Here is a 110,547-nt window from a genome sequence, read left to right as displayed (position 1 = left end):
TTTATATGAAACCATTCTACCAAATAATTCATGTTTGTTGATGATTCTATGCCTGTATGCAATACAATTTGTACTTGTTGGCAATCATTTGTTAATATACTTGAATGATAAATTTTTGGTGGTTTTGTTTGTCAAAATACTAGTTCTATTGTGTATATTACGCTTTAAATAGATAGGAGGCAATGAATCAGATGAAATAAAGATTATACAAGGCCCGAAACCTAGGGTTAAAATTTCAGAAGAAGGTACTAGGTTTCGATCGAAATTCAGGTTGAAACCTGGAGATTTCGGTTTTTGCCAAGCTTTGACTGAAATTTGCACCATGGACCAAGAGAACCATATACACAGCCATTGCAAATCACATGGCAGTTTTCCTACAAATCTAGCCTTGAATAACAAATTGGAATCAGGGTAAATCACCCCAAATATTTGATACTAATAAACAAAAAGGACAAGGAACATTACATGTACCAGGATCCAGGGAGCATCATGGGATAAAAAGATTATATATGCCATGCTGTACAGTTCTTCTATTCATTTGTGCTTCATTTTGAACATGAAGATCCCCAACTGAAAAGATGCTGCTGAAGAGCTAACCCGTAAGACATAATTTCAGCCATCCAAGTTGTAGAATCAGCATCATTATTTTTCACTCAGTCCTTGTCAAGAGATAGGGTGAAGCTTGACTTCAAATTGTCAGAAAACAATATTTACTGCTAACATCTTGGAACTTCTTGGCCAAGGCAAACAACTGGTGTTTTGATTTGTGCTGCTACAGTATTGGGTTAGTTCTCTCTGTCCCCCTGTCCATCTGATTCCATGAACTGATACCATCAACTCTCAACCCACAATTACAAGAATGTCAAAAGCTTGCCTGTTGGAAGGACAAGGAGAAACTAAGACTTTTACAATGGTGTTTTGCAAAATTTCAATGAAAACTACTGCGACGTCACAACTCAATAAACAAGAGACCCTCAATTCTTGTGCAACAATCCCATATCCACTAACCAATACCGTCCACCTGCATGACTACCAAGAATTGAGAACTCAGTGCCGGCACTGATGTTGACAATTTGACCAACCAGAAACCCAGATTATCTTGGTTTTGATCTTATCTCGATTCCTGTTACTTTCTGCAGGCTAAACTTGAACACAACAGTCATCAAATGTATTGGTTCAAACAATTATGTCCTGGAGAATCTCCAAGTACCCTACTTGTTTGACTAAAGACTTGTGTATACAAAATCAAATGAGAGCAGTTTGGTTGAATAAGAACAACCAATTTAAAATAAACATTCAAAATTTCAACAAATCTTGAACAATTAAAACCAATGTTTTTGGGAAATGATTATGAGTGATGCACCTGTTTTGAATAATCCACCTATGATGGAACAAAATAAGCTTTGGTTAAATTGATAACAAATCTCCTTAACTCAACTTTTTCACCAGCAACTCTATGTTGAAGTCACATTTAATCATTGCATGACTCTTGGTGCCTTAAAATGAGAAAGAGGTACTTTTTAAAAGTAGATCTTGAAGGGGGCATCCAAAGGATCAACAATGAAGTCAAACCATATGTTTTCTCATTAACACACCCACATACAAGGAAAAAAATGGTAATTATTTAATTGAATATGAATGATCATCTAAACTAACATAAGAAAAATCAACAAGTCTTGATGGATTTGAACCACCACCTCTTGGGCAATAACCAAGTGCTCTACTCATTTGAGCTAAAGATTCACAAGAAAGCAAACCAATAGTCACCGAAACTAACAGTAATCATTAAAATTCTACCACCAACTTAAGGGAACACAAGAAAATCTATAGATTATAAGGCATCAGAACAAGTATTAATAATTAAAATTTTAAGTACAATGTCATGAGAACTAACACTAATCCTTTTTACCCCCTCTAGTGTACTACCTACAATTCCTAATCCTGAATAAGATGGGAACACAAGGCATCAAATCCTAAGCTCACAAGATTTATGGACCTGCCACCAATTAATGCGTAGGATCAATGTCATAAATGCTAGCACAGAAGAAACTATCATAGCACAAAATGGAAGTACGGCAGCAGAACACACAAAAGAACACGCTTCCATGGAAAGTAATAAACTTCAGAGCTCTGATGGTTCCTCTCTCTCTCTCTCTCTCTCTCTGTATATACATATAAACACAAACTATTTTATTTTTTCTGCAAAATGTGTCAAGATGTTATCAGTTATCTCCATGGTGAGGCGAGTGCAAGCTCCAATACGTTGTAGGTTGTAAGAAGGACCACTTTCATATATTAAATCATATATATATACACACACAAAATAGTTTATTTTTTCCAAAATATATCAAGTTGTTATCAGTTATATCCATGGTGAGGCAAGTGTAAGCTCTGATAGGTTGTAGGTTGTAAGAAGGAACACTTTCATATATTAAATCTGACTTTCCAAGTCTCAAGAACAGCTGGCTGCAACCTACAGGTTTAGTAAAATTGCGGTAGACAGATTGCTAAGAGATTTTGTTGTTCACATAAGCTCTCTATTTTGTCTTCAAGAGGGTTGGGAGGGGGGGGGGGGAAGCAACCTTCAAATTGATAAGCTTCAGAAGCCAAACTAGCATGCTGCTTTGCAAAAGATCCTGGGGACAATGGTGATCCAAAACCGCCAATTATTGGAAGCAAAACAATAAATGGCAAACTTCTTCTTCTTCTTTTTTTGTTGTTGGGGGCAGGGTAGGGGGATTGTGCTGAGGGTGGGGGTGATGGGGCCAGGATATAGGTAGATCATTGACAATGTCTTTTATGATGTTTGATGCCAACTTCTGGAGACTGATCCTGAGCAAACTCCACGCGGTCTCAGGGAGGGGTGGATGGGACCAGGATATAGGCAGGCCATTGACTGTCTTTTATGATGCTTGATGCCAACTTCTGGGTACTGTGATCCAAAGCAAGCTCCACTTTGCATGATCTCAAGGATGCATCCTCTAATGCTAGACCCAACTGACGTACCAAAAAGCATTGAGTCAATGGCCATGACATCCCAATACCTCCAAAAATAGTCAGCGGAAATAACCCCCCTAAAGACCCCTGAAGGCCTGAAGTGATGTAAGACCAAGCTCAACATAATAGGTCAAACAATTGTATTGTCTTCATATAGAAGTTATCCTATGAACATTTTTTGACCAATGACACTAAAGTTCCGCACTTTGAATGTATGAAGTGCTGCACCACTATATACACCCCTCCTTCCCTCTCCTTTTCTCTCCTCTTTAGTCTCAGACAATGCACCACCTATTGGAGTAGAAATTGGGTTTCTTTCCGTCTTTATTATCTCTTGTTATTTCATTTGGCAGGAAAGAAATCTTAAGAGTTTTTCAACAAAAAAATCCTAACCCTCTTAAGGTGTTAAATAGCCTGAATCACTGGATTGCAAATCTTAAACTACAGAAGAATGAAATTACAATTCATAATTCTCCAATCCCAAATGCAGGAAACCTAACCTTTGAGAACTTCAATTGGTGCAACATCATCCCAAACTAATAGTATTGTATTAATATGTGCAAGAGTACTTAACCAGCACCTAGGGATGGCAGGATGGAGCATTGGGATGCACAGCAAAATGGACATATAGAGTCAATCGATTTTGGAACCGTGCAGATACCGGACAAGCTAGAAGCAGCTCTTTTTGGAATACAATATGGGATGGATAAGGCAGCAACACAAGGGATTGGGATACAGGAAATTTGGTGCAATTTAGAAGAGTTGCCAAAACCAAATTTTGGAACATGGCCTTTACAACATATAGCTATGTTAATTAAGGTTGCTAAGACAACCAAATATGTAATATTTGACAAATTCCCATCCCCAATGCTCCAAGGTTTGTTTGAAAAGTTAGCACTATCTGATTCCGAACTAATAGGAACAGGTAATGCAACTCAAAATTATGGGTGTAAGTGTTTTTAATTTAATGAAACTTTTCTTCTTATCAAAAAAAAAAAAAAAAAAAAAAAAAAAAATGAAGGGAAGACATCAACTCATTTTCTTTTCTTTATTTTAGGTATCTTGATCTTTCACGAACTTTCATGATCACTTCATTTCATGATCTTTCAGTTCCACTCTTAGCTTCTTATTTTTCTCTCTTATCTATCAATGGTTTATCCTCAAAATATTTTTCCAATGATGTTGCTTAACTTTGATTCTATTCACCACATGTAAGGAAAACACAGCCTCAACTAATTCAGTGTACCTTATCTCTACCTTTGGCAAGTTAAGAATACCCATGCTAAGAAAAGTTCAAACATAAAACACTCCAAATGGGCGGTCAGTTTGATATAACAAAGCAAAGTAGTGGATATTACCTAAGTCTCCTAGTCAAGCCTTTAAGTTGACCTGTTACTGGCATCACAATTTGGCTGATTTCTTCATTTGATGGAAAAGGTTTCAAGTTGATTGCAAGGACTTAAACTGACTGTGTGTGACTAACCACAGCCAACCACCTATCATCAATCATCGACCGTCGGGGATTGACTATTCTTGTCACAAATAGTCTGAGACTAGTCATGGTCGACCAGAGACTAGATAGAAGTTTAAAATCAACCTAGACCTGCAAATAAGCAAATAAGCTTGCAATTCAAGTGTAAATCATAAATCATGGAAGGACAAGATCAAGCAATTCATAGCAGACAAATTTGCCAGAGAAGGATCCTCCAGAGTGAAGTCCCCCCTCCCCCCTCCCTTTCTTTTCAGAAACATAAATGAATACCATTGAATACAAGGAAGAGTAACTCCACCGTCAATGTATATCAAAACAAATATTAAGCACATTGTTGTTCAAATTGGTTGCAAATCTTTCTGCAAACAGTCGTTACTGACTTACTGATCCAAATTGGTTTCCCTTTTCTTCATTTTCATTTCTTTTTTGAAAAAAAAAAAAAAAGTTAAGAACTTCATCAATATCAATGGATATCTTAATCTGCCACATTTACTTACACTAGAACCTCGTCAATAAAGCAATCAAGTTTATTAGGAAAACAAAAGCAATTCTCAACAATCAACCATGGCTTATTTGATCCTGGAAAGCTAAAGCAATATCCAGACTCCATAAGACTCAAGAGTCTAAAAGCTAATCACCAAAATGATTTATCAAAATTCACAGCCAATGTCCAACAGGACCGTAGAGCAGGCAGCAAGTAATTTCATAATACCAAACCAAAGAACCACTACTCTGCAGCGACTAGAATCCTAAAATTTCCACAGGTATAGCAAACAGAAAGAGCCCACCTAGCCTCATGTAAGATAAAGCAAAAGTAATCTCAGGAATCTATCTTGACAGACGAATGATTGCAGAAATCTCAAACAAAACTTGTTACTAGAATTGCCAAGAAACCTGGAAGTTCCACAGCTATACCAAGCGTCCCATCCCATTTCATATTGGACAAACCTGGCTAGGGTTATTCGACGGGCGAGCATTTTCAGAGACAGAATACAATTGCTGAAGAACCCTAAATTCCAATCTGAAATTTAATTTTAAAATTGGAAACCGAAATCTAAACCTCACTTGATTAAAATTTTCGGACAATAAGTCTGTAACCGATTAAACTAGGGAAACAAGCGGTACCTTAGGGATTCAATCAATGTAGTTCACGGAACCGATAGCATCAGCTTCAACGGGACGAGATGATTCTGATGATCGAAGTCGGTGTCGGAATCGGGGAGAACGGTACACACTTCCGTACTGGAGAGAGAAACTTCAGTTGAAGATTGGTATTATAATCAACGGTCCAGATTTCTTTATGCTGGATAAAGGGATGAGATCACTACGGATTATGTAAATGAAATAATAAAATACATAAAATAAAATGAAAAGAAACGGACTCGCTCCCTTCCCGAAAACCAAACCTCAAAATCTCAAGCCGCACATGGAAGTTGGAACCGTAACCCCTTCTTCTTCACCGTCTTCGTTTCCGGCCAAGTTCAACGGCTTCCGGTGACTGAGGTATTGGCTCAATGCTCCCTGCTCCCTTCATCTTCTCAGGAGGCTTTGCAAATCCCAATTGATTGCTGAAAACTCCATCGGAAGCGATTGCAGCGGCAGAAGTTTCTCTCGCTTCGCCCAGAAAACTACACCACCGGTCCTTCTTCTTCGCCGTTTCGGGTGTCCAGTGAGTCTCTCTCTCTCTCAAACGCACAAACACACTTCCCTTGAAGCTTTCTTTATTTTCGTTTTTTTGGCGGGTGTGTTGAATTCCTTGAAAGTTAAAAGCCTAGTGTAGTTTAGGTTGATAAAAGTTTTGTTTAGTTCGTATTTGGGTATTTACTATACACCAAAAGAAACTTAGTACCTTTACGAACATCACAGGAAAACATGAAAGTTCCAGCATTAGTCACTTGGTCATTAATAGGTTCAGCAGTAATGTTTTTAATTATGTTTGCATTCTTCCTCTGCTTGTTGACATCGCGTCACTAGATTTCTGAAGTTAAAGGTCAGTGCTGCAGTACGAGAAAACAAGCTATCAATTTCTTGCCGAGTGACGAGATGTCAACAAATAAAGGCCGATTTCTGTTGCATGGGGCATTTAGGGTTATTTATTCTCTAGATCTCGATAGAGGAGTTCGGGAGTATCACTTCTTGCAGAGTATTGATATTGTTTCCTTGTCTTAGTGTTCATCCAATCAAGGTGTTGGACGATTATGGGCAATATTGGGCTGTTGATCAAAAGGAGTTTGAAGTTGGTGCACTTGCACCATTGATTCAATTGGAACCAGAATTACAATATTCTATAGTTAAATTTTTGTTTTGGGTGGGGTGGACTGGGAAGAGCGGGAGAAGGGGGGGGGGGGAGGAGAGAAGGGTGTAGGAATGGTAGTGGTTATGTTAATTAACTGTGGGTGTTCTTGTCCTACTGGAGAAAGAAAAGTGGTGGTGTTATATGTTCAGCCAGGTTCTTTTTTTCCCTAAGAGAGCTGGTCAATGTATACTTGCATAGATCCTTTGTATGACATGCTTTTGAGTCAGAAATCCTCATGCAAAAACAAATTTTGCCATTGTTATGGAATTTTATGGCTCCTGTGCCTAGCTATGGTTACATTGATGATGGAACATTTGATCCTTTGATATGCATTCCGGAACTTGATTCATATGATATTTATGTAGTCTCAAATGAATGATTGCCAGGCAACCAAGATCTTTTAAGAGAACCATCTCAAATTGGAATAATGAAGGTTTTCTTCAAATTTTAGTTATGAGCAATGTTTCTTTCTTTCTTTTTTCTTTTTTTTTTTAAAATGGGCTGTAATGGGATTAAATTAATGGTAAAAGGATATAGTTGGTCCTCATCAAAACTCTTGTTTATGTTGTATGGGGTTTCTAGATTTGCTTTTAGGGGAGAAGGGTTAGGTTTCAAAAGTCTCAAGGATACGTAACCCACAAGAGATTTGTGGTAAATTTATGAGAGGGGAGCTGGGGTCTACACGTGTAGGAATGGGCTAAAACTTGGACGAAATCTAGGTAATTATATATGTTTATGATCCTTATTAAGTTTGGTTGGGTTTGGAGGCTAAATTGGAAGATATGGGATTTATTGGTTTTGGGGAGCAACGAAATCCAAAAAATAATTTGTCTTGAAAGTGGCTAGTTAGAAGGGGGTGTCAAATTAGGATCTAAGGTCACTAGGTTGGTGAGATGATGCGCCTGATGTTTGCTTCAGATCTGATGGTTAGATTGGTGTAACCTTGAAAATTGGGCATCTTTGGAAGTTCAAGAAAATTCGGAGGGGAAAAACAAAGGAGTTATAGGAGAAGGGAATGGGGAATGAACAGCCCAATATTTGGAGCAGGGAGCCTGGATCCAGTGGAATGTCTTCATGAAGGCTGTCAATTCAGCAGCAGCAGGGACCCTAGCTTGACTCTACTTAAACCTTTGGGAATACACAACTCTTGGACATTCTCTGACCAAAGTCGACATAAACTAGTAATTGCAGCAGCAAACATACATAAAAGCCCTCAGTGCTTGAGAGAAAATGTTATGTAATCTGTACTGTGTTTATTTTACCCTTTGGCGGTTGTAGATAGATCGCTAATCAGCTTTTAACTCATAAAAAAAGGAAAAAAATTCATAAAAGAAATTGATGTAGCCTCAAATGAATGAGTGCCTAGTAAGCAAGATTTTAAGAGAACCAACTCAGATGGGACCAGAAGGGTTTCTTGAACTGTGGACTCTTTTTTTTTTTGGGGGGGGGGTTTGGGGTGTTGTTTTTGTGATATGGGTTGTGATGGGATGAAACAAATGGTAAAAGGTGTAGTAGCTTCATGTGAAAATTCTCATTAATTTCATGGGGTGGTTCGGTTTGGTTTTAGGTGGAAAGGTTAGGTTTTCAAATAGTTCCAAGGATACATAGCCCATGGGAGGGAGATATGGGGAAATGGGAAACTAGTCTTTGCAAATGTCAGAATGGGCTAAAGTTGGAAGTAGGTAATAATGTAGTGATATGATCCTCCAAGTTTGGTTGGGGACAAGTATGCCCATGAATTGGAAGATACGATGATTCACGAAATTGGCTTGGCAGAATGAGGTCAAACCAGGATCTATGGTCGTTAGGATTGAAGGGATAATGTGGCTAAATTTTGGACTGATCTACTGGTAGGATTGGTGTAGATCCGTCCCTTAATTTTGGGTTTACCGGGAAATCAAAGTTCTGGGGAAAAAATATTATAGGAGAGTGGACAATAACCCCTGAGCTTAAGTTGGGCAGAATTACATGTTTGCCACATGATGGAAATGTGACTCATGTACACATGTTTTAGGTCCATTGAGCTTGCTCTTTCCTCACATTCATGAAGGTCTAGTACCTAGGGGCCCCAACCGAAGGCCTATTCCTAGGAAAAAGATCCTGATTTGGTGCTGGGTCTGTATCATGAGGGTTGGGTTAAGGTTAATGATGGGGGTCATGTCAGGTTAATTTGGAGAAGAATATATGCTGAAACTTCTAACAAAATCAAGTGGTTAAATCTGGAGGAACAGAGGATTCTTAGGAAGACTGAAGGGTATTTTTTTCAGGAAATTGGCTGGTTAGATTGCAACCAGACTTTAATGGTTTTATTATGAGAGCATGCAGGTCCAAAGAGGACGAACTTCTGATGGTGGACTGGGCAGAATAGTCTAAAAAAACTACTTGTATGTTCTTCTAGAAGATGAGAAGAGACGAAGTTCAAAAATTAACTTTAGCTTACTATTGTTGCAGTCCTTTAATGGCAGCAGCTTCTCAGGAAATAACTTGAACTAGATTGTTGTGATGTAACCAGCCAGGGGCATTCCAGGAAGGCTAGAAAGAAGGCCTAAGCCAGCAGTCAGCTTGTGGCACTTCCAGTGGGGGCCAGACTATATTAGGGTTATTTTGGTCAGTGTCCACCCCTAGTTTGAGTCCCTATTAGCGTTTGATTAGTTTCAGAATTAGAATATTATGGAGAGACATTATCTGTTTCTGTTTTGTTATTTGAATTCCTATTGGGTAACTTATTAAAGCTTTCAGTCTATGTAGGTGTCCTTTAGTTAATTAGTTGGGAACTGATTTGGGACTCTTAAGTTGTCTAGTCTAATCAGTAGTTAGTTTGGGATTCTTACTTGTTGAATCCAAGTAGAATTCAGTTGTAGACTTGTAGTAGATTCTAGATGCAGATGTAGGCTTGTAACTCAAACCAGTTGATTGCTTTATAAAATTATTGAGAAGAGAGTTGCAGCCAGGAAGTGTGTGAGAGTGCTTCAGGGCTTTGGAGCCCTGTCGCACCTAGTAAAGTTTGTTTTTCTTATTTGAGCTTCATCCTACAGCCGTCCTCCATCAAGTAAGTTCACTCCTAACCCGCCTTACCTCTAATTTCTCTCTTCTATCTTCCATTTTCTTCCCCACAAGCCTGCTGCACCTGGAAATTCCTCCAAAACCCTGGAACTGCAGCAACATCCTAATCCCTCACCCAAAGCCCAACCCCTCCTCAGAGCAACCCCTTCACCTTTGACCTCAAGTAGAACTCTAACCCTAGTTTTAGTTTCTCTCTCTAAAACAAACCTCAAACCCTAGAATTCTGATTGCCAATTAAAAACAGTAAAAAATAGCTGTTGAGATACTTTGAATTCAGCATTGGCAGAACCTAATAGTACCCTACAGCAACCTATTTTATCCTTGCCTTTACCTAACCGCAAGGTCCAGAGGCTATTTCCCCCTTGCTGCAGACTACTAAACCTCTAGTTTTGCTGTTATCCTATTAAAATTTGATTGAAAAACATAATTGCAGAATCATAAGAGCCCTAGACTGCTGCTAAACCGTAACTGAAGATCCTGAAGATTGGCCCATGACTCCTGGGTTACATCACCTTGCTGGGGAAGATGAGTGTTCAAGAACAGGCTGATTCCACAGCTAAGGAGGAGGTTGAACTTGAAACACCAAATACCAATTGCTCTCTTGGTCTGTAAACACTGTGGAACCAGCAGCTACTAGGAGTTCAAACACCAAGAAGCTTATACTTGGACTTTAAACACCGTGGGATCAGTACTTGGAATTTAAACACCAAGCACAAATGGCCACTTGAACTTGAAACACTGAGGAGCTAATCCATCTAAACTTTAAACACTAGACAAGGTCTCTCACTGAGAAGGAAGGCAGCTGTCATGCTTACACTTGGCAATTTGGATAGTCAAATTCGGGTTTTATTATCAGTTCAACCAGCATTTCTGACATATTCAAAGGTCAGCAAAGTGATTGCACTAATTTTGTCTCCAACCTTAACCTTAGGAATTTTGAAACTTAACCTAGATATGAATTAGATCCACTTTTTGATGTGATTAACCTATCCAGTCACATTCCTACCATAATGTCATCACAAAATCATTTGCAATATGCAAGAGTAGATGATTCTCTGAATGAACTTTAGGAAGGTCCACATGCTTATTTTTAGGTTCCAGGTACAGACTGACCTGGAGCAGGATAGATCTAGATTGAGCTGATCTTTTGAACTGTAGAAATATTTTGCTTGATCAAGTTTTGAATTCCTGAAGGTGCTAATTTGTTAATTGGCATGCATTGGCTGCAAATGTTCACACTAATTCCTTACTAGTTTTGTTTTCTCAATTTATGCATTTTATTCACTAATATGCTTTTCCATAGTGACATGCTAATATTATCAGCCACTTCCTATTGCTACATTAGTTAGTTTTGATTCAATGAATGTAGGCTTATGGGGCACTTGACCACGTCGACATACTTTGTGTTCCCCCCCCCCTTCTGCAGATGATTTCAAGCTGTATTTATCATTTATGACAAGTATTTGAAAGATACAAGGACAGGTGTGGTATATATCTGCCTGCTGATGGATGATGTAGAATCTGGAAAGAGTGTCTCACTTCTGCAATATGTCTGAATGAGAGAGGACGTATATTCAGAGCGTTATGGCTCAACAGTCATCTCGTCTTCATCGTTTGCTCACCCTGTTGGACAGTATCCTTTGTTGTATTTTTTTTAAGCTTTATATATAAGCTGGCATTGGCTTGACATTTATGATAGCGTGGTTGAGTTTATACAAGCATATATTTTCCTTTTAATCATATCTGTGCCGTGTTTCTTAACCAAAATTTAGCTGGTTCAACCCAAGCCACAAGATTCACTGCTGCTCGTCAGATTGGTGATATTGCTAGGGCACATCCTCAAGATTTGAACTCCCTGCTAAGGAAGGTAGCTGACTGATCCAGTTCACAGTTCTGTGCCTGTTGTCTTTTTCTTTATGTCATGTTTAATTTTGATTAGCTCAATGGTTGTTTTTGGGGACTTGCCAAATGATTGTTTTGTTGAACTTGCTGCTATTCTGCAAAGCCACAGGAGCACCCATAGTGTTGATGCATGATTGTGTTCATGTTTGTGTATATTAGTTAGCATAGAAGATAATGGTTTTATACTTGAAGCAACTCTGCAAGTGATAAAATTTGAAAAAGTTTAACATTTTAACTCTTATGTTTTGGTGTTAGTGAGAATTTCATAGGGAAAAGAAGATGAAGTAGAGACAGGTATTCATGTGTATAACAGAGGATATTTGTGAAGCCTGAGCTTGGCAGTAGGGGTATTACACTATACTTAGTTGGATTTTTATTTGCGGCAGCTGCCAACGCTCTAGATTTAGCCACGTCTTTAAAACAAGATCGGACGGTGTAACATCAAGAAGCGCGGGGGTACATATGTAAATACAGAATTTTACTTTTGTTTAAAGATTTACTATTTTACAAATTTACAAAACTAAACCCCTGCTTCACCCGATCCCAGTTCCGCCTCATTCATGGCAGCCAAACTCGACGGCAGGACTACCCAAAAGCCTAATCGCAACGGCAAGACTACCCAAAAGCCTAATCGCAGGATTTTTCGCCTCTTTCTTGCACGATTTTTTCCTTTTTGCTCATCATTGCAGTTTGGGTTTTTCAGTGAACCAGATGAAATAAGGAAAATACAGAACTGATGTTAGCAAAGATACAAATTTCATGGATTTCCAAGTACAGAAATCTGTGAAGACATATCTTTCTACAGCTAATCCAAAAAACACGGTAGGAAGCACTAATTAGAACAAAAATAATCAAATTGTAGAACCCATTTACAAAAGGGAAAGATGAAAACCAAATTTGGTAGAAACCCTAATGCCCAACTCCATGAGAGTCATGCCTTACCTCTTGAGAGCATAAACAACACCGATAGCAGTCATTGTCTTCCAAGGAGAGCGTTGAAATAGACAATGATGGCTGGACGAAGTGGTGGAGCGGAGGGTTGGCTGGACGAAGAGGCGGAGCGGAGGGTTTGGGAAATTTGGGAATTGGATCGGTAGAGTTAGGGAGTGATTTTGTAAATTTTAAAACTTTAAACTTTTAGATGTAAAAATAAAATTATGTATTTACATATGTACCCCTACTTCTTGAGGTTACACCGTCCGATCTTGTTTTAAAGACGTGGCTAAATCTAGAGCGTTGGCAGCAGCAGGCAGCTGCTGCCATAAATAAAAATCCTACGTAGTTATCATACCTGGATTGGGGTTGATTTGGGCCTACTTCAGGATTCCATATTTTTGCCTCATTTCAAGTTAAGACTGAAATGTTGACAGACACCAAAAAGGGCCTAAGTTCACCTAAGCAGTCCTTTTCTCCACTGTTTTGGCTGGCCATTTATGGGGGCAAAGGTCATGTTAGGCTACATACTTCAGGGAAAAAATATTTGAACTTTCGTGAATATATGTAAACCTTGGTGTTGAAAATTCACACGAAGTGGTCGTTTGGTTTTGTACCCTTGCTTGGTAGTATCCCTGGTGAGATAACTTGGTCAACCAAAAAACCAAGTTGGACTGAGATCTCGGTGAGCTGGATATTCCCGTCCCTCCATTTGGTATATGTATGGTATGGCATAGGCCTGAAGTCCCGTTCAGCTTGAGACTAGCTCTCCCAGTCTGAGTCTAAACAAAGTAATCATCCTTTTAAGATTGTTGAAGGGTTGAGTTGCCATAGAATACAGAAAACACCCTACAGTTAGAAAGATCCACTCTAAAGAAAATACCCTATAATTAGAAAGACCCCCTCTAGCTGAGGAATATTAGTATCACTCAAAGTTGACTTTAAATACTCAAGTTGAACCATTGGCTTAAACCAGCAAATCTAGTTCAATAAAAAAAAATGAAATATAACCAAGTATTAAAAATTACTAGTGTTGCTATTAGCCTATTACTAATGCTCCTACCATTTTCATCGGAAAAAAAAAAAAAAAAAGAAGAACTGCTACTATCACTACTTGCTTTTGTGACTGTAGGTCTGCAGATTTGCTACTCTATCTTAATGTCCTCATCTCTGCTATGCGCAGCTTTTCAATACGACACTTCTTAACAAACTTCTGCTCAATAAATCATAGCCAGTTTTACAATAGTTCTATGGAACTTCGGTTTGGGCTTCAAAGGGATAAATTGATCACCTAATTTGTAACCCTTTGACTCTCTAAGGAATGTCGTCTTCTATTAAAAAATAATGTGAAAGAGACAAGACTAAAGAAACTCCAAATATATATATTTGCTAAAGATTTTTTCCCTTCTACTTATGAAATTTACTCTTCAGACACCAAGGGAGTTAACCATGAAATTGGTTAATGTTGTGTATGGTTTTATGTCTCTTCCTGTATATGTTGTGTGTTGTTATGAATACCAAGTCTGTTCCCCTTGTATATTTCTTTGTGCACGATGATCAGGCTTGATGGCATCTCGTATATCCATTTCTTTTCCTAAGTCGACATGTGGTAGAAGGTTCTTTGGGGTCCCCTTTAGTTGAGCGCTATTGTTATGACCATGACCTCAGGGCTGAGAACCCATAAAACCTTTAAGAGCTTGAAAACTTTCAAAGATTTTTTGTTTCTTCCTCGTGGATAAAATGTAAATTTTATGTTAAAAAAATGAAATTACAAGATGTCATAAATTTCATGATATGTTCTCCTTGTGAAGTTTCACATCTATAATCCTCTTGGCTTTGTCCTTTCTTGTTTTTTAGTGTGTTACTGATTCAGAGAAGAAGTTGTTAACTTTGTAGGTATTAAGGTTCCTGAGGATTTCTTGGGCTTTAGTTTTATCCACCATAATTCTCATTTTTTTTTGTTTTGTTACATAGTAAGTTGAAGTACTTCAACTTCTTTATTATTATTTTTTTTAATTCACTTTGTTTTGTGGATGTTAGGTGTCTCAGTTTCTTCGTAGCAAGAACTGGGATACAAGGGTTGCTGCTGCTCATGCTATTGGGGCTATTGCTGAGAATGTGAAACATGGGAATATGACAGATCTATTTGCATGTGTTGAATCTGAGATGTCAGATGTTGGAATTTCTGCTGTTGTTGACGATCTTATTATGGCATGGCCAAATTTCCACCCCAAATTTGTGGTGGAGCCCTCTTTTCGAAGGTAACTGTAGTTTGCAACTATGATTGTATTAATTCTCATGTTCTCTTTCCTACTTGTATATATATTTTTCTTCTGTAAAGTTTTGGTTGCTGCTTGTTCCTTTGCTCAGTTTTGGATTTTTAAGTGTCATAGGTTGTTTTTAATCGTCTCTTTCTTGGGTTTTTACAGTTTTGACATCAGCAAGGTGTTGGAATTTGGTGCTCTGTTAGCATCAGGTGGTCAGGTACTGCGGCATGTGATACTTTCTGAAATTTCAAACTTGCTTTTTTCCGGTTCTGTTACTTCTGTTGCTGCTGCATTTCCAGTATGATGAAGGGATCCCTGGGTTTTGGGGATGAAACAGTTAGTATGCGTTTGGTAACGTGTCCGTTTTGAGAGACCAGTTCTTATGCAAAACAACTTTTTAATGTTTTTGTGCTAAAAGACATTCTTTGCTTGGAAATGGGCGTTTGATTTTAAATCCATTCTGAAAATATTTTTAGAACACTATTAGAATAAGTTGGTGTTTGATAAACTTGTTCTAAGGTTTCAATTTGAACCAATTTTATCACTTCTGTTTCTGTTCTTTGGTAAAAACATCTTTTTGATGTTCTGCAAAAGGCGTTCTTTCGAACACTTTTCTGAACGGTCCGTTCTTAAAGAGCAGAAGAACGAACTGTTTTAGCAAACGTCTCTAACTGTTCTTCCGTTCCCAAAGAACAGAAGAATGCAAAAAACGTTTTTTAAGAATGTTACCAAACGCGCCCTTAGTGTCGACCCGAGGCTAGTCATTCTTGAGATTCGTGAACTGGTTCATAATTGACACCATTTGTTGATTATGAAAATGATCTATCAGATACAGATGGCCTCTTCGTTAAACTGGCAGGCTCTTTGCCTAACAAAATGAAATGAAAGCTGCCAAAAAAAGAACTATTGGTCTCATATTGCTACACCTGGAATTGCTTCTACCTAGAGTTTTATAGTATGTGTAGAGTTGATCTTGTAAGGATGCTTTCAACTTAATGTACTGTATTGCTAAAAGAATTGCTTCATAGTTTAGCATGTCATTGCACTAAAGCATGTCTCCCATTTTCAGTTATACTTACTAAAGATTTGTGGAATATGATGTAGCTTTAGGTGATTGAGGGCCAAATAACAAAGATCTTGCTAAAAACTAGCCTCAAAGCCAAACTTTAATGGGTTAAGGAAATCTTGTTTAGGTTGTATTGGGTGATTTTTGTGGTTTGATCTCAAATAGGCTATTGTGTGTGGTTAATGATGTAGACGATGAGATGGATTGGTTCAAATATAGGTAAGGGTTGTAGCTCAACGTGTATTGTTTTTTTTTTTTTTTTGGAAGGGGGGGGGGTGTAATTAACCGGAGACTAATTGTATAGGGATGGAATAGAGACAGCTGAAAGTGATGGGTTTGGGCAACTTACGGATCTCAGAATCCAATGAAACTTGGACTCAATGTAGGTTTTGTATGGGGGGAAGATATTCTCAAGCTGGAATGAATTTGGACTGGTGGTTTGAAAGATATGAAGTTTCTTGGTCAAGATTTAGGGTTTCTAATCAAGAATTGAATCAATTGACGGAACTTGGGTATGATTGCTCAGAACTAAATGAGTTTTGGATTGAAAGATGTCGGTAGGCTGGGGCCGTAGTGTATGAAAATTTGGGGTTATTCTGATGGAGGGTTAGGGAGTTATGGCGTCTCTTGGTTTTGGAAGGAAGAAGGGATTGAATTTCAGGCAGTGGGTCAAAAATATAAATGGTGCGAGGGAGGGGGATGGGTTGTATAGACTTCTAGGTTACTTTGATGAAGGAGGCTTGTAGAGCTTGTGCAGGGGATGAAATGGATTTTTGAAGGCAGTCTTTCAGCCTCAGCCGGATCTGTCTTGATTTCACCATGAACAACTCACACTTAGAGGTTCCTTTGCCATGGTTGACTCCGACCAGCATTCAGCAAAAACTCTCAAAGTAAGCAACAAAGCTTGAAATAATGATCAGTCTATATCTTCCCATCAATGGGGCTGTGTATGTACCATATACAGTATTACAAGTGTAGCTGTCCTTGCAGTAGGACTTAAAAGACTGACTAGGACTAGGACTGCGTAACAAACTCCAACAACTCAGCATCCCTACCCATTTGCTGGTTTACATGATTTTAAAGACTGAAGTAACTACCTACAATAAAAAAGGACTCTCTTTGCCCCTGACTTAAAGTTTGGCATAGTTACCTGGTTGCCACTGCCCAACCAAAATTACAAGATTGGAAAGAAAACCAAGTATATAATGGTTAGGACTAGCACTGTGCTGCTGGACAGCGGTCCTAGCTGAGCAAGCCTAGAGGCTTCTCTTAGGCTTGGCCTTCCACTTGGTGTAGGTCTTGGGACCTGCATTAGACTAGTTCATATTAGTGATACACTACAGTAGCAAATCTTCGTTTCACACAAGTCCAAAACAAAATGGCCATGTAGTCCAAAAGTACCATGTTTCTACAGGTTTAAAAAATTTGAAGTTTTTACCAATGAATATCGAGTGTGACCAATTTTAAGCAATTTCAACCAACCATTTTCGGTGGTTTTGACTAGTTTCAACCAGTTTTGATCAGTCTGCCACATGTGAGTTTTTACTCAAAAAGAAAAAAATTACTGTTCTCTACCATTTTCAGCCAAATTTTGGTTTATAGCTGGTTGGAACCCTGATTGGCACCAAAATTTTCTCTCTTTACCAACCTAGAGTCCTAAATCAAACTACCATTTTGAGTGTTTTAGAGAACCTAGGGGTCCCACCATGATTATAGGGCCTAAAATATAGTCTTCTGTAATGTAACCCTCAAAACTGAGGATTCCTTCTACTTCTAGTGGATCTTTAACTCAAAGAAGCTGATTTGGAGGAAGATATTGCCATCAAACAAGAAAGGACTGCGTTCATCTCTGATGTATTTATTTATTTGGGTACAACACCTTTGAATACTTGGTATTCTAAATTCTAACTAACAATGGTAGACCTGGGTCAAGAATCATATCATCATTTTAGTGATTCATTTAAGAAAATAACTCATCCACTGTGTAGAAGTCTTCAAAGAGCTCAGATGAAAAAACCATGGCTTAGGTGTTGAAACCTCATGTCAAGATGGAGTGGAAAATTCTCTTATTTCTACCAGGTTCCATGAGACCTTGGCCAGGTCTGAGTTTCTGTTGAGACCAGCCTTGAAACCAATATTTTGAACCAGTCTCACCTCTGCCAAACTGAGGCCCAGATTATGTCTTCAGACCCTTTCTATAGTTCTATTGTTCAGCTTAAATGTTAATATGGTAATTCCTGGTTGTAGCAATGTGTTCCAAAAGACAATTCTCCATAACTGATTTATTATTTGTCTGTTGTTCCATTAATTTGTTCAAATATGCCATATGTATTGGACTCAAATTCCTCCTGCTTTAATCTCCATTGACTAACCCTTTTTCTTTTCTATGGGGACATGAGCCTTATAGGTGGAGGGTTTCCTTCCATACTAGGTGCTCCTTTTGGGATGATTGGGCCAGTCTGTGGCATGCCATATTAGACCAGACCAAGAGGCATTACGGACATGGATCCGGGGCATTATAGTGCGGGCCTCGTGGAAGGTTGTGTGTCCTTCCTGGTGAGGGATTGAGCACAGCATTGCAGTGTGGGTCTCTCGAAAGGGTTGGAGAGGGGGGCACCAGGGATTGAGTGGGGGAGTTTATCAGATTCAAACTTCTTTCTGCCTAATCCCACTTCTGCCAGCTTTGGTGAGGCTAATAACCAGGAAGATTTCCTTCCCTTAGTAGGTGCATCTTCTGGGATGGTTAGCCTGGACTGTGCCGCCTAGCTTAGTAATTTGATTTTCAAGTAACAATGCGTTTTTCACATTTTTAGCTTGCTGTTAATTATGCTCATTGACACTGTTGAACTTATATGTTGGTGGTTGGTATGGTTCCCACTTGCTTTATTTGCATTGTATCAATTGCCTGTATGGTTTTCTGTGCCATTCAGGAAGATGGCTTTGATCTCTTTCTTTTTTATTGTTCTCTGTGGTGCTGCAATGGATTTCGAATACTTACACATCTTTCTCAATTTAGGAATATGATATTTTGGGTGATAGTAACAAGACTCCTGGGGAGCGTATAGCACGTCAAAAACAAAATCTCCGGTGCCGACTGGGTGAGCCTATGCCCATGAGTTGATGCTCCTTAAGTCTGATGCCATGTTTTCTGTGATATTTCCTTTGCAATTATTTAGCTTCAGTATAGTTCATGCTAGTGGAACCTCCCATCTAACACAGAGGAAACTTATAAAAAGAATACAAATGTAATTCCAATAATAAATAAAAGTTATGTTATCCGGAAGCTTAGAATAATTAAGAACTACTAGTCTATTGAAATATAAAGTGAAAACTGTTGAAGGAATTGAACCTGGTAATTAGATGAGAGTCCTAATCGAGTTAGGACTCCTCTCTTACTGTGTTCTTTATTTGTTTCCAGAACTGTGTTGCACTCCTAGTTCCTATCTAAGTCAGTCCTAAACTATGAATTGTAAATTCATAAATTCCCTATTAGGGTGAATGAATGAAATTATCTTTTTGGAGTGCAATATTCTCTCAGAGTTTACTACATGAAAACATATAGGCCACATCATCTTTAGTTGATCGCTGCTGGGAACTTTAGAAACAAGATATATACCCTGATCTGTTCCTGGTTATGAACCTGTTCTTGAACTATAGGCTTGATTATTATTACAATCCAAAATCATGTAGGGGCATCTACAAAGAGCTGTATATTAGATTATTAGAAAGAGAGAGGACAAAAATCAGGTACATTTTATCTCGTTATGAAAGAGATTTAAATAGAAAAATACAGAATATGTGCTTAGGTAAAAGAAAGTGTGCCAGTGTGCCTACAGTTTCTCCGCTAACCATAGTACGAAACTTCGTTTCGTTTCGGGGTTCTGAAATTTCGCCGATATTTTGGCGAAACATGGTATAAACCTGTACCATGTTTCAGTGCCTGATTTTGGTGGGTTTTAGGTGTTTTTCTGGCCTGGTTTTCGGTGTATAGTCTAATTTGAGGCCAATAAACAGAATATAGAAGTGTTATTTTTGCCTAAAACCTAACCCAAAATAATATTCTTGATTGGCACATGCCTAGCTGTATACGGGCAAATTGGAAGTCTGGAACATGCATTTTCACAGATTTAAATATGGATATTATGCAAGAGAACACTAAAATTTTCTTTAAAATGCAACAATAATAATAATAGAACAAGTACAAGAACAAGTAAAATTCAATCTACCAATAAAGTGTTGAACTCAGTACTTGGTTAAAAATTACAGCGAATGATGTATAACCATGGTACTTTATGTCGGCGATATATCGCCGTGTCGCCCAAGTCTGACACAAAAACAACAATCAAGACGAATGGTACCAAATGTAGCCGAAAAATCGTTCAGGCGAAATGTTGGCAAAATCAAAGATTTCTCGGCCAGCGGTATGAGTTCTACCGATGCTGGTGCATTCTACCATCGGAAGAGAGGAAGAAAACAACGGAATACAAGCCGCATCTCTTCCATTTTTCGACAAACTGAATTGTCCGGTCTTCTCTCCATTCGCCGGTAACAAAACTCGGTCATCGTTCGAACGTCTCTCTCTCAGTCTGTGTTAGGTACCTGAATGAGGCTACTTAACAAGGTGGAATAACTCAAGAAGAAAAAAGGGACTTTGAATAAAAGTTGAATAAGAAACAATACATACTACCAGCAGTAGGTGATTCCTACGGCTACCCAAGAGCAATGGCTCTCACATAAACTTCTCTCCCTTCTCTCTACTCTTCCAACCCCCCTATTTATAGCAATTACATTCCTACCGAATTAATTAACAAAATCAGCCTACTTCGAGTAGGACTCTTCAAAAGTAACCTAACTGTAATGTAACTCTAACCTGGATGTATTATGACTCACTCTAACCTGAATGTATTATGACTCTTGACTCTCCAAATCTAATTCTAATGACCTTAACGCAGAAGGACTCTTCAAACTGTCAATCGTTTTCTTGGGAGTGCTTTCCTTGTCGAATATAGACTCTTGATATCAGGGGCTTATCAGTCTGCGATCTCTTTTTTTTCTTCTTTTCTCTCTCTCTCTCTCTCCCCCCCCTCCTTCTGCCGGCGACATTTCGAACTTGTGTATAACAATAAATGAATGAGTGAATAAGATACATCATATGAGATATTAGAAGCAAAGTTTCAAGGCGACCAAAGCGAGGGGGGGGTTCCAAGGTGCTTTAGTGACAAGGCGCATACAAGGCAACTACGAGATGGCCGTGCAATTCTTTTGAGTGTATCAACTACAGGTAGGAGTCCCCCCCCCCCCCCAAAAAAAAAAAAAAAAAAAAAAAAAAAAAAAAAAAAAGAGCATCACCATAGAGAAAAGAGTTAGAGACTTACCTTTTGTTTGGAAGAAGACCACCGGAGAGTGACCAGAGATGGCCGCTGCAACTCTTGCGAGTGTAGTGGCCTGCAAGAGGATACTGCTGAAGAAGATTGTTGGAGATTATTGTTGGTTTAAGCCATGGTGAGGGTTTCTTTCATGAGGAGCAGTTTGTGTTGTCGTGAAGAAGAAGAGTTGTTTTGCGATTTAGAAGGGTTAGGTTATGTTTTGTCTTTTTTTTGAAGTTGTAAGTTGATACTTGATCCCATGTAGCACTTTTAAGTTGTAAATTGATACTTGATCCCATATAGCATAGGTTAAATTTTCAATATATGTTCAACCAATAGATTTATCTTGATTATAATTGTGTAGGATGATAAAATCAGCCCTTGATATGGTATTTTGGTATAATTTTTTTCCAAAAAGCTGGATGCTTGGCTGCCAATGCGTCCAAGGCACCTGCCTAACAAATATGCACTTGTGAATGTGACTTATTCTAATCTAATAAAAGCTGTCGTGTCAAGCTAGATCCATCCCTTGAGTCATGAAGTACTCTTAATACTAAACATAAGTAGGCCATTACATGGTATGGATAAAGTTATCCATGTAGTCTATCATTGTGCTTCTATAGGTAGCTTCATCAACATAAAGTAGATATCCTGCCCTAGGGATGTGTTGTACAATCATGGATTGTGACCCAGTTGTAGAACTGGCATAATTGGTTGTGTTGGTCTTGATGGATATCCAAAGATGGAGTCCACAAATGATGCACCAGACCCAATCCCATACCCATATGCATATATGCTACTGGAATTAGTAGATGAACCACCATATCCATATTCATAGTCATAAGCCTCATATGGTGCAAATTGCACAATCTCCACGCAATCCAAGCTCATGGATACTGTCGAGTTTGCCAAGCTAGCCATGTTAGTGTTTGTCTGCCCCAGTGAGGTGGAACTAGCTCGCCACAGGGCCCTCTAGAATAATCCCTAGGTGAGGAGGCCCTGCACTAATGACGAGGTATGCCACCAAGCTGTGAATCTTATGTGACATGCATGAATTGTGTCTCTTTGGTGAGTCTGGTGGGGCTCAATGACTTAGGTAACGGAACCACATGATGCTTTAGAAGTCCACCACCACCATCGGCACTAGTCTTAGCTCCCATAGTAGGAGTCTCTCCACCATCATCCCTAGTAGGATTCCCTACCTTACTAGAAGGTTGGTTCTCGTCCGGATGCTGAGTCTGTTGACCATACTTAGAGGACACAAACTCATCCTCGTCGCTTGGGTCCGTGGGCCAATCCTCATGTGCAATTATACTTCCCTTGAAAAGATCGCCAGCTGCCCTGACCCTCTCCAGCCATAAACTCATTGATACAACGTGGGCCTCTTGAGCAATATATGGGTCAAGCCTCCCTCCAGGCTGGCCCAACAATGGCTCAACACTGTCCCTCACCTAATCAATAATGGTGGTGAAAAACAACCCCTTGGAATCTTCAAAATTTATTGGAATTTTCGAGAGATCTTGACATTCTGAAATTTGGGCGAGATACTAAAATATTGGCGAAGTTTCACCAAAATTTTGTATCTTTGGATTTTGCCTTGGCATTTCATTTTGCCAAGGCCAAAATCCACGAAATTTAGTACCATGCCATGAATAAATCATAGCTCTAATATTGTGTTTGCGATTGTCTGCCAAATTCCATGTTAAAAGGTAAAATGTTGTGGAATACTGGAATATCTATTGAAAGAGAAATAGCTGTCAATGCATATATCGCCTACATGACACTTTGGCATCCAAGTGCCTTGGTTTCTTTGGTCACTTAGGTGTATTATTTGTATCACCTTCCATCTAGGCCTCCACAACACCTTGGGTTCCCTAGGTGCTTTGACAACGATGGAAAGAAAAACCCGAAGAACAATGATAGATTTCAGTAAAATGAATTGATTAGTGGGAATAAGTTGATATAAGTATCCTCCTACTGAAAATGTACGAGAGAATAACAGTATTGAATCTTGGGGGGGGGGATAATAAAAGAATAAAAGCTGTTGCTAACAAAACCATATTTATTCAACATTTATTTTGTGTGGATGCAAGATAATACTGAAAATTAAGGTCCCATGTATATGTATATGCTAAAATTGCATCTAAGTAAAACTAATTTTTAAGTAAAATGTTGACAACCCCATAGGAAAGATGTTGTCATAATTAATATGTAAAATGATTCATTTGTTAAAAAAATTTTGTCTAGGAAGCACCGCGGTTTCCATTATTTGTTGGTGTTCTAGTTTTTGAGAAAATTTATTGCTAATTCATCTATCTCTCTAGTGCATATTTCTCCTTGTTCGTCTGTTTTAGCAGAGATTGGTTAGTAATGTCATGCTGGATCAGTCAGGTGATCCTCTACCTTGGTGACATTAGCTTGTACATTGGTGACGGAATTAGGAAACTGTAGTGGTTGGTGTGATCTATTACATCTGGAAGGTTCTGTCAGTTGGTTTGCAAGGCGACGTTGGTTGGCTATAATTGCACAAATATATAATATCATTTTTTTCCTCTTTCTGTCTTATTTTAGTATTACATGGCATTTTATCTGCTGGTTTCTATTTCTATTTGTAGATGAACTGCTTCTAAAACAATGATTTTTCATACCTGCAGGTTTGGACATGTGTGAGCAGTTCATGGATGTCAATGATATGATCAGAGATGAAGATCTTCTTGTGGAAAAGTATAACTTCCACGGAAATGGGATGGACCGGAGGTACTATACCTCACAATCTGGAAATCGTATTCAGCAACTAGTTGCAAATATGGTTCCAAGTGTCATTTCTAAAAGACCAAGTGCAAGGGAATTGAATCTCTTGAAACGAAAAGCAAAGATAAATGCAAAGGATCAAACAAAAGGATGGGCAGAGGATGGGGATTTTGATGTGTCATATTCTCAAAATTCAGGGACACCAAAGGGCTCATCTGCAGGTCCACTGGGTTCTAGTAAGGTACTAAAGACTATTGACTCCAGCTAATTTTTTTCCCTGAAAAACTTTCTAATTTCATTGATAAAATTGAAGAATCATTGTTTTGAATTCTATATGGTGGGATAGGTGATTGTAGAAAAGGTCGATGCTAAATGGCCCTTAATGTCAAGAATGGAAATAATAATTGTAGAATCAAATCCTGAATGGCTGATGATATCAAGTCTCTGGTGGAAAATGTAGGTATTGCAGGATGAGATTGTAAGGAACCCCACTGCTGAGATGCTAATTGTTGGGTAGGGAATGATGAGCGTGTCATAGCCTAGGTTTAAATCCATTATTTTATGTGTGTGTTCTTCACCTGAGGCAGGCAACATTTGCTATACTTTTCTCTCTACTAAATCAAAGTTAACATATGGTTTGCTTGGTGGTTAAAGGAAGGGTGTTTTAACTGAATCTGAGCTTTGATTAAGTCTTAACATGCCAAATTGAAGAGGCCTGACTGTTACTGTTCCTGGCCCTTGGACAAAACCCACCACTGTGAGACTAGAAGTTTTTAAAATTCCATAAGGCAGTAGCAATACTGGAGATGCACAGGGAATTTAAACACTGTCACTGCTCCATCAATAGCATCTGAAGCCTATTGTAATGCGTTGCTTGGGACATTTTTTGAGAACAACATGTAGTCATTTCTTGAGGGCGTGAAATAAACAGGGATATGAATATCCTAATTTAAGCGTGCTGGTAATGGGCACAAGGGGAGTCAAGAGAGATAACCCTTGAAACAGGATTTTAGGTTGAGATCAAGAGAAAGGGTTGAATTCATAAATGTTAAAGAATGACAAAAGAAGACCTTTTGCTGATTTGATTGAAGGGGAAAAGAAGAGAAATGTTAGTAGTAATGGTGGATGGCAAGAAATAAAACAAAACAGAAAAAAGGGAAAAGATTGAAGGGAAGCTGGAGATTGGATCCAAACTAGCCGGTAGAATCCACTGTACCAGGTCAAGGAAATATGAAAAATTTCTCTAGGTATGCAGAAATAAGAGATAGGCCTCGTACTAGAACACCAGAACTATCCGTATCTAATATATCATCTTAAAATTTTACGGTAGTTCTTGGCATATTGCCATAAAATATGGTTGAATCGACATGCATAACAGTAAAAAGGAAGTTGAACTGGGGGATGGACCCTGTTCGATCACTGAATTGGATCTTCTAAATATGCTTCTTGTACCTGGTAGCATGTAACAGACCTGTTTCTCTTGCTTACTTGGCTGGTTCAGCAATACTAGAGCCGGGGGTGGGGGTGGTTTGATTACTAGTCTTGCCTTTTATTTAGTAATGAGGCTGGATTTTCGGAGGGTGGTTCAATGTGCCACTATGTTGTGCCCCTTAACCTGTATAACTTACTGTCCTTTAACCTATATTACTTGCATGGGATTAATGAAGCCAGTTTGGCCTAATTTTTCTTTTCTTCAGAAGATGTTTTTTAAGATAGTTGGGTTAAGATTGACGTAGAATTGCTTCTGTCTTGCAAAAAACATGTTATTATGGATTGATGTGAATCTCTTCTAAAGGCATTCAAAATTTTACACTTAGCAAAAATGTTGAATGAAAATTATCACTTTCAGGGACTAAGTTCTTCCATGAGGTTTCTGCCAAAATGTACTGGCATTTCTTTCCATTCTTCTTTTTGGGAGAGTTTAGTATAAGTGCTTGAATAAATTTAAGGGTTCTAGGGGTTTTAATATTCAACTATTTCAAATAATTTCTGTAATATTGAGTTTATGCGGCCTTTGGTTTTCTATGAAGGAATAAACATTTTGACTTTTTTGGCCAAAATGTTGACATTTGAATAAAGTTGTTTCTTGTGTTTAAATGAAATATTGTATTATCCGAATTTCCCACGTTGTAACTTTTGAGGTCTAGGGAAGTAGAAAGTACTTCACATAATTTAGACCATCTTGATTGTAATTTTGAAGAGAGACGACATAATGTCAGTTGGTATATTTTGCACTTGTGATCACATGTTGTCATGAGACGTGGGTCTACTTTTTGTTTTCATGATTTTGTGAGTACATGTGCTGTCTGTCTTCTTCTTCTTCTTCTTCTTCTTCTTCTTTTTTTTTTTTTTTTTTTTTTTTTTGTGGGGGGGGAAAGGGGAGTGGTTTATCTTGTGTGCATTTTCAATGGCATTTCAATCGAACATATTTTTTTCTAAAGCATCACCCTTTACAGGCAAGTATGGATACGATAGATGAAGACAGCTTTGAGAATGATGGAGATGGGCGTTGGCCTTTCCATAATTTTGTTGAACAACTTATCCTTGATATGTTTGATCCCAGTGAGTGTCTTCTACATTTGTCTTGACTTGGCTTTGTCATGAAACAATAGTATCTTTGTGATTAAACGTGCTTTAATTATTCTAATATTTAGGTTGGGAGGTACGCCATGGAAGTATTATGGCTCTAAGAGAAATTTTAACACATCAAGGATCTTCTGCTGGAGTATCTGCTCCAGATTTATACTCAAAAAATGAGTTGCCTGTTGATTCTGAAGATAAAATTGGTTTGACCAAAACAAAGAGAGAACGGGAAATTGATTTGAATGTACAAGTGGGGTTGGAGGAGTCTGAACCAAGTCTAAAAAGGCAAAGGTACGAAGATGTATTATGTGACACGATCAGCATAATGTCCCCTGTGAACAAGAATATTGATGTTGAACCAAGTCTAAAGAGGGAAACGTCCGAAGATGTATTATGTGACACGATCAGCATAATGTCCCCTATGAACAAGAATATTGATGTTGAACCAAGTCTAAAGAGGGAAACGTTCGAAGATGTATTATGTGACACGATCAGCGTAATGTCCCCTGTGAACAAGAATATTGATGTTGAACCAAGTCTAAAGGGGGAAATGTCCGAAGATGTATTATGTGACACGATCAGCGTAATGTCCCCTGTGAACAAGAATATTGATGTTGAACCAAGTCTAAAGGGGGAAATGTCCGAAGATGTATTATGTGACACGCTCAGCATAATGTCCCCTGTGAACAAGAGTATTGATGTTGAACCAAGTCTAAAGAGGGTAATGTCCGAAGATGTATTATGTGACACGATCAGCATAATGTCCCCTGTGAACAAGAATATTGATGTTGAACCAAGTCTAAAGGGGGAAATGTCCGAAGATGTATTATGTGACACGATCAGCATAATGTCCCCTGTGAACAAGAATATTGATGTTGATGCCTGTATAAAGGTTGAAGATGGTGGTGTAGGGGGATCTGTCCCTGGGCATATAAATGGTGGGTTTGACTGTGGTCTCGTTAAGGTGGAGCAGGAGTCTTGTGCTGATGAGCTTCAATATCAGCACAGTGAAGGTGGTGTTGTGGCAGAGAGTAGCTCTCTTGAGGATGGCAGTTCCATGAAAGCATTGAACATACTTAACAATCTCCCTGAAAGTTGCAAATTGATAAAGCTGGTCAAACTGACAAGAGATTCTTGGATTAAAAATCTGGGATTCCTTCAAGATTGTTCCATTCGCTTCTTGTGTGTACTGTCATTAGACCGGTATGCCTTTCATTTTCTTATCCTACTTAAATGATCATTGTTTATCAGTCCAGTGATACAGACAGAAAGAGAAAGCTAGACAATTCATAAGACTTTAACATCATTCCACTATTTAAATCAGCTGTGCTTCTTTGTTTAAAAAGGAAAAAAAAATAGAACTTTTGCATATGATGGCCCTGATTCTGTTTTGTTTGTTTCAGTTTTGGTGACTATGTTTCTGATCAGGTTGTTGCACCAGTGCGTGAAACGTGTGCGCAAGCACTTGGTGCCGCACTCAAATACATGCATCCTTCATTAGTCCGTGAGACGTTGAACATCTTGCTGCAAATTCAGGTAACTGTTTTGTGGCTATGTTCATGATGTAACTGCTTTGGAAAATAATTGCTTGTGTCTCTAGAGAGTACTTCCATGGTTATTTAGGAGAGAAGGGACAAAAGAAATATAAACTCATATTGAGACAGCATTACAAGCATGGTGAATCTCAGTCTAAACCACTGGTTTCAACAGAGATGTCTTGGTTACCCGAAAGTCCGTGTCTAGTTGGTCATATTGTCCAAAATACACCAGGTTTTGACAAATTTTGACCAATTTTGATCAGCCCTCACGTGTCAAGTTTTATCTAAAAATACATGGTTTCAACCAGTCTCGACTAATTATCGGTTTCTGGCTGGTCAAAACCTTGGTTGGTGCCAAAATCTTCATCCTTGATTCAAAGTATACCTGATATACCCTTAAACCCTCATTATAACAGTTCATTCAATTTCCTGTGCTGGTGTTACTACCATTATTTAATTGCAGTGCCTTAATGTTTTAACAGTTCTACTGATTCTTTCAGTGTAGACCAGAATGGGAAATACGACATGGAAGCCTTCTGGGTATCAAGTATTTGGTTGCTGTGCGACGGGTAAGATCTGTGATATAGATTTCTCCAATTTCTTTTTCTGGTCAATTCCACAGTTGTTTGTGTACTTAGTTTGACCTATCTTGCATCTTCTGAATGTGTGCTTGTCTTCAGAACTTGTTGACGCAGATGGGATTGTGTTAATCATTATTTTCCTCTTATAATTGGGTTAATTATAATTGTGGTCCTTCTTATTCAAGTTCCAATTTTTTGTTTGTATTTCCTTGTTCAGTGTTGGATACTGGACCTATTGCTTGTTTTCCTGTAGAATACCATGCAGTTTTTTGGGTTGCAAAACCATGACAAAGGAAAAACATTTATTCCATTTGTTGGAGTTCCCCCTTTTTTTTTTTTTTAATTTCTGCATAATTGGGCACTAAACCCAAAATGGGAAGGGAAATGGGGAAAAAGATATCCTGGACTTTGTTACTACTGTCCAAGCATTCCCTACACGATTTTCAATAGTTTACATTTTATATGGCAATTGCCCCTGCTTGAAGTAATGCCCATTTTAGGCACTGTTGGTGCCGAGAATTTATTCACTAATATCATTTTAGCTCTGAAGAATGGTTTACCCTCATTTTTTGCAATATGGTGGTCAAACAATGAAATCCAATAAACCCTAGCCCTTGTGCAGAATAAATATATTGGCCTCCTGAATTTCTGGTAGAATTATGGTTCAAACTGATGTGCTAAATATGCTATAACAGAAGCAGTTTTGGTGTTAAAAAGAGATTCATATTTGATGATTCTAGAAAGTAGGATTTATTTTCTATTAAATTGAATTTCCAGATTAGAATAAGTTCCCCCTTTTCTAGAGAAATAAAATAAAGTTTAAGTGCTAGTAACTGTGTAATTAGAACTTAGATTTGATGTATGAGTTGAATTTATGGTGTGAGTAGCCTGTCTGCCCGTGAGTATACACTCTTCCCCCCCCCCCCCCCCCCTTTCTCTTTTTCTCCCTCCTATCTTTTCCTTGATGTAGATCCAGCATGGAGTTGGTCTTTTTTCTTAGGGGATGGGATTTATTTCCATAATTAAATTGAGTTTCCAAATTAGAGTAAGTTTCCTTTTTATGCTGGGTTTTCATTTGATGGGTTACTACTGTAATTGACGAACTAAATCGATCTAAAACATGGTTCATGAGTTAAGTACAAAAACTCATATGTTTAGCTTTATTCAGTCCTTTAAGATGGTTCAAGAATTGGTTCAATTGTATAAATTTCTGATTCAATTTAAGTAAAGGACAGGAAAGTCTTGTTATGCTCTAAGTTAGCTTATATTAGGACATTTAAAAGGCCTGCATGCATTGGATTATTTGTTTTCCTTTTATGGTTAGGAATCTTCTATTCCTAATAGATCAAAAGTTGTATTTGGCCTTAGGCCTATCTATACCTTATACAATGGGAAGCATAAACAGTTGGGTATTTATGTAATCTCTGCTTAGCAAGCTACTGCTGTTTCCTCTTTATATATAGATGTAAATATGTAATTGCTCAACTCAGTTGAGCCATGAATTGATGAATTGAATTTTGAGTTTTGTTTATTGCTGCTGGTAGTGAGGTAAGTGACGTAGCATCTCCCCTCCCTCTCTCTCTCTCTCTCATGTGATTTCTTATGTGCTCCAAGAATATATTTTCCCATTCACTTGATATTCTTTTTTCTTCAAGAGTATATTTCCTTATTCAACCTAATATTCAAGAATATCTTCAACAAAAGTTCATTTTAATTATCCCCTACCCAATTTTCTTCTTTATCTAATTTTTTACCTTCTAAATTCCCCAACCCTAACTTTTTTCTTTTTATTTTGTACTCCCCAAAAACCAAAATTTTCAAACATTGATTTGCACCAATTTGACCATTAAAACCATCTCAAACTCTAGGGATCATCCAAATATGTCATTAATGAACTCCTCCCCAAGTTTGATTCCATTTGAATAACTTTTCATCCCATATCTCAAGAACTTGCCTAATTCATCTATACAACCCATTACTCTAAATCTCTCCAAAGCTATCCGACCCTATGTTTTTACGTAGTCCAATGAAATATCCCAAAATCTTAAAACCTGAACTCTTACTATTTGAGTTGAGATTCTGGAAAGCTGGCCTCTAGTTGAGCCTCTTCAATCTAGGGCTGCCTTAGGAAGACCCCAAGAACATGGCTGCTGATTTTGTTTATGAACACAAGAGATTGTCATGCCCCATGTTTTTCAAGCTCATTCTTAGTGCTTCTATATTGCCAGAGTACTACTTGGGAATGGTACAAGCTGATCCACATCTGTTACTCCCCCACATCTCTATCAAGGCATTTTTTTTTGGGGGAGATGGTGAGAGTTGATTCAGACCCAGTACCAAATTGGGTTCTTTTTCCCTTGGAATAGGCCTTTGGTTAGGTCATGTAGGTTTTGGGGCTTTGTTCCATCAATTACCGTGTGGTGGGCCAACTTAATGAACCTAAACTATAGATACATGGGTTAAGTATGAAAATCGCCCATATGTCGTTTTATTTCAGGGTTTTTTTTGGGTGTTTTTAATTGAATCATCATTCAGTAATTGTTGTAATTTTCGGTTCAATTTAAGGACAGAAAAATCTTCTTTGGCGTCCTTTGGCGTGGGTGAATGTTATCAAAATCAATCTTAATGAAAATATTGTTTTAGACATCAAAACAAATTTATATTTGACGCATTTTTGGTTTTTAGCTGTGTTTCACTAAATTAAGATTAATGAAAATTTCTAGTTTTGAAAGTTGAAAACTTCATCTACGGTTAAAAAACTAGTTTTTGTTCTTGAAATAAAGGTTGACTCCCCCACCCTTCTCCTTTGAGAATTCGGTTTTTGAACTATTTTTGTTGGATTTAAATGGGGAGGGAGGGAGAGATGGGGGAGACTTGTTTGGCTATCTTACTTTCCAGCCAGGTCTCCACAAGTTTTGATGGGGTTCAGTGAAGTATATATAGGTTTTTTGGTTGAATCCTGCCAAATATGGCTGAAACCATTGAAACAAAGTTGAAACAATCAAAACTAGGTCAAGACTAGGAGCTTTTAGACTCCACAGACTTCCCATCTTGATTTCCTTAGAAGTTGTATTCGGCCTCAGGTCCTATTTATACCCCATACTCTTGGAACAATAAACTATTGGAGTTCGTGTTATTTATGCTTAGCAAGCTATTGCTGTTTCCTTTTTATGAGTTTATGATTATGATCTGCTGTTTAAAGTCAAGATTTGAGTTTTTTTGATGGTTAAAGTTCAAGTACCTGGGATTTTTCATGTTTCAAGGGCAAGGTGGTTCTGTATCTTGATGTTTAAAGTTCAAGAATCTTGCTATAACTGTGGATGCTATCTTCCTCTATCATATAAGTTACTTCTTTGAAGGTCAAGGTCAACAGTAAGCTTGGTTGCATGTTGCTTCATCCATCTCCCTGTCATTCCTCCCTTCAGTTTCTTGATCACCAAAACCCCGCTGGTTCCTATATTTTTATCTTTCCCAGGGAACCCAAATTTGGAAGTTGGATATGCACCACGACAACCACACCACCAACAACAGCTGGGTCAACTACTTGGATTCTTGCTTGCTAATCAGTTCTATTTGAGGCCATACTAGATACAAGGCCTGAGCTATGCATATCCTTTCTCACCACTTCTCTTAGGTGTGCCCTTAGTTCTTCTAATTCCTTCAATCTAAGATTAAATCACTTCTCCATTAGGGGCATTTAAGGCCCTCCATTTGACGGGATTGTGCCACCTCATTCGACTTTCTTGTAGCATATCATTTATCGGAGATACTCCTAGACCAGCTCTAATATGATCATTCCTTACTTTATCTTTCTTAGTTTTGCCACTAATCAATGTTAGCATCCACGTTTCTGCTATGAGTTTATTTTTATGATGTTTCTTGACAACCCACCACTCTACAGTCTACACCATAATCATAGTTGGTTAGATGACGGTTCTATAGGTTTTTCCTTTGAGCTTTGAAGGAATATGTCGATCACGCGGGACCTTAGATGCACTTTATTTCATCCACCCTATTTTAATTCTTTGGGAAACATCATCTTTTATATCACCTTTTTTATTTGAGCCAAGGCACCTAAAGTAATCACTTTGTAGAATCTCTTTTGCATCAAGTTATACCACCTCATCATTTGTCTGATCACAACCAAAATTACACACATCAGATGCTAGGTTCAATCTAGATAAAACTTGGGGCATCGTCTCCATATGTCAAATGCTAGGTTCGATCCAAGTTTCTTGGCAAATCCAGTTCTCGGATCTTTGCTTTTTGATAACCTTATGTATCTAACCTAAACAATGTTAAAAAACAAAATTTACCTGACCAATTGCTTGAGATTCCATAGATGATTGTTTTATTTCTTACTACATTTTCCAATAATTCTTGGGTTGGTTTGACCACCTAAAACCCCATTTGAGATATCTCATTTCAAAACCCTACCTGTGGCAACCTATCAGGATTATAGAGTTACTCTTTCCAAGTGACAAACATCCTAAGCATCCCACCCGCAAGCAATTCTAAACCCTTCATCATCAGTGTTGATAATGTAAAGCCCTAACCTACACATATGCATTAGTTTTGTGATTTTGGCTGTCCCTGCGAAATTTCCCAAATCATGCTGGTTCCTTTAAGATCCTGGGAATACATTCACCTCTTTTTTATTCTACTGGCAGTTCTGAGGTCTTACGCTTCCCTACAATAAACCCTTCTTATGCATTCTTCTCACTGGCTTTGCACCAGTTTGGTATGAGTGCTGGAGAACCCATCTCACTGCTTCCATGATCCTTTCCTCTTGTGTGATTCAAGCTGAAATCTAATTCATGATCCTTTCCTCTTGTGTGATTCCAACTGAAATCTAATTCTCCTCTTTTTGATTCTATTGGCAATTCTGAGCTCTTACGCTTCCCTACACCCACAACCCCCCCCCCCCAAAAAAAAAAAAAAAAAAAAAAGAAAAAAAAGGAACTCGAGGGGGCGAGGGCAACCATTTCCTTCTTTTTTTGCTTTTCTCTTTCCTACAAGCTTGATCAATCCTCCGCCGAAACTCTTCTCTGCTGTTAACCTGAAACAAAGATGAAAAAATAAAGGCCAAGGAGCAAAGGGGAAAACATGGAACTAGATTAATAAATGAGTGGAGAAGAGCATAGAGAAAGTGAGGCTTAGAGAAACAAATAGAAGAAAAAAGAAGTATGTTGAGAGACCTCTAGATTCTGAAGAGAAAGATACAATAAGTCTCACGACTTTCACCGGTTTTTGCCTATGTCTCAAGTTCCCAAAGTGGAACCTTCCCATCCATGTTAAACCCTTGATTGAAATTGCAAAGTCTTCCACTTCCTTTTTTTCATCTTCCTCACATCAAAGCCTCGACTGTTTTGGAGTGGCAGCCTCCAAGTAGGAGGTTACACTCGGTAACCCCCAAAATACACATGTCCTTTCTTTTAAAATCCCACAATTCCTCTATGATTTCATTATTTGGCTTTTTCTTCTTTTAATTTACAAGTGTGCTCACATCCTTTCATGTCTCCCTTTATTTAGCATTCTATTTTTTTGGACTTATTTATTTTGTTCATTTCATATAGTACCCTTGGGCAACCTTTATTCCTTTTAAACTTCTATTATAGTTTTTTTTCTACATATACTCCTCCCTTTAACGGTTCTTTTATGCCATATAATATATTATATATAATATACAACAACAACAACAACAACAACATCAACAACAACAACAACAAGAAGAAGCCTTGTCCCAACTAAATGGGGTCAGCTACATGGATTCTTGTCTACCAATCTGTTTGAGGCCATGCTAGATACAAGGCCTAAGGTATGCATATCCTTTCTCACCACTTCTCTTAAGGTTATCTTCGGTCTATCCCTAGCTCTTCTAGTTCCTTCAATCTGGATTATATCACTTTTCCGTACAGGGGCATTTATAGGTCTCCGTTGAGCATGGTCGTGCCACCTCAAACGACTTTCCCAAAGCTTATCACTTATGGGAGCAACTCCCAAACCAACTCTAATATGATCATTCTTTATCTTATCCTTCATAGTTTTGCCTCTTATCCATTTTAGCATCCTCATTTTTGCTATACTAAGTTTATATATATGTTTCTTTTTAACAGCCCAACACTCTGCACCGTACATCTTAGCTGGTTGAACGACGGTCTTATAGAATTTTCCTTTAAGCTTTAATGGAATATGTTGATCACACAAGATGTCGGATGCACCTTTCACTTCATCCACCCTATTTTAATTATTTGGGAAACATCCTGCTCTGTACATCTTAGCTGGTTGAACGACGGTCTTATAAAATTTTTCTTTAAGCTTTAATGGAATATGTTGATCACACAAGATGTCAGATGCACCTCTCCACTTCATCCACCCTATTTTAGTTATTTGGGAAACATCATCCTCTGTATCACCTCTTTTACTTATGATTGAACCTAGGTACCTAAAATAATCACTTTGAGGAATCTCCTTATCGTCAAGTTTCACCACCTCATCGTCTGCCCGATCATGACTAAAGTTACAAACTAGATATCTTGTCTTCGTTCTACTTCATTTAAAGCCTCTTGATTCCAAAGCTGCTCTCCATGATTCTAACTTGGTATTAATCCTCACTTGAGTCTCATCTATCAACACTATATTATCAGCAAAAAACATACATTAAGGGACCTCGTCTTGAATGTCTTTGGTTAATTCATCCATTACAAGTGCAAATAAATATGGGCTTAAAGTTGATCCTTGATGTAACCCAACTGTAATTGGAAATTCGTTACTTTGTCCCCCACTGTTCTTACACTTGTCATTGAACCATCATACATATCCTTAACTATGTCTACATATTTACTTGCAACACTTCTTTTCTTTAGTACTTGCCAAATTAATGCTATAGGAACTCTTCTTATATAATATATAATATATCATATTTATATAGATTTGAGTTCCTCTTGAAGACTTCCAGGCTGGGACTGGCCTCAAAACCTAAATTCTGAACCTTGTCCACTAGTAAGACAAGGGGATTGTTGGTCGATGCAGCTTTAGAAAGGATCCTGGAGGTGGCTATGAGATGATGCATTTAGTGCAGGGAGCAGCGCTGAAGCTATTCCAGTTAATAAATATGGTGTAAATTATCAAGATCTATATTGTTGACCTGGGGGAGATAAGTAGATGACTATGCTTTCAAGTTTTCGCTTACTGAAAATTTGGATTTCATCTTTTTTGATGAGGAATGTTGTTGTGGAGGTGCATTTGATTGGCTGGGTTTGGTCTGTTTGGCTTGCTTCTTTCCCTGTATGCTTGTAACTCTCTTTTTTGTCTTATTAGTGTAATTTGCTGGTGATTTAAAACAAAAAAGAAAGCAGGCGAAAGTACATACTTGCACAATTGAACATCATACACAATAGCTTGTCTACTATTTATTGGGATTTCAGTCTTTATTTTTTTGGCTGTTTTCTTGGGATTTTTGTTATATTCTGTATTGATTGGCATATATGATGTGGTGTGAATAATTTTCTTGGATCCCTTCAGTTCATTCAAGTTGATGATTGTGTAACTCAATTTGTCTTTATTTACAGCGTCTCTTCCTGTTATAGAATCCTGGCTCTATGCTTTCTGCTAAATTGTGCTCCATCCTGAACAGGAAATGCTTCATGATTTGCTTGGATGTGTTCTTCCTGCCTGTAAAGCAGGTCTGGAGGATCCAGATGATGATGTTAGGGCAGTTGCGGCTGAAGCTCTGATACCTGCAGCAGCTGCCATAGTTTCTCTAAATGGCGAAGTATTGCATTCTATTGTTATGTTGCTTTGGGATATCCTGCTTGATCTAGATGACCTAAGTCCATCCACTAGCAGGTACATTTCTTCATATTTAGCCTCAATATATTTCTGGCCACCTATTTTTTGCCGCGTGGAAGGTTGATGGATTTCCAGAGGAATCACCTATTCTGATTGGTTTATTATTCGCTTATTTTCTCTCTGTTCTTTTATTACCTTCTTGCATGTTTTGCTACCTATCCTATCAGCATATCAACACAGTGCTCTGAAAACTCTTAGTTGATACATCGAAAATTTACCTGTTGGGATTTTTAATAGTTTGTTTCGAAATTATAGGTATGTTTTAGTTTTAGATATTATCTATATTAAAATATGCAAGTTAAATATATATTTTTTTAATGCTGGTTTTTTCATCATTAAATGTTTGCTTAAGGTAGAAAATATGGCTTCTTATGTCAGCTTTCTTGTGCAGTGTCATGAACTTATTGGCAGAAATCTATTCCCAGGAAGAAATGATTCCTAAGATGTTTGGTTCGTTGAAAGAAAAAAAAGAGTTCGATCTTAATGAGTTAGTTCCGGTTGATGAGTATGGGGCAGTACTAAAGTCTGAGGAGAATCCTTATATCTTATCTACTCTGGCACCACGATTGTGGCCATTTATGAGGCATAGCATTACATCAGTTCGTCATTCAGCCATACGTACTTTGGTAAAGAAGTTTCTTTTAATAGTTGTCGTTAGTGTCATTAGGTGCTTGTTTATATACAGGTGTCCATTTTGGTTTCTACAAACATTACGGTGGAATTCTTAATTTTTTGGTTTTCTCCTTCTAATACACAATTACTATCTTCTTCTCTGTGTTGTCTGTGTGTGTGTGTGTGTGTGTGTGTGTGTGATTAATTGTTGAATAGCTGACAGAACTCTTCTGTAGGAACGCCTGCTTGAAGCGGGATATAGAGGGAGCTCTTCTGAGTCGAAACCTAGCTCTTTTTGGCCTTCTTTTATTTTGGGAGATACTCTTAGGATTGTTTTTCAGAATCTTCTCCTTGAATCAAATGAACAAATATTGCAATGTTCAGAGAGGGTTTGGAGTCTCCTACTACAGGTCTTTGTTTGGCACATGCATGCTTTTTCTTAAGCCTTACTAAATATTATTTCTTTTAATCTTGCGTTCTTGGTTAATTTCAGTGTCCTGAGCATGATTTGGAAACTGCTGCACGATCATATTTCCCTTCATGGATAGAACTTGCAACAACTCCATATGGTTCACCCTTGGATGCTACAAAAATGTTTTGGCCGGTAGCCCTTCCTCGCAAAAGTCATTTTAAAGCTGCCGCTAAGATGAGAGCGGCAAAGCTTGATAATGACTGCAGTATAAACTTTGGCTTTGATTCTGCAAAAGGAGTTGCTTCACAAGAAAGAAATGGTGATGTGACTACCAGCTTTGTTAAGATAATTGTTGGTGCTGATGGTCAGAAATCTGTCACTCATACACGAGTAGTTACTGCATCAGCTTTGGGTCTTCTAGCTTCTAAGTTACCTGAAGAGTCTTTACAATTTGTCATTGATCCATTATGGAGCAATCTTATCTCCTTGTCTGGGGTCCAAAGACAGGTTAACCTTTCATATATATTTTCTTTTCATCTTTCTTAACTCCTGAAATAAAAGTTCTGGTCTTTGCTTTTTTTTCTTACTTCGTGGTTAAATTTCTACTTTTGCAGGTGGCTTCCATGCTTCTTGTTTCTTGGTTCAAAGAGATTAAGAATAAGGATTTGGTTCGAACTCAAGGGGTTATGTCTGGGTTCATTGACCAGATTAGACAATGGTTGTTGGATTTGTTATCATGCACCAATCCTTCATTACCTACAAAAGATTCACCACTTCCTTATGGGGAGCTTTCAAGAACTTATGCCAAGATGCGTAACGAGGCCAGCCTGTTGCTTCGGATTACTGAATCATCTGCACTACTAAAGAATATGTTGATGGCTACTAAAATTAATCCTGACGCATTAAGTGTTGATGATGCAATTAATTTTGCATCTAAACTTTTGGTGCCAACTGACCAAGCAGCTGGGGAGGAAACTATAGAGAGACACCTCCTGGATGATTTTGAGTCATCAAAGCAACGACTTTTGACAACATCAGGCTATTTAAGATGTGTTCAGGTATGCCTTTTAACTTGAATGATTTTGCCTATATTCTTATAGTTCTGTTTCTTCACCTTTAGTGTATGAACCAATACTTTTGACTTCCATTCCTTTACTCAGTATGGAAATACTTGAATGACATATCATTCCTTTATTCAGTAGGATGATATACTTGAACGCCTGGGATGCTTAATAGTCAATTGGCCCATTATTTTCTGTGCCTGACTTGGGTGTGTGGTCATTTTTGTGGGTTCAGTGCAGTATACTTGCATGTGAGGAGCTCAGTATTAGTTAGCCATTTTTTAGTAATAGTTTGAAGAGGTGATTTGGGTTTCTGTTGTTGTCTCTGTATCTCTACTTTGTTTCTACTTTATATTTCTCTCTCTCCGAGCATTTAAATTATTTCCAGTTGTCATATTTTGATTATGTTTATTAGAGCTCTGAATATAATTTTTATTAAATATAACAAAAGAAAATGACTAGTGGTGGTATTGTACATATATAAAGTAATGATGTGGAACTATTATTACAATTATTGCAACTGCCTTAGGCTTTGTGATTTATCATATTTTTGTTAATTGAGTACCTATGGTATTTTATGCTTATATTTGCTATTTCTTATGTTGCTAATTGGAATTACCTGCAGAATAACTTGCATGTTACTGTATCAGCCTTAGTTGCTGCTGCGGTCGTCTGGATGTCTGAGCTGCCTGTCAGACTTAATCCAATTATTTTGCCCTTGATGGCTTCTATAAAAAAAGAGCAGGTAGTATTTAGAAAATTGTGGTACTAATATTGAGTATGTTTATGTCCCTACTAGCAAAGCTAATTTAAGCATAAATTCTAAGCTAATTTAAGCATAAATTCTTTACATCAGGAGGAAGTACTTCAGCAGAAGGCAGCTGAAGCCCTTGCTGAGCTTATTTATCGTTGTACCACACGCAAACCTAGTCCAAATGATAAGTTAATTAAGAACCTTTGTAGCTTGACATGCATGGATCCTTGTGAGACACCCCAAGCTGCAAACATCAATTCCATGGAGATTATTGATGATCAAGACTTGTTATCTTTTGGAAGAGGTGCAGGTCAACAGAAGACAAAAGTAAATTTGCTGTCTGGAGGGGAAGATCGATCAAAGGTTGAAGGCTTCATAAGCCGGCGGGGCTCAGAACTTGCACTGAAGTACTTGTGTGCAAGGTTTGGTGGTTTGCTATTTGATATGCTTCCTAAATTGTGGGATTGCCTTACTGAAGTCCTCAAGCCTTGGAACCTTCAAGGCACAGTGCCTTCAGATGATCAGCATATGTTGCAAGCCATTGATTCTGTCAAGGATCCACAGATCTTGATAAACAATATCCAGGTCATAATTCTTATCTTTTTTGGCTTTGAATGTCTCTTTATTCTGCAATCTGAATTTGAAACACTGCAAGCGTAATGTCATGTCATCCTTCTTAACATCCTTGTTCAATGAGTTATTACTACTTACGATAATTTTGGAGTCTTGGCACTACCGATTGCAATATTAGGTTTTCTTCGCTAGCTGTTAAAAGAAGATTCAACTTAATACATTGAAAATTGAAATTATGATGTATGATATTTTATCGCGTTCAGTATCAGGCTGTTAGGCTCCGTGTAAATTATTTAATCTTCCACTGAACTCACTCACAAATTTGGGATTTAGAAGAGCATAGTGCTGATTAAAAATTTGTAACTGTGATTCATTTAGTTCCTCTTTAAAAAAAAATCTTGTAAATTGCAATTACCTCAGACATAGCCTGGTCTTTAAGTTCTCAAATGCTTGAAACTTGAATGGTAACCCTCTCTTGTATTTTTGATGGGAAACCTGCAATACTTGGTCAAATGCTGCAACACCCCCCCACTCCCAAAAAAAGAAGAAGAAAAGAGATCCAATGGAAGTTGTTTGGATATCATCTGCAACTTACAGCTAGGTTCTGGTTTAAAATAACTTATCATTGGAATTTTAGAATGATGACAAGACCTGTTCCAAAAAATAAAGATAAAAACTGAAGGTCTACCTAGTGCACCCTAATTTGAGTTGTCAAACCATTTCATCAAACTATAACTTACTGCATCCTATCTGCAATTTTATTTTTCTGTTTTTTTATCTTCTATTATGGACATTGTATGTTGCCTTTTACTCCAGGTGGTACGTTCAGTTGCTTCTTTGCTGGATGATTCATTAAAGCCAAAATTGCTCTCTCTTCTACAATGTATCTTTGTATGTGTGCGCCATTACCATGTTGCTGTACGATTAGCTGCTGCAAGGTGTATTACGTCAATGGCAAAGTCGATGACAGTAAGCGTGATGAGGATTGTGATTGAGAAAACAATCCCAATGTTGGGGGATACAACATCTGTTCATACCAGACAAGGAGCTGGCATGCTAGTCAGTTTGCTTGTTCAAGGGCTGGGAGTAGAACTAGTCCCATATGCTCCTTTGTTAGTAGTGCCTCTACTGAGATGTATGAGTGATTGTGATCATGCTGTCAGGCAGAGTGTCACCCATAGTTTTGCTGCTCTTGTACCTCTTCTTCCTTTAGCAAGGGGCGCTCCACCACTAGAAGGGTTAAGTGAATGTTTATCTAAAAATGCAGAAGACGCTCAGTTCCTTGAGCAACTGCTTGACAACTCCAATATTGATGACTACCAGCTTTCCATTGATCTGAAAGTGACCCTGAGAAGGTAATTGTAAGCCTCCCATGTGATAAGATCCATATCTCAACGTTTTTCTGTCATTCATTATGTGCCGGCTTTAGTCAACATCTTTTATTTATCTTTAAGCAGTGGAATTTTGGTGTCTAGTGATTTGCAATGGCATTGTCATGTATTCTTGTAATTGCGTAATGTGCTTTTGGCCACTGTGGACTTTGAAATTTTAGATAATTGATCTGCAGTTCTTGCGTTGTCTTGTGCTATATACAAGATATGATTACATTTAAAGTGTAAAATATTTATACTGAATTATGTTTTGACTTGTGCTGGTAAATTTCATTTCGGCTGTTTTGGTTTAATTCCAGAATGGAATTTATCAGCATTATGGTAGCTCGAATGTAGGTTAATTGAAATATTCTAACAATCAATATATAAATTAAAGGGTTATAGTAAATTAAATGGAATATCGTACAAAATTTAAAGGGTTATCATAAATTAAATGGAATATCGTAGCATGAATATGCAGGACCTACAATATAAATTAATAGGCTGGACATTGAAAAACTGTTGAAATAGGCTACAAAATGGTTATGTTGTAGCTTAAATATAAGTGGGCTTTCATGTGGACCCAAATAAAACCAACAGATTCTGAATATGATTTGCCATGCATTTAGCTGAAACCACTGAAATATGAAATGACAGAAATGGACTGAAGTGACCTGTAACAGAAGCATCTCTGAAAAAACCAAAATACAGGGAGGAGAAGGAGAAGAGAAGAGAAAATGGAGGGGAGAGGGAGGAGGTGGGAGGGTTGTGCAATACGCAAGTCTCCGCCTCACAGACTATCTAGAAGATAGTGAACTTTCCTATCTGATTACAAGACAAAAAAAAGAAAAACAAATATATGAAAACAAAAAGGAAAGAAAATAAGCCTATGGTAGGTTCCTTGATCCAAGCTATGGGTTTAGAAGGGGCTAATTAAACTAATGTGTACATGGCCCATATGTACCTACAGTACACAAGTGCTTTGTACCCTACAGTACACAAATGTACCCTTACATAGGCAATATTTTAACATGATGAGATTATAGAGACACGTCCCCAAAAACTCTCATTGTATCGTCTGCTTTGGGTTGGTGATGTTTTCCTAGATTGGTAGGAGACCAACTAAGAGCTTGTATCTTGGATCTAGGATGAGCTGTTAAAGCGCGAGTAGGTGCAATTAGGGTTTTAGGACAAAAGTAGGGTTAGGGTTGTCAAGCAATGAAGGTTTCTTGATGTTTGGATGATTGGTTGATGCAAATCCAGTACTGAATTGGTGTATTCTCCTTTAAAATCAACCTAGAGTTGATAGATAGAGTCTTGGGCCTTTGTCCCATAGGTTTATGTGGTCATGGGCAGCCTATGGGCCAAAAAGTTGAGTGTCTAGGCCAACTATGAAAATAGCTTAATTAACTGGTTTAATTATGTGAAGTCTACCTAATTTATGTTATAGTAAGCACAAAATATTCTTTTATATTTTATTTTAGTTTAGTGTTGAGTCACAAGTATAGTAGGAGTCCTAGGTCTAATAGGCTCTTAGGTTCTGTTTCTTTTAGGAGCACAATTTGTTTTTCTATTATCACTTGTAAGCATAGTATGAAATCTTGCCATTTCAGTACTAAGAGAAAAGAACCCATGGCTGATATTCGAGTTGCAAAGTTTCACTAAATTTTGCCAAAATCTGGAAAATTTAGGTGAAATTTTGAAAATTCCAAGGGGTTGTATCGTACAGGGCTTATGGCTATGGATATGGATATGGTGGAACGTATGGTGGTTCATTTGCTGATTCCAGTAGCATGTCTGCATATGGGTATGGAGATGGATCAGGTGGCTCATTTGTGGACTCCATCTTTGGATATCCATCAGCATTGCTAGTTATGCCAGTTTTGCGATTGGGTTATAGTCCATGGCCATATGGCATGTTCCCTAGGGTAAGATATCTTCTTAATGTTAATGATGCTACCTGTAGATGGGTAGCGATGGACTATATGGATAATTTTATCTATACTATGTCATGCCTGCTTATGTCTAGTATTCAAAGTACTCCTTGATGACCTAGGGGATGGATCCAACCCAACCCCTACTTGTATATTGAATTCTACTTGTATTTGTTGTTGTATTTTAATGAAAATCTTAGTGTTGTCTTGCATTATATCCATATTTATATTTGTGAATGCATGTTTCAGACTACGAGTTTCACCCGCATACAGCTGGGCATGTACCGATCAAATACTACCACTTTGGGTTAGGTTTTAGGCAAAAATAACACTTCCATTGTATGTATTGGCCTCAAATTAGGTTGAATTTCGAAAACCAGCCGTCAGAAACACCAAACCCACCGAATGTTTCCCTAATCATCCTAGGTTCAGACTACGTATCACGAATGACGAAACACACCCTATGCTTCTTTGTTACAACCCATAGTGATTTTGTTAATACTCCAATAATCCAATCATCCTAAACCAACCCATATTTATCCTAACTTGTTCCTAGGATCCTCTTTAATCCCTAAATTCATTTTCTTTTTAATTCCTACAGCCCACTTAGGTTTTTGTTAATCCCAGTCTTATCCCAAAACCCCAATTTTCCCAAACTTGATCATCCCATCCGGATCTGTTAATAATCTTGTATTCTCAGATTTAGTTCTTTATTTGCTGGTTCAAAAGAGACCGGATTCTGTGCTAACCTTAATTTTAGGGAAATACTTACACATCTCCTAACCCTAAAATTGGGGTTACATCATATACCACTTTATTTACTTAAGCAATGCAAGAGTGAGATGGATTGTGTTAATTAATTAAACTAAACTAATGATCCCAACACACTTTCATCTAAAAAAAATGATAATGGTCCTAATCAAAGCATCTAACGAAGTTGGTAGTTGGATAAAAAAATGGAAAACCTAACCATCATCATTTAACAAATAACAAGTGATACGTAAAGTTATAAGAACGAATAACTTACAACAATAAGTAAATTTGACCTTAACTAGAGAGAGGTATGATTGCAGGCATCTCTAATCAAGGATCCATTGGGGAAGGGCAACAAAATTGTAAATAGATGAAAATAAGAATATTATATTAACTTATTAAGAATAACGGGTTGTCAGGTTTGGGAGTTTTTTTTTTGGGGTGGGGGGGGGACATTAGCGATGAAGGGTGTTTGAAACTTTAATCTTGAATTGTGAATACATGGTCGATTTGAAATTCTACTAACCCTAAAAACCAATATGGACAAGACCAAATGTGAGGTTGCTAGGCTTGGAGAAAGATAAATCATATAAAAGAAATCCTTACTTAAAAGAAACATTGAAGACTTGCATTAACTAAATATAAAGATTACAACTTGCTTGAATGAATACAACAATGGGAATTAAAAAAAGGAGGCAAGTTACATTAATTAAAATTACATTCAAAAAATTAAACCCTAAACATCATGTCTAAACTCGAAGCCAAAACCATTAGATAAGAGAGAAGACCTCAATTACTAACGAGAAGTGTACTAATGGGAGTGAGAGAGGGGAGGGTATTTATAGAGGGATGGTAGGGAGAGAAAAAATTAAGAAGAGAATTAATATTTGAACAAAGAGGAGAAAGAAAAAGGGAATAGAAATAGAATGGAATACATGGATAGAAGAGAGGGAAGAGGGGAGAGAGGAGGACATAAGGGAAGAAAAGGGACAGACAGGAAAAAAAGAAGGTGTATGGTCGTGCGTGTTGGATTCAAAAGAAAATAATAAGAAAAAAAGTAAAGGTGGACAAAGAGACAAAAAAGAAGGGAAGAAAGAGAGAAATCTAATATATTTTGATAAAATCTGACAGAATAAAATAAAATGAAATAAAAGGCTTACAAAAATTGTAGGATAATATGAAGGAATTGGAATGAGGCATTTCATATGAGGAGAGAGAATGAGATATATAAGGAGAGAGAATCTCAATCCTTGACTGCATGTGGATCCCATATCTGTACACTTGCATCTCCTTTCTTTTGCAAACGTGAAACATATATGTCCATGAAACTTCTGTTCTGACTTCTGAGATGGTTTAGGCGTATAGCAACCAATAAAGTAGTCAAAGCTAAACTCTTCAACCAGAGTTTTCTTTGTTAGATTTATCAGACGGAAACCACATGATGAGGAAGGCAAGTTAATATAGATGTTGGATGTGGTATCCCACATTCCCACCAGGCCGCAGCAACGTTGGAGGCAATATCCCTCCCAGCATCTCCTCTGACGACTTGATGAACCTTTACTGCTGTTGCTGCAGAAACCCCTCTCCATTGTGTTTATGCTACTCTCAAGCTCACAGTCACTGCCTCAAACCAACAGAAGTCCTTTACCATCCAAACAAGGTGGGAAGGATTCTGAAACCAAGCTCTCTCTAACTGTCCCACCCGACCAAACTAGGTGGGAAGGGATAATACAAGAAATTTACTCAGTTTCGAATTATTCTGTCACCCCACTACGCAAGGACCCATTTTTGAGAATGCCACTTTCCAACCCGTTCTCTTAAACAGACTGGGCTTATGGTCCCCCACCACAAAAGCCCCACTGCTACCCCTGAGCAACTCTTGGTCAAATGCAAATGGTTTGCACCTTGACTTGTCCACAGGTGCATCCTGCCACTCAGGCAGGCTACTGAAGCACTTGCAAAGGTGCTGTGAGGTATGCAGTTGATGGTAAACATATATTTTTCTTCTCACAAGTGTTTGCAGCCTTTGGAGCTATCTTGTTATACCATCTTGGTTGTCTTCATAATTTTGGGTCTTAAAAATGTATTCTTCTGATGTTTTCCTCTCTTTTTTCAATCGAGAGAGAGTTAGATGGTTCTTTATTTATGTTCGTTGGTTATAAATAAATCTGTTTGGTGTTCATAGGTATCAGCAAGAAGGTATAAACTGGTTGGCTTTCTTGAGACGGTTCAAGCTCCATGGGATTTTATGTGATGATATGGGACTTGGGAAGACACTGCAGGCATCAGCAATTGTTGCATCTGATATAGCAGAACACCGTGCTTCCAAGAATGAGAAGGATCCTGTATCTCTAATTATTTGCCCATCAACACTAGTTGGACATTGGGCCTATGAAATAGAGAAATTTATTGATCCTTCTGTAATGATTCCTCTACAGTATGTTGGTTCTGCTCAAGAACGTATTTCACTTAGATGTCTTTTTGAAAAGCATAATGTCGTCATAACATCCTATGATGTAGTCCGCAAGGACATTGACTACCTTAAACAGCAACTCTGGAATTACTGTATTTTAGATGAGGGGCATATTATAAAAAATGCCAAATCTAAAATTACAACTGCGGTAAAGCAGCTTAAAGCTGAACACCGGCTGCTACTCAGTGGAACACCAATCCAGGTGGGTTTAGCCTTGAGATTCACACTGAACATTGGTTAAGTAGTGAAGGTCTGAAACTGAAGTTTTTCTAATGACTGGTTTACAGAATAACATCTTGGAGTTATGGTCACTTTTTGACTTTCTGATGCCTGGGTTTCTTGGAACAGAGAGACAAGTGAGTTAACAACTTTGATATTTTATCTTATTTCTTTCAATTTGAATTGTACTTGTTTTTATTCATCTGTTACATGTCATAAGCATCCTTCCTCTGATAAGGTGAGCATAAGAAATCATTTTTAAGATATTCGTCCATCCTGGATGGATTATATCACATGATGTACAACATTTAAGATTATCATACTGTTGGTTTTGCAAAAATTCTATACTTACCCAGCAATTGATGGTTGTCGAAGTCCAAGATGTCTAGATGTAGAAGTAACCTCCAGTTACTTTTCACATCATATGAGAGTTATCATCTAACTGTTGCTTTGATCCATTCTCCTACTCCCAATTCCTTCTGCATGGTTCAGGATCTCTTTAAGATTTCTCAAATTAAGAAGCTAAGTTAAGAGCTAAACAACTGCGCCGGTTGTCATACTGAGAAAATAGGCACCAACTTCCTGTGTTACCAAAACACTCATGAAAGAAAGAGAAAATGAAAGAAAACTTACATGTACTGTGGACAGAAAAGTGTCAGGCATGGTTACCACTGTATTGATTGAAGAAATAGAAATTTTAGAATTCAATTGTACATTTTATTGAGTCATATTTAATCTGCAATGTCTGATGGTAAATCTAATTCATTGTGTAATCATCTCACTGGTACTGACTTTGGGATTCTGGATGTTTCTTTTTCTCTCTATGAAATGCACCTGTGTCACTACTGACTCAAATTGCCTTCAGTTCCAAGCCACTTATGGGAAGCCACTGGTAGCAGCTAGGGATCCTAAATGTTCTGCCAAGGATGCTGAAGCAGGGGTGCTTGCAATGGAAGCATTACATAAACAGGTTCCACCTTCACTGACGTATATTCTTGTGCATTTTAAGTGCAATTAATATTAATGCGCTATATCATGCTCTGGGTGCCATATAAAGGATCTCCTGGTTCATTATGAACTCACTTAAACTTCTTTAAACTAGGTAATGCCCTTCCTCCTGCGTCGAACAAAGGATGAGGTTTTGTCTGATTTGCCTGAGAAAATCATTCAGGATAGATTCTGTGATCTCAGCCCTGTCCAGTTAAGACTTTATGAACAGTTTTCTGGTTCAGATGCGAGAAAAGAAATTTCAACCTTGGTTCATATGGATGACTCAGAGGATACTGGGGAAGGACGTAGCGCTTCACCAAGAGCATCTTCACATGTCTTCCAGGTAATGTGGAAAAATGAACATTGCTTATACAAATTATAGAGCATTCAATGGTCTTGTTCTAATTGCTGTTTATGTTATAGGCGCTTCAATACCTGCTGAAACTTTGTAGTCATCCATTGCTTGTCCTTGGTGAAAAGCTTCCAGGTCATCTCTTGAGCATTCTATCCAGTATCATGCCTGGCATTGATGACATCATTTCAAACCTTCATGAACTGCACCACTCTCCCAAATTGGTTGCTCTCCATGAAATTCTAGAAGAATGTGGTATAGGCTCTGATACTTCAAGTTCTGAAGGTGCTGTCGGTGTTGGGCAGCACAGGGTTTTGATTTTTGCTCAGCACAAAGTAAATTTCTCTTCCATGCTCGGTTAGAGTTATGGTGTATTAGGTTTTAGATATAATTATTATCCTTGCTCAATGATTGTATGTTTTGTAGGCCCTTCTGGACATAATTGAAAAAGATTTGTTTCAAGCACATATGAAGAGGTGAGTGTCAAAAAAACTTGATTCATCCTTCTTGTAACTTTATGGTACATTTCTTGCATGCTGTTCTCTCTTTTGTAGAGCCTAAATCTGTTAAACTGATAAACTTGTGCTTTTTCTGTTGTGAATGGTAACAATGGTTACTGGCCTAAAATCCATGTTACTTAGGTCCCAATAATACCAGTATCTGTCAAACAGGTGGATCCACCTGCCATAGACTTTGGTATGAGAATTGGGTGCCAGTGTCTGTCAAGCAGTCAAACCCACCTGTACCACAAGACTTAGGATACAAGGATACATAGTTGTCATTGGCAGCTAGGCAACGCAAGGCATTGAGGGTTACCTAGGTCACCCGCGTAGCATTTTGTAGGCTCCCTAGGCATGCATCACATGACTATGTATAATATACATAGCAATGATAATTTTATATTATTTTTGCTTATGTGAAACTTAGAAGCCATATCAATGCAGTATGCCATAAATATACTAATAATGACCTAATATGATGCAGCCTCACGGCCCTCACTCGAATAAGTCTTGTTCTTCCAAGATCATTAGGGTGAGACATTACTTAGAGGTGCAAATGTAAATTTTGGGTATAGTATATAGGATGTTTCTTGAATTGGTTCCCAGTTGGGTTTGAATTAGTGACTGCTAACTTTCCTGTTTATGGTAATCGGGTTAGATTTGGTTTTTGGGACTGGTGGTTAAGTTTGGGTGGTCCTTGAGATATGGAATGAATGATTATGAGAACTGGGTGAAACATGGATCGAATCTGGCTCTTATTACCTAGAATAATCTCCTCAAGTTTCAATTAGTTTGTGATGTGAACATGGATCTAGGGTTGGATCGATTGGAATAATATCCTAGTTCTAGGCTCACAGGATTTCTTTTCTAGGGTTGGAATACCCTTCAGTGGAGGGTTTTTGATAGATTTTTAAGTGCTAGCGTTAGGCTAAGGTAGGTAGGTTCGACCAAGCATAGGGTTTTAGGGTTTTGTATTTAAGCCTGTAATCCTGCAGTTATTATTGATTTCGGATCTGGAATTGAGGTTAGGGTTTTGGGAATTTATGGTTTCTTATTAATGAAGTTAAGTTGTTGAATTTTAGGGTTTTAGGTGTTGGAAGGGGCTGGAAGTTGGATAGAAGGAAGGGGGCTGTAGCTTGATTCTAATTCTGAAAGGGGAAGGGTTTAGGTCAAGGGGTAGGATCCTGTTAGTCTTAAAACACTCGCTGCAAATCTGAATTTGAATGTTACTGCAATTCCAGATGTGCCACATGCTGGTAGAGAAGAAAGGGAGAAGAAAAATGGAGGGGGATGTGCTGGAATGATAGATTGGGTTATGGGAGGATAGGGGATTAAATAATAGTGTGATGAGGGAGGGTTTCTAAGGCTGCCGCAGTGGTTGGAAGGGGCTCCCTAAGATGGAAATGAAGGGGCTGGAATTCCAGAAACTAGGGTTACAAGGTTGGGGAAGCCTTGCGGGTGGGAGAGAAGAAAGGGGAAATGGCACTTTCTTTTTGTTGGGGCGGGGGGTTGGAGTGGGCTGGTACTTGGAATTGAATTAGGGTTTCTGAACTTGAAGAAGAATGCTGAAATTTAGAAAATTCTGCTGAAATCACTCACTTGAAAAGTTGAAATAGCCTATGGCCCCCTCTAGGGAACCCTCAGCCTCTCTGTCTTTCCTCCAACACTAATGTTGTATCCATTAATCAACTTGTGGATTACAAGGTTTGACGCCTTATTTATAGCCAATTGAAAGAAATTAAACTAGGACTCTAACTTGAAATGCTAGTCAAGCTGGAACTCCTAATTGACTTGGACCTTAACTTACACAAGGAATCTTCATAACTTACTCTAGAGGAATCCAATTTGAATTCTAAGAGTGGATATATATTCCTTGCAAAGAGTAGGACAACTCCAGGGGACTCCTCTATAAACTAGGAATCCAACTCCAATCTTTAATAACTTGAAAGATAAGGACTCAAATTTGAAAATAGAAGTAGATCTAGGGTCCCACAAACATGACGGACAACTATACCCTAATATGGACTCAACAAAAATTTGTAAAAATGACCAAAAAATACCCCTAGTGGTACTGGGGGCCGTAGGGCTTAGGGGAACAACCCTAGGCCCTATTTCGGCCCTGAATTTGGTTTTCATCAGTTTGGATGGATTAATTGTAAGATATTAGGTTTCTTGACTTTGGAGGGAAGTTGGACATGGTAGAAGAGCTCGCTCGAGAGCGAGATCTCTCCACCTTGAAAAACCGAGATCTTGCCTAGATATACAATTTTTTGGCGTCAACTCGGTGACCCATCTTGGTGGGTTTTAGGGTCTCAATTGGGTTGAAACTTGGTATTTAGCTTATTTAAGGCCTTTTGAACACATTGGTGGCCTTGGATTTGTCATAAAACAACCCTAAGCATGATTTCTAAGTCTACCCATAGTGTGAAACAAAAATGTTAAGGACTAGGAAATGCAAGGTTATACAACATGTAATATAGAACCTTTAAGGCATATAAATGAAAAGCAAGTGTATCAAATGCATCAAGTAACCTAAATGTTATCAAAATTCCATTCATATGAGTATCACAATCTCAATTTTCAAGAATAGAATAATAAACTTATACAACCATTAAAATTTCTATATAAGTCATTAAATTATAAGTTCATAAGACATGCAAAGAATGATTGATCTTCCTTCAACGTTGTAGATGTGCGAAGAGTAGTTGCAGGTGAAAATCCAGCCGAAATCCACAAAAAAAATGCAAAAATTGAGAGTTCCAACGACATCCAGGGCGAGATATGGCGAGATCTCGAGCGAGATATCCAACTCTCTACTCTCAACCTCCATCACTTGCCTATTTGAAAATGCGAGATATCGCACGGGATCTCCTACCATGAAGTTGGTTGATAGAAACAAGAATGATCAGATCTGGGAGTTGGCTGGTCTGTTTAGGCTCAAACTTGGATAGAAGGTAGGAGGGATGGATGGTGATTGATAGTTAAAATTGGGATGAAACTTGTGGCATGTTGGGAGATCTAGCAGTTTCAGGGTGTGACTGGAAGAGAGGTGATTGAACCAGAATTAGGGTTTCTAAAACAGAAAATAAAGGGATTGGATGGGGATGGAGGAGGGCTTCCAACAGCACCTGGATGGAACCTTGAATGGAGCCTTATGGATGCTGGGATTCACCTGAAGATGGGAGTTCGAAGGCTGTCCTGTACAGCCACAATCAAGAGTCGAAGCTTGATTCACTTAGAACCTTTATGGGCCTTGGAACTTCAAACTAATTGATAGAACTAGAAGTAAACACAAGAGATTGCTTGAAGAGAAGCTTGTATTTATTAATGAAACTCTGATCTCCCTCGGTGTATTTATACAGACTAGGGGCTGGAAATCCTAGTCTGATTTGTATTCCAAGCCTTATTCTAACTGACTTCTATTACTAATAGGCCTTCCTGTACAAGACTAACCACATGCTTAAATTTTATTCTAATAAAGAAAACACATACCTTATATGCTGCCCGCTCAAGTGGACGGAAATATAATTCTGCCACTGACGCTATCAATTACAGTTAAGGACTGCAATAAAATTAAACTAAACTGCTGGGTAGCAATCCTAGGGGGTTTATTGGGCCCTCCACTTGGTCTTGGACTTGGAGGTTGTAGATACTGCATCATAATATGAGACATATATGTCTTAACCAAAGCATAGGGTCATAGTGCAAAATTTTGGCAAAACTCCCCATTTTTCCACCCAGAAAAACCACTGAAACCCTGAATTTTCGGCTATATGTCGCCAAAATTTTGGAATGTTCCAGTGAAATTTGCACCCCCCCCCCCCCCAAAAGAAAGAAAAAAAGAGCACAGTTTCCTGGGGGGGGGGGTTGGGGTCATTTTGGCTGGTTTTTGGTGTCTAGCATAATTTGGGGCCAATAAACACATTGGGAGTGTTAAAACCTAACCTAAAGGAGTGTTCTTGATCGGCGCATGCCCGCCTGTATGCAAGCAAAACTGGAAGTTTCGAACATGAATTTAAAAAATGTAAATATGCAAATGATGCAAGAGAACACAAAAGATCTTCATTAAATTGCAAGAATAAAAAAGTAAAAAAAGAAAAATTAAAATTCATTATACAAGTAGTCAAATATTTCATGTATGACTACGTAAGTGTAGGCAAGTACATAGTGATCCCATCATCTCAATATTAAGTATTGTGCCTTGGTGGATCCATCCCCTGTTGATGGTCCATCGTACTATATATCATGTTCTCCCCCAACATAAATACATACTGATCCCATGACATCCCCTGGTGATGGTTGTTGAGATAGTTGCAAACTGCAGCTCTGTATGCTGTATCATCCAAGCTCTGGAGAACTCTTGTCTAAGGGAAATGAGAATAGAAAGTATTACTTTTGATGCCCGAAAGTAAATAGAATTTTGACACTGAGTTTGAAAATTTTGTCCCGAAAATGAAGAGAATGTGAGTAAAGCTCTGGAGAACTCCTTCCCCATTCTTAATTGATTGTTGAGAAATAATTGGTCGCAACTAACATCATGGTTGTGTAAGATGGATCACCGCTTATGGGAATCTAAATCCTTTGTCACTACTAATCCTGATCTTACATAGATATCTTCTCAAACTTGGTTATATAGATTTGGTGTAAGAGAAACCCATTCTCAGGGATGGGCTATTTTAAAGTTCATTTAGTCTTTCTGGTGGCTTGGAAGGAGTTCAAATTGTCTTATAGAAGCTGGATTTAGTTTGATATTTTATAATTTTAATATATTTTTGAACTGATGATTTTTAAAGAATTTTCATCTCATGACAGATTCTGTTTCTCAACTGATTGTGCAATTATTGAATAATTGACTTTTGAATATTTATCTACAAAGGCTGTATTAAATTGTGCTAACTTTTTATGCCCCTCACCTCCCTCCCCCCAGTGTCACATACTTGAGGCTTGATGGCTCTGTTGAACCCGAAAAACGTTTTGAAATCGTGAAAGCCTTCAACTCAGACCCTACCATTGATGTACTGCTACTTACAACACATGGTAAGATATGAATTTTTGCAGTAAGTACTTCTGACTTAAAATTGTAACTTACACAACATTCCCTGCAGTTGGTGGACTTGGATTGAACCTGACATCAGCTGACACACTTGTTTTTATGGAGCATGATTGGAACCCAATGAGAGATCACCAGGTATTTAACAATCTTCTTCTTTTTCTTATGTCAATACGTCATTCTAATACAAAATGTGTGAGACCTAAAAGAAAATATCTGTAGCAACTTTTTTCTTTTTGAGATTTGCCAAGGAGGCTTTCTTTGTCTTGGTAGGAGAACTTTCAAGATCTTTTGAGATATCTCTCTTTCCCATTTGCCTAGATGAGTAGATGTGTGAGACAAGCTGCCGTGCTAGCACATAGGGTCTCAAGTCTTGACTTGAGTTGTACTTGATGATTATCATTTGAACTTTGTATTGTCAAGGAAATTCGCCTCTAATAGATGTTGCTATTAATAAGTTTGATACCATAGTTCCAACTATTCCTTTGACTGGATCATTGACTAAAGCTAAAGTTTTTTAAGGCATTAGGGCATCCCATTAGTAAACTGGTCTGTACCACTACATCCGAGTTTGATAATATCGATTGATTTGCATATGCAAAAATATTTCTCATCATCACAGTGGATTTGTACCTCATATTGAACTATGAACATGTGTAATGTATAAGACTTGTTTGAATTTAACTTTACGCATTAACTTAGACCATTTTAAGGTTTCATGTCAGCATAATCGTTTCCCACTTGGAGTCCAAAGTGGAAGTCACATTTACACTCTTTTTTTCACAACTCTGAGGTCACTAATGTTTCAACTTAGCTGGAATAGGCTGCACAACAAGTTTCAGCCCAAATGACCCCTAAATACTCTTAGACATGGAGCCCTGAATTGGGGGGAAATTTCCACCTACGCAACGAGCTGATTCTCTTTTTGACTTGGCAAGATGGGCCCAAGATTGAGATCTTGAATCATGGCTTATCCTTGTTGCTGTTAATGTTAGCAAGTTATATTGGAGTAGGAAAGGAGGGTCTGAGTGAAGGTTCTTTCTCTAGGATTTGAATGAGATTGTACCTTTAATCTGAGAACTATATTTCTTTTTAGGACAATTTTGTGAGTCTTTGTTGTCTCAGAATCAGGTCATCTTGGAATATGAGAGGGATAAGCTGACTGAAGATTCTATCTTTAGGGTTTTGATGATCTTCTAACTTCTATCTAAGAATGGTAGTTCCTTTTGGGACAGGTTTGGGAATCTATATAGTCATGCTTTATATGGATGTTTTTATTAAGAATTTAATTTGAGCTGCAGAGGTAGGATTTGAACATGCTCAAATGTTGATTTTTCCACACCAGTACCTCTAGGTGTAACAGTTCTATCCAGTTTATTTAGCCGAATATTTTTGTAAGTTCTACCAGCACTGCTGGATGGGATGGGCCTGACTGTTGGTCACAAATTTACCTGCCAATGCAGTCTGAATTTCATTCTAGTTCAGTGCTGTTATGGAAGTGAATTTATGTAAAGACAAATTGGCGGAGCAGGTCCCTGACATTTGCAGAATTGGCACCTTCCATCCAACATTAATTGGTGCTCAGGGTCTGTTGTTGACTTGTTATTTAATAAGTAATGAATTATACAACACATGGTCCCTAATTTGTCGGCCATGTCATCCGTGGAACCTTCAGTTCTCTCTCTCTATAACAGCATTCACCTGCGAAAGCAGTTAGTTTTTGGCACCATCTCAACCACCTGTACTGTAAGAGTCATCACCAGACCGCTGGTATTGTGTTTTTCCTTTTTCCCCCTTTGCTAATCAAGTGACAGCACTCAACAAGGTGGCTCCTGGCAACAATTAACTGTCTCGCTGAAATGTGTGAATTTAAACTCAGTGATTGCCTATATCTTTTGGAATAGTTGAAGTTCAAGAGGGGGTGGTCTGATTTCCCTACGTTGTTTACCCCTTCTCATGTTCCTGTACAGGGGTGGAAAGGGGAGTGGTAATTTGGGACTGGTGATTGTATTGGTGGGGAAGTTAGGTAAGTTAGAGGTGGTGAGCTTCTGATAGAAGAACTGAGCATATTGAAGTGGCCCAACGACAGGTGATTGCTGACCTTAGCAACTCAGCCTCTTTTTGTTCAATTATGTTCATTCTCCATGTTCAAAACAGCAGATGACCTGCTTCTGAGATGCTAGCCTAGCAATCTCCTGTTCTGCTAATTGTAAAGACTTGGGTCACACAGCATTTTGTAAAATGTGGAATAAAGTTTATAAAAAAACATAAATGACGCAGTGAAGTGGTGAGAAAGGATATGCATAGCTTAGGCCATCTACTATGGCCTCAAATAAAGCTGATTGGAAGGCAAGGATCCATGTAGCTGATGCCATTTAGTTGGGAAAAGGTTTGTTGTGGTGGTGAGCTTAATAGAAGGGTCTGCTGAGGCAGCAAAAAGAGGATAGCAGAAACATTCATCCAGCTTTTCTGTTTTTTGGCTTTCAATTGTGTTGGAGAAGTAGATCAAATTAGCTGTGTTAACTGCAGTGAATATTGTTGTTGGAAAAGGGTTCCATCAATATGACACCCCTTTGTTGCTTGAGGAACTCTACTCCCTAGCTTAGAAACATAGCAAATTTATCAGAAAGCTTTAAACAATAAGGGTAGTTGAGTTAACGGATGGTTCTCAACCTTATTGGGTCAGGCGTCAACTTGGGAATCCTCCATGGCATGTCTTCATGTGAGAAACGACTCAATAAATGCAGTTTATGTAAAATGTTTGAAAATCTTCTCCTGTGGATGATCCGGGGCACTAATGTGGGAAACTGTGCAATTGGTGGTGGGTAGTAGGCACTGTCACGGTAAATTGTGGGTGCCTGCCACGCACTTCACCCTCTGTATTTGAAGATCAAGATTTCCTGCTGCAAGGTCATGGATATGGTGGGATCTAGAATTTTAGATAGGATTAGATCAAAGAAAGTTACGTTTTCCTCTCAATGTTCTGGTATTCCAGGAAGCTCATTATACTTCGTAGTTCTTATCTACTTCTAACTTCAACTTCCAGGCAATCCATCATTTGTTTTCTGTTACCATCTTATTTAATTAAAGACGAATTAGATACTGTCCAAGACAGCTTACTAATTAAGTCTGATTAAATCAAACTATAAGGCATAGAACCAATTACATGGGTCAACAATATCAGAATTGCGTAGGATTTGAGTTATGCTTAGACTGAAGCGAGTATCTTGCTGCAAACTCCTAAATTTGGGATTCATCCTAGGCCACATAAATGCATCATTAGAAGTTTATGTTTTAAGTTGTTGAACAGGTTGATGACGCATCATACCTTGTACCATTGCATCATTTTATTCTCACTGTTTCTTTCATTAATTCAGGCCATGGACAGAGCTCATAGGTTGGGTCAGCGCAAAGTAGTGAATGTCCATCGTCTTATCATGCGAGGAACTCTGGAAGAGAAAGTTATGAGCCTCCAAAAGTTCAAAGTTTCAGTTGCCAATGCTGTTATTAATTCAGAGAATACCAGCCTTAAGACTATGAATACAGACCAATTACTTGATCTATTCACATCAGCTCAAACCAGCAGAAAGGTAATATTGATCACTCTCCGTTAACAAACAGAGAAAATCATTGTATGTACCTACAATGGAAAATTAAATTTAATTTGGTCCTCTTAGGCGAGAGGCATGATAAAAACCTGAATATAGGATCTTAAATGGTTAGAAACCACATCCAAACTTGCTTTTTGATTTAAAGGATAAATATAATTCTCTCCTGCTTGGTGGGGAAGACTAGATATTTAGTTCTTCAACCATGGGTTAAAGTATAACCATGATTCTTTAATGGTTAGACATTCTGCTAATTCTCACTCTCGTTTCCTACATTTTGGATTATTTTTGGATCAACCAGGGTGCTGCTGTTTCAAAGAGCTCAGACGGCGGCTTAGATGGTGAACCAAAATCAGTTGTTGGTGGGAGGGGGTTGAAAGCTATACTTGGTGGACTGGAGGAGCTTTGGGATCAATCACAATATACAGAGGAGTACAGTCTCAATCAGTTTCTAACAAAGCTTAATGGAGCTTAACAGCTGAATCTAATCACAGCCAATGTACAGTGTGTATTAGTTGTCTGTTGGCTCTCAATTTTGATGCTGTTGCCTTAATTCTTTTTTCCCCCTTCTTTTTGTTTTATTTAATTGTAAATGGTCATTGTATTTCTGGGACGCTGGCTGAAAGAGGAAAATGCAGCAATCTGATCATCCGGTCTGGCAGATATATATATATCCTGTTTATTGAAGGTGGTGTAGGAGGGAAAGAGGGCGGCGAAATAGAAATTTGTATTCTTTGCATATTGTATATACTCTCAGCTTCTCAATATAATGGCATTGCACCTGTTTACTCTTTCCTGGTAATTTTTCAGTGATTCTCCTGTATCATGTCATTGGGTGAAGACATTACAACGAGGCAAATTGTTTTCTAACAGGGTATACCTATCAGAATCACTTGCATTGGCTATGAAGTTGCAATTTGGGCAGTTTGGTTCACACAGATCTGAGAATATTCAAAACAAGGGTCTTGGAACCCAACTCTGTAACTTCAGGGTCTTTTTGAGGGGTGAGTTTCAGCTCTAAACATTTACAGGAGGGTTTTGAGGTACTGCTGCATAACGTTGAAAGGGTCAAGAAGTGCCAATAATAGGTTCGTATACGTTGTTTCATCCTGGTTGGTATAATTTCATCAGGTAGGGATTTCTCTGTTTTAAAAGAAAAATCTCAGGTCTTTTCTTTGACCATGAGTGGAAAGTAGATATGTCATTAAACAGGATAAGAGTACCATATACAACAGGAAGCACGACCATGTGTGACATGTTAGCATGTCAACATTTTGTTGTCTCCATATGAATATAAATGAACTCGTACCTTATTTTTTCAGATGGTTGAAGTTTATTCATAAGTGAGACAGAGAAGGGATATGTATTGAACATACAGATGAACTTCTAGGAAGAAAAAATGAGGGAAATTTCCTCTCTTTTATGCTGACTATTCATTTGTTTGTATTCTCTTGTCAAAAATTATTGAGATTTCCTTAGGGCCGGTTTGGTTATTTGTGTTAGGAGATTTCAAATCTCTAGGTTCATGATTCATAAAATAAATTGTTTGGTTAACCTGAATCTGTGGAATGAAAACCCTAGAGAGTTCTTTGTTCTTGTTTGAAATTCGAAGTTTGGATAATTCCGTCGCAATGTTTAGCTCTTTTATAGTAGGGGTGACCTATAAATATACATATTCATGTTTTTAGTGTAAAAAGATGAATCTCTAGATTTCATGAATCTAAGGATTTTCACAACCAAACCGGTATAAATCTCACATTTATAGAAATATCTGGATTCATATAACAAACCAGCCCTTACAGAAATTAATTAACTATTCCCTCTCTCAAATTAGCCTTTAATAGGTTCTTATCTTTCAATAAACTATTGCAGGTGAATCACCCTTGGTGATTGTTCCTCTTGAGGGGTCAGTTAACAAAGAGCTTTGTGGCTCACCTTTATTTCACTTGGATCCTTCTGGCCAAACTATTTGGACCACTTGGACCATTTGACCTTGCATAGGAACTAAATTTTGGCAAACATGAACTACATTTGAGCCAGAATCGACAGTGAAATTAGGCTTGGGCTGAAAAGCCTAGTGGTCCAGTGTGTGGTTCATAGAATCAAAATTAATTAGGTGTTTAATGGGAACAAAGTGTACTGGATATCCTAGTAGTATTTGAAGGGCTTTTGAAGCAAAGTTGCAGAAAACAAAAGAAAAGAAGCTGATTTTTGAAAAGTCAAATTAATTCTTTATTATCTTAGTGGACATTTGATAGCGAAACCTCAGGAGGAAACAAGTACATGAAATCTAATCTAATGAGGCATTTCACATCATGAGTAATCTATTGAAAAATAGGATTCCAGGGAAAGAAAGACTGTTTCTTCCTCTGTTTTCTTACGAACAGTTCTACTCCCCATGCATTTCAGAGAAAGAGAGTCTACCAAAACCCAGGTGACCCAACTGATACAATTCCATCCAGACACTCTCAGCTTCAATTCCTGCACAGAAATCTTCTTTCTGTTCTGCTTCGTCATCATCTATCCCACGTGGAATTTGGTATTCCAATCTTCTCAAATTTTCATGTCTTTCTATCACTCCATCGACATCCCTGTCCATCGCTTTCCTTCTGCCATTACTTGCAGATTTGTGAGCTTTCTTTTTCTTTTTCTCTAACCCCAAACATCTCCTACCCATCATCCAAGGCACCTTCACGAACGCAAGCGCCAAGAAGCTCACCACTGAGCAAGGACAGCAACAGATGGCTACACAATCCGCCATGAAATTAGCTGTGCAAGAACTGCAGTACTTTCCTGAACACTTGATCAGATCTCCAGACCCATCATCCACTTGACGATTTTTTGTAACTTTCCCATTTGATCTTCCAATGCTCCGGTTCCAACGTGAATCGCGATCTGGGTCTTCGCCCATTCGATCTCTTCAATTGTGTCCACCTGCAAAATCAAGCTTTTGATCGAACACTTAAAAAGAGTGGTCCTCTCTTCCTCGTATAAATAATTGAGAAGGAGAAATTTCATATATCTGATTAGGAAATCAGTGGTATTAGGAAATGTGACAACTTTAGGTTTCCAAATGAATTGAATGACATGGATCCCACAAATGAGAGTTCTAGAGACAATAAAATCCTCCGGGGAAAAGAAGAAAAAAGTTAAAATAAAAAACAACAACTCAGAAGCTTAGACGAATTAGCCCATGAACATGAAAAGCTTAAAGGGTAGGAGGGGCATGAGAAGAGCATTTGATAACTAAGGAGGAGAAGCAGGTTGCGTAAGGTAATGCCAAGCTGAATAAAAGAGGGTCGTGGGTTTTTTTTTTTTTTTTTTTTTTGTTTGTTAAGAATCGTGGGTTGTGTGAATGATTTAAGACTAAAGGTATTGTTTGCAGAGACGGTCAGGAATTCAGGAGAATCAGTAATGGCAGAGGAAGGACGGAAAGGAACAAAACCTCTAAAGCACTAAAACATCAGAAATGGCACCTGAGAGTAGAAAGCTTAAAGACCTAGATTCGTGAAACACTTTCTGTTTACTGCATTTTCTTGAAATTTGGCAATCTCTCATGCCTGACCTAAATCGGCTTAGCTACAAACCATCATCCTCACCCTTCTCAGTGACTCCCATGTGAAAATTGCAATGCCTAGACTCTGGAAAGAGAAGAGAAGCTCAGGAGACCTGACTTTGTCAGTTCCTCTGACTAGTTAGTAGTAATTCGGGAAGAATACCATCAGTTTCCTTCCTTCTATACAGCTTTTCGCATTATGGTTTCTGAACAGAGGATAGAGAAGTTAGAATGGGATTGATTCATGAATCGTTCATCCCTTAAATTTATTTATTTTTTCCCAGAAAAGGGAAAATGGCAGTAGCAGAGTCTTCAAGAAATGGTAGTGAAACAGTTTCCATTACTCATTTTAGATTTTGTGGAGTTGGTTGAGACCAACGTGGACACCATTACCATACCATGTGAATTTGATTCGTTCTGATTTTGCCCTAGAAGCTATGAGTCTATGACGAAGTTGCAGAGATGAGAATTGATCATTACATGCTACATTATGGTTTAGTAGAATAAAAATGTTACCTTTGATACTAATTTACTTCCTCTGCAACTGGGTTGATTGTTTGATCTGAAACCCAAGAAGAAGAAGAAGAGAATTCGAGTTCAAACAAAGCTGGGTTCTCTGCAAGTTACTGTCGATGAACTCCCAGTGAAGTACAGAGCCTTGTATCTGATCCGAGAGGTCGCTTTCGTTTTCACGCATTACTGAAAGCTCTTCTCGCTGAACTCGCTTTCTGGGCGTGGGTGTTTGTTTGGTTTTGATTGCTAATAAACAAATCTGAGAGAAACTGAAGTAGTAGCAGTGGAGTGAAGAAACTTCATCAGATCATCGTTGAATTTGATGAATTAGATTTGTTTAATTAACCAACATTAATGGAGAGTTTTGAACGACCTATGGTTTCATGATTCCCGATGGCAGCGAATATAGGACATGAACGAAGACCCCACACCACACACACACACGCTTTCTTGGTCTATGTTTTGTAGTACGTGGGTCTCTGCTGCAATGTTTGTCTAATGCTCATGACTCTGGTGGAGAAAAGAAGAAAAAAAAACTCTGTAGCACTGCAGTGCCATAGCTCAATGGATCCATGAGATAGTGCATGTGAAAGTGTTTATGCAAGAAAACAAATTCAATCACACTTCAAACTACTGTAGGAGTTTTAACTTCAAGTGGGGCTATGGGACCATTTTACACCTTTAACGTCCTTTGTTCACTGTTATGGTTACGGTTACATAAGGCGATGATTGGAAAGACGAATGCTAGGTTAAGGGTTCAAATTTTTTGGGGATTAGGCCTAGATGATCTCTTTAGAATCAATGACAAAAAGCTGACCCAGATTAACTTCAAATCCAAAGAAGAAACATTCAAGAGCATCTGTTGAATAAGAAAAGATTCTTGATGCATCTATGATAATGTAGATATTGTCCTGAGAGTTTGGAGCTATGTAAGTTAAGCAAGGAGTGTAGGCCAGCAATAAGGTTTTGTTTTGATTCATCCAAAGGATAAACATTCACGAGCAACCATTGAATGAAAAATGATACTTGAGGTATACCTATGACCATCACAAATTTAGGGCTGACTAAGATAAGCAAGGATCTGGGCCAGCAATTAGGGTTTGTTTTGTTTTAGCTCTCTTATTGATTGGGAATTTGCTCAACTTCATCTAATTATAATCTACTTTTTACAATTTAAAATGAATCAAGTGACTAAAAACAAGGGTAAAATTAGAATCTTATAAAGTATTTTTTATTTAATTTTTATCTTATCATATTAATATTGCATGTTAAACCCTATAGATGTCAGTCACAACTCATAAGAAACATTAAAAACTTCATTATTTTAGATCTAGATCTTCATAACCCAAAAAGCCAAAACTATGTTAGGGCTTTCATATCCAGGTCTTTGTTGACTATCCTACTTCTACACATTTTTCTAACAATTCCTCTGACATCAGGCTTGGTAATACTTGCATGGGCATCAACACTTCAAAAAATATATTAAAACTAGTTGGACTGTTAAAATGACAATTTTTTTTCTTCTTCTCTTATGAGATGTATAAAATTCATCTAGGCACACAAATGTATGGGCTCTTTTCAAAAGAATCTTGGGTAATGTGTTAGTGGGATTTTAGCACACAATTCGAGAACCATTAAGATAAAAGTGTATTCTTAAGCAGTGAGTCAGGATCTCATGTTAATGGTGGTTAATTTAATGCTTTGGAGTGAATCTACCTTTAGATTATTATTAAATCTCCATGGTGAGGAGATTCTCTTTTCCATCATCATGCTCCGAAAGAGACAACTCATGTAGGTGTTTCATCAATTTCACTCTTTTATCTTTTTCTCTTCGATATCTACCCACCATCCTCTGCTCCTGAAAAAGCAACTTGTTTTGTATGATTGCTTTAAATAATTTCTACCCTTGTGGTTCACTGCAGATCCAGCAATTCTGCTTCTCTGTCACTGATGGCTTCACGGTGAAAGCCTGAAGGTGATTTTCCTAATCTTTCTCTACTCTCTCTGCTCTCTGTTCCTAACAATGTTTATGTTTCATTTGCTCTCAGGAATCACTGGATTGGCTCTTTTCAACAGCCCTGAACTTGTTGGTTGCTCTGTTTCTATCGCAATTCATGAACATGTTTAACTAGAGGAGGCAAATGTCTTGGGTTTTGGAGATCTTTCTTGCTGACCATTTTCTTCTACAAAAATTTCAGTTTTCTTCTGCGATTCTGTTTTTAGAAGTTTTGCTTTACCAGGTTTTGTTGAAAAACCAAGAAGGAACTAATTTGCTCTCTCTCTGTTCGTCTCTTCTTGCATCAGGAATCCGGAGTAGGCATGGTGAAGAGGAATTTTAGCAGTTGACACTCATGACTGGGTACCCTGAAATCTTTTTAACCCTAAACTTACTTTCTTCTCCATTTTATGTCTTTTTTGTTTCAATCTTCTCCTTCATCAACTTTAGGAGTACTGAAGCAGGATCTCATAAGAACTCATAAGAGGTGAATTTTCACTCACCTCACCTGATGTTCACTTTGCACCCTTTCACTTTTTGTTAGTTTTCTAATGAGAAGTGTAAGGGAGCTGAATAGTGACCAAGAAAGGATAAAAATTGGGAGGCAGAGAGAACCCTAGAATTCTAATTGGCCATGGCTTATTCATTGATGTAATTTTCGGATTCCGCTCTTCTACCCAAGAATTGTACTCCTCTCATATCCCTCCATTACACAATTAGGAGGGGATTCATCGTCTCTAAGTATTTATGGTTAACTTTATCAATATTCAGAGGTGAATTTCCCACCTAAATGTGTGGTGGAGGGGTGTGAGTAAAGCACAATTCCCTCCTAAATTATACGGTGTCTTTGCTTTCGACATTATAGGTCATATGATCATGAATAACATAATAATGTTGAAGTATACTCATCTAGGATCATTAGTACTCTACTCCCTTTGAGACAAAATCGAAACTACCCTTCCCCTTATATTGATTTTTATTCTACTACAAGAATAACTTAAAAATCAACGATACATACTTCATTATGATTAAAGGGAAAGAAAAGTTTCTTCACCAATAATGTGAGGAAGTGTCGACTTTGTCTGTAGGAGGCAGAGTAATAATGATCGTAGGTGAGTATATTTTCTTTTTCCTCGTGATGGAAGAGAATTTTTTCTTACTTTAATAAAGAATAAAGTTTATCCTTCTCTCAATGTGAATTTCATTATTGGTCATTGAATGAAATTTTTGTCTTCTTTGGTGCACTGCATTGCCTAGTATACCATTAGAGTTCATTAAACAACACACATCACATATTTCAATTCTTACTCTCTAAGATGCAGTAATTTTTGTTTAGTATGCTTTTTAAAGTACACTGGATAGTGCACCACAACTTGAGAGGATGCAGTTGCATAATATTACTTGTTAAGTTGACTAAAACCTAAATGCCTTTGGCTTTTTTTATTTTATTTTATGAAATTCATAGGTTTTAAGTTCGACCCATTATCCATGTGGTGCATAAGTCGGTGTACCATTCACTTGGTATATTTATTCTGCCAAGTGTATAGTGCACCGTCCGATACACCACATAGATACAACGGACTTAAAAAATAAAGGGTTTTTATCCAATAGTAAAAGGTGAGTGACTTAGTAAAGGAAACTTGGATTTATTTTGATGAAGAATTTTTGTCTCCCTTTATTTGCATGAAACTCTTGAGCTAATTAAGGACATTTTGATCAACTCCTTGAAATAACTAAAATAATTATGACCATTGATTTTATCAACCAATTCAATGGAATATGAAAGACTATTTCTCTTGGTTCCTATCTTATCCAATCTCTCTTAAGTTTCACCTTTATCTAAATCACCTTGTAACGACTATTTTTAGTAACAAGTTGCATAATCTCATGTAACTACCAAAATAACTCCATGGAGCAAAGATTCTCTACTTTTGTGTATATAAATATATACTATAACGTGAATGGAAAACAATCAATCACTTTAACTTAGGTTGAATTACTTTGTGCCCAAAAGATGTATGGATATCTCTCCAGTCCAGCAGAGACAATTTCTCTTTCTTTTGATCCTACTATCCACATTACAAACCTAGCTTATGAAAATTGGGTTCTTGGTGATCAATTTCTTCTAACTTGGATCAATGTTAAAAGACTCAACTGAGTTGAAGTAATTGTTTGTTTTTCATTCATGTTATAGTATATATTTATATACACAGAAGTTGAGAGGTTTTACTCCATGGGGTTGCTTTGCTAGTTGCTTGAGATTGGATAACATGTTACAAGAGGTAGATGATTTAGATAAGGCGAAACTTAAGAGAAATTTGATAAGGTAAAACTCAGTGATGTAGATAAAGAAGAAATTCAAGAGAGATTGGATAAGCTAAGATTCAAAAGAACTAGTTATTCACGTACCATTGAGTTGATTAATAGATTTCCTAAGGAAAAAATCACCATGGGTGAGGAAGGACTAATCCAAAATCCCATCCCAACTTTTCTAGATGTGCATAAAATCTAGAGTTTGGAATCTCTACTTGTAGGGGTAGAGGAAGAAGTTCTCATCACATCCTTCCACAACAAATTCAGGAGGGGGGCTTACCTCTGAACACTGACAAGGTGGACCAATCACTAACAAAGTAGATAATCTTTGGTCTATCTTGTCAGTATTCAGAGGTGGGCCCCTTCCTAAATCTGTGATAGAAAAGTGTGAAGAGAACACAATAAATGTTTCCAACTCTAAAATCTATTGGACTTTTGATAACCAACAAACAATTGCCAATAATATAATTGTCCTTGCAAGGGGCTACCAAATAGTTCACCAATTCTTCATTGTTTCTCTCTCTCTCTTCATTATTCTCTTTTGGTTTAAAAAAATTGCCAGGATTTGCAACAAAACCTGATTTTATAAACCTTGTTTTTATTTTTTTGGTAAAATTTTATTAACCTATTTAGAACCAAGTCTATATTCATTTCCATTTCATAGGAAATAGAGATTTGATGAATAAATACGGTATAATAATGGTATGATTTATTTGTATTCAATAAGATAATGGGTATGAGGTAAATTTATTTGATACCATAGCAATAACAATTTTATACCAAATTGATACTCTTGAGTGTGGTGTACCTTCAAATTTTCTCTGAAAGAAACAGTCATGAGACTTTGTGGGTAGTGCTGTACTATTAGATACCGTGCGGTTACCACTTACTAGTAACTTTCGCACCCATGTTACCCCCTGGCTTGCTTTTCTGATCTACTGATGGTCAAAAAAGCTTGTCTGGCGACAGAGAGCAACACAGAAACACGGCAATGGAGGCCTATTGGCTGTTGGGTTAAACCGTTATAAGTGAACTAACTCTGCCAGATGACTAGATGATGGGAGCCAAGAACTGGTAACCCCTTTCAATCTTTCTCTTAACTCTCAACTTCTAACCTGAAATTAGAAATCTTTTTCTCTAAGGCAGATTCCAATACCGCCATTATACAGATCAGATATTCCATTTGGAGCCTTGTTCATTTTCTCGTTAGGGGAGAACAATGTGCTCTCTTGATGTTTCTCAACCATATAATAGAGGAAGGATCTACTGGGGTTCAACCGTTGATTCATTTTATCAGTATTTAGAGGCGGGTTTCATCCTATCTTCTGATTTATAGTTAAGAAACATCAAAGGAACACATTGTTTTTCCGGAGAGGTGATCCAAACTCCTCGATTTTTTACCATTCCTAGCCATCCAATGCTGATATATGCATTGATCCACGCGAGTTAAATTTGAATTCAAATTCAAATTCTTGCCATAGTTGTGCTTTGGAGATGAGGTGTCACCTTGGATGGAGGAATATCGCCTCATAAACGGATCAACTAGCCTATTGTGTTGATACCTAAAAAATCTACACCTACTTGAGAGTCTCGAGGAGAGAGAGAGAGGAGCACCTGAACAAGGGAACATGCTTGAACCGTACTATACAGGTAAGAGAAAACCTATTGGCCGCCTTGCTCCTATCCTGTTCTCCCAAATTTGAGAGACTTCGAATTTAAAGGGAAGCATTAGTATCTCTTTTAAGAAAAACTGTTTCCACTTACTTCAATCTTCTACCCTTCGTCCCTGGTACAAAGGCACTCATTCTGGAACTTATCAATTGAAATTAGTGCTCAACATTGCAAAATTCCCTTGGCTTTGGTGATTCTTGTTGGGTTTTCAGAGGCGAATTAGATATGAGGAAGGAAGGAAGACTGAGGGTCTGCAAGAGGTTGGAAGGAGAACCATCATACCCATCTAAGAACCTCATCGCAGAGAGGAACAGGAGGAACAGAATACAAGATAGGCTCTTTACTTTACGCTCCCTGGTTCCTAAGATCACCAAGGTTATCACTTATCACTTCATCTGATTCTTTGAATTCTGGTTTTGATTCTTATGTATGTTCAATGCCAACCCTTCCTCTTTTGCAGATGGATAAAGCTTCTACTCTGGGTGACGCAGTTAATTACATTGTGGAGTTAAAGGGAATAGTGAAGAGGCTTCAGGATGAGTTGAAAGAGCCGGAAGAGCAGCAGCAAGACAACAAAGACATTGTACGTTTACAGATCCCAAACTCAACTGGACTTGGGGTTCAAGATAATAGTGGTGATTCTTATGGCTCTTCAAGTATAAATGGCATAGAGAGGCCATCTCAGAAACAGAAAGTTAGTAATATTTTGAAACAGAGCACAAAAATTATCATTCTAACTGTTACTGTTTTGTCTTAAATTCTTAGTTTTTTTGTACTCAGGTTGAAGTGGAAGTGAAGAAAGTTGGGGCCAAGGAGTTCCATGTTAGGGTTTGTTGCGAGCAGAGGATAGGTGGGTTTAGTAGACTGGTGGAGGCCATGAATGGGTTAGGTCTTTTGATTACAGATGTTAATGTTGTTAACTTCAGAGGCAAGGTCTCGAGTGTTCTGATTGCAGAGGTAAAATTTTGTCTACCAGAACAACTTGGAATGAGTAGATTTCCATTAAAATTGGTTCTCAAACTTACATGTTAGCTGTTGTTCTTACTTGAAGGCAAACTGTGAGGAAATCCAAGCGCACCATGTGAGAGAAAATGTCACTCAAGCTTTAAGATGAAGTCACAATGGAAAGATAGATGGATCGGCAGCATTACCATCTCCATGTTTTTCTAATTTCTGGTTACAGATTGTTGGTTTGAACTGATTTTTAGCACAGTTAAATCTGCTAATCAGATCCATATCATGTAGAAACTTGTGAACTTGTAGAGGGAAGTGCTCTGTAACCCTTGCTGAGATCTTTCAAATTATTTTGAACCCCCCAAAAAAAACCCGAAGCTTTTGCAGATACAACAAAGGGAAATCAAAAGAATTTCCCCAAATTTAAAAAAGGAATATCTTGCAATGGGAAGAGAAAATAGGGTTTGTACCAAGTTGGAGTAGGATATTTTGTGAGCAACCATCTGTACTACTACTACACCAAAGCAGGGGCATGAGAAGACATCCAAGATTCAAGTCATTGACATGAAATAATCATCTGTAGTTGTTTTGCCCTTTTTCTTGTTTGACTACAACCATAGCTACCTGCCCCCCTCCTTTTTCTTTTCCTGCTAACCTAATGAACATCCTTTACTCCAGGAGTCTGTTGTCAGTTGTCACCTGTCACCAATGAAAAACTGGATGACTCAGGAGGTAGGCTGCATTTCAGTGTGTACAAAGATAACAACAAAGGTTTATTCCTGACATCAACAAAACTAATCTCAATATATGGTTTATCTTCAAATATTCTGCGGGCACAAATCTTATACCTGACTATGACTCATTGCCTGGGCTCAGCTATTGGTGAATGCAGGAAACTCTAACAGAAACCCCTGGGTTAGTGATTCCTCAAGAAAACAAATTGAAAATTTTTAAGAGCTGTATGGCCTTTGCATCAGCCAATGGAAGTCATTAGAACAAAGACAGCATCACCAAATCATAGTGGATTAAAAATGTTTTTACTAAAGTATAATATTCCATTGATACAAAATGACAATGAAAGGCCACTTTTGTCATAAATCATACAATGAAAAGAAGGGGGAAAAAAATACTATCAGCTACAACCACCCCGGGGGGGTTCTCTTTCTCTTTTTCGTATAATAGGGCCAAGAAGAAGTGCTGAAAAACAAAGGTTTGGAGAAACGAATGCTCGCAATAATCAGGTCAAGTGAGTTGGGCTTACAGAAATTGATTGTTGTGAACATCCAATATGCTGAGATTATGATTGTGGTTCTAGATTCTAGCTACGAGAAATAAGTACTTTCTCCCAAGGAACTTCCAGAATCAGATGCAACTGAACAGCATAAATGGATGTACCCCTTGAGATGTAGAATCCCAGCAGTATGGCAGCATCATTTGTTGGGGCATGTGTTGTTGGAGATCTGCACACCACCATTTAGTTGTGTTATGCCATGAGTTTGCCAGCACTTGAACACTCACTTGAATCATCACTCCAAGAACTCTTGGATTTGAGTGGTACCTCTCTAGAGTTGCTCTCCCCACTGTACATGCTAAATTCAGTGCTATCACCACCAAGTGCCAACCTGCGGAATTGCTCCATGTCTGCTGACCGCTTGTTCGCCTCAAAAATTGTGCTCTGGCCAACTTTCACACCATTGGTCAGATCTCCCATCTCACCCTCAGTGTCCAATGCTCTTACAACCTGAAAGAGAAACAAATAGGGCGTTGGTTCAACAAATCCATGCGCCCAATGCACATCAAAGCCAAAACAAAAGAAAAATGTAGAAGGAACCACAGAAGTGAATGGGAAACTAGTTAAAAGGCAGGAAGCTGCAGTCGTTATTTCATCATTATTATTATCAGAATCATTATAACATTATTATATAAAAAATTAATTATTATTATTATTACTATACCACTACAGCTGCTGCTGCTGCTGCTTTTCGTAATCACTCAATTAATTCTAGCAAGTCATGAAGAATCTACTTATTCCAGACTTTCATATTTATTGCAGAAACAAGCATTTAACTGCGTACATCGAGTATGCCAAGCTCATGGGTTCTTCATTCCTTCGAAATCCTGAAAGCTAGGAATAAAAGAAGCAAAGCAAAAAGAAGGTGAAGCTGAAAATGATATGCTTTTATCACCTGTGACATTCGGGGTCGCTTTTGAGCAGAATGGCGTACACAAGCAGCAGCAGTCTCGATCATTCTACGCATCTCACTCTCAACAAATCTGCCTTCAAGCCTTGAATCTACTAATTCTTCAAAATCGCCAGACTCGATTGCATGGTTCAAGAGTGGCCTCGCCTGCCAAAAATCGATATGAAAGCAATCATCAAACGAAGGAAAGTTAAATTCTAGGAGACAAGAAGTGGTTGAAAAAATCACTCCCAATTGTGTGCTGAATGATCAATTATTTTTCTGCAAACTAAGCTGGATACACAGAGGTGTAAGGGCTACCCTCTAGGAAGTTCAGCACATAACAGAATACAATAGGGGAATAATTAAGATATAATTTTGTTTCAATGTTAAAGATTTGGCATAAAATTAAGAATCTTGGTGTAATAAATACACTCAGACTAAGATAGGAGTTAATTGCAGTTTGATTCTTTTTGAATAATTCAAGTTTGCGTGTGACTGCTTGCATTAGCCATACCCACTCTACTAAACTTTCATCCCCCAAAGGCTGAGTTGCATCAACAGATTTACGCCCTGTCACAAGTTCTAGAAGCACAACCCCAAATGAGTACACATCTGATCTATCTGTCAATTTGCCACTTGATGCATACTCCGGTGCCATGTACCTGAAAGACATTTTTGAGGTAAGTGAGACTAAGCCAATTTGAAATTTTGAAGAAAGTACCAATGTCATGTATTTGTATAAGCATTTATTGGAGATAAAAAGAAAGATAAAGTGAGGCTATTTCTTTGTGTTACAATTAGATTTACCATCAACAGCAGGAATACTAGGAGACGTTTAGGTGGACTACCAACTTTCTTCATGAATCTCTCCTTAGAGATCTTCCTAGCTTGAAAAAAGACATTCTGGCTAATTTTAATCAATTTATATGTAGTTTATTTTCAAAATATTTCACTTTTAGATATTCTCACTGCCCATAGTGACAACAGATTGGAGGGTGCAACTACCTGAGCAGCTTGATAGTTTAATCTATTAATTCAAGGGAAGATTTATCTTTTATCTTACTGGTTGGTCCTTTTATCATTCTGCATAAGCACCATATGTCCCAGTACTCTGTATGGTTATTCAAGATGCTATTCATAACACTTGGGAATGTAGCTTTTACCAATTAAACTAACTTTGAGAACTCATTGAAAGACCATCCACAACCTACCCAAATGTACCCATAACACGAGTTGATACATGCGTGCTAGTATCATTCGTTAATTTCGCAAGCCCAAAGTCTGCAACCTGCAGTTTGACTGGTGTCAGATCAAATATCTGAAAATTGGATTTTTCAGAGATACCAACATGTTAAGAAGCAGATAAAATGAAAATTTTAATGATAATAAAAGGGCTAAGCAAAATATGCATGCCTGTGCTTCAAAGTCATCATCCAAAAGTATGTTTGCTGATTTTATGTCTCTGTGGATGATTTTTGGATGACCTGCAGAAATATTGGAGACAGCTTAAAGAATGAGAAAATCAAGTTGCATTAACTGTTTACTTAAGTAATTAGACGTAGTGCCTAGGAAACCCAATACACAGAAACAGTAATATATTGTATAGTAAGTGCATAGTAATATTGTAAATCTGTTGATATATGAATATTTGTAGATAGAGTGTATCACAGTTGATCAAATCATTATACCCACCAACCTCCATATATAAAATTTGTAGACAGAGTGTGTCACACTTGATCAAATCATATTAATAATGACTCATGAGAATTGTTGATATATGTTATGTTGCCCTTACTCAACATAGTTGTCATGACAACCCAACACTTGTCAGGGGCCTGGATATAAGACAATCAAAGCACACAACAACTATGTACTTAACAGCTTGAAGTTTTACAATAGGCAGTTGTACGTTGTAACATGATATTAGAGCAATCTCTTGGCTGTCTTTCCCTCATGTGTCTTTCCACATGTATGGGTTCATCTCATTCTTCCTACACATAGGAGGTGTTTGAACTTGGGAATGACTTCATATACATGTTGGCCCTTCTACCTAATTGTTTGAGCTTTTTGGTTGGATCATAATGTGGTATTAGAGTAGGAGATCAAATGTCCAATCATTGGTAAGAACAAGGGGATTGATTGTGTTGTGTGTTATTGTTCTCCTACACTTTGTACCCTTGGCACCAACAAATGATGGTGCAAATGCAAAGCTGTGAGTGTATCTGGGTTTGAACATGCAGAGGTGTCATTGTCCTTAGATAACAGCTAAAGTTTTAGAACAAGTGGCTGTAATAGAACAATACTCATCAAATTCAAGAATGGACAGCTGAAAGTAAAGAATGGATGGCTGTACCCAGTGCATAAGGACCCAGCATTCAGCAGGGTCTGGGAAGGGTCAAATGTACTCAGCCTTGTCCTTGTTACAAGAAAGGCTATTTACAGGACTTGAACCCATGACCAAGTATTCAGCAAGTGAACACTTGACCAACACACCAAGCAAAACCCAGATTGAACTTTACAGTTCTTACTTGAAATCCAAAATTAATGATTTGTTGCGCCATATCTCATTTTGAGGATGTGATCCAATGAACTACCTATAGAGGATATGCAATTTCTAGATAAAATCGTGGATTTAATAAAATAAATATTTTCATTACACCTTTAGCATTAAATACATAGAGTGGAGTTCTTATGTTCTTATGTTCTTATGAGTGGGAATGAGAATGCTTCCTCATCATGCAGGAAGAAATATTGAAGTGTTGTGAGTGGTAGCAGATGAGATACTCACAGTCTTCATGAAGATAAGCCAACCCACGAGCAGCCCCAATCGCAAGTTTAACTCTTTGAGACCACTCCATCACAGGGACTCCTTTTCCTGAAAAAGCATGCATCAGTTACATTTCATAACAAAGAATAGTATAACACCTTGCAGATCACACATGAGAAAGCAGATTTTTCTTTGTAGTAATCAAGTTACCATGCAAATGGTGTTCAAGTGTATTATTTGGAACAAATTCATAGACGAGCAATCGCTGACGCTCAGCAATGCAATACCCCACCAAAGAGACTAAATGCCGATGGTGCACACGGCTAATGATCTCGACTTCTGCTTGGAATTCCCTTTCCCCTTGTCCACTACCAGCCTTGAGCTGTTTCACTGCAACTACCCTCCCATCTGGCAGCCAACCTTTGTAAACACATCCAAACCCACCCTCTCCCAGAATATTATTCTGAGAAAAACCATTTGTTATTTCCATTAGCTCTTCATAGCTGAAAGATGACTTAGCACCCATGACATTTGCATCAGCTCCAGGACTATATCCTCCATTGTTTGCATAACCATTTACATGTCCAGGAGTTGCCATGGGTTTTCCAGTAAAGTAGGTATCTGCTTGCCCAGATGGCGATTGATAGTAATACCCATCTACAATAACAATGGTTGAAAATTAAACCATCAAAATCATGACCCCAGAGAGAGGAGTTTATGGGAAAGTCAAGTGTTTTACCTGGTTGTACAGAGAGGTTATTGGGAGGAGGTTTGTATTGGGCTAAAAAAGCCTCTTGTCTCTTTCTCCTTCTCCTTGCTACACAGCAGAATATGAAGAACGCAACAATCACCACTCCTGCCACTGTGAATCCAATAATGGGACCCTCTTGGGAAGAGGTGGAAGAATCAGAGGTTGATTTTGCTGAAGGAGGGGATAGTTTTGGGACATTATCTGAAGTAGTTGATTTAGATGGTGGTACATTAGAGGAAGTAGGTGTTTTGGTTGATGCTGCGGGTGGTGAACTAGATGCATGTGGCGGGGTTGGGACAGCCTTGGATGGGCCTTCAGCTGATGGAGGGGAACCTTTTTCTGCTGGTGGTGATCCTGACTTTTTTCCAGCTGGTGGAGGGGAAGCATTAGTAGCAGGTGGGGGAGGTGTGGATGTGTCGGAAGAATCAGATGGAGGAGAAATCACAGGTGTATCGGGAGAGCTGGGTGGATGAGGGGAAGCTGGAGGAGGATGAGATGGAGAAGACTTTGACACTGGCGGAGGTGGCGTTTTCGATTTAGGAGACTCATTTGGTGGGGGAGGATGTGATGGAGGCGGATGCTTTGATGAGCCGCCAGAACTTACTGGGGGTGGAGATGCTGGAGGAGGGGGTGAAGAACTAGCACCCGATGGTGGTGAGGTGGTGGAACTAGCCGGTGGACTGGATGCCGGAGGCAAGGAAGTTTTTGGTGGAGGATTGGCCTTTGATGATGCAGGCGGGGGAGAACCATGTTCCTGGGAGGGTGATGGTGACTTTTGAGCTGGAGCAGGAGAATCTGCAGGTGAAGATTCGACAGTTTCTTTGGACAAGTTTTCATCAGGAGCGGGGGGAGTTTCAGCTTTAGGACCCGAGGATTCTTCTGAGATTAACACTCTCCCCGGATTTGGATTTTTCATCTTTCTTGCTATAATTTCCACCTCCTTTCTAACATCTTTCTGAATCTTATCCCAAGTCTTCAGTTCTTAATCTCCATATAAGCGGTATACAGATCAAACCAAGTAACCCTGGGAAACAGAAATATCACTTTTTGTTCAAGGTAAACAATCGAACAATTATGAAAAAAACTCAAAAATTCCTAAAACCGAAATTCAAATCATTCAAAAATTCAAGAACTAGATTGTTCTGCTGTGAGATGAATAAAAACCTGGTCGAATTAGTATAAGCTAACAATGCCACAATCTTCATCCCATGTTTTCCATCATCATCTGATCAAACAAAAAATCTCCCTTTCCCTGAAAGATTCCGGCAATGGTGTCGGAGATTCCAATTACAATTCAAACAATCGCCAAAAGCCTCCCTCAGAATTATTCGCGTAACCTTGAGGACCTCCAGATATGGCTCTACCTTCACTAGCAACAACCCAACAAACTCCTTTCGATTATCCATTTCTAAATCTAGCTATGACAATCGTAAACCCTAACTGCTGCTCTTCCTCTGTGCCTTTTTTTTAACGTTCTCTCCTCAATTCTCGGTTTACCGCGCAAAACTACGATGACTTCTTAGTCTTTCAGAGTTCAAACTCCAAACTTATCTTGATCTAATCACAGTGTGTCTGTTCGTTAGATTTGCGACAGTCGTTGTCTCGCGCTCTTTCTTGTAAGAAAGAAACCCCAAAACCGTCGTTTAAATTTTTGATTGAATGGTCTTTACCTTTTCAACTATCCGTTGTATATTAAATGACATAATCATCCACTACTGTTTTTTGGTAAGACATATTTATACACATATTGTGCGAGTTCATGTGAGATCCACTGATTTATCGTATTTTAGTTTAATTACTTCAATAAATTTTTTTTAATTAAATAATAACTTTAATAATTAATTTAATCAACTATACAAATATACAATGTTATAAAAACAATTAATTTAATTAGTTTAAAAATTAAATTAAATTTTTTTTATGTTAGGTCGTTGTTTTCTAGAAGGAATAATAGAAAAAATAAAAAGAAGGAAAAATATAAATTGAGAAAGAAAGAATACCTATTACTTAAATAATTGATTAAATTGAAAAATAAAAAATCAATTGGTTTACGCCTTCCTAATTTTCTAAGGTTCTGTTTGGTTACGTGAGAGTGAAGATTTCAAATCTATGAAGTCATAATTCATAAAATTAACTGTTTGGTTAACTTGCATTCGTAGAAATTTCACTATGAAAAACTGTTTGGTCGACGTGATTTTGTGAATACACAAATGTTTAGTACTTTTATAGTAGAGATTTCACCCCATACACATAAATCTTCAGATTCATGTTTTTATTGTAAAAAATGAATCTCTAGATTTCATGAATCAAGAGATTCATGTAACCAAACATGCCCTATGGTTTTTTGAAAATAATACTTAAAAATTGAGAAATAGAGAGTGAATAATTGACAATTGTGGAGATGTTTTAGGAAAATTCTAATGTGTCCTAGTTTTTCTAAAATTTTTCAAACTACCTAAGCCGAACAATAATTAAACCCATAACCTCTCCACTGAGAATTGAGGTTCTCAATCATTCCACTAATCTTCCATTGGCATTAAGTTTTGATTTTTTATTCCTTAAAAGTAAGGGTTTATTGGTAACCGTTGGCACTAATCTATACCCGTTATCTTTATCTTAAAATTTTATTTTTAATATTCTGAGGAGGGAAAATAGTGGTATTTTCACATGCGGAGTGAGAAAAATAAAGAAAAATAAATAAGAAAGTACCCCTGCCCCTATGTGGTTCCGCCATTGCATCCGGATTTGAATTACCTCCACTGTGGTGCACGATATACATAATTTTTCCTTCTCACAGCCCATCTAACACAGCAATACACTTCGGATCCATGGAGTGTATCAAGTAGATTGTGAGAGAATAAAGTTGAGTGCACCGTGGACCCATCTAGAAGCTTTATATATATATATATATATATGAATTGTGGAAGGCTTAGAATTGTCCACCAAGTTTTCATAGAATCTATTGGTGTTCACATGAATCCAAATTCTCACCAAAACGTCAACCATATCAGAATTGATTTGGTGTAGTTCAATTGCTTCAAATATAAAAAGATTTTGTATAAATAGATCAATGCAGAACAAAAATCTTAGCTAACTAATTTGAATTGTGTGACTCTAAATTCAACAAAGCAATGTAATTCAAGCAAGACAAACTTGTCCAATACAAATGAAGCCTAATTTAAAAAAAATCAAATGTGAACTAAGCTCTTTTTTAATAGAAATAATCAAATTTTGGGGCTAGTCAAGGCAATTAGGAATGCCTTACGTGTCTAGCAATCAAAAGAGCAATGTAGGTATACAATTTAAGGAGTCGATCACGCTATTAGTCTCCTAATAATTAAAGTGAAGTAGACATATCATACAATTTTGGACTTTGGTGTTAGAATATATAAAGAAAGAAATATAATTTGTCTGCTCTAAGTATACTTAGGAAGTAAGAAAGGAAAAGATAATAGGTAGACTTTCCAAAGTCTTTTCCCCCTTTTTCTTTCCTCTATAATTCTACCTTAATGTATCTTTTTTCTTTATTATGTAGCATTTAATACATTTTGTGTTGACACAAAAGGCTCACAAAAGGGCTCCCTAAAGATGTCTCGACCCTTTAATCTACCCTTCATTATTTCACAAATTTTTGAAAAATAATACAAGAAAAAAGAGGCGTATAGATTATTTTTATACATCATTTCAATCTCACTTATGGTCTTACAAAGATTATTCCAAGAGTTCGAATATTCTTCAAGTCAGTTGAGAGATAATTATCTTAAGAATATAGTCGAGATGTGCATAAAGGGACTCAAAACGTCAAACTAAAAAGAAAAGTCGATGCACCTTTTTTTTTTTGACATCACAGCATACCCAAAATGACTATGCTTGGTTAGCAAGAAATGAATCAAAATGGAATCCATGGATTTCATTTATAAATCAAAATCAAATCTAAGTTGATGAAGACCCATACCTGTCTCCAAAATTCCAATGGTTGAAAACCCTCGAAAACCCTCAGTCCTTTCTAGTCCATTCAAATTGGTTGGTAAGCACATAGTTATTAAACTTGCTCTACTTCAATGAAGAGCCAAAGCTATTAGATTGGACCCAAATGGGAGGTGGGCCTTGTGGTTTAATATGATTACAAATTAAGTCTCTAATCTCTAGCCCTAACTTCTCTTTTACCAAAAGAAGAAAAAGTTTAAAAAATTAAACAAAAATAGCAAGAAAGAGAATATTAGTCCATGCTCATGAGTCAGGTTTATCCATCCATTATAACCTTGTTTTAATTTTCCACGATCATACATTTAGGGGGAGTCCATCGTATCACTGTTCGGATATAAATTTTTTTCTAAATATGTGGCGAAGAGATATCAAGATAAGATTATCTATATGTTCATGCGTCAGCACCCACGGGAGATCGAATATCAATTATTAACCATATGGAGAGTAGGCAATAGCCGACCAAATAATATATAATTTTGGAAAGAGAGAGAAAGGTTGGTTGACAACTTAGCACACGTCAAAGTCTAATGTGCAACCATTTTTCCATCTTCTTTTTGTAGGATTGGTTTGGCTGATTCAAAATCAAACCAACCCTTTCCCTACTTCATGCATTTCGGGTCTTGTTTGGTATTGAGTATTAAATACATAACATCGAGCAGTTTACGGTCGAGATTTCGATCTGGACTGTTCGTTTTACACAAGTGTTAAAAATAACTTTTGCAAAACAAACGGTCAAAATCGAAATCTCTATCCTCATTTCCATCTCGACCATATAGTTTGCATTTCGATGCATCTCGTACATTTCTACTTGCTTTCTTCCATTTCAAGACAACAACCAACATACTTTGAATGGGGTTCCTTCTGATTTCCACTTGCTAACAATTTAGGAGTTTTGGGCCTCTTGGCACATGATAAATTCATAACTAAGAAACAAAAAAGAAAGATATAAGAATAAAAAAGAAAAACAAAAACTAAGTAGAAGAAGATAAGGAAACGCTGAGTCATTTGATTGAGATAAAGCTGAGTTACTCTAGTGAGTCTGTGTGAAGTTTCTCAAAAGCCTTATCAGGTTTGAACTTAGAACCAAGATAAGGATGAAAGGTTCAATGTCTACAATCGATCCTCCAATTTAGAAGTCATTGTAGCTGAGCCCAATTTAATTTTTGAGTGTTCAATAAGCAAGTCTATTTTCAGTTTTTGGCGATAGAGACTTTTTTTTTTTTTTGGTAAGATTTAAATGCATGAAAGTAAGGAAGAAGAAATATTCTAACAAATTTACTATTTCAAGGTGTCCTAGGCATGTGGAGCCTCACCTCCCATGTGACTGTTTGTCCTTTTCATATTTTTAGGTTTTTGAAGAAATTAGTAAGCCCTATCGTGGCAACTTGAATTTCCCAACCTGTATTTATTTATTATGTGGAGAGAGAGATTTATAATAAAATTTGGAAAATATTTAAAATTTAATTATTGTTTATTATCACCTTGATTTCATGACTTCAAATAATAAACTATAATAATAATAATAATAAAATTAAAAATTTTGTAATTTTACCAATAAAACATCCTTATGCCGACATATGCACCACATGGATCTTGTTAGGGTAGTGCATTGATGTGATGGTGTTACTGGTGTATTTGTGATGCTCACCATTGGATGAATGCCACCTATTTTCTATTAAATTCAAAGTTGTTTCTTCAAATCAAAATTGGTTTTGGCTTTACTAAGGTTGCGTTTGTTTTCTAGAATTAAGGTGGGGGGAAGTTTTTTTTCAAAAAATAATCTTTTCCATTAAATTTCAAAAGTGTGATTTATTTGATTAATGATGGTGGAAAAACTAGAGACAAGCTTCTTTAATGGTGAAATGACATACTAATTTTTATACATATGTCTTTTCAAAATTCCACAAAATATGTTGAATTTTGTAAAAAAATATAAAAAATTAGAAGGCACTCACATTTAATACATTTAAAGAAAATCCTTTTTTTCAATTTTTTTCCTTCTTCTCTCTCACCCCATTACACATAGGGTTTACATGTTTTTCTTTTATCACCCCACATTTGCAAACAAACGTAGCCTTAAGTTGTTTATAGGTGCATATGGTATTTTGAGCAGTTGAGATTTAATGGAATGCATATGGCACTTATCCAACGATAAAAGTCTGGATCACCTAAGAGAAAAATGTGTTTCTCTAGCTAATTCAAGGTTTTTCGGTTGATAAGACCATCATGTCTTAATGAAGAGTTGTGGGTTTAACTCATGCTGACGGCATATCTAACATCTTGGTTTCCTATATATAAAAAACTTCTTATACTCTCCCCCACCCCAGGGAAAAAAAAAAACCAATGTCTTATTTTGGTTTTTCACCACACAATAATGATTAAACATCTCAATAATTCTTTGAAGTAAATTTAAAAGAAAAAATTTCTGTGGGCATGTGTCTTATGGTCCCCACCTCCTATTAAAAAAAAAAATAATAATAATGTGCTCTTCTGTTTTCTCACCATACGATAGGGATCGGACCCATTAAAAAATTTTTCGAAAAAATTTAAAAGTAAAAGTTTCTATGGGCATATGAATCTTACAGTCCCACACTTATTGTGTGGCTGAAAAGTCACATAAACACATTGTTCTCTCGTGACGGGAAGCCCCAGCACAGCACTACTGCGTCATGCGCTTACCCAACCGCGTCTCTATCTATTGCCAATTTGCTATTACCAAATTCTTCTATTTGGTTTAACCCCCATCGGTTCGGTCACTTTTCATTTATTCCCAGGACAGAGTCAATATCTTAGCTGAAATGTTGTCACTACAAAGAACAATTATCCAAGTCCGGACTCATGGGAGAGATGTACCCTTTTCCTCCCCCCTCGGCAGCCATATTTTAGCTCAATCTCTGGTTGCTCCTCCAATCAATATCCTTCTTCTCTTTTCCCAGCTTTCCTCCTTCCGTGCTCTCTTTCCTTCCTTCCCCGTTCTCCTTTGTGCCTCCCTCCCATCAATCTACCCTCTTTGCTTGGTCCTTTGCCCGGCCCCGTGTTTCCCCCTTTTTCCACACTTTGGGCCCCGGCCTCTTTGCTCTTTTCTTGGTGTTTTTCCCGTTTTGGGCCTTTCCCTTTTCGCCTCTTCCTGTCCTTGTCCGGTCTGCTTTTCTCCTTGGGGTGCCTCCCTTCTCTGCCCGTTTTCCTCCCTATCTTTCCTTTTCATCGCTTTCATCCCTTCAAGACAAATCTCCGATAACATTTTCATGGCACATGAATTATTCCATTACATAAAGCGAGAGGAAGAAAGGAAAAAAAGCTCTTGGGATTAAAGTTGGATATGAAGAAAGCATCGCAGTGGAGTGGTCATACCTGGAAGCCATTCTTGGCAAATTGGGGTTTAACACAACATGGATATCTCTTGTTATGAGTATAGTCACTACAGTCTCATACGAGTTACTTATCAATGGGAATATCAGCAATCCCATCATACCAACTAGAGGCATCAGACAAGGGGACCCCCTCTCACCTGCCCTCTTTATCTTGTGTGCGCAGGGCTTCAGTGCACTTGTCAATAAGGAGGAGCAAACAGGAAGAATCAAAGGTATTTCTATAAAGTCTCGAGCACCATCTATATCTCACCTGTTATTCGCAGATGATACCTTGCTCTTCTCGGAATTAAACCTTGATAAGGTACAAAATCTCAAAGCTCTTCTTCATAGCTATTGCAAAGGCAGTGGTCAAGCAATCAACATGGAAAAGTCAAATTTGACTTTTAGTCCGAATACACCACTGCGTTTCAAAAGATGGTTCTCAAGGATTCTGAGAGTATCCTACACCAAAGCACCAACAAAATACTTGGGACTCCCCCCGGAGATTGGAATTTCCAAAGCCAACACTTTCGGTTTCCTTAGAGAGAGAATTCATAGGAAATTCCAAGGCTGGCAACTCAAACTACTTTCACACGCAGCCAGAGAAATATTGCTTAAGTCAGTAGCCATGGCACTCCCCGAGTTTGCCAGCGCCCATTTCAAGCTACCAAAGAGTATCCATGAGGATCTGAAGAAAGTCTCTGCAAAATTCTCCCGGGGGTAACATCGGTGAAAAGGGGAATCCACTGGATTAGTTGGAAGAGAATTTGCACATCAAAACTTTCAGGGGGTCTGGGTCTACGAGATAATCAGAGACATAACCTTGCTTTACTTACCAAGGTAGCCTATCGACTCTGGAGTGAACCGGAGACACTGTGGGCGAGTTTTACCAAAGCTATATATTTTCCCAATCGGGAGTTCCTGCAAGCAAATATAGGGCAACACCCTAGCCGGGCTTGGCGCGATCATGGAAGGAAAAAGTTTTAGAAGAAAACTTGAGATGGAAGATAGGTCTAGGAAATACCATAAATATCGGGAGGATCGTTGGGCCAAATTCACTCGAGGGGAAGATAACCTCTCCAAGCCATCTCGCCTCCAATGGGTGCGACCTCTCGATCCACCCTCGGAGTTGGGCGGTTTGCTCTCCTCTCTCTCCGAACATGAAGCGAGCGATCCGATATTCAGTCCATTTTCGCACTAGCACACCGATCCGGGGAGCCGACAAACGAGGACTTTTTCGTCAAATCCGCATATCACGCCCTCACCAACAAGAAATTAGCATCGATAGACTTCTATCCTCCACATCCGCAACAACGTGGAAGAGTATACCTTCGAGATATGGACACCGTCCGGAAAGCCGCACTTTACCAAAGATTAGCACTTACTATGGCGCATCCGTGCGAGGCATTCCAACGGCGAAAATCTCCGCGCGAAGATAATCGCGCTATTCTTGTCATAGAGGATGTGATCGAAGAAACCGAAGGTCATCTCTTCCTCGATGTGAATTTGCGAGCGCGTTGGTTTCTTAGCCCTCTCGGTTTCGCCACCGGTGGAGCCTCTTCATTTGCGCGTTGCGGGAACTTCACAGACCAAAGGATAAATGGGAAGATAGGAGATTCATAAGTCTCATATTCTTCACAATCGGGAGATTTGGCTTGCACGCACGATTCCTGTTTCGAGGGTACTAGATCTCCTATGGAGGTCGTCGCGAGCCACTACATATCAGGTGAATTCGAATAGCCGGTCTCGAGCCCGGGGCGCACATCTCGAGAATCCGTTCTCAAAGGAACCTTCCCGCACAAACCCCGGTTGGTGTCTTGTGAGAGTGATGCCGCCTTTAAATCCAATACAACTCGGTGGGCCGGGTTATGCAATTTATAATGAGGAGGGGCAACTCATCAAGGCGGTTTCACAACATGGGCTTTTTAATTCAGCCTTAATAGGCGAGACTTAGCCTCCGCGGGCTTTGGGTATCGGTATGGACAAGGTTATCTTCCAATCCGACTGTGCAACTCTCATCAGATACTTAAACCAGCCAAGTACAATCATTCCACAAGATTTGGATCCCATAATCCAGGACATACATACCTTAGACCCTTCTCGGGTCTTTGATGTATACCTAGGTCTTGCAATGTAATTGCTCTGTCCTAGCTCGAGGCTACGTCGATTACGGGCTCGACGGTTTGGCCACTCTCCATTCCTTGGTTGTATTCCTCAACCTTGGCTCCTGCCCCGCTTTAATGAAACTTTTTTACCAAAAAAAAAAAAAGACGGTCATCATCGCTATCCTATACATATATATTATATTATATTCCGATCCAACAGCTGACAGTTCGAAATCACCGCGTTTCCACGTGAAGATTTAATTATTACAAAATAAAAAACGCACACGTATTCATACATGGCGGTTACGTGATCCCACTGGCTGACTTAATACCGACATAAGACGAAGGTGTAGGTCAGTAGGTGAAGGTGGTTTGATCTCTTCTCCCAAATCCCTCTTCATTTCCAGTTCACGCCAAACACTTGGCAAACACGAAATGGACCTCTTTTACCAAGTATAAACCCTTTTGACCCAAATACCCAAAACCAATTCGTCATCAGCCACCTCTAACCCGCGTCACCCGGCACGCCTAAACAGGGGTATAATTGAACATCTCATGCCCACTTGCGGGGCCCCAAGTAAAAAGAACGTGATTTAACCAGGTCAGCATCTGAGTCAGCATCTCGTTCATGCTTTTCCTTCCTTCGGTCAAATCTCTTAAATCTACTACTAAACGACGGCAATAAATCAATTTGCGCCGCACCGCCAAAGTAAACCCAAAGGCGAATGTATATGGGCGGTTTTGCTAACATATAATAACGGCTCCTTCCTTTCTCTCTTCTTCTCCGGAAGAAATTCTTGAATCTTAACTATCAAGAAACCTGATTTCCTTCTCTTTACAGGTTTGTAGATGTTCTTATACGAGTTTTGGCTTTAATTTGAAATTCAACTTCGTTTTTATGAGGCCTCTGCTGATTCGTATCAGGATTCTCTGTTCGTTTTCTTGAATATTGCATTGACTGGTCAGGAATTTGATTTGGATAGACTAAATTAAGTTCGAGTTTCTTTTGTTTGCTATTCCTTGCAGATGCCTCGGAGTCCTGTGGATTTCTAAGATTTGATTGGTTCGTTCCTCTTTTTTTTGGATTACCTCGGATTTGATTGATTCGTTTTTATTTTGGATTACCGCGATTGTTATCATGGAAATTACCGGAAGGAAATGCCAGTTTTCATCACTTGCCGTGCGAAGAAATGGCAGGTTTAGGAGTAGGTGTGCAGATTTTGTTACTGACCATTCAAGAAAACGTATGAAACTTGTATATATGGAACAAAAAGAACATACCGGAGATTCGGAGTCAGATACCACCGTTGAGCGGGACATTTCGGCTTCGGATTCTGAAAGTTGCGTCGTTGGCTCCACTGCTCCGGAATTTGATTCCTTCGCAGGGATTGGATTGATTAGGTTGGAAGAAGGGGAAAGAGAGCACGACATTATCAAGAATAGATTCATTTTCGGCTTGGAAGCTCTTGGAGAGCATACTAAAGTTGTTGCTATACACAAGAATTCTTTCTCTAGTTTACACAGACAAGCTAGACTTCAATCGTTTAAGATCTTCTCGGAAGCGATGTCGCAAAAGTGCAGCGGCGATGCTAATATTAGATACGGTTGGTATGGAACTTCGAGAGATGAAGTTCATAGGATCGTTTCTGATGGATTTAGTTATTTTGGAAATACTGGGAATATCAAATTAGGTGGCTGTGGTCTCCATCTTTCCGCGGAAAATTCTTCTGTTGAGAGGTAAGCGTTAAATTTACAGAGTTAGTCTCAGATTTATCTTTTAACAATTTTTAGTTCGTTACGGTCTCTTTGCTTTTTGTTCTCGCACCAATTCAAAATCATACAGAACGAGTTGTGATTCATTTCTCTGTTCACAGTGCGATGGGGTCCGTTCTTGATGAAAGTGGTTTGAGACATGTGTTTCTGTGTCGTATGGTACTGGGAAATATGGAGGAAATCCCTCCTGGTTCTGAGCAGTTCCATCCTAGTTCCGAGGATTATGACTCAGGGGTAGATAATCTGTCTGCTCCAAAGAGATATATTATTTGGAGTACACATATGAACAGTCATGTCTTGCCTGAGTACGTCGTAAGTTTCAGGGCTCCTCCTTGCCTGAAAGGTGTGTAGTTGAACTTCTGTGGTAGCATACTCTGTTTCAATGTAATTCTGTTTAGCTTCTCAAGATTCAGGAGTTCATTTTGGCTTATTTTTTTTCCCGCCTGTGTAGGTTTTCAAAGGACAGAAGAGCCGGTGGTAAAACCCACATCTGCTTGGATGCCATTTCCGAATCTGATATCTGTACTATCGAGGTTTTTGGATCCCACTTCCGTTGCTTCTATTGAGAAGTATCACAATGACTACCGAGTAAGGAGACGCACATTTGAATTACCTTCGTTTGTCTTCGCTCATGAAAATACTTTTCCCTTGCCTCCTTTACTTTTTATGGTTTTTAAATGTTGTGATGTGTGATGCAGGAAAAGAAGATTACTCGTCCACATCTGATCCAGCGCGTGAGGCAAATAGCCGGAGACAAATTGCTTGTTTCAGTCATCAAAACTTGTAGAAACAAGGTCTAATTTCCTACCATGGAATTTTTTTTTCTTTCTCCCATCTCAAAGTTATTTTTCATGTCTGATGGATATGAACTATGAAGCATGCTTCTTGCCCAAAAAAAAAGTTGAATCATGCTTGTACTCTTTTGGACTTTGGTTGCCATATGCTATGGCGTCTCTTGTTATGGTTGATCATTATGGATTTGCTCCCTTGGCAACAGAACTTTTACTTGATGTGTTCAAAAAGGATAGTTTTGATTGGTAGAAGGATTTTCTGTGTTTGTTCATGAATTTTCTTTGCTTACCGGTGCTTAGCAGTACCTGTATAGGACCCTGGGTGGTTATTTTTATTTTTATTTTTTTTGGGCGGGGGCTGGGGGCTGGGGGCTGGGGGCTGGGTGTTGGGCAGCAAATACTCTTTTTCATTTAGACTGAGACTACTGCCACTGGTTTCTAGATTGAAAAGTAGTCCGTCTCTTTTCAACTAAGACATTGTAGTGGGTCATATTTGAGATCTCAACTTCAATCGTCCAGCTATTGGTGGCAACCTTTTACCCCTCTCTCTCTCTCCCTGTGTGTCCTATTATTGCCAACTTTTTTGGTGGTCCTTCTTTCTCATTAACAAGGACTAGAAAGTTCTATCATGGTACTGGGATATTCTTTTCCTGCTATGGATGGGAATGAACTTGCAGTTCTTTTAGAGCGGGTGGGACTGGGTGCGTTCTGGATCAGAAGCTGTTTCAGTTCATGGGATCCAGAAGATAACAGATCTGGGTGCTGCTGGAATTTATATATGCCAATTCCATTTTCCCTTCCCATATTACTCCTCTGTTCCTTGCTTCTGTTTCAAGCTTAGTGATCGATACACCATCCTTCCCTAAAGCTTATGGTTTCTAATTCTATGGGTAGATCTTTAATTTCTTATGCTGCATGACACTCCATTGCCGTACTCTGTTCATGTTACTCAGATTAGGTGCATTGGATCTCTACTTCGACCTCATAATGGGTCTTAAGGTCTCCAGATGGCAACAAAATATGTGTTTATTAAATTTGTCTAATTCTGCCATGGAACATAGGACAATGTTGGCCTCGCTAAGATAGAGTAGTTAGTCACTGTGATCTGAGTATGCTGACCTTCTGATCTACCCAATGGGAATTACAGGGCTATACTCAAGAGTAGTTGGCCATATATACGTTCAGATAATTGTTAAGGTTTCTTTTGAACTGCTATTTTTGTTTCCTTATTTCTGGAGCTATCTATTCCTTGATGGTTCAAAGTGAATTGATCTATTAACTGTACTTTTTAGGTGCCACAGCAGTTCAAAGCAAGAGGAGACCGTTCACCAAGCAGCATCTCAAAGTGTAGTACAGGGGACTCTTGAGGAACACACATTAAACACGGCCAATTGTTGTTATACCAATGCACAGAAAATTCTTTTGGAAGAGGGAAGAGAAGGCAACTACATGTACAGCTCATCTATAGGATTTTAGTTTTGACTAAACAGCTAACAGTCAACAGGTCAAGGAAGCAGGTGCCATAGTGGCATTCTACTCCAACTTGTTCTGAAGATGTACTGGGGGTTGTGGTAGGAATTTTTTTTTTTGTGCGTCTTCTACATTTTTACCTAAATGCAGTTGATGCCCTGTGTGGTGCTCACTGCTTCTTGTTCCAAAGATGTAATGGCAGTGGTGGTGTTTGTTAGTGGGATCTTCAATTGTTATGTCAATGCTTTTAAACCAAGTGGTAAATTGTTTCCAGAATAAACACCTCCACACACACACCCACCCCCCGGCGGGCCCCAAAAAAACACACATCGAGCAGGATTAAAGCTTCAAAAGGATTCTAATATTCTCCTAGCGCTTTGTATCTCTGAAATGTGTAGACAAATCTAACTGTGCCAACTTATATAATTTTGTTTAGATACTTGCAGACCGAATTAACATGTTCGCTGCAACATTAGTCCTTGTTTTCGTGTCTGAGAAAGGGCCTTCTAGTAAGTCCCTTATCTACAGTTACTGTCATATCTGAATCTGCTTCAAGATGGAAGTTTCTCCTTATCTACAGTTACTATTTCATCAGAAAACCTGAATATCAAATTGGGGGTGTGGAAGGATCTATTAACATGGATTAATAAAGATAAAAAGTAAAATAAGGGGAAAAAAAAATCTGTATCTGCATAGGAACTCGGTGTCTTCTCTCAATCCCATAGACATCAATTTCATATGTTTTAAGAGATGATGTAATGGTGCTATTTCTGCAGGATTATCAGTTCACATGGTATGGTGAGCTGTGAGTATACTTCCCAAGGAAAGGAAGGTGCATTTCAGGTATATACAAACTATATCATCTAGATCCTTCTAAATTGATCTGCATAAATGTGTGATTTGGTTTCATTAATTTTGGGTTTTGAATAGTTGAATCGAGCTAGAAAAGTTTCAATTTTCACATCAAACAGGGTTCGTCTGTACATGCTGGAAAACTGATCACATCTAGAGTCAACATGGAAGGTTAGACAAGTCTAATACTTCCTTTTGGGCATGTTTAACCAGTGCCTCAATTTGTTTCTTTGGCTTTAACCCGTTTCTCAGAATTTTGGTTATCTAATCCTCTTGGTACATGAGCTTTCTTAAAAGGATTTCTCAGGCTGTTGGTTCTGTAATCCTGGTTGGTTAACAAACTTATGATTGCAGCTGTTTGTGTTTATATCCCAATTATTTTGGAAGACAAGGATGATACATATAATTGGAAAAGTTCAATCAGTAAAAATTACACCATATCTCTCATCTCAGAGATAAAATTCTCAAAATTATAAATCTAATGTGACTAGCTAAAGAGGTGGTTCAGTAATCATTGAGCTTGGGAAGTAGGAGAGATACAATATAAATGATAAACTTCATGGGTGAAATTGGAGTTGCACCCTACTTCAAGGTACGGATACGTAAATTTCCAGACGAAAGATGTAACCATCTGCCTCTATCATGCACAGTTCATGTTCCCTTCCCATAGCATACCTATTTGATTTTCATATTCATCAATTTAGTACCTTGGATCAATTTACTCCCTTTGACACAACAAACATATTTGTCATGCTTTATTCCCAGTCTTTTTAACACCTTCTCTACCATTCCATCACCCACCAACCTCCAAACCTATTTCATTTCAGCTAAACTTCTTAGTTTGGTCACCAACACTTTCTGCTTTCAACCTTCATCATCACCACCTTCAAAACTAGTGCCTACCATCGGTTCTGGGACTCAATTGTTACCAAACTTTATAACTAACACCATCAAGAACCACATATCCCCTCCCGACAAGAGCTTCAGAAACCTTCCACAACATACCAAAAATAGAGGAGAATGGTCCCAAAACCTCAGGCTGTTATTTTAGGCGGTGGAAATGGGAGCTGATCATTGGATGTGGTATTTTAGGGTAAAATCAATTAAGGTCATTTAAATTAAAAAGAGAAAGAAGTTACAATAGATACACCATGTTAGGGAATCACATTCAGTCAACTCGCAACAACAGTTGCCCTCAATATACCTAACCTAGCTCACTAATTCCCTGTGATAGTAAAACACGATACACAAATACATGAAACATTATAACTTTGACCAACCTTCAAAAACAAAATCTTAGACGGCTAGAGGCATCCCATGCTAGATTCTTCCATTACCAAAATTGGGCAGGAAGTATTCATACCTGAAGTTCCGTGTTTGGCTACCACCATTGCAGTACACACCATGTGAAATTGTGTCCAAACCCAAAGCCCACAACTAGATATCCATCGGCTGATGCATTTTTAACATAATTTCGCTCTGAAGTTTAACCCACTTGCTTATAGAGGCGAACGAGCATGAAAAGTGGCGATTTGCAATGCTAGATGAATTCAATGTTTTACTACATAATGGTACTTGGCGGTTAGCAGCCCCTAAACCAAACACCAATATTGTGGGTTTGAAATGGGTATATCGCATCAAGCGACATTCCAATGGCTCCATTGATCAATATTAAGCACCCCTTGTCGTTAAAGGATTAAATCAACAAGAATGGATCGACTACTTTGAAACATTTAGTCTAGTGGTGAAGGCAATTACGATCCAAACTAAATAGCTATTGCTGCCAAATGACTTATAGCGGTTACATTTGTTAGTGCATGATACTCAGACTTTATGGATGATTTGACAATTGTATATTGTTTGCGTGCTAACCAGGAGACTAAGATTTTACCTAAAAATATCACAAATCCGCCAGTTGATCCTCTGTCTTTGGGACAACTAGCCCAATCGGCATCCCATGCTAGATCATTGGATGTGGCTATTAAAATAAAATACCAAAGAATTTAATGTTAGCAAAATTGGATTTTGAATGTGACTATTAAAGTATGGTTAAAGTGTAGTTGAACAGACGTGTGAATAGATTAGTTGAACGGCTCTAAATATTCACCGTCAAATTTGTTAAACTAAATTTGAATTTGAATATTCCAATAAAATTCCTATTTTTACTCCCATTATTTGAGTTAGTTAAATTTAACCTAATACCACCGGTGTACACAACGTCTCTTTCTTTGCAGCTAAAAAATTGACATATACCTCAGCTGCGAAGCGAACCGCCTAAGATTAGTCACTACTCACGCTTTGAGGAGAAACTTCAAATTCGGATATTTTGAAAGTGAGACTTCCTAATAAACATGACACGAACTGTATCCAGATTCGAGATGAAACCACACAAAAAAAAAAAACGAAATGTAAAATTTCAACTCTAAAAAAGTACAAAGATCACGGGTTTAATATTGATAACCGATCAAGAATCTCTGCATTCTCTAATTCCAATCTCTCAAATCTGCAAAAGATGAGTTGATTTATGTAACTTTCTCAGGCCACATTTGCAAGACAAATTAGTGATATACCCAATAGTGCAAACAATCACACAATATAAAAGAACATTAGTCTTGCAATGTATCATTTATGTTCTAATTAGTGCAATTTCTTTTTGCAATGCAATACTGTATTTTAGATTTATACGTTTGAGAAATTTTGAGCACTGTAGGCACAACACGCTTTAGATAAAATCCTGTTGGCCTGAACATCTTAAGCCCTAATAGATTTCAGTCCCATTTTTTCAACCTGAATGGCGAGCTTGATTAGTCCCATTTTTTCAACTTGAAGGGCGGGCTTGGTTACAAATTAATCAGACCCAATCCTAGCTTTTATATTTCTGATATGGGTTTCAGAAAGTGAAACTTTTCAGTTGCCTCCCTATAGTATCCAAAAATTCCAATAAAGATCGGATAAGATTTTCACTGCTTCTTGTTCCAAAGTTGTAGTGGTAGTGTTTCTCTATATAGTGGGATCTTCTGTTGTTATGTCAATGCTTTAATAATTGTTACCAGAGTAAACATCCCCCGGCCCCTGTTACCAGAGTAAACATCCCCCGGCCCCTCTTCCACACACACATATCAAGTAGGATTAAGCTTCAAAAGGATTTTCATTTTATATTTGCTAACCAAACTAAGATGTTCTCAGTTCCCATGAAAATGAACAAGTGTGCTGCAACATGAGTCCTTGTTTTTGTGTCTGAGGAAGGACTGAGGAGGGGGTGTTCTAGTAAGTCCCTCATTAATTTACAGTTATTGCCATATCTGAATCTGCTTCAAGATGGAAGTTTCACCAAAAGCAAACTAAGCTGGTTTCTTATTTCCTGCTCACAGAACCCAGTAATTAGAACCATTAATTCATTGGGTGTGAGTGCCCATTAAGTTCTAGGGACACGTCTTCTATACTGATCAAGTTCAAGAAAGCCTGAATATCAAATGCGGGGTGGGGGAAGGATCTATTAATAAACATCAATTTCATACGTTTTAAGAGACAGACGATGTAGCGGTGCTATTTGTACAGGATTATCAGTGCAAATGGTATGGTTGCTCAAGGAGAGGAAGGTGCGTTTCAGGTATATACAAACTGTATCATTAGTTGGTGAGTAGGAAACGTACAATATAAATGATCAGACTTTATTGTTGAAATTGGAATTGCACCCTACTTGAACATGCAAAGTCCATGTTCCCTCCCCCCATGGCATACATATTTGATTTTCATAGTCATCAATTTCATACCTTGGACCCTTGTTGCCCAAGACAAGACCAGAGGCTCATTAAACCTTGGAATGAATCTTCCACAATTAACATTACTCCCTTTGACACAAGGTGCATATTTGTGATGCTCCATTTCCAGTCTTTCTTTGTAACAAATTCTCTACCATTCCAGCACCTATATCTCAACCTCCAAAGAAGTACACTACTGGCCAATATCAACACTTTACCCATTCAACCTTCATCATCACCACATTCAAAACTAGCACCTAGCATCTCTTCTGAAGCCCATGAATCACCTTTCAATAAGAGCTTATACATCTTCCACAGCATAGAATAATAATTAGAACGGTCCCACAATCTCCACTGCTACTTTACTGCTACTTTAGGCAGTGGAAACAGACGCTGCTGATCATTGGATGTGGTTCTTAAAATGAAATATCCAAGAATTTTCTGTTTAAAGATCGCGGAATTGGATTTTATATGTGACTATTCAAATGAAATATGGAAAATTTATACAAGATAGAACAGTATTGAGAGATTAGAGGAAACCAAGAAATAGGTAATAAATTTCATAACTCATACACAGTTTCGTGGTTATATTCTTCCTTCAGCATCAGTATTTTAAAATAAAAAATGGAATGAACTTGAAGTGGAGGAGCAGGTAGGGTTTGGGAAATTGGATGGTGGAGGGGAGAAACTTAATTTTGTAAATTCTGAACTTTTTTTACTTGTGTATATAATTTTTTTTTTATTAACATATATACCCCCGCAGTTTTGTTGCAACCAAATCCTAATTGTTGGCAGCGGACAGTAGTGGTTGCCGCAAATAAAATTTCCACTATTCCTCTGATGGTACAATCTGTATCTAGGATTTTCTACTCTCTAAAATCTTTTTGTACTTCTATTGACGTTTGTGTTTCTTTTATCCGATCTTCATAGAGATGTTTGGTTTCTAGCGAAGTGGAAACATTTTCGATGAAGTGTAGGTAGAAGATGGGTGAGAGAAAAATCTCTTCACCCATATAAGGGTTGGGTATGGGAGGGTATTAAATGTGGGTAATTAGGTCATTTTACTATCCAAGAGGCATTAGGGTCATTTTACTTCGTGCTCAGAATTTTAATATTGTGACTTTATTAATTAACAATAAATTGTTCATTTGTAGGTTTATGAAAAGATTTAGAGTGTAATATTCTACAGGACAATAACAATTACAATATTTGATGCAATTCAAAATATTGTTTGTTCAGCATGAATATGCTAGCCAAAAAAGGTAAATATAAAATTTATCTATATACTCATAATATTAATTTAGATGACTCAATTATAAATTTAATATATATATATATATATATATATATATATATATATATATATATATATATAAAAGACAAACAAAGAGAGTATGAGATAGCAAAAACAGATACAATTTAAAAAAAAAATAGCGTTGCAAATGTCATAGAAAAGGAAGATGATAAGTTGAAAGAAATAGTTGATTTAGACAAATATGAGACTATAAAAAAAATCAAAATAGAGAAATATTAGATATGAGAAGTTTAATTTTTTTCATATATATTAAATACTAAGATTTATTTTCATTTTCTTCCAATGTCAATTTTCATATCGCACGTGCAATTTTTTACGTGTATATACAATGGTAGAAAAAAAATTAATTCAATTATTTTAATAACTAAATTTAAAAAATTTCAATTAAGTCGTTGTTTTTTAACAAGAATAACAGAAAAAAAAAATAATGAGAGGGAGAGGGAAATATACATTGAGAAATAAATTAGTTCAATATAACGTTAGAAAAATAATTAATTCAGTAATTAAATTAAAAAAAAAATTCAATTAGTTCATACCTTGGTGATTGCCAATGTAGGGTTGGTTAAGTGATAAAGAGTCATACTTTTCAGTGAAAATGTCATGGGTTCGACCTTTGCAGACAATATTTCATTTCTAGTATTAAAAAGCACCGGTAAAAAAAAAAAGAAGAAAATTGATAGAGAAAAAAAAAATTAGGAAAAAGAGAGTACTAAATATTTTATTCCTTTGAGGATGTAATCGAAGTGCACGCAAGCTGGCCGAATGAAGAGAGAAAAAAGAGAGAAAAAAATAGAGAATAAAAAAAGGAGATACATGAAAGAGAAACCGAAGATGATCATTGGATGTGGTTATTAAAATGAAATATCAAAGAATTTTATGTTAGTGATAACGAAATTAGATATTCGGATGTGACTATTAAAATGAAATATCGAAAATTCATATACCTATGAAAATAGAACAATCTTAGAGATCAGCGGAAACCAAGAAATAGGTAAACAACTTCATGGATTTAGACCAAAAGAAAGAAACAAATTAGAATCAAACGTGAATAAAACCAGTATGCTGCTTCATCAGAATGGGTTATGAGTGCTTTGAAACAATTGCAACATCATGCTTCTTTTCATTGAAACTCAAAGCAGCATGGGAAATTGTTAGAAAAATAAAACAAAGGAAGTACTACAGGCATGGTCTTTTATAGGTATGCAAGTTTGTCCATGCGAAACTATCCTGGCAATGTCATTTGGTTATAAGTTTCATAATCAACCTTATATATTTTGTATTAGTATTATTTAAAAAATTAGTATTATTTAGAAAATTCATTTGTTACATTATATCAACCTTATATATTTGGTTTTTGCAGGTTGAGGCACTGAATTCCTTCTTTTGTCATTTAGTGTTTGGGGATTGGGGATTATTTTTAAGTGCTTTCTTTGGTTAAAATGTATCGGTACCAAATTTTTTTATTTCCTATGTACTCCTTATCGTTTTCTTCTTTTTTCTTTTTAAAATGTAAATTTCTTATATTCACATTCTTCTCTAGTTCTCTGCTTGCTTTCATATGAATGAATGTAAATTAGATTGGTCTAGTGCGGTGCTTCTATAAGGAGTTGTATTGAATATATATATATAATATTATTGACAATCATATAAGATAATAAAAAAAAAAGTTATATAAGAAATAATAAATACAAAAAGTTATCTGTTTTGAATGACATGAACAATCTCATTGTTGAAAAACATAGTTACGCACATCCATCTAGTGATACAAGAATAATTATTGAAAGAGTTGAGACGACAAACACTTTCCTTAAGGTATTTAAATGCCTTGAATTGTGTACATAAGTTTCACCCCCAAGATCAATGGATTTATATTTGCGGCAGCTGCTGCCGATGGCCCCGATCTTGCCACATCATCAAAATTTGATTGTGTTATTGAAATTGAAATGCTGAGGATATATTTGTAAAAATGAATTTTTATTTTTATATTTTAAGGATTGACATTTTATTAATTTACAACTCAAGTCCCTCATTACCCGATACTCAAAACCCTCTCTCATTTTCTCTTTTCATACCGACGGGATACCCAAAACCCTCTGCTCTTGAAGTACCGTTGCTGTGAGAGGAACAATGGAATCGCTACGTTTTGATTCGCTGGTTTCCCTAAGCATCGTTGTCAAGTAGAGTTCGCCGGCGCAAATGGTACGAAGGTCCGTTCAAATGGTCGGAATGAACCGATTTGAGGAGCTGCAGATAATACTTGAAACAAAAGCAACACATCATATTCAAATTCTCAATTCATAAGCGTTTAAGGAAAACTGAAAAAAATAAAGAAAAAAAAAATCTTGAATGTTTTCAATGTTGAAACGACGAATCGGAAAAGGAAAAGGAACGGAATGCAGAACACAAACTTCAACCCTAAGATAGCTAAAAATTATTTTTTGCTTTAAAGGGAAGAATAGAAAGAAAGTATCTCTAAGTTCCTGGTGGCCTAGAGATTGGGAAGAGATTGAACTAGAAATTGCAGAAGAAGATGCATCAAGAGCCATCAGAAATCCAAAGAAGAAACTGTTAGAATATTTTTTGTGTTCGACAAAATTCCTAAAATATGATTCAGTTTCGCAATCCGTTGAAAGACTTGCCTTGGAGCTCGCAAAGCTAATGAGCTTGGAATCTTACAGAGTGTCGAGCAGAGATGGTTTTGGGTATCGCCGGTGTGAGAAGAGAAGATGAGAGAGGGTTTTGAGTATCAGGTAAATGAGGGACTTGAGTTGTAAATTAATAAAATTTAACTCCTCAAAATATAAAAATAAAAATTCACTTTTACAAATAAATCCTCAACATTTCAATTTCAACCAAACGATTAAATTTTGATGATGTTGTAATATCGGGCGTTGGCAGTCCCAAAATCAATCAATTTTCTATCATGAGGGTGCACTTCAAAATGCAATAACTCTTAGGGATCCAAAAGCTCTGTTCATCAATTCATTTTTTAATGACACGGATTAAAGGAAAAACCATGTTTCAGAAACAATGCTCACAATAGAACAAACAATCCCTCACACCTATATATATGATAGTAATAGACACCACATAAGATTGCCTAAAAGTTATTAAGTATGTCTTTTCCTTGAAGGCTTGTTTGTTAGTTGTTAAATTCTTTCAAAAAACATTTATTGGCTATTTAAGTAGCTATCTCTATCTGACACGAGAAAGACTCAAACCTTCACAAAAAATGAAAATTTGAATTTTCAGTTAATAAATCATTAAAAGTACAACAATTTGCTACTTCTTTTGTTCTAATTGGTTCAATTTCTTATTGCAATGTAACACTCTATTATAGATTTACCCGTTTTGGGACATTTTGCAAACCAAGTAACATGTTCCCAGCTCCTATGAAAGTAAACAAGGTATGATCCAACGTCTTGTTTTGATCGGGGGGGCTGAGAAGTGGGAGGTTAGTCACCCCTCATTTACAGTTTTTAGGGTGCTGGTTGCTTATTTCTGTTCGTAGAAGCCAGCTGCCCACATTGGGTGTGACCGGCGCTCTAAGATTCCAGAATTTTTTCCAATCTGCTGTTAAACAGTGGTTTAGTAATCACCTGCTCCTACTCCATACCATATGTATTTGATTTTCATATGATTCATCAATTTCACACCTCAGAAACTCGTTGCCCACTAGAGTTTTATAAAGCTTGGGAGTGAATCTTCCACAATTCTACAAGGTTACTTCTTCTGATACAAAAAACGTATTTCTTATGCTCCATTTCCAGTCTTCTAATATCATCTCTACCATTCCAGCACCTATCAAACTCCAAATCAGTACTAACTACTACCAACAACTTTACCCATTCAACCTTCATCGTCATGGCATTCAAAACTAACACCTATTCTGTTATTAGCAACTTCATAACTAACTGACGATCAAATCCAATTATCGTCTCCCAATAAGAGCTTCATAAGCCTTGCACAACATATAGAAGAACAGAAGAAAACCTTCCCAAAACCTTAGCCGCTGTTTTGGCCAGTGGAAAGAAAAGCTGATCATTTGGCCAAGTTACTAAGATGAAATTTCGAAAATTTATATAACCAGAATAGAATGATATTGAGAGATTAGAGGAAACCAAGAAATAGGTAAACAAGTTCCATTGGGGATTATTTTTAGGTGACTGGTACTTTTCAGCTATGTCAAGTTTGTAAGTTTGTGAATACAGTAGTCTTACAACGTCTTCTACCACACTTTTGAGATCTGGTGACAATATTTGGTTTTAGTTGTGGTGAACGATTCTATTGTTATTAATTTCATAATAGTATTATTTGAATTTCTTTTGTTACTTCTTCTTCTTCTTTTTATTTTTTTAATGAAATATGTTACATTATGGGGTTGGGGATTATTTCTAGGTGCTTCCTTTGGTTGAATTTCTTCTGTTCTTCTTGTCCCTTGTTTTCTTAAACTCTTTTATCTCCACATACTACTCTAGTTCTCTGTTACTTCCATCTGAATGAATGTAAATTGGATTGGTCAAATATGGGGCTTCAATAGGGAGAGTAGCTACGGCTCTTGTTCTAATTGGTACAATTTTCTTATTACAATGTAATACTCTATTATAGATTTTGGGATTTTTTATTTTTTATTGTTATTTTTTTTTTTGTCCAAAACCGTGGGCATATGTTAGAGAACATCGATCCATCTTTTCTGTCAATAGTGTTGCTAAACCCTTGTCAGCTTGAATTGGCTCAAACCTGCCAAAGCCCAAACCATACCAGTCTGATTTTTTCAACCCGAAGACATGCTTTATTTCCTATGTTCTTATTGTCTCTTGTTTTCTTAAGTTATTTTATCTCCACATATATACTACTCGAGTTCTCTGTTACTTCAATCTGAATGAATGTAAATTGGATTGGTCAAATATGGGGCTTCAATAGGGAGAGTTGCTAGGTCTCTTGTTCTAATTAGTACAATTTTCCAATTACAATGTAATACTCTATTATAGATTTTGGCAACTTCTTTTTTTTTTTTGTCCAAAACCGTGGGCATGCTTTAGAGAACATAGATCCATCTCTTCTGTCAATAGTGCTGTTAAACCCTTGTCGGTCAAACCTGCCTAAGCCTAAACCAATGCCAATCCGATCTTTTCAACCCGAAAAACAGGCTTGGGTTACAAACTAATCAGGCCTGATCGATCCCACCTCTTGTATTTCTGATATCTGTGGACAAATCCAACTGTGCCAACTTATTAATTCCCACAAATGATTTTGTTTAGATACTTGTTATCCAAAAGTTACATGTACGCAGTTCCCATGAAGATGAACAAGTGTGCTGCAAGTCTGCAACACTAGTCCTTGTTAAGAAATTGGATGTGGTAAGAATTTTAAGTTAGTGCTATCGGAATTGGATCTTTGGCGGATGTGCCTATTAGCTATACGACCGAACGATAGAACAATCTTAAGAGATTAGAGGAAACCAAGAAATAGTCATGACAAAAATTATGGGAGAAATATTTGATTAACCAGTTTCCTAGTTTGAGTAAAAAAAAAAAAAAATAAATAAAGAAAATACTTTCACATCTGGAAGAACTAGTGAATGGTCATGGTTGAAATCAGAATTTATTAGAATTTTGTCAGGGTTCGAAAATAACGTTAAACTCTGAATTTTGAGGAAATCCCATTGTTATATATTGTTGGTTTACCAGGCAGTGATATCTTAACTTTCAATGGATTTCAATTTTCAATTCTCAGTGGTGATACTGCAACATGGAAACATCTGAGCAAGAATAATAGAGAAGCACGAGATAGCGAGAAAAGAAGGCAAATGGTGATTGTTGGCCCAAATTCGGTCGGGTCTAGATTTGAATAAGAAAATATTTCCAAAAGTAAAACCCCAGTGGGTCTTACATGGGTCCCATCCAAATTTGTGGTAAAAGAAAACGTCAAGCAACAAGATTTGGATTCGGATAATTGCTCATCGAATCAAATAAATATCAAAATAAAAAATTATCCAGGTAGAGTAAAGTATTCAACATTTTTTTTCTCTGAAAATAGATGATCATTTGATTTAGAAACGGGAAATAAAAAATTATCAGATTAAAATAAAGGGTTAAACATTTTTCTCAAAAAATGGTTGATAATCGGAATCAGAAATCGGTAATCAGAAATTGTAAATGAAAAAAAAAATAACAATCACCAATCAATAATCGGATAGTTTATTAGATCGGATATCCGATAAAGTTTCGGATTCGAATTTGAATGATTTCTCTAAATTTCTTCCAGATTTGGATTCGATAGCAGTTAGACATCGGATTCGGATTCGATAAAATGATGAATGAAGGAGAAAAGAAGATGAAATTTATAATTATATTTTAATATAAATAACATCATAAAATCACAAGAGATTAAGGACAATATAAATTATGAAATTATCTTAACCATGACTTAATGAAATTCACTAACGGAATGTATTATTGAGCAAAATTTAGAGAAATTTGGTTTTTCACGGATAATGGATGTTTCTGAAATTTTCCCAATAATAGACCTTTATGGGTGAAATTGGAATTGTCCATACTTAAAAGCTAGGGATGTGCAAAGACCATGTTCCTTCCCATTTCACACATATTGGGTTTTCTTATTCATCAACTTCACAAGATTACTCCCTTTGCACAAGAAACATGTATCTTGATGCCCCATTTCCCGTTTTTAACACCTTCTCTACCACCCAGCACCCACCAACCGCCAAACTAATACCATTTTAACTAAACTCCTTGCTTGGGCAATACCAACACTTTCCCCACTTAACCTCCATTACCACCTCCTTCATAACTAACACTTATGTTCTGAGACTCGATTACTACCAGCTTTATAACTTACACCATCAAATTAAACCTACGCGTTATTTCCCGATAAGAGGTTCATAAATTTTCCTTGTACAACATAGAATAATAGAAGAGAACGATCCCAAAACCTCGGTTGCTATTTTTGCCAATGAAAACAAAAGTTGATCATATGGTGTTATTAAAATGAAATATCAAAGAATTTTACGTTGGTAGCAGTCAATCGAATCTTTGGATCTTGAGAGATTAGAGGAAACCAGGAAAGAGGTACGTAAGAAAGTTCATGAAATTATCGTAGGGGATTTTATATTTACTTCCATCTTTTAGTAGTATGCTTTATTGTTTTATTAAATTTATTTTATGCTTTTAGTTTGGATTTGATGCAAAATGACATTTTTAAGGGTTTTGGCATCTTTAATTTGAAACATGGGTCGAAACTTTCCATATAAAGCACCTAGGTTGACTATGGAAATTATCCAGTTCGTTTATCTATCCATTGAATAAATGTTTGTTTGACCAAAATGAGAAAAACAGAATAGATATTCTATGACCGTGTAGATCATGTTTTAATTTTGGGATGTCTGTGTTTATCATTTGACTGCAAAACATGAAGTTTCCCCTTCCCTCTTTTGGAATTAAAGGTAGGCAGTGTTGTTTTTCTTGTATTATATTCATTTCTATCTTTTATTCACAGTTGCAAAGATAATGTTTCTATCTTAGTTTTGATGATATTATTTTGCAGCGTTATGGATATGAGAAGATTAGCAAATGGTTACAAACATATCATCGATTGTGATCTACTTAACATTGGTCGGACCTATCGGACGACATGGAGGGAATAACAATTGAGCGGCCTTGAGTTTTCCTTGATTACCACAGCCAGAGGTTTCTTCCCGTCGATTTCATCATTTCATATGGATGAAGATGCCTTGCACTGGCTTCGCCAGATGAAACAACGAGTTCGTTCACAACTTGGATCGATTTTATCGAAGCGTAGTTCGGCAACCATAGTGGGAGAGAAGTCGTTTTGATGTAAAACTGATTCATTTAACTTAAATTTATAACCATCTCTGCTTAGATTACCAAAAGTAGTCTTAAGTTACTTAACAAACTGGGTATGTAGCAGATTTTGCTGTTGTTTCTGTGTTAAATCATTCTCTTCGGAGGAATTTTAATTTTTTGGAAGTGTTTATATAATATTGGTTTTTCAGTGGTCCAAGTTATGAAAAGTCAATATTTTCTTCTTTATTTTATTATTATTATTTTCATTTACCTTAGACTCTATGGATGCTTCAGTGTCACGAGCCCAAAGACCTTTGAGATCAGGTGACAATATTTGAGTTTAATCATGTGTTACATTATATCAATTTTCTATTTTTCACAAGTTTGTTTTTGGTCAACTGTTTTCACAGGTTAGACACATTGAATTTCTTCTTTATATCCGGTGTTTGGGGCTGAAGGAGGCGTTGAGGATTATTTTTAGGTGCTTCCTTTGGTTGAGTTGTATACTTTAGTATTTTTTATTTCATGTGTTCTTGTTATCTTTCTCTCTCTCTTTCTTTCTTTTTTTTTCTTCTAATTTTTATCTTCACATGCTTCTCTAGTTTTCTATTTACTTCCATCTAAATGAATGAATTAATGTAAATTGGGTTTGTCAAATATGGTGATGTAGAGTTGCTATTTCTTTTGTTCTAATTGGTGCAATTTTTTTTTTGCGATGCAATATTGTATGATAGATTTAAACATTAGGGAAATGTTGAACACCATAGGCACGCTTTAGAGAATAGTAATCCATCTCTTTTATTAGTAGGGTGTCAACAAAACCCTATTGGCCTAAATGGGCTCAAATCCGTCATAAGCCAGAACAGATTTCAACTCCATTTTTTCAACCTGAAGGATAGGAAAATTAATCAGACCTGATCCAACTCTTATGTTTTTGATATGGGATAATTTTTTTTTAGACTCCTTAAAGTTTGATTCAAGTCACTTTTAGTCTAGAAAAAATGAAACTTTGAAGTTACTTCTCTCTACGGTTTCTAAAAAGATCCAATAAAAACAGGATAAGATTTAACATATATAAGATTGAATATGAGAAATTTATTTATTTATTTATTTATTTCGCTTTTTGGAGGGAATGGAGATATCATAATATAAGATGGAGCTTCGCAGTTGGCCCTGAGGGAATTCCAACTCAGTTATTTGGAAGTGCTAGTCCTTGTACATTTTCTTATTCTTTTTTCAATCCACAATGACTGATCATTAAATTAGCATGAGAAATATAAATTCCAATCCAACAATCTAAGTAACAATTGTAATTATATATATTCTTTTCATTCAAGGGTTGCAAGCGCTTTCTTGAAACTCTTGAAGATGTTCTGAACGATATCCTTCCTGATTTAACTTAATTTGAGAAAATACCCTTTTTCCATTTAGATTGAGACTACTGCCACCACTGGCTTATAAATTGAAAAGTAGTTGCATCTTTTTAACTAAGAAATCGTGTAGGTGGATCATATTTGAGAAGTTTTTTTTTTGGTAGATTTGAGATCTCGACTTCAATAGCTGTACTAGTGCAATCTTTTTAACTTTTTTTTAATTGTTGCCATCCTTTATGGTGGAAGATCTTTCTTTCTTCATTAATGAAGATTTGAAAGTTCCACCATATTATTGGGATACTATTTTCCCTGTATAGATGGGGATGAACTTGCAGTGAAAGTGTTCCTCTAGATGGGGCGGGGTTGGGGGCATTCTGGTTGGGAAGCTGTTTCAGTTGTTTATAGAATAAGAAAACAGACTTTGGTGCATGACATTCCACTGTCATGGTTTCTTTCAGTTGTTTCAGTTGTTAATAAGCCTATGGTTTCTAATTCCATGCTTCATGATCTTTCAGTTGTTTACAGGTTTGATCTGTACTCAAGATTAGTTCAGTGCAAACTTATTAATTCTTGCAAATGATTTTGTTTTAGATATTTGTTAACCAAACTAAGATGTTTCCAGCTCCCATGAAAATGGACCAAGTGTGCTGCAACATTAGTCTTTGCCTTTTGGGATTCTGCTTGGAAGCAGTGCCTACGTGGCACTGCTCCAAGCAGCCAATGGTTGAATTTTAAGTTTGATACTTAGAATAAATTTTCACTGTCCACGATGCATTAAACACCAATTTAAATGAAAATAAACCGTTCTTGTTTCAAGCAAACCGAAGCATCTGTAGTTCAACTCAAACCAAATTTCTTTAATTTTGATTGCATTAGAACGGATCTCCTATTTGAGCCCAAAGCTTCACTGTTCCGGCAACTGTGATGAACCAAGCTGCTCCGGCAGCAGCCACAACCAACACTGGAAATGGCTCTCCATCTTTTCAAACCCAACTGAAACGCCCTTGTTCTCTCTTTCTATCCCCTCTCTCTGTTTTGCATCTTTGCTGAAAGCTTCCTGGGTTGTTTGTTAATCGATCAATTTGGAGTGCAGAGAAGGAGAAGACGAAGAAGGAAAGGAGAATTGAGGCATGGGAAGGAAATCGATGAAGATGAAGGTATTCATGCTTGTAACGGTTATGATCTTCACTCTGGTCGCTTTGAAGGTTTTTGTCAAAAATCAGAATTACCTCTTCCTTCTTCGTCTTCTCTTTCTCTGCCTTTCAAATTGATCGATTAACAAACAACCCAGGAAGCTTTCAGCAGAGTTGCAGAGCAGAGAAAGAGGGGATAGAAAGAGAGGACGAGCGATTTCAGTTGCGTTTGAAAAGATGGAGAGCGTTGTCCGAAATAAAACCCTTTCTTCCAATCATCCGGTTTGCCGCAACTGCAAGTAGAAGATCAATCGATCGCTTAAAAATGGGAAATGCCGAACACTTACCATAATCGCCATATCAGTCGGTTGTTTTTTTTTGGCCAAATATCAATCGGTTGTAACCATACGAGAAAATAGACACAGAGACAAAGAAAGGAGGAGCATTGATTTTCCTTTTTCTTCTTTGGGTAAAATAGATAAGGGTTTGTGACTGAAATTTGAGAAGAAAAAGAAAGCCAAATCTCTTTTTCGAATTTCTTATGATCTCGGTTGAAACCCACTTCAAAGAAACATTCCTCATCCCCAGAATCCAAGTAATGGAGATCTTTCAAAACCGAACAAATCTCAGGCGTTGTTTCCGCCATTAGCTCCAATAATTTCTCTCCTAACCCACCACATGACTTCGCTGCTACATTCCACATCTGAACTCAAACAGAGAAGAGAGAGAGAGGGAAAGGGCGGTGGTTGCCCGTAGAGAAGGGGCGGTGAGAGGAGGGTCCTGAACTGAGTAGAACCATTTCTGTCTCTGGTTGTGCCAACAGTCGTCATCATTTTCTTCTTCTTCTGCAATCAAATAAAATCAAATTCTTGAAGCCCATTTTTATCACGCGATTATCCTTGTGACGAGATGAACAGTTGGCAGGAAGAAGACGACGACGACATTTAAAAAAAAAAAAAAAAATAGGGTATTGGTTTTGTAATGATTCGTTGTGAATTGTGCGAACTGAACCGAGTCTGTTTTAGTTAATTTCTTTGCATATGGGTAAAATATACAATGACATTTAATCAAAGGTCCAATTTTTCATGCTTGGAACAGTGCCACATAGGCAATGCTGCCAAACAAAAACCCTTAATTTTTCGTCTGGGAGGGGAGTTTGCTAGTAAGCCCCTCATTTACAGTTATTGCAACATCTGATTATGCTTGAAGATGGAAGTTTCACCAAAACAAATTAAGCTGGTTTCTTATTTCCTGCTCACGGAACCCAGTAATTAGTACTATTTCATTGGGTGTGAGTGCCCATTAAGTTCTAGGGACACATCTTCTGTACTCATAAGTTCTAGGGACACATCTTCTATACTCATCAAGTTCAAAAAAGCCTGAATATCAAATGCGGGGTTGGGGAAGGATCTATTAACATTTGAGTTTATAAGACAAAAAATCAAATAAAGATAGAAAAAATAAAAAACTATCTTCTGCAGGATTATCAATGCAAATGGTTTTTTTTTTTGGTAGAATCAATGCAAATGGTACGGTTGCTCAAAGAGTGGAAGGTGCGTTTCAGGTATATACAAACTGTATCATTAGTTGGTGAGTAGGAAAGGTACAATATAAATGATCAGACTTTTATGGTTCAAACTGGAATTGCACCCTACTTAGAACATGCAAAGTCCATGTTCCCTTCCCATGGCATACATATTGATTTTCATAGTCATCAATTTTATACCTTGAACCCTTGTTGTCCAAGACATGACCAGAGGCTCATTAAACCTTAGAATAAACACAAGGTACATATTTGTAATGCTCCATTTCCAGTCTTATTAATGCCTTCTCTACCATTCCAGCACCTATATCAAGTTCATTCTATTTTTACGGGATCCCTGATCTCTCTCATCTCTTTCATCGTCTCCATTATCGGTATGACATCGCTGCTGCCTTTTTTTCCTCTTCAACTCCGGCAACAATCATCGAACATTCAGTGATAGCTAACCGCTAATCAAGGATTCATCGTACAAAAAATTTAAGAGTTTCTTTCTCTTCCCAATTTCTCTTTCCTGCTAAATCATTCCGCTTTACATTCCCAGTAGTCTCTTTGCAAATCTTGAAACATGGTTTCTTTGGTTTCTTGCACCGGAAGACACTTGCAACGCTACAAGGATGGCCATCGCCTTGTTGTTGGGTACGGATTCTTTCTTACTCTTTACTCTTTTGGGTTCTTATTTGCTTACATTTGAGGGGAAATCTTCATGAGGCTGTTGAAAGAGTGAAATTCTAAAATGGGTTTTGCCCCTTCCAGATTTTCCTGTAATTTCTCCCCTAGGATACTAAAAATTTCTGACCTTGGAATCTAATGTTGATGGGCATTTTCAATTTCTGCAGATGCTTTCCTTACAGATACAAGAGCGGAGAACATCCTCCATGTGAGAGTACTAATACATTGATGATGAAGGTGAACTGGAGATCCTTGTAATTACTTCACAGAAGGGTCAGGGCATGTTGTTCCCAAAGGTACTAAACCCCCCAAAAAGATAACCCAAAGAGTCTAAAATTGAAGTTCTGGGCTAATGTCGCTCATGATATCATTTTCTTCTCTTAATTCATCAGCGAGGTTGGGAAACAGATGAGTCAATCAAAGAAGCAGCCTTGCGAGAGACGTTGGAGGAGGCCGGAGTGATAGGGAAAGTTCAGTTCAGTGTAATTTCATTCCTTTGAAAAGTTGCCTTGATTCATTACAAGTATTTGAGTTACATGGGGCTATCTGTATCTGACTTTCTTTTACTTTTGGTTTTTATTTTGCAGAGTAAGATTGGTGAGTGGTCTTTCAGGAGCAAGAGGTATAACACAATCTATGAAGGTGTCATGTTCCCTTTGCTCGTTAAAGAGCAACTTGACCTTTGGCCTGAGAAGAACCTTCGCCAAAGGAAATGGGTAAGTTTAATGACTCAGATTTGCATCTTCCATCAGTAAAGAAGAATGAATTCCATTTAAATCGAATTTGTCTGGTTCTGATTTTGATTTTAAATCTTTCTTGTGTTACAGATGATCGTGGCTGAGGCTAGAGAAGTGTGTCAACATTGGTGGATGAAGGAAGCACTAGATAGACTGGTACGATGCTTGATGCAACTACCAGAGGAAGAAGACATAATCAGATTATCAAATTCTTTAGGCGATGAAGTAGGACCTTGTGCTCTAAGCTAGACAATGAACTAGAGAAGAGGGAGAAGGAAGCTCTGTAGTTTTTGCCCATAGCCAGAACCCACTTGTTTCTTAGTCGGCGTCGGCAAGTAGCAGAGAAATTACTCTTTGTTTGCATTGATCGTACAGGAGCGGATACCCTACTCTTTTGATTTTCACATTTGTATTTAATTGTGAAGAAAATATGTAAATCTGGCAGTAGAGGGTATTTTGGTCATAAAAATTAAAAAATTGTCCTTAGTTGATCTTATTGAATACCTCAGGGGAGGCAGATGCAAAGTGTCCATTTATTTGGACTAAAAATGATATAGACCAAACCTCAGGGGGTCCAGATGAAAATTACCCAAGAAAAAAAAAAACTATCTTCTCGGAAATTGCCTGTATCATTTCTTTCAATGCAATAACCATCAATTTCATATGTTTTAAGAGACGAGGTTAGAGCAAAGGGGCTACTTCTGCCAGGATTATGAGTGCAAATGGTACGGTTGCTCAAAGAGAGGAAGGTGCGTTTCAGGTATATACAAACTGTATCATTAGTTGGTGAGTAGGAAACGTACAATATAAATGATCAGACTTTATTGTTGAAATTGGAATTGCACCCTACTTGAACATGCAAAGTCCATGTTCCCTCCCCCCATGGCATACATATTTGATTTTCATAGTCATCAATTTCATACCTTGGACCCTTGTTGCCCAAGACAAGGCCAGAGGCTCATTAAACCTTGGAATGAATCTTCCACAACATTACTCCCTTTGACGCAAGGTACATATTTGTGATGCTCCATTTCCAGTCTTTTTAACGCCTTCTCTACCATTCCAGCACCTATATCTTAACCTCCAAAGAAGTACTTGCCAATACCAACACTCAACCCATTCAACCTTCATCATCACCACATTCAAAACTAGCACCTAGCATCTCTTCTGAGACTCAATTATTAACAATCTTATAACCCACACCATCAAAACCCATGTATCACCTTTCAATAAGTGCTTATACATCTTCCACAACATAGAATAATAGAACAGAACGGTCCCACAGCCTCCGCTGCTATTTTAGGCAGTGGAAACGGACGCTGCTGATCATTGGTTGTGGTTCTTAAAATAAAATTTTCAAAGAATTTTATGTTAAGGATAGCGAAATTGGATTTATATGTGACTATTCAAATGAAATATGGAAAATTTATAAAAGATAGAACAGTGTTGGGAGATTAGAGGAAACCAAGAAATAGGTAAACAATTTCATAACTCAAACACAGTTTGGTGGTTATACTCTTCCTTCAGCAGCATCAGTATTTCAAAATCAAGAATGGAATAATGGCCACATGTTCAAATTGGCTGGCTGTAAGAGAAACTGCAAGGTATAAATGTATATAGGAAATTTTATTTTTACATTTAAAGGTTTAAAATTTTTAAAATTTACAAAATCAAATCTCTAATTCTACCAGATCAATCGCCAAATCTCCCAAACCATACTAGCAGTGTAAGGCCCTAACCTAAATTGTTGCGGCTAAGCAGATTCGTGGGCAGTCATGGTGACCAAATCAAGGTGAACAATTAGAGATTGGGTTTGAATTTGGCATTAGAACAAGAAGGGATCTAGGAGATTTACTGCGAATTCAAATTCACAGTTGGAATAGGAGGTGGAGTGGAGTACATAGGGTTTGGGAAATTGGGATTGGGTCCATAGAGTCAGGAACTCTATTTTGTAAATTCTTACAATTTTGAACTTGTAGTTGTAAAAATAAAAATTTTCATTTACCTATGTACCCAACAGTTTTTGTTACAACTGTCGGATTTGTTTTTGAATATTTACCCAAATCCTAATCATTGGCTGCAGGCAAAGTAACTGTGTATCTAGGGTTTTCTACTCTCTAAAGTCTTTTTGTACTTTCATTGACGTTTTGGTTTCTTTTGATCCGATCTTCATGGGGATGTGAGACTCGGAGCATCTTGCTAAATCATTAGTGAGAAGTGTGAGGAATGAAGAGAGAAAAATAAGGGAATAAATGAGAGAATAAATAAGAATAAAAATATTAGGAAATAAATGAGAGAATAAATAAGAATAGAAATATTAGAAAATAAATAAGAGAAATTTATGGATAGTTAATTAGTTACTAATTATAATTTAACTTTTTGTTCTTTAAAAGTAAAAATTTAATGTTAAACTGTAAGATAATGATTGAGAATGATATATATATATCCATCATCTTTATCTTAAAATTTTATTTTTAATATTGGGAGAGGGGGCAAATTACTTTTATATATGAAATGAGAAAAGAAAAGAAAAAAACAAAAAAAAAAAAAGAATAACAGAAGAAATCAAATTAAATGGCTCCGCCATTGTCCACAACATAGAATAATAGAAGAGACGGTCCCAAAACCTTAGATGATAAAGAAACCGAAGATGTGGAAACCGAAGATGATCATTGGATGTGGTTATAAAAATGAAATATCGGAGAATTTGATGTAAGCGATAGTGAAATTGGATATCGGATGTGATTATTAAAAGGAAATATCGAAAATTTATTTAACAATTTTGAGAGATTACAAGAAATCAAGAAATAGGTAAACAACTTCATGGATTTAGACCAAAAGAAAGAAATAAGTACGTGAATAAAACCTATATGCTGCTTGATCATAAGAATGGTTTATGAGTGCTTTGAAACAATTGGAACATCGTGATTCTTTTCATTGAAACAAGAGAAAATTGCACTGACGCCCCAAAATGAAAGCTTTAAAACAATGACACCCCACTTTATGTTTTAAAAATACAAACACCCCATTCATTAAACACACTATACTAGTCCATTCGATTAGTAAAACCATTAATAATCCACTCTTCTTTTTTTTTTTTTTCAAAAATGCCCTTACCCTATCCATTCTCTCACCTCACTCGGATCTCCTCTGTTTCACCTGTCCACCTTCACCGCTGGTAGCACCAGCAACGCCACCGCCACGGCCTCCTTAAATAATGTTGATGTGGTGGTGCTGGCAAAAAGTCTTGCATTTTGCAAAGAACTCAAATTTCCGGAGTTGGTAGAGACAATGATGTAATATTTATCTACATCTGTTAAAAAAATAAATTCATCTTGCATTTGGATCCCACCCATTAATATGGTTTTATTTGAAATTCATGATATATCTTCTGTTGATGAAAAAAAGAAGGGATCCGAGAAAAAGACATTTCTGTGCTGGATTTTCTTTCTTCTATGCAGTGATTTTCTGGGGAGTTGTTTCTCACCATCTCTCTTTCTCCTGTCTCATGCTCTCTTTTTTTCTCTGTGCAGAACTTTCAGCCATATATTATTGGTTCGATATCTTTTGAGCACTCTCTTTTGGATTCAACATTGGAGTAGGGGTACGAAGAGTTGGTGTGGGTTATTTTAGTCCTTAATTACATGGTTCAATGTGAAAGTAATAAATAGAAATCCATAGATAAAAGCCAATTGAAGACTAATAGTGTTAGTAATAGGGGGTTTGACTAATAAATTGAATATTTCGGTTGTGGCATTAATTTTGGGAGAAACCTCTGGGGGTAGCACTGAAATTCGTAATGTTGGTTTTC

General features: G+C 37.5%; 6 protein-coding genes across 7 annotated transcripts; 4 read left to right on the top strand and 2 right to left on the bottom strand.

Annotated features, from left to right (window-relative positions):
* Positions 1-5,884: 5,884 nt before the first annotated feature.
* On the top strand, positions 5,885-58,655 carry RGD3 (ROOT GROWTH DEFECTIVE 3). The gene is made up of 29 exons (XM_089165023.1): positions 5,885-6,158; positions 11,275-11,481; positions 11,621-11,715; positions 14,724-14,944; positions 15,113-15,167; positions 19,033-19,114; positions 24,037-24,374; positions 26,590-26,695; positions 26,788-27,919; positions 28,120-28,252; positions 28,755-28,823; positions 36,472-36,683; positions 37,078-37,312; positions 37,535-37,708; positions 37,792-38,217; positions 38,325-38,768; positions 39,397-39,516; positions 39,628-40,110; positions 40,915-41,453; positions 46,341-46,830; positions 46,916-46,984; positions 47,713-47,817; positions 47,950-48,180; positions 48,261-48,524; positions 48,616-48,665; positions 53,617-53,726; positions 53,795-53,877; positions 57,117-57,329; positions 57,649-58,655. Exons 2-29 carry the CDS (start codon positions 11,433-11,435, stop codon positions 57,820-57,822), a joined length of 6,702 nt encoding a protein of 2,233 aa, XP_089021149.1. The 5' UTR covers positions 5,885-6,158; positions 11,275-11,432; the 3' UTR covers positions 57,823-58,655.
* A 771-nt stretch (positions 58,656-59,426) lies between these two features.
* Positions 59,427-61,904, bottom strand: LOC149007023 (uncharacterized). Its single transcript, XM_089166182.1, has 2 exons — positions 61,420-61,904; positions 59,427-60,281 (listed from the first exon to the last, which is right to left on the bottom strand). The coding sequence occupies exon 2, from the start codon at positions 60,256-60,258 to the stop codon at positions 59,737-59,739; it is 522 nt and encodes a 173-aa protein (XP_089022308.1). The 5' UTR covers positions 60,259-60,281; positions 61,420-61,904; the 3' UTR covers positions 59,427-59,736.
* Positions 61,905-63,239: 1,335 nt separating this feature from the next.
* LOC149007022 (transcription factor ABORTED MICROSPORES-like) lies at positions 63,240-69,375 on the top strand. 2 transcript variants are annotated; one of them, XM_089165335.1, is made up of 6 exons: positions 63,240-63,391; positions 63,465-63,775; positions 67,609-67,771; positions 67,857-67,979; positions 68,177-68,353; positions 68,448-69,375. In XM_089165335.1, the coding sequence occupies exons 2-6, from the start codon at positions 63,768-63,770 to the stop codon at positions 68,508-68,510; spliced, it is 534 nt and encodes a 177-aa protein (XP_089021461.1). In that variant the 5' UTR covers positions 63,240-63,391; positions 63,465-63,767; the 3' UTR covers positions 68,511-69,375. The 2 variants fall into 2 exon arrangements, with proteins under 2 accessions (XP_089021461.1, XP_089021460.1); XM_089165334.1 differs by having other exon boundaries at positions 63,241-63,391; positions 67,857-68,090.
* Positions 69,376-69,574: 199 nt separating this feature from the next.
* Positions 69,575-75,682, bottom strand: LOC149007021 (proline-rich receptor-like protein kinase PERK12). Its single transcript, XM_089165333.1, has 9 exons — positions 75,216-75,682; positions 74,040-75,075; positions 73,511-73,957; positions 73,322-73,408; positions 71,947-72,017; positions 71,745-71,821; positions 71,048-71,195; positions 70,537-70,698; positions 69,575-70,091 (listed from the first exon to the last, which is right to left on the bottom strand). Exons 2-9 carry the CDS (start codon positions 74,965-74,967, stop codon positions 69,834-69,836), a joined length of 2,178 nt encoding a protein of 725 aa, XP_089021459.1. The 5' UTR covers positions 74,968-75,075; positions 75,216-75,682; the 3' UTR covers positions 69,575-69,833.
* Positions 75,683-84,198: 8,516 nt separating this feature from the next.
* On the top strand, positions 84,199-87,965 carry LOC149007020 (putative inactive poly [ADP-ribose] polymerase SRO2). Its single transcript, XM_089167439.1, has 6 exons — positions 84,199-84,334; positions 84,520-85,230; positions 85,368-85,609; positions 85,718-85,854; positions 85,965-86,060; positions 87,350-87,965. The coding sequence occupies exons 2-6, from the start codon at positions 84,632-84,634 to the stop codon at positions 87,422-87,424; spliced, it is 1,149 nt and encodes a 382-aa protein (XP_089023565.1). The 5' UTR covers positions 84,199-84,334; positions 84,520-84,631; the 3' UTR covers positions 87,425-87,965.
* Positions 87,966-106,037: 18,072 nt separating this feature from the next.
* Positions 106,038-106,901, top strand: LOC149007019 (nudix hydrolase 13, mitochondrial-like). The gene is made up of 4 exons (XM_089166554.1): positions 106,038-106,295; positions 106,392-106,474; positions 106,587-106,715; positions 106,827-106,901. The coding sequence occupies exons 1-4, from the start codon at positions 106,281-106,283 to the stop codon at positions 106,828-106,830; spliced, it is 231 nt and encodes a 76-aa protein (XP_089022680.1). The 5' UTR covers positions 106,038-106,280; the 3' UTR covers positions 106,831-106,901.
* The last annotated feature ends 3,646 nt before the right edge of the window (positions 106,902-110,547 follow it).

The sequence above is a fragment of the Hakea prostrata genome, chromosome 8, assembly GCF_041222555.1.
Source record: "Hakea prostrata isolate BN-2017 chromosome 8, UWA_Hpros_2, whole genome shotgun sequence".
NCBI classification, from domain to species: domain Eukaryota; kingdom Viridiplantae; phylum Streptophyta; class Magnoliopsida; order Proteales; family Proteaceae; genus Hakea; species Hakea prostrata.
The sequence above is the reverse complement of the archived record's forward strand: the minus strand, read 5'-3'. Positions and strand labels throughout refer to the sequence as shown.

What these genes read in the sequence shown, in the direction of transcription:
- RGD3 (XM_089165023.1), top strand. Translation starts at nt 11,433, where the DNA reads ATGGCTCAACAGTCATCTCGTCTTCATCGTTTGCTCACCCTGTTGGAC. An exon ending in CCTTGATATGTTTGATCCCA is followed by an intron (nt 26,696 to 26,787) that starts GTGAGTGTCTTC and finishes TCTAATATTTAG; the next exon opens with GTTGGGAGGTACGCCATGGA. An exon ending in CTTCTATAAAAAAAGAGCAG is followed by an intron (nt 39,517 to 39,627) that starts GTAGTATTTAGA and finishes TCTTTACATCAG; the next exon opens with GAGGAAGTACTTCAGCAGAA.
- LOC149007023 (XM_089166182.1), bottom strand. Translation starts at nt 60,258, where the DNA reads ATGGGCGAAGACCCAGATCGCGATTCACGTTGGAACCGGAGCATTGGA.
- LOC149007022 (XM_089165334.1), top strand. An exon ending in TGGTTCCTAAGATCACCAAG is followed by an intron (nt 67,772 to 67,856) that starts GTTATCACTTAT and finishes CCTCTTTTGCAG; the next exon opens with ATGGATAAAGCTTCTACTCT. An exon ending in CGAGTGTTCTGATTGCAGAG is followed by an intron (nt 68,354 to 68,447) that starts GTAAAATTTTGT and finishes TCTTACTTGAAG; the next exon opens with GCAAACTGTGAGGAAATCCA.
- LOC149007021 (XM_089165333.1), bottom strand. Translation starts at nt 74,967, where the DNA reads ATGAAAAATCCAAATCCGGGGAGAGTGTTAATCTCAGAAGAATCCTCG. An exon ending in TAACCTCTCTGTACAACCAG is followed by an intron (nt 73,958 to 74,039) that starts GTAAAACACTTG and finishes TTGTTATTGTAG; the next exon opens with ATGGGTATTACTATCAATCG. An exon ending in CGTGTTATGGGTACATTTGG is followed by an intron (nt 71,196 to 71,744) that starts GTAGGTTGTGGA and finishes AATGTCTTTCAG; the next exon opens with GTACATGGCACCGGAGTATG.
- LOC149007020 (XM_089167439.1), top strand. Translation starts at nt 84,632, where the DNA reads ATGGAAATTACCGGAAGGAAATGCCAGTTTTCATCACTTGCCGTGCGA. An exon ending in GAAAATTCTTCTGTTGAGAG is followed by an intron (nt 85,231 to 85,367) that starts GTAAGCGTTAAA and finishes CTCTGTTCACAG; the next exon opens with TGCGATGGGGTCCGTTCTTG. An exon ending in AGTATCACAATGACTACCGA is followed by an intron (nt 85,855 to 85,964) that starts GTAAGGAGACGC and finishes TGTGTGATGCAG; the next exon opens with GAAAAGAAGATTACTCGTCC.
- LOC149007019 (XM_089166554.1), top strand. An exon ending in GGAGTGATAGGGAAAGTTCA is followed by an intron (nt 106,475 to 106,586) that starts GTTCAGTGTAAT and finishes TTTATTTTGCAG; the next exon opens with AGTAAGATTGGTGAGTGGTC.